Source organism: Saccopteryx bilineata, unplaced genomic scaffold, assembly GCF_036850765.1.
Source record: "Saccopteryx bilineata isolate mSacBil1 unplaced genomic scaffold, mSacBil1_pri_phased_curated manual_scaffold_21, whole genome shotgun sequence".
NCBI lineage: Eukaryota > Metazoa > Chordata > Mammalia > Chiroptera > Emballonuridae > Saccopteryx > Saccopteryx bilineata.
The window spans coordinates 487236-613714 of NW_027095447.1; the positions used below are offsets into that span (position 1 = coordinate 487236).

The 126479-nt window shown below is 39.6% G+C and overlaps 1 long non-coding RNA gene and 1 other non-coding gene across 2 annotated transcripts; both read right to left on the reverse strand.

Moving 5' to 3' along the window:
• Positions 1-20837: 20837 nt before the first annotated feature.
• TRNAT-UGU (transfer RNA threonine (anticodon UGU)) lies at positions 20838-20913 on the reverse strand. The gene has a single exon. It is a non-coding gene; the product is annotated as a tRNA-Thr (tRNA).
• A 23870-nt stretch (positions 20914-44783) lies between these two features.
• On the reverse strand, positions 44784-120655 carry LOC136318245 (uncharacterized). The gene is made up of 3 exons (XR_010728036.1): positions 120614-120655; positions 46625-46702; positions 44784-44867 (listed from the first exon to the last, which is right to left on the reverse strand). It is a non-coding gene; the product is annotated as an uncharacterized lncRNA (long non-coding RNA).
• Positions 120656-126479: the final 5824 nt, after the last annotated feature.

Sequence of the window (126479 nt, forward strand, 5' to 3'; positions counted from 1 at the left end):
TTTCTGTTGCTACTGTATATGACATTATATTTTCAAGTTCATTTTTCAAAGTTTCATCAATGGCATATAGGAAATCAATAAAAGTTTTTATATTGGTTTTTATCATGAAAATTTACTACATTGGTTTATTGTTTTTAATATCTTTCTTTAAAGTCTTAGGGGTTTTCTGTATACAGGATTATGTCATCTTCAAAAAGTAAAACCTTTTCTAAATATTTTCCAATCTGAATGCCTTTTAATTCTTTCTCTTGTCTGATTGCTTTTGCTAAAACTTCCAGCACTATGTTGATTAAAAGTGGAGAGAGTGGGCATTCTTGTCTTCTTCCTGATTTTAAAGAAAAAGTGTTCAGTTTTTCACCATTTAGTGTGATATTAATTGATGGTTTTTCGTTGGCCTTTATTAAGGTTAATGTATTTTTCTTCTATACCCATTTTTTTATTGTGTTCTATTTAGTTTGCTAAATTTTGTTTATGGTTTTTGCATTTGTATTCATTAAAGATAGTGGTCTTTAATTTTATTTTTTTGTATTGTCTTTGACAGGTTTTGGTATGAAAGTTAATGTGTCCTCATAAAATGTGTTTGGAAGTATTGCTGCTTCAAATTTTTGAAATAATTTGAGAAGGATACGAGCAAGACTTCTATGTATGTTTGATAGAATTCACTAGTATAGTCATCTGTTCCTGGACTTTCATTTATGAGGTTTTTGATAGTTGTTTCTTGATATAAGCTTTCCTCTTATTACTCTTTTTGCTGCATCCCCAAAATTTTGATATGTCATGTAGTCATATTTTTTCTGTAGATATGTTTTATGTCTGCTTTTCTTTCTTCTTTGACCCAGTTTTATTAGTAGTATGTTGTTTACTTTAATTTTTGTGGGTTTCTTTATTTCATATTTGCAGTTGAATTTTAATTTTAAACCCTTTTTTTTAGAGAATATGCTTGGTATCATTTCACTGTTCCTGAATTTGTTGTTAGTTTTGTGGCCTAACATATGGTCTGTTCTTGAGAAAGTTCCATGTACACTGGTGAAAAATATATACTTTGATGTTCTAGCATAAGTTGTCCTGTAGAAGCATATAATGTCCATTTGGTCTATTGTGTTAATGCCAACATCTTATTATTGATTTTCTGTTTGGATGATTGATTTAGAATTGTGAATGGTATGTTGAGATCTCCATGTGTAATGGTGTTTTTGTCTGTTTTCACTTTTAGATTTGTTAATAATGTTTTATATATTTTGGTGCTCCCTGGTTTGATGCAAATATATCAAGAAGTGTTGTGTTTTAGTAAAATGTCCCCTTTATCATTATAAAGTGACTATCATTGTCACTCATTGCCTTTTTGTATTGAAGTTAGCATTGTCAGATATGAGTTAGGCTATATCTGCTTTTCTTTAGATATTATTTGCCTGGCAAATTGTTTTCCAAATTTCCACTGAGTTTACTTTTGTCACTGCAGCTTAGATGTGTCTCTTGAAGGCAGCATATGGTACGGTTTTGCTTTTTGATCCAGTTTGTTATTTTGTTTTGCTTTATTGGTGAATTTAAGGCACTTACAGTTAAGTTAATTATTGACACCTGAGAATTTTTTATAGCCATTTTATATATTGCTTTCTGGTATCTGTTTCTCTTTTTTTTTTTCTGGCAGTTGTTTTTCTTTGGTGGTACTTTATACTTCTTTCCTTTATCATTTTTTTAAGATAAATGTTTTAGTAGTGGCATTTTCATGGGTTGTTACTATTAGGGTACTAAGAGAAAAATTTTCACATTTACCAGTTCATTATCTTATGAGTGCTTCTGCACTTCACTCTTCTTTGCTACTGCACATCTTTATCCTCTCTCCTTTTGTTATCTTTGTCAGATTATCCTTGTTTTTTATTGTGATCTTGTTGCAGCTTTTATTTTTAGTTTAGCTTAGTTTTGTTATTTGTATCTGGTCCAAAAACCCTCTTTACTACACTGCTCACAAAAATTAGGGAATATTTCAAAGTGAATATGAAGCAAATAAAAAAAGAAACATTTGACCCTGTCTGCTTGGCTCAGTGGTAGAGTATCGATCTGGTGTGTGGATATTCAGGGTTCGATCCCAGTAAGGCCCACAGGTTAAGCACCCATCTGCTTCTCCACCCCTCTTCATCTCCTTTCTATTTCTCTTCTGCTCCTGCAGCCAAGTCTTTAATGGAGCAAAGTTGGCTAGGTGCTGAGGACAGCTCCACAGCCTCTGCCTCAGGTGCTGGAATGGCTCTTGTTGCAACAGAGCAGTGCCCCAGATGGGCAGAGCATTACCCCCTGGTAGGTTTGCTGGATGGATCCTGGTAGTGTACATGTGGAAATCTGCCTCTCTTCCTCCCTGCTTCTAATTTTAGAAAAATACAAAGAACAAGTATTTAATATTTTATTAAACAAGAACATTAGAAAAGCAAACAAGTCAAAGGATGTTGTTCAATTATGCAAATAAAATGTAAAACCAACTTTTATTTCATTGTTGACAGTGTACTATACAAAAGGCTGAAAGTACTGGAATATCTTCACATTCCCTGATCTTGAAAGTGCACATCCTACAATTTTCTAGTCCTTGCAATGCCCCTGCAACACGATTTGCCTGAATGCAAAGCCTAGAGAACCACAGCACATCTTGAAGCTGTTCAAATACAGACGACGGTGGCAACAGCACTTGGAACATCCCAAATCGTGATTAGCAGACTGTGGAATCACTTTCAAGAGGCTGGCACAGGCCCTGGCTGGTTGGCTCAGGGGTAGAATGTTGGCCTGGTGTGTGGAAGTCCTGGGTTTGATTCCTGACCAGGGCACACAGGTGAAGTGCCCATCTGCTTCTCCATGCTCGCCCCTCTTTTTTCTCTCTCTCTCTTCCCCTCCTGCAGCCAAGGCTCCATTAGAGAAACGTTGGCTCAGGCACTGAGGATGGCTCCATGGCTTCCACCTCAGGTGCTAGAATGGCTCCTGTGGCAATGGAGCAATGGCCCAGATGGGCAGAGCCCCCTAATGGGCATGCCAGGTGGAACCCAGTTGGGCTCATGCAGGAGTCTGTCTGACTGCCTCCTTGCTTCTATGTTCAGAAAAATACAAAGAAAAAAATCACTGGTACAGTAGGAAGAAATTGAGGGCAGTGTCACCCATCTACAATAGCAAGAGATGACTACTAATTGACCTCATTGACAAGAAAAAACAGGAGCAGCAATGCAACAGAGCTGTGGGGACAGGTTCTTGCTGCCCATAGACAGAGGATATGCACCCAAGCCATACAAAATTGCCTCCACTGTGTTGGACTGCATGATCGGTGACCAATGGTATGCACTTTATTATCTACTGAACACTGTAGAACCTGCCGAAGGTGGGATGATAAGCATTGTCTTTAGAACTGTGATAAGTGGTCAACAATCCTCTTCTCTGATGAGTCATGGTTCAGTCTGCCACCTGACAATCATCATGTACTGATCTGGCATGAATGAGGAACATAAGAGAATCCATATCATGTGACAAAGGGACTCCCTCAGTGATAGAGGAATCATGTTGTGGGCTGGCATTACCATTGGTGGTCATACTGACCTTCACATCATCAGAAATGGATCACTGACTGCTGTCAGATATTTAGATGAGGCCCTGCACCTTAGAGTGGTACCTTTTGCTGGAGCAGTTAGAAACAATTTTTTTTTTATGGACAATAATGTAAGGCCCCACCATGCACATCTCTTCAACAACCTACTTCAGGATGAAGGAATCAAATGCAAGGACTGGTCTTCACGTTCTCCAGACTTGAATCCCATTGATCATGCTTGGGATGCACTGGGAAGACATCTGGCAAACCATCCAGTGCCTCCCACACTTCTTGGCTGGATGTTGTCCTGGAGCAAGAGGGGCAGAGGATCCCACAACTGCTGGACAATCTGATCCTGTCTTTGCCTCACTGCTATCAGTGTTTTGGCAGTCTTGGGTGACCATACACCCTACTGAATGGTCAATGTGAGGCATTCTCATCCAGTTTGACATGCTTCTGTTCACCCTCATCAATCCACTTGTTACTCAATCTCAATAATTGAGTTTGCATTTCATTTGCATAATTAAACTTTCTTAAACTAGTCATTTGCTTCTCTGATGTTTTTGTTTAATAATTGCTCTCTGCAGTGGGAAGTCAGTCTTAAGAATAGTACATTGTATGGGAAAGCAGCCAAGTCATGGGTAGGCAAAGATTACACTTGGGAAAGTTAGGGCTGGCAACCTGCCACGGACCAGCGCAGCTCCAAATAACGGTGCAGAATTAAGGAAACACACTTTGCAGAACAAAACCGATGGGACCGGGAGGACTCTTCAAACTGCCTGGCAGTATCTGAGTGCCTCACAGCCCCAGTTCGCTTTATTATATGGACCTATGCAAATCAAGGACCCTGATACAAAGTTGCACATCAAAGGCTAAGACAGGAACTCTCCCAAGGCAAAAACAGGATACATTAGTGAAATTTACAAACATCTGAAACAAACAGAGTCAGAGGAAGGACATGTATATTGCTTCCTGCAACCCAAGGAAGGAAGTGGAGTGGGTGCAAACACTCAGCATCAAAGCCAAATATGGAGATGGAGGGGGTAGAACTTAGCCTTTTGCTAAGCCTCGAATCTACAATGGCTTTTTGCCATTAACGGTCCACAACATATCCCCCTTTTCTTTTTAATTTGTGTGCTGAGATTTGCACTCATCTGATTTTCTAATTTGGAGGCAGATGGAAAAAATACAGAACAAACATAAAATTAGTATAGCCAATGCTAACAGATACTCCAAACAAGTATACTAATACATCACAGTGATTAAAGCCTTTAAGCAAACTCTTTAAGCTAATAATACAACAAGAATCTATAAAAGAGTAATATCCTTAAAGTGTTCACCAAGTCCAAGTTGGCACCAACACCATTCCAAATCTCTGCAAATGCAACCCAACCCCAGTTCAGTCCATCAAAAATTGTCACAGGAGCAGGAGTCCAGGAAAAGTCCACTTTCAGGAGAAGTTCTCATGGCACTGGAATTGCCGTCACACTTCCACACTCTGCAGTTAGCGTCAAAGTCCCAATGACCACTGCTCCCAGCTGGCAATGACCCAGGTAGACTGGAAAAGCCATCTGCAGCATGCGAAGACGGAGCTTCCGTTTTCCTCAAACTGGAAAGATGAACTCAGGGCATCCTATACTGGAGCATTACAGCCATGGGGTGGTGAGGAGAACCTTGGGATACACTAAGCTGGGTGGCAGAGGTAAATTTGTAAGTTGGCAAAAAAGGAAAAAAGGAGCTCTGAATTAGGAGTGGGTCCTAGCCTAAACTATGAGTGGGGCATTGAGGCAGGAGGAATAAAGGAAAGACTATATATTAATCAAAGCAGCAGAAAACAGGACTATCAATACCCACAACAGAGATCTTCGAGGGAAGAATAAAAAACCTGAATATTCAGGCAAGACCTAGTTAAATGGCCCTTGTGTAAATGAGACCAGTCTACCAGCTACTTGGAAGAAATACCCCAGGCTCATTCACAGTGTCGTAGAAGGGGCCGACGGCCCTGGGCACCTTTTAGCCTTCAGTGGCAAATCCCAGTATTCTGGGCAAGGTTAGGTCACAGGTGGCTGGAGCAGGGCTGGATGAGACTGAACTCTCCCTTAGAGGAGTGAGGGGAAGCCTACCTTCCAGTGTGTCCCTTCCTCACAGCAAAGGCATATAAGCCTGGCAGGCTTTGGCTCAAATGACCGTCCTTTCCACTATTGAAGCAGGGCCCTGATGAAGTTCCAGTTGGAGTGTTGGAGCCTCTGAGGGCGTATGCCAAGAGCTAGTATTTTACCTGATCTCCTTTGGGCTTTTTCTGCCTCTTGGTACCTTAAAAGCCATGCTCAGAAGATCTTGCTGAGGGGCTTGAGGGTCCCTATGTGCCTATATATCTGGAGCTATTTGGAAAAGGACAAAACAGTGTTATTAGCTGGAATCAAATAATAAAAAAAAAGGGGTAGTAGTTTGCAGGACAAAAATTTTGGCATCTCTTGTACATCAGCATTCAAAAGAAACTGTTTGAAGTAAAAAGCATAACAGGGTAGACCTGCAGGAGCTCCAGGACATGACTCCCCCCCCTTCTTATTATTTACAATTGAATCACACTTTACAATATTTTTACTTCAAATATTGCAAGAAATTCTTGACTTTGTTAACTTTTAACAAAAATAGAGTAAAAGCACCTTCAAACAACATTCCCACACTTATCAAAACACCCTCTTAATATTAATTAACAGGCACCTTAAAGAGTACATATCAAAACTGAAAAATCCCAGTGTGATCCTCATTATTCTCCTATAGTAAAAAAAGTCTTTACACCTTTATTATGTAAATCTATGCTGCTTCAAGCCTTTCACTTGCAGCCTGGAGCAGCCTGGCCAAACCAGCAAGTCTTTTGGATCCAAAATGAGCCTGCTTTACTTATTACAAACAAAATTATATTTATATATGGAAATAAAATTATTTTTATTTTGTTTTCAATACTACAGCTGGCACTTCCAAAACTATTATCATCATTACTTTTTATGTAAGGACTTAATTCAGGCCTTATAAACAAAAACACTTAGACATTAAACAAAGACTTCACATACAATCACACAAATCAAGAGTGAAACCTGGGGTTTTAGAGATTAAACTATGGCCTGCTTGATCGTAAGTAGGGCTACCTTAATAGGAACGTAATAAGGATATATACTAAACAGAGATCTCTCTCGAAAAATCTCAAGACGGCCGTATGAGATTTCTGTTCAGCAACACCCAAATCAGGCCCTCCTTTCGCCTTCTTTTCAGGCAATGGAGCAGGAAAGAAATAAAATGATCTAAAACATTTAAAAAATTAGGTAATAATAATTGAGAAAGGGAAGAGAGCATAGTAAAATAAACCTCATACAATTGCTCTTGTGAAGTGAGTCTCTCATCTAGAATCATGGTGTTTCACCAGTCGTTCAGGGATCCACTGAGGAGCTTCAGCAGACCTAGGAAAAACACACACATATCCTCGGCCCCATAAGAGAACAGGGTCTGGCCCTTGCCAGATTCCTGTGAGCAGGTCCCTCCATTGCACTTCAGGGAAGGCTTTCCTCGCAGGGTTCCAGAGTCTCTCTGCTGCTAAATGACCATGTATATCAGTATTCAAAAAACTTCACCTCACAATGCACTATCCAAATCAGTAAGTCTTAAGGATCTACATTCTATTCTATTTAAATTTAAATGAGCGCTCCTTACAAGTTCTAAAAACATTTTATTTTTTCTAAATATTAGAGCCAGTATTTCCAATTTTTGCATGCAAAAAAACCTTAATTCAGACCTTAAAAACAGACACATTTTGACAACATTAAACAAAGACTAAACAGGAACAAGAATTAGATGAACCAGACAAACCAGAGAGAAACCATGATTTCAGAGCACATCCAGATTAGAAAGATGCCTGCCTGATATTAGTCAAGGCATTTTCTCACAGAGGGACTGAAGGATGTGACTAAACAAAATCTCCCCAAGAAAATTTGCTCTCGGCAGCTGCTGGGATATTTCCTATAGTCAGATCCAACACAGGTCCCCTGCCTCAACCTCCAGGCAAAGAACAAGAAACAAAATGATAGTTCAGAAGACCGCAGTCAAAACATTAAAGAAAATCAGACCAGGACAGGAAAAGCTGTAATTTTCCTAATCCTGAGTCTTCTATCCATTCTCAAATTCTCTATTCGCTGTAACTGGCGGTTCAGGTTGACTATGCTGAGATTTTTCTCCTACCTCAACAGCCCCTTCATGAAAGTCCAACTTCCATAGCAAATAATCACCCCCAGAAAGCCAAGCACAAGCAATCACCTTCTAGTCATTTGGGGGAAGAGCCTTTGCCCTAATAGTATCTAATAAACCAAGTGAAAAAGGGGCAGTAGGCCCATACTAAACACAAGCAAGTTTAAGCTCTTTCAGAGTTCTAAAAGGTACAGGTTTATGTTCTTGCACTAGTCTCCCTGTATCATCCTGTCTTTCTACAACAGGAAAATGGGTAAAGCCATCATTTATTGTTTCCCCTACATTTTGAGCCTGGTAATCAGCCTGATAAGGGAACAGAGGAGCAAAGGGTTGAATGTAGGAAGGAGCTGAGGGCAGCGGAGGCCCTGCGGCTAAGGCAGCCATAGCCACGGATTTTTCATCCCCCTTGTCATCCTCAGACTCCAAGTTATCCTTGTATTCACATCCCTCTGTTTCCAGCTCACCCTGATACTCTTCAGACAATGATTTGTCTTCATACAGAAACATTCCTACATAAAGGTCCCTTACTTTTGACCCTATCTGTCCCATATTCTTTTACTCCCAACTACACTTTCCCCAAAAACTTTCTTTACTCACTGTGCGCACTTCACTTTGGGGAGTTCCATCACCTTCCTTCAGTTTTAGTTTCCTCGTACTCAAGTCTTCTGTTCAGGCGCCACTTGCCGCGGACCAGCGCAGCTCCAAATAACGGTGCGGAATTAAGGAAACACACTTTGTCAGAACAAAACCGATGGGACCGGGAGCACTCTTCAAACTGCCTGGCAGTATCTGAGTGCCTCACAACCCCAGTTCGCTTTATTATATAGACCTATGCAAATCAAGGACCCTGATACAAAGTTGCACATCAAAGGCTAAGACAGGAACTCTCCCAAGGCAAAAACAGGATACATTAGTGAAATTTACAAACATGTGAAAAAACAGTCAGAGGAAGGACATGTATATTGCTTCCTGCAACCCAAGGAAGGAAGTGGAGTGGGTGCAAACACTCAGCATCAAAGCCAAATATGGAGATGGAGGGGGTAGAACTTAGCCTTTTGCTAAGCCTCGAATCTACAATGGCTTTTTGCCATTAACGGTCCATAACAGCAACCCATTTAAGTGCTATGGTGTGAATTCTCAGCTTGTGTGTGTATGTGACCAATACTTATCTCTCTCTCTCTCTCTCTCTCTCTCTCTCTCTCTCTCTCTCACACACACACACACACACACACACGAAGATGCCAAGGCAGAATATGAGTGTTGGGCACCTCAGGAAGATGGTATGACTGAAACAGAGAGCAAAAAGTTCTTGAAAGAAGCCACCTCTGTCACAAAATTTTGTTCTCGCAACTCCTCTGCACAGGATTCAAGTTCTGATGGAGCCTAGATGAAATTATTGGGAGTTTAAAATGTTTACTCTGCTACCAGTATTTAGGTACTTCAGTAAGGAAATTGTTAGGGGGCAGACTATGGACATTAATCTTATACTCTTTATTGTAGAATTGTCTCTCTCTGTGTTTTATGCATAGGGATGCCAGCTGAAACTGCTTCCTTAGCCCAGATATTAGGCATTGGAGGTCACAGCCCTGAACAGAACCTCACATCCAAAGATAAACATGCCAAAGCCTAATGAATACTATTTGGATGCCAGAAAAAACACATAGCCACATCCTTTCTTATCCCTAACTACCCCAATAACCCTATAAAATAAGCCTGCAAACAGGATGTTAAGGTACACTTCAATATTACTCTACACTGTAGAAATGAGTGTTTTATCCACAACAGTAAGGAACAGGTTGAATTTCTTGCTGCCAGTACTATAAAACCAATACTAAGACAAACTCTAATGTGAATATAAGTGTTTTTTAATATAAATTGTTATGTATTTAGTAAAATTCATTTTATTAGCTTCATTTAATCAAAATTACAAAATATGTTTTTATAAACATTTTCTCACATAATCTGTGTCCTTTTGACATTATTGATAAATTAGATTAACTTTCTTGAATTATTGTTCTTTGTTTTTGTGGGGGTTTTTTCTGAAGCTGGAAACGGGGAGAGACAGTCAGACAGACTCCCACATGCGCCCGACTGGGATCCACCCAGCACGCCCACCAGGGGGTGACGCTCTGCCCATCAGGGAGCGAAGCTCTGCCCCTCCAGGGCATTGCTCTGTTGCGACCAGAGCCTCTCTAGCGCCTGGGGCAGAGGCCAAGGAGTCATCCCCAGCACCCGGGCCATCTTTGCTCCAATGGAGCCTCGGCTGCGGGAGGGGAAGAGAGAGACAGAGAGGAAAAAGAGGAGGGGGGGTGGAGAAGCAGATGGGCGCTTCTCCTGTGTACCCTGGCCGGGAATCAAATCCGGGACTTCTGCACACCAGGCCGACGCTCTATCACTGAGCCAACCAGCCAGGGCCTGTTCTTTGATTTTTATTAACTTAAATTTGGGGAAATTTTGTTCTGATGAGACAGTAACACCTACTATTAAATTCATTAAGTTAATAAATAAATTTAGAAAAAACCATGAATTATATACAATATATATTATATGTATTATAATTATATATATATATTTTTTGCAGAGAACATTCATTTATTCAGATTTGGTGGAAAGAGTGCTGGTGTTCATTGCTGGTCCTGTTTTCAAGGAGTTTATTTCAGAAAGATTTACTTTCTTGGACCATGTATTTTTTTAATTAATAGCATTATATCATTTCTCTATTTTTATTATTATTACTATTAATTTTAATGGGGTGACACTAATAAATCAGGGTACATATGTTCAGAGAAAACATCTCCAGGTTATTTTGACATTTGATTATGCTGCATTCCTATCACCCAAAGTCCATTTGTTTTCTGTCACCTTCTAACTAGTTTTCTTTATGTCTCTCCCCTCCCCCAACCTCCTTCATCTCCTCTCTGACCCCCCCATAATCACCACACTATTGTCCATGACGTTTGACTCTCATTTTTATGTCCAATCTATGCATGGAATCATATAGTTTTTAGTTATTTCTGATTTATTCAATACTTATTTCACTTCATATAATGTTATCAAGGTCCATCCATGTTGTTGTAAATGTCATCATTTCTTATGGCTAAGTAGTATATATACTATGGAATACTACTCATTGTCTTTCATCAAATTTCCAGAAAACTCAAGAAGAGACAGGGCTCAGACCCAAAGTCAGACTTAACACTCAATCTGCCTCCCCTTTTTTATGATTCAGAGGGTGTTAGTAATGGTGCAAAAGGCAAAATCTGTGCAGTTATTCATGTAGGGGAGGTATGGTGGAGTGTTCTTCTAAGGAAAAACTGGACTGCTCTGTTTTTGAGGTCAATAGCAAGCCATCTGTCTTCACCTTGGTCCCTGCATTCCTCCTAGAGGCCAGATGATTCAGAAAGTCCATCTCCTTTCTCATTTCTGGGTTCCCCCAAAGGCTGCCTGAAAGATAAGTTTCTCATCACATTTTTTAGAGAAGTCGTGGATAAGGGGGAATATAAAGAAAATGTACTATTTCTCAATTCTTACAAAATAAATGGGTTGAAAACACAAAGAGAATATTTGGCTATTTACATAGCAGTGTGATCTTGAAGTGTTAGAGTTATGATGGAGAATACAGGCAGGATAGTTGGTGTTTAAGTAGGATACAGTGGTCAGTTATAATAGAAGAAACATAGGTAAAGGTGGTAAGGGTTGGGACCAACTATGCAGAGTTGGATTTTACTTATGTACATATAACTGGGAGGAGAGACAAAGCAATATTTTAAGGCATAAACTAAAACCACATGGGGATTTTTTAGGAGGGAGAAATTATTTTTGAAAAAAAATTTTTGTAAGGACATAGAAAACATGCAGGTATTAATGTAGCTGTAGAGAAAACCATAGCCAGTTATTAAGGGGGAAAAAGGTGAAGAGATAGTTCCAATAAAACAAACAAACTCCAAAATCCCTGGTTCACTAAACAAGGACTTTATCATCCATTTACAATGTTGGAAGGCATAAGAAACTCGGAATCTTGATTATAAAGTTTAGTCAGATTTAATTATATTCTTTCTTTAATCAATATCTTAGACTAGGAGTCAATAAACTCTGGCTTGTAACCAGTTAGCCTGCCAACTGATTGTAAATATTTAAGTGGTTGTGGAAAAATATTTCATGTTATATTAAAATTTTAAGAAATTCTATTTGTTATAATAAAATCTACTGGAACATAGAGATGGTAATTATATGTGCAGAGCTCAGTAAAACAGTATATAGCATTTTTTTTCCCTTTATAGTGCTACTTGCTACATTTACAATTCACAGTAAAACAGCTGTTTTATATTCTACAATACAGCTTTATAGTTTCATTTTGCTTTTCCTTATTACAGTGCAAACCCATTCAAAAGCAAAGTAGATATTAATGTCACACATGATACAGGTACCTAAGCCTGTTATTAGAAGACATAATATCAAACATGCACTGACATAATACCTATTAACTGTTAAGAACTCACAGTTCTGGCCTTGGCCAGTTGGCTCAAGGGATAGAGGGTGGGCCTGGCAGAACATGACCTGGGTCTAATTCCTGGCCAGAGCACACATGTGAAACAAACACCTGGTTCTTTTCCCATCCACCTTCCCCTTCTCTCCTTCTTCCCTTCTTATAGCTGGTGGCTCAATTTGTTTGACCATCAGCCCCTGGCACAAAGGAGAACTTGGATGACTTGAGCATCAGCCCCAGATAGTGATAACCAGCTGGATCCCATGTGGGGTACATGCAGAAGTCTATCTCCCCTATCTCAGTTAAAAAAAATAAAAAGGAAACTTATAGTTCCATGCCAGAGAACATTAATCAGCAAAGTAGAACATTTCAAATAAAATATATTCTTACAGCAGAATTTCTTCATAAAACTAACAGAAAGTTTAAGATTGGCTCCTTTAAAACATTAACCAATTTAGAAAGGCAATTAACCAATGCTAAATTTATCCAGGATAAGCAGCCTTTCAGAGAATATCCTGAGTTGAGGACTTTGTGAACAATAGTAATTTAAAACAAGGCAAATTATTTCAAGTGCATTTCCTTGACTATTGAAGTGAAAGACATTATCACTACTGGGTTTTCTTGAGAAGCCAGTTGTCAACTTTGAAATGATTAAAAAAGAAACTTTTATTAATAGTCCTTATGGAACAACTGTAGATAAGAATTTTTTAGAGTAGTTGAGAAAATACAAATTCAAAGAAAACTAAGTAGAATCTGTTAGTATTCTAAACTGTTGGTGGTGGTAAAAATGTGAGGAGCAGATAGACAAATTGACAAAGCTTATGATTATTTTTACTTATCTGAAAACACCACATAGAAATATTTAAAACCCATCTTATGATAAATATGAATCACTCTCATGATCCATGTTTTAGTCATGAGTTCCATGAATTTTAAAATTAATGCCGAATAACCTACTTGACTTACCACACAGCACAGTTTGATGGCTTAGCAGTGGTAAGATTTTCTTGAAAATAATATTTGTTAGAGTAATGGTGGTGTGATATACTCCTGAACTTTACCCTTGAAATATCAAATAATTGAATATCTGTAATACAGTGAAGCAACCCCAGCTAAGCTCACAGACAAGCCTGAAAGATTCACATACCAATTGGACTGAAGGTAGAATGAGGTATGAAGAGGGTGGAAACAACAAACACATTTGAGGTAGGTTTTGGATAGGAGACAAACCTGGAGTCACTGGTTTTTTTTCCTCCTCTATGGACTGTAAGAGGAGGGATGCTTAGGCTCTCTGGATTTTGTCTGAGGGGAAGAAAGAGGAGAACCTGGAGTGACTGGGTGTCCTTCTGCCATAAGAAGCAGTAAGACAGAAGAGTTGGTCAGGGAGACATAAACCAAATCAGCCAGAGCAAGCAGTCACAGACAATGTTTCCATGGTCTGCCTGCAGCCCACATTTGGCAGATATAGAGAAAACAAAAGTATGTCCCTTCAACATCCCAGATCCCATCTCCCTCACCTTGCAGTATGAAGAGTGGCAGAGACAAACCCCACAGCCAGCTCTCCAGAGCCACTCTCTCCCCTGAAGAACAGAGCTGCTCCACATCCAGTCGCCAGCTCTGTTGAGAAGTCGGAAGGAGCACCCAGAAGCCTGTGATCATCATTGCTAGAGCTCTCAAGCCAGAAAACTGGAGCTGAAAAGCCAAAGCCATAAGGCTGAAGCTATAAAGCCTTATAGCTGGATGACCCTCACCCACCAACTCAACTGCAAACCCTCCTACATAATTGCAACAGCATATTTTAGCAGTGGACAGCCCAGGAACCACACAGAGCTAAAAGTTGGGATATAGCAACACCTGTTGGGAGAAACCTCTCAATCATAAAATTTATTTTTCTTTTTTCCTTCTTTTTTTTCTTATTCATTTTTAAATTTTATCTTCTTTAAAATCCATATATTTTATTCTTATTTCTTGTGGTGTTTTTCATTTGATTTTTTTTTTATTTGCTTTCAATCCTTTTTTCCTATGGCTTTATCATAATTTAAAAATTTTGTTTTTAATTCTATTTTTATTGTAATTATTAATTTTTTAGGTTTTTTTGTTAAGGTTCTTAACAATACCATTCTCAAATGCTATCAAGAAAGAAGAAATCAAAGAACTTGGCTACACAAGACTGAGATGTAGTTCAGAAAGAATAAAAAATCTCTAGGAAAATATCTCAAACCCATGGAAACACTGAAGTTAAATATAAATTTTAAATTGAAGTTCTGAAAAAATGCAATGAGATGTAAGACACCAATAAGTGACTTTATGAGCACAGAAAATTAACAAAATGAATAACTCACCACGGAGATTGAAATGTTACAAAATGAGGAAATCAATAAATGCATTAGTGACTGAGGTAGCAAGTTTAGCTAACAGAACAAGCCTGGTAGAGAAAAGAATCAGTGATATCGAAGACAAGCAATGAGAAATGCTACAGAGAGGAGAGAGATTTATGAATTAAAAAAAAAAAACAGAGAGATCTACAAGAATTCTCTGTCTCCATCAGAAAAAGCAATATGAGAATAATGGGTATATCAGAAGAAGAGGAGAGGGAGAAGGGAATGGAGAACATATACAAACAAATACATAATTGATGAGAATTTCCCAAAGCTATAGAAAGAGAGTTTCAAATCCAAGAAGCAAACAGAATGCCAAATTACCACACCTAGAAAGACCTACTCCAAAGACTTTGTAATAAAATTGTCAAAAGCCAATGACGGAGATGACATCAGAGTAATGGCGCGGTAGGAAGCGATACCGATAAATCTCCCCCAAAACTCAACAAGATCTTCAACCAGAAACAGAAAAACCTATCCTTTGAGCCTTCAGATCTTTCACAACACACCCAAAGGTATGGTCGAGTGAAAAATTGGCTAAATATATAATCAAACCCCGGGGGAAATAGGGAGTAAGAAATGCTCCGCCTTCCTCACTAACCTAAATAAGGCTGCTTTCACTAGGAACTTAGAGTATAGAAACTAAGGCAGGCAAAGAGGGTGAATGGATACAGGCCGCAGCACAAATGGCTGAACCAGGCTGTGGCATGGAGATCCAAGCCGAGGAAAAACTGTGACTGTGGCAACCCGGGCAATACAAGCTAACCCTCGCGCCAAACCCAGTTGAAGAAAGACAAGTGGGGCAGCCATTTTCCCCATCTCCTGGTCAGCGCACGCAGATAGTGGGCGAGAGATTCCTCCGAACACCTCAGAGGTGGGCGCCGCCCATGTTAACCCACGGAGAGGTAGAGTCAGAGGCCATTGTGTGGGCTGAAAGCAGAATCTCCGAATTGCCCCAGCACCCCAAGGGAGCTGTGCACGGGGAGGGAGCTAGAGCCAATTCCAACACTGGAACTTTTCAGTGTGGGCGGAGGGCTTTCTCAGAGTGAGAGACTGCCGGCCTGATATCCTGGTCAGCGCACACGGAGAGTGGGCAAGAGATTCCTCCAAGCACCTCAGGGGTGGGCGCTCATGTTATCCCACAGAGGGGCAGAGTTAGAGGTCTTTGAGTGGGTGGAAGCCCTGCCTGATCATGTTAGCAGCTCTGACAGACTGAGCCTTACCCAGAGCCTAGTGCTGAGTGGGAATAGGGTGGGGAGTTGCCAACTCTTTGAGCCTCTTACTATCCAGGCAGAGGCAGCAGCAATCCCAGAGCTGGATTATCAGGCTTCTAATTGTGGAAGAAAAGACTAGGAGAGAGGCTCCAGGAACACAAACCCTCTCACTGTCGGAGCCTATAAACGCTAATGAGCCTCAACTGCCAACGAGACTGAAGCCCAATACATGACATTGCCATAGAGAATTATCAACTGCAAACCTCTACCTGAGCATGCCAAAGGGGCAGAATCCAGGGTACAGAGTCACCGACCAGGAAGAGGGAGAGAAAAGAACAAGGAAGACGATAACCTCTCAAAATCAAAAATAATCTGCAGACTTTATAACCTATCCCATTTTATTATATTTGTTCATCTGTGTCTCTTATCTTCATTCTTGAGTTTTTTTTCCCTCCTCCAATTTGGTTGTTTAATTCTCTGCCAGCCTTACTCTCTCCTCTATTTGAACTACACTACCCATAAGTGTTACATCTTCCATTAGCTTTTCTTTCCTCTTCCTTTCTCTCTATGAGGGCTGTACTCCAAAACCCTTAACTCTCTCTCTCCTCTTTTTTCTTTTTTCTTCTTTTAGTGGTTCCGTCTTTATTCTCTCTCTTTCTCTCTTTTCTCCCTCTATATTAGTCTCTTCCTTTCTCCTTTATGTCTCCTCTCATTCAAACCTCAATAATGAACAAATTATCTTATCTGGGACTCAAACTTATGTTTGTGGCATTTTGGGGTTTTTTTACTTCACCTTTTTAACTCACTAGCAGTGCTCCCATCCCTGGCTCTACATTTTATCTGGTTCTTGTTCCACTAAATACAATAGTAATTTTTTAATTCCCCCACCCCTTTTTCCTGTTTCCCTCTTATTCCTCTCATCATAACTCTTAGCCAACACCTAAAAGCAAATCATTTTATTCTTGACACAAATTTTTTCCTTATTTGCTTTTTGTGGGTCTATACCGCTCTGCCCTCCTTTTTTTCTTTTTCTCTTTTTCCTTTGCCCTTTATTACTTCTCCCCAATTCAAGCCCTCTATTACAAGTATTGTTTGCTCTATTTAGTACAATATAATTCACAGTTCACCACAAGATTTTCTCAAGAAAGAGGGGAGAGAAAAGGAGAGGAAAAAAGTAGGGGGGAGGAATAATTTCCTTTTTTTTCAAATTTTATTGTATTTTATTTTTCTTTATTTAAATGTTAATTTAGAAAAAAACTTTTCAGCCCTGGCCGGTTGTCTCAGCTGTAGAGCGTCAGCCTGGCATGCGGGGGACCCAGGTTTGATTCCTGGCCAGGGCACATAGGAGAAGCACCCATTTGCTTCTCCAACCGCCCCTCCTTCCTCTCTGTCTCTCTCTTCCCCTCCCGCAGCCAAGGCTCCATTGGAGCAAAGATGACCCGGGCGCTGGGGATGACTCCTTGGCCTCTGACTCAGGTGCTAGAGTGGCTCTGGTCATGACAGAGCAATGCCCCGGAGGGGCAGAACATCACCCCCTGGTGGACAGAGTGTTGCCCCTGGTGGGCGTGCCGGGTGGATCCCGGTCAAGTGCATGCAGGAGTCTGACTGTCTCTCCCCATTTCCAGCTTCAGAAAAATACAAAAAAAAAAAACTTTTTGATTTTTTAATTTTTTAACTTTTTATTCTTTATTAAACCTCATTAATACTATCAACAAAACTACCCTCAGATGCCATTAAAGAAGAGAAAATCGAATATCATGGATACAAAAGAAAGAGAGGTAACACAGATAGATGAGGAAAAATCTATGGAGAAAAAATTTAAGATATTGGAAATCTTGGAGTTAAACGACAGAGAATTTAAAATAGAAATCCTAAAAATACTCAGAGATATACAAGAAAACACAGAAAGGCAATTTAGGGAGCTCAGAAAACAATTCAACAAACACAAAGAATATTTTACCAAGGAAATTGAAACTATAAAAACAAATCAAACAGAGATGAAAAACTCAATTCACAAGCTGAAAAACGAGGTAACAAGCCTAGCTAATACAACAGGCCAGATCGAAGGGAGGATTAGTGAAATAGAAGACAAGCACTTGAGGCACAATAGAGAGAAGAAGAAAAAGACTCAAAAATTTTTTTAAAAAATAAGAAAGCCCTACAGGAATTGTATGACTCCATCAAAAAGAATAACATAAGAATAATAGGTATATCAGAGAAAGAAGAGAGAGAAAATGGAATGGAGAACATACTCAAACAAATAATAGATGAGAACTTCCCAAGCCTGTGGAAAGAACTAAAGCCTCAAATTCAAGAAGCAAACAGAAATCTGAGTTTTTTTAACCCCAACAAACCTACTTCAAGGCACATCATAATGAAATTGGCACAAACCAACTGCAAAGAAAAAATTCTCAAGGCTGCCAGGGAAAAGAAGAATACAACATATAAAGGAAGGCCCATTAGATTATCATGAGATTTCTCAACAGAAACTCTACAAGCTAGAAGAGAGTGGACCCCAATATTTAAAGTCCTGAAAGAGAAGAACTTTCAGCCACGAATACTATACCCATCAAAGCTATCCTTCAAATATGAAGGTGAAATAAAAACATTCACAGATACCAAAAAGATGAGAGAATTTATCATCAGAAAACCCCACTCCAGGAAATACTAAAGGGGCTTCTCCAATCAGATACAAAGAACAACAACAAAAAAAAAGCCACAAGTAAAAGCTCCAAGAAGAACACAATAAAACCAACTTTAAACTGTGACAACAAAAAGAAAGGGGGGGGAGAGGATAGAGATTAACAGTAGCAAAGGGCGATGGAGTGCAAAAGTACTCACAAAATAGTGCACTACAATGAACAGGGTAGAAACCCTTTTCATTACTTAATGGTAACCACCATTGAAAAAACCACCACAGAAGCAAATGATTTAAAAAAAAAGATAGCAACAGAGGAAAGATGTATGGAACACAACCAAATAAAAACAAAATATAGAAAAATGAAAGAGAAGGATCAAACAACACACAAAACTAACAGAAAGCAATCTATAAAATGGCAATAGGGAACTCACAAGTGTCAATAATTACACTAAATGTAAACGGATTAAACTCACCAATAAAAAGGCAGAGTAGCAGAATGGATTAAAAAAGAAAATCCAACTGTATGCTGCCTACAAGAAACTCATCTAAGCAACAAGGATAAAAACAAATTCAAAGTGAAAGGCTGGAAAACAGTACTCCAAGCAAATAACATCCAAAAAAAAGCAGGCGTAGCTATACTCATATCTGATAATGCTGACTACAAGACAGCAAAAGTACTCAGAGACAGAAATGGCCATTTCATAATGGCTAAGGGGACACTGAATCAAGAAGACATAACAATTCTTAATATATATGCACCAAACCAAGGAGCACCAAAATATATAAGACAGCTACTTATTGATCTTAAAACAAATACTGACAAAAATACAATCATACTTGGAGACCTCAATACACTGCTTACGGCTCTAGATCGGTCATCTAAACAGAGAATCAATAAAGATACAGTGGCCTTAAACAAAACACTAGAGCACCTGGACATGATAGACATCTACAGGACATTTCATCCGAAAGTGACTGAATATACATTTTTCTCCAATATACATGGGTCATTCTCAAGAATTGACCATATGTTGGGGCACAAAAACAATATCAGTAAATTCAGAAAAATTGAAGTTGTACCAAGCATATTTTCTGATCATAAAGCCTTGAAACTAGAATTCAACTGCAAAAAAGAGAAAAAAAAATCCCACAAAAATGTGGAAACTAAACAACATACTTTTAAAAAATGAATGGGTCAAAGAAGAAATAAGTGTAGAGATCAAAAGATATATACAGACAAATGAAAATGACAATACGACATATCAGATTCTGTGGGATGCAGCAAAAGCAGTGATAAGAGGGAATTTCATATATGAACAAATAAGAGAGAGTCCAAGTGAAGCACTTAACTTCCCACCTTAAGGAACTAGAAAAAGAACAAAGACAACACAAAACCAGCTGAAGAAAGAAGATAATAAAAATCAGAGCAGAAATAAATGAAATAGAGAACAAAAACTATAGAAAAAATTAATAGAACAAGGAGCTGGTTCTTTGAAAAGATCAACAAAATTGACAAACCCTTGGCAAGACTTACCAAGGAAAAAAGAGAAAGAACTCATATGAACAAAATCCAAAATGAAAGAGGAGAAATCACCACGGACATCATAGATATACAAAGAATTATTGTAGAACACTTTGAAAAACTTTATACCACTAAATTCAACAACCTAGAAGAAATAGATAAATTACTAGAATAATACAAACTTCCTAGACTGAGTCAAGAAGAAGCAGAAAGCCTAAACAGATCTATTAGCAGAGAAAAAAATAGAAAAAAACCTCCCCAAAAATAAAAGTCCAGGCCCAGATAGCTATACCAGCGAATTTTATCAAACAGTCAAAGAAGACTTGGTTCCTATTCTACTGAAAGTCTTCCAAAAAAATGAAGAAGCAGCAATACTTTCAAACACATTTTATGAGGCCAACATAACCCTCATACCTAAACCAAGCAAGGATGGCACAAAAAAAACAAACAAAAAAACAAAAAAAAACAGCTACAGACTAATATCTTTTTTTTTTTTGTATTTTTCTGAAGCTGGAAACAGGGAGACACAGTCATACAGACTCCCATATGCACCTGACCGAGATCCACCTGGCACGCCCACCAGGGGTGACGCTCTGCCCACCAGGGGGCAATGCTCTGCCCCTCCAGGGTGTCACTCTGCCATGACCAGAGCCACTCTAGCACCTGGGGCAGAGGCCAAGGAGCAATCCCCAGCACTCGGGCCATCTTTGCTCCAATGGAGCCTTGGCTGCGGGAGGGGAAGAGAGAGACAGAGAGGAAGGAGGGGTAGGGGTGGAGAAGCAAATGGGCGCTTCCCTTATTTGCCCTGGCTGGGAATCGAACCCGGGTCCCCCGCACACAAGGCCGACGTTCTACCGCTGAGCCAACTGGCCAGGGCAAGACCAATATCTTTAATGAATACAGATGCTAAAATACTAAACAAAATACTAGCAAATCTAAAACAACAACATCTTAAAAAAATAATACATCATGATCAATCGGTATTCATCCCAGAATCTCAAGGATGGTTCAACATACATAAAACGGTGAACGTAATACACCATATCAACAAAACAAACAACAAAAACCACATGATCTTATCAATAGACGCAGAATAGGCTTTCGATAAAATACAACACAATTTTATGTTTAAGACTCTCAACAAAATGGGTATAGAAGGAAAATATCTCAACATGATAAAGGCCATATATGATAAACCATCAGCTAACATCATACTAAATGGCACAAAACTGAAGGCTTTCCCCCTTAAATCAGGAACAAGACAGGGTTCTCTACTCTCTCCACTATTATTTAATGTGGTACTAGAGGTTCTAGACAGAGCAATCAAAAAAGACAAAGAAATAAAAGGCATCCATATCGGAAAAGAAGAAGTAAAGATATCACTTTTTGCAGATGATATGATCCTATACATCGAAAACCCCAAAGAATCCACAAAAAGACTACTAGAAACAATAAGCCAATACAGTAAGGTCGCAGGATACAAAATTAACATACAGAAGTCAATAGCCTTTCTATATGCCAACAATGAAACAACTGACAACGAACTCAAAAGAATAATCCCCTTCACAATTGCAACAACAACAACAAAAATACCTAGGAATAAACATAACAAAGAATGTAAAGGATTTATACAATGAAAACTATAAACCATTGTTAAGGGAAATCGAAAAAGATATAATGAGATGGAATATTCCTTGTTCTTGTTTAGGAAGAATAAATATAATCACGATGGCCATATTACCCAAAGCAATATACAAATTTAATGCAATTCCCATCAAAATTCCAATGACATTTTTTAAAGAAATGGAGCCAAAAAACATCAGATGTATAATGAGCTATAAAAACCCCCAAATAGCCAAAGCAATCCTAAAGAAAAAGAATGAAGCTGGGGGCATTACAATACCTGACTTCAAACTATATTATAGGGCCACGACAATCAAAACAGCATGGTATTGGCAGAAAAATAGACACTCAGACCAATGGAACAGAATAGAAAATCCAGAAATAAAACCACATATATATAGTCAAATAATTTTTGATAAAGGGGTCAACAACATACAATGGAAAAAAGAACGCCTTTTCAACAAATGGTGCTTGGAAAACTGGAAAGCCACATGCAAAAGAATGAAACTGGACTACAGTTTGTCCCCCTCAACAAAAATTAACTCAAAATGGATCAAAGACCTAAACATAAGACATGAAACAATAAAGTACATAGAAGAAGACATAGGTACTAAACTCATGGACCTGGGTTTTAAAGAGCATTTTATGAATTTGACTCCAAAGGCTAGAGAAGTGAAGGCAAAAATTAATGAATGGGACCACATCAGACTAAGAAGTTTTTGCTCATCAAGAGAAACTGATAACAAGATAAACAGACAGCTAACTAAATGGGAAATGACATTTTTAAACCTGCTCAGATAAGGGCCTAATATCCAAAATATACAAAGAACTCCTAAAACTCAACAACAAAAAAATAAAAAAATGGGAAGAGGACATGAACAGACACTTCTCCCAGGAAGAAATACAAATGGCCAACAGATATATGAAAAGATGCTCATCTTCTGTAGTTAATAGAGAAATGCAAATCAAAACTGCAAAGAGATTCCACCTCACACCTGTTAGATTAGCTATTATTAACAAGACAGGTAATAGCAAATGTTGGAGAGGTTGTGGAGAAAAAGGAACACTCATCCACTGTTGGTGGGAATGTAAAGTAGTATAACCATTATGGAAGAAAGTATGGTGGTTCCTCAAAAAACGGAAAATAGAACTACCTTATGATTGCTGGCAATCCCTCTACTGGGTATATACTCCAAAAACTCAGAAACATTGATACGTAAAGACACATGCAGCCCCATGTTCACTGCAGCATTGTTCACAGTGACTAGGACATGGAAACAACCAAAAAGCCCGTCAATAGATGACTGGATAAAGAAGATGTGGCACATATACACTATGGAATACTACTCAGCCATAAGAAATGATGAAATCGGATCAATTACAACAAAATGGTGGGAGGAACAGGAAGCATCAACTTCCATATGACAAAGAACGAATCCTCAAGGCAGCTATAGAAAGTAAATAAATAAAGGAAAGCCCACTAGGTTATCATTAGACTTCTCAGCAGTAACTCTACAAGCCAGAAGAGAGTGGACCAAAATATTCAAAATATTAAAAGAGAAGAATTACTACCGAAGTATACTATATCCATCAAAGCTATCCTTCAAATAAGAAGAAATAAAAACTTCTACAGACAGATGCTGAGGGAATTTATCACCAGAAAAACCCTACTACAGGAAATACTCAATGGGGTTATTGAACCACTCACAAAGAACAAAACAGTACAAAACTACAGGTAAAAGCTCTAACAACGTCATAAAAAATAAGAATAATCTGTTACAACAATAACATAAAAGGGAAGAGGATAAAAACCTGCAGTAGCAAAGAAGGATGGAGTGCAGAAGCACTCATAAGACAAAAGACTCCTATATATGTGTGACAAATTTTCTCTTAACAACCTAATTGTAACCATGCATGAAAAAGCCACTACTGAAACACACAGCTTAAAAAAAAAACAGGAAAAATAAATATGGAGTACCACAAAACAAAAACAACTGAGAGAAACAAAAAAGAGAAGAACTAAACAAAACACAGAGATACCAAAAACAAAACATAAAATGGTTATAGGAAATACTCAAATGTCAATAATTACTCTAAATGTAAATGGACTGAAGTTACCAATAAAGAGGCCCATATTAGCGGATTAGATAAAAAAAAACAACAAAACCCAACTATATGCTGCCTTCAAGAGACACATCTAAGGTGCAAGGACAAAAGTAGAATCACAGTGAAAGGCTGAATAGTGATTCTCCAAGCAAATAATATCCAAAGAAAATCAGGTGTAGCCATACTTATATCTGACAATGCTGATTTCAAGACAACAAAGGTAATCAGAGAAGGATAAACATCTCATGGTGATAAAGGGGCATTGTATCAAGCAGTCATAACACTTCTTTATATATATGCACTGAAGCAGGGAGCACCAAAATTTATAAGATATCTACTAACTGATCTAAAAAGAAGAAGACAAAAATACAATCAATTTTGGAGATTTTAACACACCATTTATAAATTTAGATAAATCATCCAAACAGAAAATCTTTTAAAAAATATTGGCCTTAACCCAGTGGACCAAATGAACATAATAGACATTTATAGGACATTTCATCCCAAAATGTCAGATTTTACATTTTTCTCTAGTGTGCATGGAAAAATCTCAAGAATAGACTCCATGTTGGGTCATAAAACAAGTATCAAAAAATTAAGGAAGATTGAAATTATATCAAGTATATTTTCTGATCAAAAGGTTTTGAAGTTATAATGAAGTATTCTGATAAAGAGGAGTAAATAAACCCCCAAATATGTGAAAATTAAGCAACATACTTTTAAGAAATGAAAGGGTCAGAGAAGAAATCAAAGCAGAGATCAAGTTATATAGCCTGAGGCATTCAAAGATAGCCACAGAGTAGGCAGACGCACCAACTCCCACTTCCCAGAACCAATGTGGATTACAATTTAATCTGAAACACTTATCGTGAAAGACAAATTTTGGACTGAACTAGGAGGATTCTACAACCAAGGACCACCAAAAAACCCACACTGAGTCTGGTAGGAGGGGTGAATACGCGGACAGGGGTACTCTGCTCCTGGAACCAGGAATCAAGGACAGGAGTGGCACCCCAGAGGAATTTTCACAAAGGGGAGGGCTGTCCAGCGAGTTGCAGGTCCTTATCCCCAAAACCGGAATCCAAGCCTAGAGCTCTGGAGCTGGGAAGGGGCTGACAGACTATATTTGGCTGAGAAAAAAACCTGGACACAGTTTGAGAGAAAGAGGCAGAACTCTCAGACCCAGGCTCCATGTTAAAGGAACTGCACAGAGAACCTCGCTCACAGCCACTTTCCCGGGGATCCAGAAGGACACCCTAACCCCTGGGCTGAGTCACTTCCCAGATTTAAAGTGGACCAGCATCACCAGCAAAGGAAAGAAAGTGCCCCAGCACTGAACGCTCCCCTACCCTAGCTAGAACAGCTCCAGGTGCCATGTTAGGGACACTAATAGGGCCTGAAGAAATCTAAGCTACACCACTTTCTCACACTGCTGAGTGCTTGCCCGAGGCAGACAGGCAGGAGGCAGCAAGGCGCAGCTGCAAAGGTTTGAGCGAGCACGCACAGGCCGGCCCACAGAGCCCGGAACCACCTTTGCCGCTGGTGAAGCCTGATTTCACATACATCCCTGCTCCCTGAGTGGCCTGCCCTTGGCAAACGCAGAGCCCCAAGAGGCAACAGACAGGTAACGTGCAGGAAAGCTCCAGCCGGCCAGCAAAGGCAGAAGTCGCCTGGCAGCGGCGGGAAACCGGCAGGTGAGCAAAATGGCCTCAGGCTGGGCGTGCCCTTGACAGCGATCTGTGTAGAAGAGGCGGGGCCCCACTGGGAAAGCATAGACGCACTCGCCAGGCCACTAGTGACAGCGGAAGTTGTGTCAGCTAGTGCAGGAATCCCTGTGGGCACTCAAAACTGCTCAAGGTATGGACATGCCCTCAGCAGTAAGATCAGCACCGGCAACCTTGGCAGAAATCTGAGAGGGCGAAGGCGTCCCCTGAGATCTGAGCCGACCAAGGCAGTCCCGCAGCAGCGGTTGCGGAGATGCGCTGGATCCAGCAGCACCTGAGCCCAAAAGCCCCAGGCAGCAACAGTGGTGGTGATTTAGTAGAGCTAGTACAAAACGGGAGCTAAAATGTTTACATAGAAAAACAGCTAAAGCGAAGAAATAGGCCACATCTAATACCGTACCTAATGACTGAATTACACTACTGAGCCCAACAAGTAACCAATAAAAGACAACAGAAAGCAGATTTTAGGCGAGCTTGAACTTTTAAAGTAACTTCTCCCAGGCCAAGAGTATTTAAAAACAAGCCTAGGAGTGCAGCTGATATTTAAAATAGCACCGGGACCCAGAAGAGGCAGCCACAAGATCTGGATAACCTGTAGCTCCCAAAAAGTGGATAAGAACAAGTCACAGGCAGTGACTCCTACTGATCTGCCCCAAGCCCCAACCAGGGAAGTCCAGGGCAACACAGATAAAATGGGAAGACAGAGAAGTGCAATCCAAATGACTCAACAAGATAATCCCTCATTAAAAGAGCTGAGTGAGACGATATAAGCAAACTACGGGAGGCAGAGTTTAGAATAATGATTACTAAAATGCTGAAAGATCTTAGAACAACAATGGATGGTCACAGTGAGCACATAAATAAGGAAATAACAAATATTAAAAAGGACATCAAAATAATAAGGAAGAACCAGTCAGAAATGACAAATACAATACCAGAAATGAAGATTACACTAGAAGCAATTAATAGCATGCTGGATGAAGCAGAGGATAGAATCAGTGAGTTAGAATAAAAGATATTTGAAAACGTAGAATAAGCACAGCAAAAATAAAAGAGAATGAAAAAATTTGCAGAAACTCTAAGAGAGCTCTGTGACAATCTAAAGAGAAACAATATCCACATCATAGAAGTTCCTGAAGAAAAAGAGAAAAAACAAGGGTTAGAAACCTTGTTCAATCGAATCATGGCCAAAAACTTCCCTAAATTGACAAAGAACAAATTTACACAAGTTCAAGAAGCACAGAGAACTCCACTAAAGAGAAACACAAAGATATTCACACCAAGATACATCAAAATTAAAATAGCAAAGCTAAGAAATAAAGAGAAAATATTAAAACCTGCTAGAGAAAAAAAGGCTATTACCTACAAAGGAGTCACCATAGGATGACATTTAACTTCTCAACAGAAACACTTGAAGCTAGAAGGGAATGGCAAGAAATATTCAAAGTAATGCAGAACAAGTGCCTACAACCAAGACTACTTTTCCAGCAAGATTATCATTTAAAACTGAAGGAGAAATAAAAAAAAAAGCTTCCCAGACCAAAAAAAAAAAAAAAAAAAAAAACCTCAAGGAATTCATTACAGACAAACCAATGCTGCAAGAAATGTTAGTGGCCTATTGTAAAGAGAATAAGGGGGGAAAAGAATACAGCAAAAGAGGAATATAGCTTTAAAGAATAAAATGCCAATAAACAACTACATATCATTAATAACTTTAAATGTAAATGGCTTAAATGATCCAATCAAAAGACATAGAGTAGCTGTATGGATAAGAAAGCAGGACCCATACATATGCTATCTACAAGAGACACACCTCAAAACAAAAGATACACATAGACTAAGGTAAAAGCATGGAAAAAATATATCATGCAAATAGAAATGAAAAAAAAGCTGAGGCAGCAATACTTATATAAGACAAAGTGGACTTTAAAACAAAGGCTATACTAAGAGATAAAGAAGGCCACTACAGAATAATAAAGGAGCAATCCAACAGGAAGATATAACCATTATAAATATCTATGCACTTAACATAGGAGCACCTAAATATATAAAGCAGATTTGATAGATATAAAGGGCGAGATCAACAGCAATACTATAATAGTAGGAGATCTCAATACCCCACTAACAGCAATAGATAGATTCTCAAGAAAGAAATTAACAAACAAACAAAGGAGGCCTGACCTGTGGTGGTGAATCGTTGACCTGGAAATGCTGAGGTCGCCAATTCGAAACCCTGGGCTTGCCTGGTCAAGGCACATATGAGAGTTGATGCTCCCAGCTCCTCCCCCTTCTCTCTCTCTGTCTCTCCTTTCTCTTCCTCTCTCTCTCTCTCTCCCTCTCATCTCTAAGATGAATATAAAATAAAATAAAAAGAAACAAAGGACACACTAGGTCAACTTGATTTAATAGATAATCTTTAGAACCTTTTACCCTAAAGCAGCAGAATATACATTCTTTTCAAGTGCTCATGGTACATTTTCTAGGATAGACCACAAGTTAGGACACAAAAGCAGTTTCAACAAATTTAAGAAGATTGACATCATGTCAAGCATTTTCTCTGATTACATGGCATGAAACTAGAAATCAACCACAATAGAAAAATGAAAAATACTCAAACAAATGAAAACTAAATAGCATGTTACTAAATAACAAATGGATTAACAATAAAATCAAAGAAGAAATAAAATAATTCCTAGAAATGAATGATAATGAACATACAACAACTCAAAATCTATGATGCAGCAAAAGCAGAGGGAAATTCATAGCACTACATGCATTTTTAAGAAGTTTGGAATAGCCCAAATAAAAAACTAGAAAAAGAACAGCAAGAAAAGCCCAGAGGTAGTAGAAGGAAGGAAATAATAAAAATCAGAGTAGAAATAAGTGACATAGAGGCTAAAGAAACAATACAGAGTATCAAAGAAACCAAGAGCCAGGGGGATGGAAGATGGCAGCGGAGTAGGCGGATGCACAGTTGCCCAGCTCTTAACACCAAACTGGAATACAAATCAATTTAGGAAAAATCAGCATGAAAAACCAACACTGAACTGCAAGAACAGCTCTCAAAAACCAAAGAGCAAAGAGAAAGCCACAATAATCCTGGTAAGGAGTGCCTGAATCTCCTCTGCTTACAGGAACGGAAGGAGGGGAGTGAGTCTGAGAGCCCAGAGATGATTTCACAGAGGAAAAAGAGCAGAAACTACTGCTCACAGCCACTTACCTGGCGACCAGGGAGCAACGTGGGTTGAAAAGACCAGCTTATCTCCAAAGTGGAAAGGACAGGGAGAGGGACAGACTGTGAGGGGCTAAGATATGCAAGAAACGAAATAAAAAAGCTGACTCATTCATGCTGGAGGTGGCCATAGCTGGGGGAGGGACTGAACCTTTCACAAAACAGAGCTGAAGTGCTTCCAGATCAGAGATCTCCGGACATCTATCCAGCTCCAATCAGCGCAACAAGACACAGCTGAAAACAAGAAGTGGGGAGGAGGGGCAGTAACTCAGGTCTCCATGGACATCTGAGATACACCTCCCCCTACTGAAGCTGAGAAAAAACCCTGCCCCCAGTAAGATTAGTTGGTGGAAGAGACCTTCAGCGTCTCAGGTTACACCCACAGCATTCCTGGTTACAGTTTCAAGGAAGCCCCCTGCTGAGATCAGTTAACAAGACTATCACCTGTTAAGAAAACAAACAAATCAAGACTTCAGAGCTGCCCAAATCCAAAAGTGGATTACAAATAATAGCTGATACCAACCCAAGAAGACCTAGAAATAACACAACTGAAAACTGGAGGCAGACAACACCAAGCCTAGATTCAACCAACTCTACAAATAAAATGCCATGATGAGAAGACAAAGGAGTGTAACCCAAATGAAACCACAAGAGACACCTTTGAGAGATGAGCTCAGTGATATGGAAATAATGAAACTTCCAGATGCGGAGTTCAAAATAATGATTGTAAGGATGCTTAGGGATCTTAGAACAACAATGGAGGGGCAGTTTGAAAACCTAAATAAAGAAATAGCAAGTATAAAAAATAACCAGTCGGAGATGACAAATACAATATCAGAAATAAAGACCACAATGGAAGGAATTAAAAACAGGATAGATAGAGCAGAGGATCGAATCAGCGAGTTAGAGGACAACTGGAATGAAGGCATGAAAGCAGAGAAGAAAAGAGAAAAGAGACTCAAAAAGTCAGAGGAAACTCTTAGAGAGCTCTGTGACAACATGAAGAGAAATAACATCTGCATCATAGGGGTTCCTGAAGAAGAAGAAAAGGAACAAGGAATAGAGATGTTGTTCAATCATATCATAGCTGAAAATTTCCCTAAATTAATGCAAGAGAAATTCTCACAAGTCCAAGAAGCACAGAGGACTCCATTAAAGAGAAACCCAAAGAAACCTACACCAAGACACATCATAATTAAAATACCAAAGCTAAGCGATGAAGAGAAAATATTAAAAGCTGCAAGAGAAAAAAAGTTATCACCTACAAAGGAGCCCCCATAAGGATGACATCCGACTTCTCAACAGAAACACTTGAGGCCAGAAGGGAATGGCAAGAAATATTCAAAGTAATGCAGAACAAGAACCTACAACCAAGACTACTTTATCCAGCAAGGCTATCATTTAAAATTGAAGGAGAAATAAAAAGCTTCCCAGACAAAAAACAACTCAAGGAATTCATTACAACCAAACCAATGCTGCAGGAAATATTAAGGGGCCTGGTGTAAACAGATCAAAGTGGGGAAAAAATACAGAAAAATAAAAAAAAAAAGGAATACACCTTTAAAGAAGAAAATGGCAATAAACAACTACATATCAATAATAACCTTAAATGTAAATGGATTAAATGATCCAATCAAAAGACATAGGGTAGCTGCGTGGATAAGAAAACAGGACCCATACATATGTTGTCTACAAGAGACACACCTTAGAACAAAAGACACATATAGATTGAAGGTAAAAGGATGGAAAAAAACATTTCATGCAAACAGAAATGAAAAAAAAGTTGGGGTAGCAATACTTATATCAGACAAATTGGACTTTAAAACAAAGGATATAGTAAGAGATAAAGAAAGCCACTACATAATGATAAAGGGAGTAATCCAACAGGAAGATATAACTATTATAAATATCTATGCACCTAATATAGGAGCACCCAAATATATAAAACAGACTTTGATGGATTTAAAGGGCGAGATCAACAGCAATACTATAATAGTAGGGGATTTCAATACCCCACTAACATCACTAGATATATCCTCAAGAAAGAAAATTAACAAAGAAACAGCAGACTTATTGGAAACACTAGATCAACTCGATTTAATAGATATCTTCAGAACCTTTCACCCTAAAGCAGCAGAATATACATTCTTTTCAAGTGCTCATGGTACATTCTCTAGGATAGACCACATGTTAGGGCACAAAAGTGCTCTCAACAAATTTAAGAAGACTGAAATCATATCAAGCACTTTCTCTGATCACAATGGCATGAAACTACAAATGAATCACAGCAGAAGAGCTCAAAAATTCTCAAACACATGGAAACTAAATAGCAGGGTGTTAAATAATGAATGGATTAAGAATAAGATCAAAGAAGAAATAAAAAAATTCCTAGAAACGAATGACAATGAGCATACAACAACTCAAAATTTATGGGATACAACGAAAGCAGTGCTGAGAGGGAAGTTCAAAGCACTACAGGCACACTTTCAGAAGCTAGAAAAAGCTCAAATAAACAACTTAACCCTGCATCTAAAAGAATTAGAAAAAGAACAGCAAGTAAAGCCCAAATGTAGTAGAAGGAAGGAAATAATAAAGATCAGAGCAGAAGTAAATGACATAGAGGCTAAAGAAACAATGCAGAGGATCAATGAAACTAGGAGCTGGTTCTTTGAAAAGGTAAGCAAGATTGATGAACCTTTAAGTAGACTCACCAAGAAAAAGAGAGAGAGGACTCAAATAAATAAAATTAAAAATGAGAGAGGAGAAATAACAACTGACACAACAGAAATACAAAATATTGTAAGAAAATACTATGAAGAACTGTATGCCAAAAAACTAGACAACCTAGATGAAATGGACAAATTCCTTGAAACATACAATCTTCCAAAAATCAATCTGGAAGAATCAGAAAACCTAAACAGACCGATTACAACAAATGAGATCGAAACAGTTATCAAAAAACTCCCAACAAAGGAAAGTCCGGGTCCCGATGGCTTCACAACGGAATTCTACCAAATATTCAAACAAGAACTAACTCCTATCCTTCTCAAACTATTTCAAAAAATTCAAGAGGAAGGAAGACTTCCAAGCTCCCTTTATGGGGTGAGCATAATTCTGATTCCAAAACCAGGTAAAGACAACACAAAAAAAGAAAATTATAGGCCAATATCTCTGATGAATATAGATGCTAAAATCCTCAACAAAATATTAGCAAACTGGATCCAACAATATATGGAAAAAATCATACACCTGATCAAGTGGGATTTATCCTGGGAAGGCAAGGCTGGTACAATATTCGTAAATCAATCAATATGATTCATCACATAAACAAGAAGAAGGAGAAAAACCATATGATAATTTCAATAGATGCAGAAAAAGCATTTGATAAAATCCAGCACCCATTCATGATCAAAACTCTCAGCAAAGTGGGAATACAGGGAACATACCTCAACATGATAAAAGCCATCTATGAGAAACCCACAGCCAACATCATACTCAATGGGAAAAAATTAAAAGCAATCCCCTTAAGATCAGGAAAAAGGCAGGGTGCCCCCTTTCACCACTCTTATTTAACATAGTCCTGGAAGTCCTAGCCACAGCAATCAGACAAGAAGAAGAAATAAAAGGCATTCAAGTTGGAAAAGAAGAAGTAAAACTATCATTATTTGCAGATGATATGATACTGTATATAGAAAACCCTAAAGTCTCAGTAAAAAAACTACTGGACCTGATAAATAAATTCAGCAAAGTGGCAGGATATAAAATCAATACGCAGAAATCAGAAGCATTTTTATACACCAACAATGAACAGTCAGAAAGAGAAATTAAGGAAACAATCTTCTTCACACTTACAACCAAAAAAATAAAGTGCCTAGGAGTAGACTTAACCAAGGGGACTAAAGACTTGTACTTGGAAAATTACAAAACATTGATAAAAGAAATCAAGGAAGATACAAACAAGTGGAAGCACATACCGTGCTCATGGTTAGGAAGAATAAACATCATTAAAATGTCTATATTACCCAAAGCAATCTATAAATTCAATGCAATACCAATTAAAATACCAATGACATACTTCAAAGATATAGAACACATATTTCAAAAATTTATATGGAACCAAAAGAGGACACGAATAGCCTCAGCAATCTTAAAAAAGAAGAATAAAGTGGGAGGTATCACACTTCCTGATATCAAGTTATACTACAAGGCTGTTGTACTCAAAACAGCCTGGTACTGGCATAAGAACAGGCATATAGATCAATGGAACAGAACAGAGAACCCAGAAATAAACCCACAGTTCTATGGACAACTGATATTTGACAAAGGAGGTAAGGAAATACAATGGAGTAAAGACAGCCTCGTTAACAAATGGTGTTGGGAATATTGGACAGGTACCTGCAAAAAAGTGAAACTAGATTACCAGCTTACACCACTCACAAAAATAAACTCAAAATGGATAAAAGACTTGAATGTAGGCCGTGAAACCATAAGCATCTTAGAAGAAAACATAGGCAGTAAGCTCTCGGACATCTCTCGGAGCAATATATTTGCTGATTTGTCTCCACAGGCAAGTGAAATAAAAGACAGGATAAACAAATGGGACTATATCAAAGTAAAAAGCTTTTGCACAGCTAAAGACAACAAGAACAGAATAAAAAGACAAACTACACAATGGGAGAACATATTTGACAATACGTCTGATAAGGGGTTAATAACCAAAATTTATAAAGAACTTGTAAAACTCAACTCCAGGAAGACAAACAACCCAATCCAAAAATGGGCAAAAGAGATGAATAGACACTTCTCCAAAGAGGACATACAGATGGTCAATAGGCATATGAAAAAATGCTCAACATCACTAATCATTAGAGAAATGCAAATTAAAACCACAATGAGATATCACCTCACACCAGTCAGAATGGCACTTATCAACAAAACAACACAGAATAAGTGCTGGCGAGGATGTGGAGAAAAGGGAACCCTCCTGCACTGCTGGTGGGAATGCAGACTGGTGTAGCCACTATGGAGAACAGTATGGAGATTCCTCAAAAAACTGAAAATCGAACTGCCTTTTGACCCAGCTATCCCACTTTTAGGAATATACCCCAAGGACACCATAGAACGGCTCGAAAAGGAGAAATGCACCCGCATGTTTGTGGCAGCATTGTTCACAATAGCGAAGATCTGGAAACAGCCCAAGTGTCCGTCAGAGGACGAGTGGATTAAAAAGCTTTGGTACATATATACTATGGAATACTACTCAGCCATAAGAAATGATGACATCGGATCATTTACAATAACATGGATGGACCTTGACAACATTATACGGAGTGAAATAAGTAAATCAGAAAAAAAAAAAAACTAAGATGAATCCATACATAGAAGGGACATAAAAATGAGACTCAGAGACATGAACAAGAATGTGATTGCAACAGGGGTGGGGGGTTGGGGGAGGGGGGATCGGGTGAAGAAGGAGAGAGGGGTTAGCGGAGGGGAGGGGCACAAAGAAAACCAGATGGAAGGTGACAGAAGACAATTTAACTTTGGGGGAGGGGTATACAGCACAATCAAATGTCAAAATAATCTAGAGATATTTTCTCTCAAGATATGTACCCTGATTTATCAATGTCACTGCATTAAATTTAATAATAAAAAAAAAGAAACCAAGAGCCAGTTCTTTGAAAGGGTAAACAAGATCAATGAACCTTTAATGAGACTCACCAAGAAAAAAGAGAAAGAACTCAAACAAATAAAATTAGAAATGAGAGTGGAGAAATTAGAACTGACACAACAGAAATACAAAATATTGTAATAAAATACTATAAAGAACTATATGCCAAAAAATTAAACAACCTAGGTAAAATGGGCAAATTCCTTGAAACATATCATCTTCCAAAATTCAATCTGGAAGAATCAGAAAACCTAAACAGACAAGTTACAACAAATGAGATTGAAACAGTTATCAAAAAACTTCCAAAAAACAAAAGCTCTGGGCCTGATGGCTACACTGGTGAATTCTACCAAATAGTCAAAGAAGAACTAACTTCTATCCTTTTCAAATATTTCAAAAAATTCAAGAGGAAGGAACATTTCTAAGTTCCTTGTATGAGGTGAGCATAATTCTGATTCCAAAACCAGGCAAAGACAACACAAAGAAAAAAATTTATAGGCCAATATCCCTGATGAATATACATGCTAAAATCCTCGACAAAATATTAGCCAACTAGATCCAGCAATATATGGAAAAAATCATACACAAGAATCAAGTGGGATTTATTATTGGGAGGCAAGGCTGGTACAATATTTGCAAACCAATCAATGTGATTCATCACATAAACAAAAGAAAGAGAAAAACCACATGATAATTTCAATAGATGCAGAAAAAGCATTTGATAAAATTCACACCCATTCATGATCAAAACTCTCAGCAAAGTAAGAACACAGCAAACATACCTCAACATGATTAAGGCCATCTATGACAAACATCATACTCAATGGGCAAAAATTAAAAGCAATCCCCTTAAGATCAGGAACAAGGCTGGAGTGCCCCATTTCACAACCATTATTCAACATAGTCCTGGAAATCCTAGCCACAGCAATCAGACTAAAAAAAGAAATAAAAGGAATTCAAATTGAAAAAAAAGAAGTAAAACTATCATTATTTGATACTGTATATAGAAAACCCAAAAGTCTCAGTCCAAAAACTACTGGACCTGATAAATGAATTCAACATGGTGGCAGGATGTAAAATTAATACTCAGAAATCAGAGGCATTTTTATACACCAACAATAAACTGTCAGAAAAAGAAATTAAAAAAACAATCCCTTGACTATTGCAATGAAAAAAATAAAGTACCTAGGGGTAAATTTAACCATGAAGATTAAAGATTTGTACTCGGAAAATAATAAAACATTGTTAAAAGAAATCAAGGAAGATAGTAACAAGTGGTAGCATATACTGTGCCCATTGTTAGGAAGAATAAACATCATTAAAATGTCTATATTTTATACTGAAACTGTAGCTTTAGCACAAGGGAATGCCCCCCCCCCTTTTTTTCTGAAGCTGGAAATGGGGAGGCAGTCAGGCAGACTCCCCACATGCACCCGACCGAGATCCACCTGGCATGCCTACCAGGGGGGGAAGCTCTGCCCATCTGGGGTGTTGCTCTGTTGCGGCTAGGGCCATTCTAGCACCGGAGGCAGAGGCCACAGAGCCATCCTTAGCACCCAGGCCAACTTTGCTCCAATGGAGCCTTGGCTGTGATAGGGGAGGAGAGAGACAGAGGGGAAGGAGAGGGGGAGGGGTTGAGAAGCAGATGGGCTCTTCTCCTGTGTGCTCTGGCCAGGAATCAAACCTGGGACTCCTGCACACTAGGCTCTACCACTGAGCCAACAGGCCAGGACCTAGGAATGCCCTTGTTGATCAAGCTACCCAAAAGAAAATTATTTGGAGCAACCATGGCAGATCAAGCAATTCAGTCTCATACTATTCATCACCAGAACGCTGTAGCCTGGTGTAAACAGTTTCAACTTCCTCGGGTAGCAGTATGACAGTTTGGGAAATCCTGTCCAAGGGGTCTTATACTACAATCTGCCCCTTCATTTGGAGTTAATCCTCAAGGACCCCTACCAGGACAACTTTGGCAAATGGATGTTACTCATATACCTTCATTTAGCAAACAGTCCTATGTCCATGTTACAGTGGACACATATTCTGGATTTATAGTAACCTCTGTCAGGACAGGAGAAGCTGCTAAGTATGTTATGGCTCATTGTCTGTATGCACTGTTCTATTATTTCCTAAATAATAGATTTCCTAAACTGGTTAAACTGACAATGCTCCTGCATATGGAGAAAAAGCATTTACTGTATTTTGTCATTCTTACAATCTTTCAAGTCAAGGTATTATTAAAGTGTATGGAAAAAATATTTTAAGGTCAATTTTAAAACATTTAAAAGGGGGAGTCATCCTGGAACTCCTATGGGTCTACCATATCATGCTTCTTACTTAAAGAAAATTTAATTTTTTTTGAATGCTGATGAACAGAAGATGCCAAGTCTTTTTCTCCTGCAAACTAGTACCTTCTTTATTTGATCCAGCTAATAACACTGTTTTGTCTTTTTCCAAATAGCTCCAGATATATGGAAAAGATTTATATAGGCGGATGGGGATCCTCAAACCCCTCAGCGAGATCTTCTGAGCATAGCTTTTAAGATACCAAGAGGCAGAAAAAGCACAATAGAGATCAGGGAACTACCAGCTTTTAGGATACACCCTTAAAGGCTCCAATGCCCCAAAGGGGCCTCATAGGATGCCATCTGGGTCCTGCTTCAATAGTGGAAAGGAAGGTCATTGAGCTAAAGTCTGCCAGGCTTACATGCCTCTGCTGTGAGGAAACAGGGACACTGGAAGGTAGGCTTCTCCCTCGCTCCTCTCAGGGAGGGTTCAGTCTCTTCCAGCCCTGCTCCAGCCACCTATGACCTAACCTTGCCCAGAATGCTGGGGTTTGCCACTGATGGCTGAAGGTGCCCAGGACCATCAGCCCCATTTATGACACTGTGGATGAGCCTAGGGTATTTCTTCCAAGAAGCAGGTAAACTGATCTCATTTGCACAAGGGCCACTTAACTATGTCTTGCCTGAATAGTCAGGTTTTTTCATTCTTCCCTCGAAGATCTCTGTTGTGGGCGTTGATAGTCCTATTCTCTGCTGCTTTGTTTAATATATAGTGTTTCCTTTATCCCTCCTACCTCAATGCCCCACTCACTTTTCAGGCTGGGACCTACTCCTAATTTAGAGCTCTCTTTCCCCCTTTTGCCAACTTCTATTATGAATCTACCTTTGCCACCCAGCTTAGTGTATCCCAAGGTTCTCTTTACCATGCCACAGTCACAGAGTTCCAGGGAAAAGCACCCTGGTCTCATCTCTCCAGGGAGAGGAGAACAGAAGCTCCATCTCCACACATGCTTCAGATGGCTTTTCCAGTCTACCTGAATCATTACCAGCTAGAAGCAGCGGTCATTGGGACTTAGACGTGAGCTGCAAAGTATAGAATTGTGACAACAATTCCAGTGCCATGTGGACTTTTCCTGGATGTGGACTTTTCCTGGACTTTTTGTGAGAGCTCATAACAGACTGAACTGGAGTTGGATTGCATTTTTCAGGAATTTGGCATGGTGTTGGGGCCAACTTGGACTTGGTGAACATGTTAAGGACACTATTCTTTTATGGATTCTTGCTGTATTGGCCAAGAGTTTGCTTAAAGGCTTTAATCACTGTAAAAAAAAAATAGAAGACTAGATAAAGAAGATGTGGCACATATACATCATGGTATACTCTTCAGCCATAAGAAATGATGACATCAGATCACTTACAACAAAATGGTGGGATCTTGAGAACATTATACAGAGTGAAATAAGTAAATCAGAAAAAAACAAGAACTGCAGGATTCCATACATTGTTGGGACATAAAAATGAGACTAAGAGACATGGACAAGAGTGTGGTGGTTATGGGGGCTGGGGGGAGGGAAGGAGGGGGAGAGGGAAGGATGGGGGGAGGGAAGGAGGAGGAGAGGGAAGGATGGGGGGAGGAGCACAAAGAAAATTAGATAGAAGATGATGGAGGAAATCTGACTTTGGGTGATGGGTATCCAACAGAATTGAATGACAAGATAACCTGGACATGTTTTCTTTGAATATATGTACCCTGATTTATTGATGTCACCCTATTAAAATAAAAATTAATTTATTAAAAAAAATGTCCATATTACCCAAAACAGTTCAGTGAAATACCAATTAAAATACCAATGACATACTTCAAAGATATAAAACGCATATTCCAAAACTTTACATGAAACCAAAAAAAAAACAAAAAAAACCCCAAACCAAAACAAATAGCCTTAGCAATCTTAAAAAAGAAGAAGAAAGTGGGAGGTATCACACTTTCCAATATCAAGTTATACTACAAGGCCATTGTACTCAAAACAGCCTGGTACTGGCATAAGAACAGGCAAATATTAATAAATCAATGGAACAGAACAGAGAACTCAGAAATAAACCCACACCTTTATGGACAACTAATATTTGACAAAGGAGATAAGAGCATAAAATGGAGAAAAGACAGCTTCTTTAATAAATGGTATTGGGAAAATTGGAGAGGTACCTGCAAAAAATTGAGACTAGACCACCAACTTACACCATTCACAAAAACTCAAAATAGATAAAAGACTTAAGTGTAAGCCATGAAACCATAAGCATCTTAGAAGAAAACATAGGCAGTAAGCTCATCGACATCTCTCACAACAATGTATTTGCTGATTTATCTCCATGGGCAAGTGAATTACTAGACAGAATAAACAAATGGGACTATATCAAAGTAAAAAGCTTTTCCACAGCTAAAGACAATAAGAACTGAATAAAAAGACAAACTACACAATGGGAGAATATATTTGACAATACATCTGAAAAGGGGTTAATAACCAAAATTTATAAAGAACTTGTAAAACTCAACTCCAGGAAGACAAACAATCCAATCAAAAAATGTGTAAAAGAAATGATTAGACACTTCTCCAAAGAGGACATACAGATGGCCAACAGGCAGATGTCAGAATGTTCAATATCACTAATCATTAGAGAAATGCAAATTAAATCCAGAATGAGATATCACCTCACACCAGTCAGAATGGTACTCATCAACAAAACAACATAGAATAAGTGCTGGTGAGGATGTGGAGAAAAGGGAACCCTCCTGCACTGCTGGTGGATAGCAGACTGGTGCAGCCACTGTGGTAAACAGTATGGAGATTCCTCAAAAAATTAAAAATCAAACTGCCTTTTGACCCAGCTATCCCACTTTTAGGAATATACCCTAAGAACACCATAGAACTGTTACAAAAGGAGAAATGCACCCCCATGTTATGGCTTCACAATAGCAAAGATGTGGAAACAGCCAAAGTGTCTGTCAGTGGACGAGTGGATTAAAAAGTTTTGCTAGATATATACTATGTAATACTACTCAGCCATAAGAAATGATGACATCGGATCATTTACAATGACATCAATGGACCTTGATAACATTATATGGAGTGAAATAAGTAAATTATAAAAAACTAAGAACTACATGATTTCATATATAGATGGGACATAAAAGTGAGGCTCAGAGAGAGGGACAAGACTGTGATGGTAACAGGGATGGGGGTAGGGGGGAGACAGGGGAGGAAGGAGAATTTGGGGATGGTTGGAGGTGAGAGGCACAAAGAAAACCAGATAGAAGGTGACAAAAGACAATTTGACTTTGGGTGAGGGGTATGCAACATAATCAAAATGTCAAAATGACCTGGAGATGTTTTCTCTGATTATATGTACCCTGATTTATTAATGTCACCCCATTAAAATTAATAAAAAATAAGATAAAAAAAAGAAAAAGACACATTAAAATGAAAAAATGTTCCCCATTCACAGTTTGGAAGAATCAACAAGTTAAAAGTCTGTATTACCCAAAGAAATACACAAATTTAAAGCATTCCCAACAAAATCTAATGCCATTTTTAAGAAAATAGGACAAAAAGAAATCAACAGATTTGTATGAAACCATAAAGACCCCTGAACAGAATGAAGCTGGAGATATCACAATACCTGTTTTTAAATTATACTACAGAGTCAAGATAATTAAAACAGCCTGGGACCTCCTGGCTGGCTCGCTCAATGGCAGAAAGTAAACCCAGAGTGTGGATGTCTCATGTCTGATGTCTAGTCAGAAAACACAGGAGAAGAAACCATTGCTTCTCCACCCCTTCCATTCTTTCTTTGTCTCTCACTCTCTTTCTCTTCCCCTCCCGCAGCCATGGCTCAAATGGGTCAAGCAGTTTGGCCCAGGATACTGAGGATGGCTCCAAGTCCTTGCCTCAGATACTAAAATATAGCTCATTTGCCAAAGAACAGAGTAAGCACAGATGCACAGATATCGCCCCATTGGGGGATAGCCATGTGGATTCCAGTTAAGGTGTCAGTGGGAGTCTGTCTCTCTACCTCCTCATCTCCAACTTAAAAGCAAACAAACAAACAAACAAAAACAGCATGATACTGTCAGAAAAACAGATATACAGAGCATGGAAAAGAGTAGAGAGCTCAGAAATGAAACCACATACATATACAAATTATCTTTGACAAAGGAACCAAAAACACACAATGGTGAAAAGAAAGCTTCTTCAATAAATGGTGCTGGAAAAATTGGAATACCATATGCAAAAGAATAAAACTTGACTACACATTCTCCCCCTGCATAAAAATTAATTCAAAATGGATCAAAGACCTAAATATAAGATCTAATACAATAAATTACATAGGAGAAAACATAAGTAGTACTAAACTCATGGACCCTGGCTGTGGAGAACAGTTTATTAATTTGACTTCAGGGGCAAAGGAAGTAAAGGCAAAAATAAATTAATGAGACTATATCAAACTCAAAAGCTTCTGTATACAGCAATAGAAACTGACAATAAAACAAACAGGCAGACAATTAACTGGGAGAAAACATTTGCAAACAACAGCTCTGCTAAGTGGTTAATATCCAAAATATATAAAGAACTAACAAAGCTCAGCAACAAACAATAAAACAATACAATTAAAAGGTGGGGGAGGGCACTAGCCGGTTTGCTCAGTGGTATAGCGATGATCCAGTGTGTGGATGTCCCAGGTTCAATTTTTGGTGAGGACACACAGAATAAGCACCTATCTGCTTCTTTACCCCTCCACATTGCCTCTCTCCCCACTTCTTGTAGCCATGGCTGAATTGTAGCAAGTTGGCTCTGGGCTCTGAAGATGGATCCATGGCCTCCACCACAAGCATTAAGAAGAAAGAGCTTGGTTGCTGACAATGGAGCAATGCCCCAGATGGGCATAGTATCGTCCTGTGCACGTTCTGAGTGGTTCCTGGTCAGGGTGAGTGTCTCTCTGCCTCTCTTGTTTTCACTGAATTAAAGAAAAAAATTGGCCCTGGCTGGTTGGCTCAGTGGTAGAGTGTTGGCCTGGCGTGCAGGAATCCCGGGTTCGATTCCTGGCCAGGGGACACAGGAGAAGCGCCCATCTGCTTCTCCACCCCCCCTCCTTCCTCTCTGTCTCTCTCTTCCCCTCCCGCAGCTGAGGCTCCATTGGAGCAAAAAGATGGCCCGGGAACTGGGGATGGCTCCTTGGCCTCTTCCCCAGGCGCTAGAGTGGCTCTGGTCGCAGCAGAGTGATGCCTCAGATGGGCAGAACATCGCCCCTTGGTGGGCGTGCTGGCTGGATCCCGGGCAGGCGCATGCGGGTGTCTATCTGACTGCCTCCCGGTTTCCAGCTTCAGAAAATTTAAAAAAAAAAAATTGGGGCCTGACCAGGCAGTGGCGCAGTAAATAGAGCATTGGACTGTGATGTGGAGGACCCAGGTTCGAGACCCTGAGGTCACCAGATTGAGCAAGGGTTCATCTGGCTTGAGCCAAAAAAGAAAAATCTCACCAGCTTGGACCCAAGGTTGCTGGTTCAAGCAAGGAGTCACTCCGTCTGCTGTAGGCCCGTGGTCAAGGCACATATGAGAAAGCAATCAATGAACAACTAAGTTTTTGCAACAAAAAACTGATGATTGATGCTTCTCATCTCTCCATTCCTGTCTGCCTATCCTATCTGTCCCTCTCTCTGACTCTCTCTGTCCCTGTAAAAGAAAAACAAAAAACACTCATCAATAAACTAAGTAATTTAAAAAAAATTGGGAGGGGACCTGAACAGACACCTCTTTCAAGAGGACATATAAATGGCCAACATATATATGTAAAGATGACCATCTTCACAGCTATTAGCTAAAACTACAATGAGATATCATGTCACACCTGTTAGATGGGCTATTATCAATAAACAGGTAATAACAAGTGTTGGAGAGGCTGTGAAGAAAAAGGAACCCTCACTCACTGTTGGTGGGAATGTACATTAGTACGACCATTATGGAAGAAATTATGGTGGTTCCTCAAAAAATTAAGAATAGAACTACCATATGACCCAGCAATCGCAAAACTCAAAAACACTGGTACATAAAGACACATGCACCCCTCACAGCATTATTTAGTGGCCAAGTCATGGAAACAATAAAAATGTCCCTCAATAGATGATTAGATAAAAAATATGTACATATGTACAATGGGATACTAATCAGCCATTAGAACTGATGTCATATTGCCAATTATGACAACATGGATGGATCTTGAGAACATGATATCGAGTGAAATAAGTAAATCGCAATATCTTTGAAATGTATGATTTCACACATAGAAGGGATACATAACAGACTCGTGGACATAAAAGTGAAGTACTTAGCAGGAGGAGGGGTGTGGTGGAGGTGAAGGGAGGAAGGTGTAAAGAGGAACAAATATAAAGTGACAGAAAATGATCTGACTTTGGGTCCACAACATAATCAACAGTTCAAATGCCACACAAGTGTTTTCCTTAAACCTACGTACTCTTATTGATCAATATCACCCTGTTAAATTTAATTTTCTAAACAAAACTAAAAATAGATTCACCTCTAAAACAATGTTAAATTTTTTTTTGCTTTTAAAATATGTAAGTTAAACTACAGAAACAAAAATAATGCAACCCATACATGAAACAGTTCATTCATTTTCAATTAATTCAATCTTGAAAAAGCTAAAATCAAAAACACAGCATCTTGTAGAACTGGATGTCCCCAAAAGCAAATCCTAGATAAACATTTTAGTTTATATGTAAAAAAATAGGCATTCACATCAAGCTGGAGTCTTTTGCCCTGGTGCCTGCAGCTCCTGAACATGGAAGGCTGCACAGATTATTAAAGGGGAATGCTGTGGGGTTTGTATTTCTTGTCTTTTTCTTGTCAATTGGGTGAGCATTATACTGCTGGAAATGGGAAAGAAGGGGTGCAGAATTTAGGATCAGGAATTAATTAATGTTCACAATCAGCACATAATGAAGCAATTCCATCATATAAAATCTGTCAATGAAAGCTCTATTTCTCATTTACACAAGTCCATCCTCTTCTTATTCTTGGAAATGATAAAATGATATCATGAGAATTAATCTATATGTAGAGAAATATGTTACATATACCTTTGCCTTGCAAACTTGTATACAAATTTCTTCATGTGAAAAATGATAATAAAAATACCCCAGCAGAATTATGTATATTAAACAAAATACGCGTTTATACACACGTAACTTTAAAAGTGATTTGCAGTTAAAAAACTTTAAAACTCACCATTATTTAAAATACCAGCTAAATCAGTTAGCACACATTATTAAACCCAAGCAAACCAATGTTTTATCCCTTGACTGTCTTTAGTTGAACTACCTTCAGGAAGTTTAATAATTTCATTAAGATAACTATCATATTATCTTTTTTCATAGAGGATGGCCAAAAACAAAAACTGCTTTTCTCTAACTTCTACTGCAAGATCTTTTTTATAAAAAGAACCAAGAAGACATCAATCCTCTAAGTAAGAGAAATGATATTTCAGTTCTCATCTAGTTAGCTTAACAAGTAGAAAACGTCTTCATAGAGTCGGCACAGTATTATCCAGGACTTCATGGAACTTCTAATTTTATCAATGAACTTAAACTCTCCAACTCTTTACTATTCAGGAGAAAGCCCAAAAGAGAAGACAGCAAAAAAAGCAAAATCACAAATGAGCTGAGGGCTCTCACCACAAGGTTGGCTCCAGACTGAAATATTTCATAGGGGTAAAGGATGCATTCATAGTGAGCTCATAACAGTGACCCAATGTTTTGCCTGGTGGGTAGTTTAGGTGCTGGGCAACTCAGCCCCAATGACGGTCCTTGCAAATTGTTTCATAGCCCCCTTCCTCTATTCCAATCTAAAACTATAAGAAAAAGTATAACTGTGAACAGAATGAACAGACCTAAAAATAGAAATGAGATTTAAAATATGAACACTGTGTCCCTCTAATGCCAAACATTCCAAAGACTCACTTTTGTCTTTCCTTTTGAAAACTGAATTATTCTTACCTTACTAAAGGCTGTAGGGTCCAAGTTCCTCCTTTCCACATTGGGAACTTTTAATGAAGAACCTTGGAATTCCCAGAATTTTGCAACTTGGTCCAAATAGTTTAGTTTCACTCTAGTCAGAGCCTGGGAAAGAGGTAGGCTTGGCTTACTACTTAACCTGAATTTGGTCCAGTGTAAAATAGGTGAATAAGTATTGTACTGCATTGTCCTGTAGGCTAGAGTCTAGGCTTCTTTGCCTAAATTACCATTACTACTGACAAAAAGCTGATTCTTTAATGTGAGAGAAGAGTTCAGAAAGTGATACCAGGGTCAAAATTTTTTACCATAAAATTTAAAATTATCTTTAAGCTCAGCGAGGGCTGAACTAGTTAGGCCCAACGTAATTATCTTTTTTAAGATATCCACCCAGAGTTCAGAGATACACAACTAAAGTGAATGAAATATAATATTTTACCATTCTTAAGATATGAACCACTTCTGTAAATTATCTTTTTCTTACCCTAAGACATTTTGGAGCTACCAGCCATAGTCAAAACTTGTAACAGAAAAAAAAAAAAGCCAAAACCATTTATTACTCTCCATATTAATACTAAGCTAAATAGACCATCTTAACTGCTTAAAGGGGGCTTTGCCTCTCCTACTTAATGATACACTCCGAAATATAAGCCAGGTTTTTTTTTTGAAGAACAAATAGAGTGTGTCCATAAAGTCATAGTACACTTTTGACCGATCCCAGGAAAGCAACAAAAGATGATAGAAATGTGAAATCTTCACCAAATAAAAGGAAAACCTTTCCAGGTTCTACAGCACGATGTGGCAGCATGTGCGCATGTGCAGATGATGATGTAACACCATGTATACAGCGGAGCAGCCCACGGCCATGCCAGTCGAGATGTGGATGGTACAGATGAAAGTTCAGTGTGTTCTGTGGCTCACTCAGTTCGAATTCGTGACCAAAGTGCAACATGAATATCAACGTATTTATAACGAAGCGCCACCACATAGGAATAACATGACTCGGTGGGATAAGCAGTTGAAGGAAACCGGTAGTTTGGTGGAGAAACCCCGTTCTGATAGGCGATCAGTCAGTGTTGAGTCTGTAGAGGTTATATGGGATAGCAATATAAGGAGCCCTAAAAAATCTGTGCATGAGCCCACGTTGAACTGTACTGAACAGGTATGAAACTGGGAGGGTTTTCCTTTTATTTGGTGCAGCTTTCACATTTCTATCGTCTTTTGTTGCTTTCCTGTGACTGGTCAATAGTGCACCATGACTTTACAGACACACAGTATAAACAATAGCTTCAGCTAGAAATTCAGGAGAGCAGATTTCTGCCCTGAACTTTGCTTTTGTTAAATAAATCAGGGAACATCCAAAATAAATATGAGTGTGGAAAAAAAATGCGAAAGGTAGTATGTAATTTTTTATTCCTTTTTCTTTTCTTTCTGCTTTCTTTTATATTATTATTATTAATTTTAATGGGGTGACATTCATAAATCAGGGTACATATGTTCAGAGAAAACATCTCCAGGTTATTTTGACATTTGATTATTTTGCATACCCATAACCCAAAGTCAAATTATCTTCCGTCACCTTCTATCTGGTTTTCTTTGTGCCCCTCACTTCCCCCCAGTATGTAATTTCTTGATAGCTCTAATTTGAGCCCATTCTATGGCTAAAGAATTTGCTAGAAGCTTAAAAGTTTTCTTGTCTTGGCACTTTCTCAAAGATTAATAAATACTCTGAAAAATAATAGAGCTGAGATTAATATAAAAATATGTTTGACTTCAAATCCCTTTTGAATCGCTTTCAGTGATACAAAACTACAAATAAAGTAAGATTTGAGATTAGATTACAGGAATATGACCTTTCAGTTTACCTCTAGTTCATTTAGCCTCTGGATTCCAGGAGTAAATTTGAAGTTGTCAACTTCTACTGCAAATGGTGGCTGCCAGTCCTAAAAGTTAAAACAAAACTAAAATAAAAAAAAATCTTAATTGGTTATTATGAAATAGTAAAGGATGAAGACAAGAACTGAAATCATGTTTCTCTTTTAAGAATTTTGGTTGCTTCTTAAACCAAAAGTCTAAATTTTTTACCTTTGTAACATTAGATAAGTTGGGGGAATGAGAGAAAACTAATAATCCCAAACTCTTTTTGGAATGCATGCTACAAAAAAGAAAAATACCAAAATCACACAAATGTAGGCTTAAAAGCTGTTTAAAATGTATGTAGCACACTTTACTAAGGGCTGGCCAATTTTCACTACAACAGAGGTAAATTAATTGTAGAAAAGAGACTGTTAGAATTTTAAGGGCTTAGTTATTACCTCTTCCTCGTTCTAGCATTATGGAAAAGCTGAATAGAAGTATAATTAGCAATATTAAGAAAAGTACAACCATCTAGATAGAAGGAACCAAATATTGTAGTTAGGCTGACAATATGACAAAAGAGTTTCAAGGTATGAAAGAGGTTCAGATGTACTCAAGATATTACATTAGTTATTAAAACTGGTGGCCTAGGTTTATTTTAGTTTGCTTGGCTAATGTAGAGAAATATATATTTTGTTGTTTTTTTTAATGATTTTACTTATTTATTTTAGCAAGAGAGGAAGGGGGTAGGGAGGAAAAGAGAGAAAGAACATCAACCTGTCTCTGTATGTGCCATAACTGGGATTGAACCAGCAAAGTCTGTGCTTTGGGGCCAAGTGAGCTATCCAGCCAGGGCGTTAATACCTGCATTTTAATTAGGCATCCTGATTATGTAGAATCAAGAAGAAAACTCTTTAAGCAAAATAATACCAGTTTAATTGGTGGCAAGGAGTTTATAATGATTTTCATTCTGACCTGTTTGTAAGAAAAACTGAAGTTATGGTAAAATAAAATCATGCCAAGGCTTTTGGGTAATGTCAGAAATATATATAATTTTTCATCTTTGTCTTCATTATGTATCAAGTACTTTTTTTTTATTGACTTGAAGTGAGGGGAAAGAGGGAAACAAAGAGAAAAGGAGAAAAGGGATAGAGGAAGGAGAGGGAGGTTGAGAGAGAGAATTTTGACCTTGACGTTTTACTTAGCTGTTCACTGATTGCTAGTCCTACGTGCTCAGAACAGGGCTGGAACCCAAGACCCCGGTGTGCCAGGAGGATGTTCTATCCAGTTTTTTACTATGCAATCTGGCCATGGTGCTATCCAGTACTTCTTAATACGTTGAAATCTCCCTCAAAGGAAGCACAAAAGAAGTCTATATGGTTTCTCATAGTAGCATAGCATAGAACTACTTTTGAATCGTATATTTTGTTTCCTTAAGATAGTCATTTTAAGTCCATGGAATCTGGCATTCAGATATGAGATCCTCTATGGAGGGTGTTTAAGTCTAACGTTTAAAATGTGAAATTGAATGACATTGGATCATTTACAACAACATGGATGGACCTTGATAACATTATACTGAGTGAAATAAGTAAATCAGAAAAAACTAAGAACTGTATGATTCCATACATAGGTGGGACATAAAAATGAGACTCAGAGACATGGTCAAAAATATGATGGTAAGGATGGGAGTAGGGTATGGGGGGAGGGGGGAAGGAAGGAGAGAGAGGGGGTGGAGTGAGGGGAGTGGCACAAAAAAAACAGAAGGCAACAGAAGACAATTTGACTTTAGGTGAGGGGTATGCAACATAATCAAATGTCAAAATAATCTGGAGATTTTTTTTCCTCCTAAACATATGTACCCTGGTTTATCAATGTCACTGCATTAAAATTAATAAAAAATATTAAAAAAATCTGGAAAAATAAAATAAAATGTTAAATTGGCACTTGTGGTTCTAAATGTAAGGCATTATTGGCAATGCACTGCTGTACACTGAATGTAAACACCACCTCCACTACAAATTTTGTTTCAAGACATACCTCCGGCAGGTGAATCTTGCAAAATGCCCAACTGTTCAGGCACCGGTCTAATTTTCAAATGTAGCCAAGCAGGTCACATTCAGCCCAGGTAGGCTCAAACACTGGGCACTCTGGCGGCAGGAGGAATTTTTCAATTCTTGAATCCATGTCCGATCAGAAAGCTAGTATGTAAAATACCGCCTGCTTTTTCTTTGGAGGGGCATGAATACCTCCCAGATTAAAAAAGAAGCCTATGGTACTTTACTTCCTACTCAATTTCAGTGATATTTTATCAGCCACAATTCTTGGAGCTAATACTGTACCTCCATCTTGAGTCCTGAGCTTTTCTGGCTTCTCTACCTTAGGTTAGGTTCCGTGTCAATCGCGAATTAAAGCCTCTTTTACACCAAATTTAGGAGACGGTTTGCATGCACGCTAAAGGCTGAAGGCGGGTAGGAAGGTCAGCATACTATAAAAGATCCACAAGCTAGCTGCTGAAGTGATATTAAACAGTTTTATAATCAAACTCATGAGTACACTATAAATAGAACCACTGGAACTTTTAAAAAAAGAATCTCCTGTGCATTGAAGGGGGAAGAACTTCAAAGTGAGCGCAACACTTTTCCTCTGAAACACAAACAAATGAAGAAATAAATAAGCCCTATCTGCCTAAGGGCATGCAAGTGCTCCTCCTTTACTCCAGCTACGAGCCCAAATGAGTGATGAAACTTCCTAAAACCCTCTTAGAAAAATTTACCCAATTGCCTGTTCCCCACCCAGCTTTTTAGTAAGGTGACCAACATTTTTACAATGAAAAGGACAGAAATAAATAGAAGAAAACAATATAGTATATAAAAAAATTTTATTCATTGCAAAAATAATACACTATAATATGATAAATGCATAAGAAAAACATTTGTAATATTTTCTATTGAAATTATACTTACATGCCTATTAACTCTTAATAATTGTAAGAAAAATGTACTCATTTAGATACAAGTATGTCACATCCCTCACAATGGATCGACTGCATGAATTAAATACGAACATTTACACATTAGGAATCTGTTGTGCAGATAAAATATATTATGCTCACTTTGTTAAAGATAGCGCTGCCCACATGAAAGCTCATCAACCAAGTGATTACTTGGGATGGGTGTGATTGTATTAATGTGTGTTGAGGGCAGGCTGTGGGCAGGCAGGATCCTTGTAGCCTGGGGCTTGGTTTTAGGACTAAGCCTTTTCCACTCTTTTTGATGTGGGGTGGACTTTATATCAGAGACTTTCCTATTTTGTATATTGAATTAAAGGTTTTGATTTCTGCAGTAAAAAGTGGGGCAGACCTGGAGCTTGCTCTTTTGGTTCCTGAGATTAACATTAGAGCAGAGAGGAGGTTGGAAAGCAGAGAGATGTCAGGTGGAGGAGAAGAGAGGCAGCCAAATGGTGGAGTGCTGAAAGAGAAGCCAGTTAGAGCAGAGTTTATGTAGAGAAAAGGAGATGGGAAACAAAGGAGAATGAGGCTAGTAAGCTAGAAACCTTTGATTCTAGGAAACTCAGATAAGTCAGAGCTTTGTGAGCCCTGAATGGAAAGGGAAGTGTTTTCCCACTGTGTGTATTACTTGCCTGCCAGGTTCAAGCTAGGATTAAAGATGATGGCCCATCAGTTCATGGCTCTATTGTTTCATTACCATCTGTCCGAATCTATAGCAAACCTGCATGGGACAGGTGGCTGTGATGGTGGCCCTAAATACTGGTCTTACATGTTCCAATATCAAAAAGGAGGACATGTAGGAAGACACATTTTGAGGGAGGACAAAACTTATAAAACAAGGACTGTCTTCCCTAAAGGAGGATATTTGGTCACATTATTAGGAACGTTTAAAGTACTACACCCGAGTGACGTCACGGAAATGGCGCCGTGAGCAGTGCGTCTGACAGATCTCCCCAAAATCTCAACAAATTTATCAACTAGAAACAGAAAAATTTATCCTCGGAGCATTCCAGAGTTCCACACACACTGAAAGCGAAAGGACTGTTATCACTTAAATGTGAGAGACGGTGTGGAGGAAGCTAACTACCGCACCGACGTTCATTCAAGCCGAGGAGGGAGTACGCCTGTGGTGAGTCAACCCACTCGTGCAACTGCCCGCCCACACTTGGGGAGCGGAAGCCTGGGTGCTGTGAGCAGCAGCCGGTGCGCCCCGTGCCGCGGTCCGGTCGCAGAGCGAGCTCCCTTGTACCGCCAGCGCCCCAGTGGCCCGTGAACTGAGAGTGAGAGTCCCCAGCCATCGGTGTGCCCTGAGAGACCGCGCGCCCGCACACCGGTGCGCGGTGGGGGGGGGGGCGCCAAGGTTGTCTTCCCTATTCGGGAGATTCTCTCCGTGGGCGGGGCACCTCACCCAGCCATTCAAGCTAACAATCAAGCATTGGGGGAGGGGCACGCAGGCAGCCTGAAATACTTTCTGGAGCACAGCTGCGGATCCAATCACTGAAATTAGCTTAACCCACAAAATCTGCGCACCCACGGGGCTCTAATTGATAGGATCTCTCTCAGTTCAGCGATCCAAGACAAGAGGCGTGATATTTTTCAGTGCCTCTCACTAAAGGGGCGGGGGCAACTTCTGATTGACAGAGCCTCCATATTCAGGGATATACGCTAACAAGAGGGACTTGGCAGATATTAAGATCTATTCAGCAAGCAGCGACTAGTGCCTCTTCTTCCCAGCCAAAACAGGCTACAAAGTTTGGAAAGCCTGGGTTGAGTGGTCCAACTGAATGCTAGGTGCTGAACAGTCACCTTGACAACAATTGACTCCCAGCCCCACCTGATTACGCTGGAGACTCTGACTGCCAGAGCCTTACCCAGAGCCTTGCGCTGAGTGGGGATAGAGTGGGGATTTCCCAGCTCTTTGAGCCTCTTACTCCCCAGACAGAAGCAGTGGCAGCCTCATAACTGGATCACCAGGCTGCTAATTCAGGAAGGGGAGACTAGGAGAGAGACTCCAGGAAAGCAAACTCTCTCTGGCTGACTACCAGCGAGACTAAAGCCAATTATATGACATTGCCATAGAATCCCATCAACAGCAAATCCCTACCTAAGCGTGACACAGGGGCAGAGCCTGGGGTACAGCGTCATCGACTAGGAAGAGGGAGAGAAAAGAAAAAGGAAGAAGTTAACCTCTCAAAATCAAGAAAAATCCAGACTTTATAACTTGTTCCACTAATTCTTCGTTGTTGTTGTTTCTTTCTTCTATCTTATTGCCTTTATTATTATTTCTATTTCCTCCACCTCAGTCCTTATATTCTCTGCCCATCTTATGCTTCCCTTTTCTTGAACTACACTACCCATGAGTGTTACATTTTATTTCTTTTCTTCATCCTTACTCTCCTTTAGGGTTACACTCCAAAACCCTTAACTCTCACTCTCTCCCCTTTTGTTTTTTTTTTTCTTTTTTCTTTTCCTTTTTTTCTTCCTTCATTTCTCTCTTTTTCTTATTTTTTTTCTTTCTATTCATTTCTTTTTTTCTCCTTTTACTTTTCCTCCCATTCAATCCTCAATCATGAACAAATTATTTAATTTGGGACTCAAGTATTTTTGGGGGCTTTTTTGGGGTTTTTTTGCTTTTTTTTTTGGTTTTCCTTTGTTTTTGTGGCATTTTGGGTACTTTTCACGTTGCTTTTTAACTCTCTAGCATTCCTCCCAACCTAAGGTCTCCATTGTATTTATTCTTCGCTCCACTTAATACAACAGATTTTTACTTATTATTTTTATTTTTTTCTTCTTTAATTATTATTATTTTTTCTTTCCTTTTTTCTGTTTCCCTCTTATCCCTCTCATTATATCTCTTAGTCGACAATCACTTACAAGCAAATCATTTTATGCTTGTCTAAGATTTTCTCCTTTTTTTTTTTTTGCATTTAGTAGGTCCCTACTCCCTTTTTTTGCCCCTTGAAATCTTCACCCCAAATCAGGCCATCCATTATAGGCAGTTCTTGTTCCATTTATACTATACTATAGTTCACAGGTCATCACGATATTTCCCTAAGGAGGGGAGAGGAGGGGAAGAGAAAAAAGAAAAAAGGGGGAAATAATAAATTATTACTGGGTTTTTTTTGTGGGGTTTCTTTTTTTTTCTTTGTATTCTTTATTAATTCTAATTAATACTATCAACAAGACCACCCTCAGATGCCAATGAGAAAAAGGAAATCGAATATTATGGATACAAAAGTTAGAGAGGTAACACAAATAGATGTGGAAAAATCTATGGAGAAAAGCTTTAACATATTGGAAGCCTTGGAACCAAATGACAGAGAATTTAAAATAGAAATCTTAAAAATACTCAGAGATATACAAGAAAACACAGAAAGGCAATTTAGGGAGATCAGAAAACAACTCAACGATCACAAAGAATATATTACCAAGGAAATTGAAACTATAAAAACAAATCAAACAGAAATGAAAAACTCAATTCATGAGCTGAAAAACGAGGTAACAGGCTTAGCTAATAGAACAGGCCAGATAGAAGAAGAGAGGATTAGTGAAATAGAAGACAAGCAACTTGAGGCACAACAGAGAGAAAAAGAAAGAGACTCAAAAATAATAAAAAACCAGAAAGCCCTACAGGAATTGTCTGACTCCATCAGAAAGAATAACATAAGAATAATAGGTATATCAGAGGGAGAAGAGAAAGAAAATGGAATGGAGAATATACTCAAACAAATAATAGATGAGAACTTCCCAAGCCTGTGGAAAGAACTAAAGCCTCAAATTCAAGAAGCAAACAGAACACCGAGTTTTCTTAACCCCAACAAACCTACTCCAAGGCACATCATAATGAAGATGACACAAACCAATGACAAAGAAAAAATTCTCAAGGCAGCCAGGGAAAAGAAGAGTACAACATATAAAGGAAGGCCTATTAGATTATCATCAGATTTCTCAGCAGAAACTCTACAAGCTAGAAGAGAGTGGATCCCAATATTTAAAGACCTGAAAGAGAGGAACTTTCAGCCAAGAATACTATACCCATCAAAGCTATCCTTCAAGTACAAAGGAGATATAAAAACATTCACAAATACAGAAAAGATGAGAGAATTTATCATCAGAAAGCCCCCACTCCAGGAAATACTAAAGGGGGTTTTCAAACCAGATTCAAAGAACAAAAGAAAACAAAACCACAAGTAACAGCTCCACCAAGAAAACAATAAAACCAAATGTAACTGTGACAGCAAAAGGAAAAAAAGGGGGGAATGGAAGAAGATTAACAGTAGCAAAGGACGATGAAGTGCAGAAATACTCATAAGATAGGGTACTACAATGAATATGGTAGGTACCCTTTTCATTACTTATTAGTAACCACCCTTGAAAAAACCACCACAAAAACACTTGACTTAAAAAAGTTAGCAACAGAGGAAAGAAGTATGGAATACAAACAAACAAAAACAAATGATAGAAAAACAAAAGAGAAGAAGCAAACAAGATACAAAACTAACAGAAAGCAATTTATAAAATGGCAATAGGGAACCCACAAGTGTCAATAATTACACTAAATGTAAATGGATTAAACTTACCAATAAAAAGACACAGAGTAGCAGAATGGATGAAAAAAGAAAATCCAACTGTATGTTGCCTACAAGAAACACATCTAAGCTACAAGGATAAAAACAAATTCAAAGTGAAAGGCTAGAAAACAATACTCCAAGCAAACAACACCCAAAAAAAAGCAGGTGTAGCAATACTTATATCTAATAATGCTGACTACAAGACAGAAAAAGTACTCAGAGACAAAAATGGTCATTTCATAATGATTAAGGGGACACTGAATCAAGAAGACATAACAATCCTTAATATATGTGCACCAAACCAAGGAGCACCAAAATATATAAGACAGCTACTAATTGACCTTAAAACAAAAACTGGCAAAAATACAATCATACTTGGAGACCGCAATACACCGCTAATGGCTCTAGATCGGTCATCCAAACAGAGAATCAATAAAAATATAGTGGCCTTGGCCCTGGCCGGTTGGCTCAGCGGTAGAGCGTCGGCCTAGCGTGCGGAGGACCCGGGTTCGATTCCCGGCCAGGGCACACAGGAGAAGCGCCCATTTGCTTCTCCACCCCTCCGCCGCGCTTTCCTCTCTGTCTCTCTCTTCCCCTCCCGCAGCCAAGGCTCCATTGGAGCAAAGATGGCCCGGGCGCTGGGGATGGCTCTGTGGCCTCTGCCTCAGGCGCTAGAGTGGCTCTGGTCGCAACATGGCGCCGCCCAGGATGGGCAGAGCATCGCCCCCTGGTGGGCAGAGCGTCGCCCCTGGTGGGCGTGCCAGGTGGATCCCGGTCGGGCGCATGCGGGAGTCTGTCTGACTGTCTCTCCCTGTTTCCAGCTTCAGAAAAATGAAAAAAATATATATATATATAGTGGCCTTAAACTAAATACTAGAACACCTGGATATGGGAGACATCTACAGGACACTTCATCCCAAAGCGACAGAGTACACATTTTTCTCTAGTGTACATGGAACATTCTCAAGAATTGACCATATGTTGGGACACAAAGACAATATCAGCAAATTTAGAAAAATTGAAATTGTACCAAGCATATTCTCTGATCATAAAGCCTTGAGACTAGAATTCAACTGTAAAAAAGAGGGGGGAAATCCCACAAAATTGTGGAAACTAAACAACATACTTCTAAAAAATGAATGGGTCAAAGAAGAAATAAGCGCAGAGATCAAAAGATATATACAGACCAATGAAAATGACAATTCAACATATCAGAATCTCTGGGATGCAGCAAAAGCAGTGATAAGAGGGATGTTCATATCACTTCAGGCATATATGAACAAACAAGAGAGAGCCCAAGTAAACCACTTAACTTCACACTTTGAGGAACTAGAAAAGGAAGAACAAAGACAACCAAAACCACCCGAAGAAAGGAAATAATAAAAATCAGAGCAGAAATAAATGAAATAGAGAACAGAAAAACTATAGAAATAATCAATAAAACAAGGAGCTGGTTCTTTGAAAAGATCAACAAAATTGACAAACCCTTGGCAAGACTCACCAAGGAAAAAAAGCACAGGACTCAAATAAATAAAATCCAAATTGAAAGAGGAGAGATCACCACAGACATCATAGATATACAAAGGATTATTGTAGAATACTATGAAAAACTATATGCCACCAAATACAACAATCTAGAAGAAACGGATAAATTCCTAGAACAATACAACCTTCCTAGACTGAGTCATGAAGAAGCACAAAGCCTAAACAGACCAATCAGCAGGGAGGAAATAGAAAAAAACATTAAAAACTTCCCCAAAAATAAAAGTCCAGGCCCAGATGGCTATTCCAGCAAATTTTATCAAACATTCAAAGAAGACTTGGTTTCTATTCTACTCAAAGTCTTCCAAAAAAATTGAAGAAGAAGCAATACTTCCAAAGGCATTTTATGAGGCCAACATAACCCTTATTCCAAAACCAGGCAAGGATGGCACAGAAAAAGAAAACTACAGACCAATATCTCTAATGAATACAGATGCTAAAACACTAAACAAAATACTAGCAAATTGAATACAACAACATATTAAAAAAATAGTACATCATGATCAAGTGGGATTCATCCCAGAATCTCAAGGATGGTTCAACATACGAAAACAGTTAACGTAATACACCATATCAACAAAACAAAGAACAAGAACCACATGATCTTATCAATAGATGCAGAAAAGGGTTTTGATAAAATACAACACAATTTTATGTTTAAGACTCTCAACAAAATGGGTATAGAAGGAAAATATCTCAACATGATAAAGGCCATATATGATACACCATCAGCTAACATCATACTAAATGGCACAAAACTGAAGGCTTTCCCCCTTAAATCAGGAACAAGACAGTGTTGTCCACTCTCTCCACTCTTATTTAATGTGGTACTGGAGGTTCTAGCCACAGCAATCAGACAAGAGAAAGAAATAAAAGGCATCTATATTGGAAAAGAAGAAATAAAGGTATCACTTTTTGCAGATGATATGATCCTATACATAGAAAACCCCAAAGAATCCACAAAAAGACTACTAGAAACAATAAGTCAACACAGCAAGGTCGCATATACAAAATTAACATACAGAAGTCAATGGCCTTTCTATATGCCAAGAATAAATTATTTGAGAATGAACTCAAAAGAATAATCCCCTTCACGTTTGCAACAACAACAAAAAAAATACTTAGGAATAAACATAACAAAGAATGTAAAGGACTTATACAATGAAAACTATAAACCATTGTTAAGGGAAATCAAAAAAGATATTATGAGATGGAAGTATATTCCTTCTTCTTGGATAGGAAGAATAAATATAATCAAGATGGCCATATTACCCAAAGCAATATACAAATTTAATGCAATTCCCATCAAAACTCCAATGACATTTTTTTAAAGAAATGGAGCAAAAAATCATCAGATTTATATGGAACTATAAAAAGCCCTGAATAGCCAAAGCAATCCTAAAGAAAAAGAATGAAGCTGGGGGCATTACAATACCTGACTTCAAACTATATTATAGGGCCACGACAATCAAAACAGCATGGTATTGGCAGAAAAATAGACACTCAGAACAATGGAACAGAATAGAAAGCCCAGAAATAAAACCACATATATATAGTCAAATAACTTTTGATAAAGGGGCCAAAACCACACAATGGAGAAAAGAAAGCCTCTTCAACAAATGGTGCTGGGAAAACTGGAAAGCCACATGCAAAAGAATGAAACTGGACTACAGTTTGTCCCCCTGAACAAAAATTAACTCAAAATGGATCAAAGATCTAAACATATGTCCTGAAACAATAAAGTACATAGAAGAAGACATAGGTACTAAACTCATGAACCTCGGCTTTAAAGAGCATTTTATGAATTTGACTCCACAGGTAAGAGAAGTGAGGCAAAAATTAATGAATGGGACTACATCAGACTAAGAAGTTTTTGCTCAGCAAGAGAAACTGATAACAAGATAAACAGAAAGACAACTAATTGGGAAATGATATTTTTAAACACCTGCTCAGATAAGGGCCTAATATCCAAAATATACAAAGAACTCCTAAAACTCAACAACAAACAAACAAACAATCCAATAAAGAAATGGGAAGAGGATATGAACAGACACTTCTCCCAGGAATAAATACAAATGGCCAACAGATATATGAAAAGATGCTCATCTTCGTTAGTTATTTGAGAAATGCAAATCAAAACTGCAATGAGATACCACCTCACATTTGTTAGATTAGCTATTATTAACAAGACAGGTAATAGCAAATATTGGAGAGGTTGTGGAGAAAAAGGAACCCTCATCCACTGTTGGTGGGAATGTAAAGTAGAACAACCATTATGGAAGAAAGTATGGTGGTTCCTCAAAAAACTGAAAATAGAACTACCTTATGATTGCTGGCAATCCCTCTACTGGGTATATACCCCAAAACCTCAGAAACATTGATACCTAAAGACACATGCAGCCCCATATTCATTGCAGTATTGTTCACAGTGGCCAGGACATGGAAACAACCAAAAAGCCCATCAATAGATGACTGGATAAAGAAGATGTGGCACATATACACTATGGAATACTACTCAGCCATAAGAAATGATGACATCGGATCATTTACAGCAAAATGGTGGAATCTTGATAACATTATATGGAGTGAAATAAGTAAATCAGAAAAAAACAGGAACTGCATTATTCCATATGTAGATGGGACATAAAAGTGAGACCAAGAGACATTGATAAGAGTGTGGTGGTTACAGGGGGAGGGGGGAGAGGAAGAAGGAATGGGGGAGGGGCACAAAGAGAACTAGATAGAAGGTGACAGAGGACAACCTGACTTTGGGTGATGGGTATGCAACATAATTGAATGACAAGATAGCCTGGACATGTTATCTTTGAATATATGTATCTTGATTTACTGTTGTCACCCCATTTAAAATAAATAAATAAATAAATAAATAAATAAATAAATAAATAAAATTATAAAAGAAAAAAAAGAAAGAAAAGAAAAGCAAATTTCTAAGAACAAAAAACACAAAGTCCTCTGGCCAGTTGGCTCAGCAGTAGAGCGTCAGCCTGGCGTGCGGGGGACCCGGATTCAATTCCCAGCCAGGGCACATAGGAGAAGCACCCATTTGCTTCTCACTCCCCCCTTCCTTTCTCTCTGTCTCTCTCTTTCCCTCCCACAGCCAAGGCTCCATTGGAGCAAAGATGGCCTGGGCACTGGGGATGGCTCCTTGGCCTCTGCCCCAGGCGCTAGAGTGGCTCTGGTTGCGGCAGAGCTACACCCCAGAGGGGCAGAGCAGCCCCCTGGTGGGCGTGCCGGGTGGATCCCGCGGGTGCATGCGGGAGTTTGTCTGACTGTCTCTCCCCATTTCCAGCTTCAGAAAAATACAAAAACAAACAAACAAAAAACACAAAGTCTAGGAGTAAAGCCCATAAGCATTGATACAATTGTTATTCCACGATGATTATTGCTCAAGAAGGGAGGCGCAAGATAAGCTCAGACTCCATATCATTAATAGCTTGACACTAAGTAATGCTTATGACATTTTATTTTTTCTATTATCAATGTATGCAAATACTACAGGAAGAAATACATGGCCTATTTCTCACACAAATACCACATTTGTAGGAAATAATAAACTGGTTTTATAGCCCTTAGGAAAGCTTAATTTGTAGAGACGATTGAGAGCCATTTGTCTCTTGTTATTTCTACATTGTTTTTTAAGTTGACTAAATCATAACGATTCATTTTCTGATTCAGAACTCACTCTGCTGTTTTTCGCGAACATTATGATTCATCATGAGGTTTTATTTTAAAACAATGTGTTAGGCCAGGGGTCCCCAAACTATGGCCAGCGGGCCGCATGCGGCCCCCTGAGGCCATTTATCCGGCCCCGCCGCACTTCCGGAAGGGGCACCTCTTTCATTGGTGGTCAGTGAGAGGAGCATAGTTCCCATTGAAATACTGGTCAGTTTGTTGATTTAAATTTACTTGTTCTTTATTTTAAATATTGTATTTGTTCCCGTTTTGTTTTTTTACTTTAAAATTAGATATGTGCAGTGTGCATAGGGATTTGTTCATAGTTTTTTTTATAGTCTGGCCCTCCAACGGTCTGAGGGACAGTGAACTGGCCCTCTGTGTAAAAAGTTTGGGGACCCCTGTGTTAGGCTGTTAGGATTGCTTCCAGGGCTCCTTTAAATTCAAGGTCCCTTTAAACTCAAACTTCCCTCACCTAACTTCCCACTGGGGAAGCTCCCACAGTAAGCTTTTCCCTCACCCAACCTCCCCCTCCCCTTAAGCAACTTCCCCTTCCTGGGAAGATTCTGGGATGTGTCCTTGGAACAAGGCCATTGGGAGGGTCCTGAGGGTTGGCAAAGGGAGACAGTTTGTGACCAACGCCATAAACCAGGATATGCTAATCTGAGCATGTTCAGATGCACCCAACACCCATGGTAATAAGTGCCTACAGTACTCCCTGAATCTAACGCTCCCTCCATGCAGCTCTCCTCTGCCACTAGGGTCTCTGCCCATCTTCTTGCAGATCCATAAGTAAACTTATAAAACTCATCAGGCCTATGGTCCCTCCTACAGCCAAGCTAACTCTGCCAACCATGAGTCCACTTTCTGTCATAGTGGATTTTAATGACCTCGACATTTCATGGAAACAAACAATATATTTATAGGGTTGCAGGGTCAGCAATAGCAAGGCAGGAAGCCTCTGAGAAGGGCGCCCTCTCTGCAGGCTCAGGAGGGGCTGTGCAGAGGTGGATGAAGCCCAGGGAAGGGAAATGGGAGAGAAGGACGACGCAGCAGGTCCTGGCAGGGGCCCCTCCCCGGTGCTGGCACTATACTGTAAGGTCTGCTGAAGGAGGACACCTGAGCTCAGGTACGAAAAGTTTTTTAGGGGGTCATCTTCCAGGCTGACTCCTAAGACTGAAGTCAGCAATCCATTCTCTAATAGGCAGGAGTAAATAGGGGATTCTAGGGTACGGGCTGGTAGTCATTACAGGAAAAAGAGTATTAACTGTATGTAAGTACGATAGGGCAACTTCCATATCTGGGTGAGTCAATCTGGATGTCTGGGGGGAGATGACTAAGAATGTCCAGTTTTTAAAATGTTCCTTCATCTACTGAAGGAGGAGGGGGTTATGGCCCCCACCTGCAAACCTATCCTATATATCCAGCTTTGTTCAATTAGCATTGTTGTAAAGTAGCGTACCTTAATTTTGCAGGTTATGTAGAGACACCAAGGCAGGACACAGAAGAATTTTTAGGAGGAGATTTATTAATAAGCCAGCTACATCTGACTTATACAGGGTATAGCTGACCCAAATCATGTGTGTGAAAAATAACCCTGCAGCTAGTTATATAGGCTTGATCACATATAGGTTGGGGGAAAAAGAGGGGGAGCATGACACACAATAGCGATAAATGTTATTTTACATGTCAAATACATGCACAAATCTTTTAGTGTCTACTTCCTGTCCCTTTGTCTAGAGGTATATCTTACTCTTAGGTCTCCAATGGGGAAGAGAGAGTTAAAATCAGTGTAAAAAATGTAAATATTGTCTCTTATTGAAAGGGAAAGGAAGTTTTTAGATAACCTTTATTTTCTTTATTGTCTAGCAAGTAGTGACCTCAGTCCTTCCAGAGAACTCTAGTTAAATTATGACTAGATGACTCATTTGTCTTTGTAAGCCAGAAAGTTTCTGCATTCTTCTCCCTCCATTTTCCACAGAAAGGAGAGGACAAGAAGCCTGACTTTTCCTCTTTAAATTGGCGTTGCCAATACTAAGTTTTACAGTTCTTTGGTACCTTGTTACAGCATAATCCTTTAAAATTTACCTATCTGGCAATGTCAAAACTTAACTAAATTTACTATTTTAAACAAGTATAAAATTTATTTTAGGTGGGCAAATCAGAATTTCATTCTTGTGTCTGAAAAATATTTCATTAAATAAATATACAGCATTTATTTATCCATCAACTAAAAAACATTTAAAATGTTTCTATTTTTAGCTATTATAAACAACATAAGTGAGAATAATTTTCTATAAAATTTGTGTGCATGAAATTTATTATTTCTTCTTGGGCAGATAAAATATATTATAATCACTTTGTAAAAGATGGTGCTGCTCACGTGGAAGCCTGTCGCCCAGGTGATATTAGTTGCCCTTCTTGCTTTGAATGGGTGTGGTTATATTAATGTGTGTTGGGGCAGGCTGTGGGCAGGCAGGATCCTTATAGCCTAGGGCTTGGTTTTAGGACTAAGCCTTTCCCACCCTTTTTGATGTGGGGTGGTGAACTCTCATGAGAAATCCCATTATACCTCAGATAAGTAACTTTGTATCAGAGACTTCCTTATTTGTATATTGGATTAAAGGTTTTGATTTCTACACTATAAAGTGGGGCAGACAGGGAGCTTGTTCTCTCAGTTCCTGATATTAGCATTAGAGAGGAGAGCAGAGAAAGGCCACATGGAGGAGGCCAGGAGAAGCAGCCAAGATGATGGAGTGTTGAGTGAGAAGCCAGTTTGTGCAGAGTTTGTTCTGGGAGAAGGAAGGAGATGGGGAACAGAGGTGAATAAGTCTAGTGAGCTAGAAATTTTTGATTCTAGGAAAGTCAGATAAAGCCAGTAGCTATGTGAGCACTAAATGTGTGGGTTTTGGAGCCCAGTGTGTGTTTTTACTTGCCCACCAGGTACAAGCTAGGATTAAAAATGATGGCCCACCATTTCTTGGCTCTATTGTTTCAATACCATCTGTTCAAATCTAATGCAAACCTGCACAGGCCAGGTAGCTGTGATGGTGGCCATGGATCCTAGCTTTGCATTTCTCTTGAGTATGCTTCTATAAGTAGAATTGCTGGGCACTTGGTAAACCTATGTTTGAACTTTGGAGAACTACTCAACTATCTTCCAAAGTATACCCAACATTTTTATTCCCACCAAAGGTGTAAGTCAGGTTAATTTGTACATCTTTACAATTTATGAAGGACACTGTTCTCAAGAAACAGTCTTAACTGTCATTACTAATGTATAGTACTGCAATTCATGGGTTAAATACACACTGTTGGAAAGATAAAATATATTATGCTCACTTTGTTAAAGATAGTGCTGCCCACATGGATGCCTACTGCCCAGGTGATATTAATGTGTGTTGGGGGCGGGCTGTGGGCAGACAGGATCATTGTAGCCTGGAGTTTGGTTTTAGGACTAAGCTTTTCCCACCCTTTTTGATGTGGGGTGGTGCAATTCCATCATGCCTCAAATAAGTGACTTTGTATTAGAGACTTCCCTTATTTGTATATTGGATTAAAGGTTTTGATTTCTGCATTATAAAGTGGGGCAAACCAGGAGCCTGTTCTCTCTCGGTTCCTGAGATTAGCATTAGAGTAGAGAGATGTCAGGTGGAAGAGAGGAGAGGCAGCCAAGATGGCAAAGTGCTGAAACAGAAGCCCATTAGTGCAGTTTGTGTAGAGAGAAGGGGATCGGGAGCAAAAGAGAATGAGACTACTAAGCTAGAAACCTTTGATTCTAGGAAACTCGGTTAAGTCAATAGCTTTGTGAGCACTAAATGAGTGGGTTTTAGAGCCCAGTGTGTGTTTTTACTTGCCTGCCGGGTGCAAGCTGGGATTAAAAATAATGACCCATCAGTTCATGGTTCTGTTGTTTTATTACTGTTTGTCAAAACCAATGCAAACCTGCATGGGCCCGGCGGCTGTGATAGTGGCCTTGGATACTGGCCACACAGACAGAAAGTCCAAATAAATTTTTGAGGAATTTATTAATTAGCCAGCTAGCTACACAGGACACAATCCCAAATCATGTAGGCCCTATTACCATTCTAGACCTTCTTTTATACAAAATCAAGTACTGGTTGAGATGAGTAAGGAGGGAACATGTTACAATAGTCAATTACTAACAAGCTTATAACATCTATCTATTGGATCTATTAAAAGGAAGAAACATTTTTACACCACAACATAACACAGTAATGATAATTGTTTTACATATCCAGCAAAGACATTCCCAAATCTCATAGTGTCTACCTCTTATTCCTGTCACCACAGCAAAATGGTTACCTAAGGACAAGAAGAGAGGCTAAATGAAAATACCCTTGATAAAAGTGTTGGGGTATCAAAAGCTACAGAATTAATATTAATATTATAGGAAGCTTAAAGAACATTTTATTAACTTGGGCTAGGCATAGAGAGATTTTGTAAGTTTGATTTTTATGCTTGTGTGATTAGCATCAAACCAGGATGGCCAATAACATTGTATTGTAAATGCAGAGGGGAAGAAGATTTGGATTCTCTGACCTCCCCCACACCTATCAGGAAGCAAGTGAATAGCTATCCAGGTGAGGGAGGGAAAGATTAAATTACATCTTTTCTTATGTTAATGGACCATTTACAGGCATTTGTCCCTATGGAAACTACCCCTCCCCTCCTGAAAGCTGTAGTTAATGTGTATATATATATCTGTTAATGTCAGATATATATATCTGAACAAAGAAATGGCAGGTAAACACTAGAAAATATAGGAATATCTTTTAATATATAGAGTGACATTTTTATCATTGTGTTACTTTGTAAGTTTTAATGTGTAGAAATGTCTTTTTATGAACCATACAGATAAGTGTTATAAACTTCCTAATGAAAAAAATTGTGTCCCATCCCCCCTTCATCTTTTTTCTCAAACCTGTAGAGGTGAAAAGAAAGGTTATCGACTTATACCGTGATGTCAGGCTTTTTCCCCGCCCATGTATAGTTATGGGTATATAACCAGCCCCTAGAATATTATAGGCACATGATTTGGGACTGCTGCCCCGTGTAAGCCATATGTGGCAGGCATACTTAATAAATTTCCTCCTTTAATAAAGCTCTTTAAAAACTTATATGGACTTGGTGTCTCTATAAAAACCTGCAGAATTGTGGATTGGGTACTTTATAACACTTACTTAGTTTACAAGTTTTATACATATAAAGAATTTCAAAAGGGATCATTATTAAAAAGAATATAAAATATTACAGAAGTCAGGTTTTTCAAGCAAGGGGAGTGGTCTTGTGATCCCTTTGTCTAGAGGTATATGTCACTCTCTAGACTCCAAAAAGGGGCGGGGGTTGAGTCAGAGTGTAGAAAATCTTAATTAAGGTACATAAGCATTATTTCCTAAAGGCTTTTAAGAAAAGAGAAGTGAAGGGATTCTTAGGTAAGTTCTATTTTCCTTGCTGTGTAGTTAAATTATGACTTACCTGACCCAGTTTTCCTTGCAAGCCAAGAAGCTCCTGCATTCTTCTCTCTCCGTTCTCCAAAGAAAAGAGGGGCAAGAAGCCTAACATTTTCAGCACCCTGGCCAGCTTTGCTCCAATGAAGCCTTGACTGAGGAAGGGAAAGTGAGAGACAGAGAAAAGAGAAGGGGAAAAGGGAAGGGTAGAGAGGCAGATGGGCACTTCTCCTGTGTGCTCTGGCCAGGAATTGAACTTTGGACTTTCATACGCCAGGCCACGCTCTACTGCTGAGCCAACCGGCCAGGGCCCCATAGAAGATTTGAACCAAGTGTTTTAATGAATATCCTAAAAATACCAAATGTCAAGGACCTTTTGATGTGGATCAAATGTCTCTGTGGATGTTATAGAAAGAACCAAATGTTCCACAAGAAGAACCTACAGTATTATGTTAAATGAATGCTGCAAGAGGAGAAACTTGTCGTATTCCTGTATTTAGAAAGAAAGCTAAGTGTAAGGTTAGTAGTGTAAGGCCAGGATGCCACCATCATGGCCGTTCACATGCAGGTTCCCATTGGATTTCAGCAGATGGTAAAAAATGGCAGAGTCGGAGGATGGTGGGCCATTCTGTTTATTGGTGTCTCATCAAGACAGGCAAATCACAAGAGAAGACAAGAGAAAAGCAGAAAACCAGCTTTTCCCATGAAGAGCAAGGGAACAGAAAAGCCCCTGCAATGGTGATAGCAGGAAAAGAGAGAGCAAGCTTCTGGTCTACCCCACTTTATAGTGTAGAAACCAAAATCTTTAATCAAATATACAAACAAGGAAGTCTCTGATACAAAGTTACTTATCTGAGGCATAATTGGATTCTTCATGAGAGTGTACCACCCCGCATCATGCAAAGTCAAGGGTGTGGGAAATAGCTTAGGGTATAAGGACCCTGCCTGCTTACAGCCTGTGCCCCACACCCAATGCAAACTATAACTGAGCAAACACATATATCATATTTACAAACTTATTTGACCAACACCTTGTTAGCCAGAATTGAAACAGTTTGCCACATGGGGTGCTCTACTGAGGAAGGACAAGTGGTTGCTACTAGATTGTTTTATATACTTGCAGCATGTAAAGGAGATATAAGAGTCACACCCAAAGTTCCCTTTTCAAAAGGAAGTCTTAGTCATTACTTATACACACTATATGATTAGGATCATGGTGATTTCTTCTTTTAAGTTGACTACATTTATTGGTGTTGAATTCTTCTCAGAGTCATCCTGTTTACAGCTAATCTGCAAAATACTGTGCTACATTTTAGCATTTAGCAAAAAACAATATTTTTTGAGAACTGCCCTGACCTGAGACTCTAACAGATATCCTAGCACAATTAGATGAAGACATCATTTTTTTAATAACTCTTTTTCGCACTTTTGGTGAAAATCCATTGACAATTTATCAAGAATAAATGTGTGAGTTTATTTCGAGAATCTCAGTTATGCTCTATTACCCTCTGTGCATCACAATGTTAGTGTAGGTAGCTAAATATTGTTAAAGGGATGGAGCAAAGGCACTCAACTGTTATTAAGCATAATCAACTAGTGAGCATAAGCCTGCATCATTAGGAAATTGCAGCTTTAGATATCCCATGGGATTGCAGCCCGGCCACACAATGGGATTAATACTCCATCCGTCATTAACACTTCTCCCTTTTGGTTGTAGAATGGAGGGGCAGGTTTTTCTTTTTATTTTTTTTTTATTTTTTAATTTTTTATTTTTTTTTGTATTTTTCTGAAGCTGGAAACGGGTAGAGACAGTCAGACAGACTCCTTCATGCGCTCAACCGGTATCCACCCGGCACGCCCACCAGGGGCGTCGCTCTGCCGTGACCAGAACCACTCTAGCGCCTGGGGCAGAGGCCAAGGAGCCATCCCCAGCGCCCGGGCCATCCCTGCTCCAATGGAGCCTTGGCTGTGGGAGGGGAAGAGAGAGACAGAGAGGAAGGAGGGGGGGAGTGGAGAAGCAAATGGGCACTTCTCCAATGTGCCCTGGCCAGGAATCGAACCCGGGTCACCCGCATGCCAGGCCGACGCTCTACCGCTGAGCCAACCGGCCAGGGCAGGGGCAGGCTTTTCAATCTCCCCAGGGTACAGTGGTCCGTTGGTCCAGGCAATGGTAGGGAGGAGTAACCAATAAATGGGAAATTTCTCTGTTGGGCATATACCCACTAGAACAGTGGTCCCAACCTTTTTTGGGTTATGGACTAGTTTAATGTCAGAAAATATTTTCACGGACCGGCCTTTAGAGTGGGATGGATAAATGTATCACGTGACCGAGTCAAGCATCAAGAGTGAGTCTTAGATGGATATAACAGAGGGAGTCTGGTAAGTCTGGTCATTTTTTAAAAATAAAACATTGTTCAGATATAAATATAAATAAAATGGAAATAATGTAAGTTATTTATCCTTTCTCTGTGGACTGGTACCAAATGGCTCATAAATCAGTACTGGTCCACAGCCCAGGGGTTGGGGACCATTGCACTAGAAGTCAGGATGGTGCATACAGGGTGAGATGGTTTTAATATAAGTCATGCACACTAGATTATCACCATAGAGGCCTGCCTGTCTAGCCAGAAAAAGGAATGGGATTCAATAATAAACACAGATTCCAGAACACCTAGAAAATGGATTTTGTAGGGAGAGGACCTATCACAAGCCCTCTGAAGATTGGTTAGTTTGAAAGGGTGCCTGTTCCTTTCTACTCTTGATATAATATAACCTAAGGTCTCACTTACTCTCCCTCCATTCTCTTTTCTATGCCTGGAAATATGCTCATGCTGTTTGTTTGAACATTCTCTCTCCAATACAGCATCACATACCTAACAGTCATGCAGCTTTCAAGTATGAGCCTGGGTACCTTAGAGCAGCACCAGCCAAAACACATCCTCAATACAGACAATCCTAGCATGGCGGAAACAAAAGCTGAAATGGCCTACGCTTTGATATGGACCCAACCAATGGTACAAAATTTGTGGACCCTGGCCTTTTTTCTGGGCCCGATGAAGACACAATTGGATGTTTTCCATAGCAGGAACAAATGGAAATGAGACATTGGAAACTTGAGTACAGCCTTCCATTTCAACCCTATAAATCTTATCAAAAACCTAAATTTTCTATACATGAGTCTCTCAACAAGCTTTTTTTGTGACTCCAATAAAACACACATTTCCACTAGTAACACCATAATACCAGGAGCAAAATGTTTTGTTTACAGCAGATTCCATTTCTACCAGCAGCACCATAATACCAGGAGCATATTGTTTTCTTTACTGCAGATTTGTTGTGTGTTTTGAATTGAGAAAAATGATTCCAAACCTGTTCTTGTTTTTTGACATTTTTTTGGCTATACTATGTTCCTTACTTTTTCTTATGATTATAGGATCAGTTGTATATTTCTACTAAAGAAGCAGGCTGTAATAGATAGGAAAAATTTGAATTTATAGATAAATTTGGGAGGTATTGCCATTTTAACAATTTTTTTTTACAGGGACAGAGAGAGAGCCAGAGAGAGGGATAGATAGAAACAGACAGGAATGGAGAGAGATGAGAAGCATCAATTATTTTGTTGCGACACCTTAGTTGTTCATTGATTGATTTCTTATATGTGCCTTGCCTGGGGCTACAGCAATCCGAGTAACTCCTTACTCGAGCCAGCGACTGTGGGTCCAAGCTGGTGAGCCTTGCTCTAACCAGATGAGCCCATGCTCAAGCTGGTGACCTCGGAATCTCCAACCTGGATTCTCCATATTTTAGTTCAAAGCTCTATCCACTGCGCCACTGCCTGGTCAGTTCATTTTAACAAATTGGGTATTCTTCGACTTTGCTCATCTTGTGCCATAAAGTCTTGTAAGCCTTAGTTATTCAAATAGAATTTTTCCTGTGGATTCCTTGAATTTTTTTTGAATATACAGATGATCATGCCATTTGGCAAGAGCTACTTTTTCTTAGTCCAACAGCTACACCTCTGGTTACTGGATATTTGGTAAACATTAATAGGTCCTTGATATTTGGTCCTGTGTGAATTGTCCACAAGTACATTTGATTTATGCAAAATGGTCATTTATATTTGATCCTGGCTGAATCATCCACAGTTGGAAGATATCCCTGAGTTCAAATAGCCAAAAGTTTATTTCTACTTTGACCTTAGAAGGTTAATATGTAAAAAACTAAGTTTCATTGGTCCCAAATTGTGTCTATAATGCTATATTGCCTCAATAGCCTGCCTGGTATTGACACAGGGGTGTTGAGGTTTAAAACTTACACAAGAGTGGTATTTCTATGACTTAGGTTGACCAAAGTTTCCCATGGAGGTTTTTTGGTTTTTATTTTTATATTAGTCTAAAGGGAGAAGTGGGGAGGCAGTTAGACAGATTCCCACATGCGCCAGACTGGGATCCAGCTGGCATGCCCACCAGGGGCAATGCTCTGCCCATTTGGGACATTGCTCTACTGCAACTAGAGCCATTCTGAGGCGGAGGCCTTGGAGTCATTTTCAGCACCTGGGCCAGCTTTGCTCCAATAGAGCCTTGACTGTGCGAGGTGAAGTGAGAGCTAGAGAAAGTAGAAGGAGAAGAAGGAAGGGTGGAGAAGCAGATGGGCACTTCTGTGTGCCCTGGCCAGGAATTGAACTTTGGACTTCCACATGCCGGGCCAACGCTCTACTGCCGAGCCAACTGGCCAGGGCCCCCAAAGATGTCTTAAACCAAGTGATTTAATTAACATCCTGAAAATACCAAATGTCAAAGACCTTTTGATGTGGATCAAATGTCTCTGTGGATGTTATAGAAAGAACCAAATGTTCCACAAGAAGAACCTACAGTATTATGTTAAATGAATGCTGCAAGAGGAGAAACTTGTCGTATTCCTGTATTTAGAAAGAAAGCTAAGTGTAAGGTTAGTGTAAGGCCAGGATGCCACCATTATGGCCATTCACATGCAGGGTCCCATTGGATTTGGGCAGACAGTAAAGAAATGGCAGAGTCAGAGGATGGTGGGCCATTCTGTTTATTGGTGTCTCACCAAGACAGACAAACCACAAGAGAAGCAAGAGAAAAGCAGAAAACCAGCTTGTCCCATGAAGAGCAAGGGATCAGGGAGGCCCCTACAATGGTGATAGCAGGAACAGAGAGAGCAAGCTCCTGGTCTGCCCCACTTTATAGTGTAGAAACCAAAACCTTTAATCCAATATACAGACAAAGAAGTCTCTGATACAAAGTCACTTATCTAAGGCATAATTGGATTCTTCATGAGAGTGCATCATGGACATCAAGCAATCAGTCAAGGGTGTGGGTAAAAGCTTAGTCTTAAAACTAAGCCTTGGGGTATAACAACCTGGTCTGCTTACAGCCTGTCCCCCACACCCAATACAAACTATAAGCGAGCAATCATATATATCATATTTACAAACTTATTTAAACCAACAGTTAGCTGTGTGTATATATATGTTTTTACAAATGCTGTTTCTCAGGTTAAAAATAAAGACAAAGAATGAGTATTGATTTTAGTTAACACTTGTAGTCATCTATGAATGATTACTTGAGTCTTTTAATGCTATTAATTATTTCCAAGTTCATATATAGTACTATACTTCTTGTATAACTCACTTCCTAGGTGCAAAAATAAATATTAAAGTAAGAATAAAAACAGAAAATGTCAGATATGCTAAGTTAAAGAGTTCTGAGACAAATTAAAGCAATACCACTCACATTCCTGAACATATGTAGAAACTCTGAATCAACTTCCTGGCCCTCTTTCAGCCCTTCTGTAAAGAGAAGAGCTACCATTGCATCCTGCTTCCAAACAAAATTTCCAGGCTGTTGCCCACAACCAATCTAATAGACTATTGTCACCTGTCCTGGAACTTCCTCCCTTCAGTTTATACATCCGCTTATGTATAGCTACAGTAAATTCTTTCAGAACAACTTCCTTTTTCTGGCCAGCATGAGGCCCAATAAAACCTTTCTTTCAGAAAAGCTTTTGTTCTGAAAGATCTTTAAGATTTCAGGTGTCATAATACATGATGTAGTATCTAAAGGAGCAGAAAGCAATGCTACTTTCAGCCCTGTGTGTCCCAGCCAGTTAGTGATGGGATTCAAATAATTTAACATGCTGACATAGTACAATTTATGACAACATGGATGGATCTTGAAATAAGATAAATCAGGAAAAGCTAAAAACTGTATGATTCCACACGTAGGTGGGATACAAAACTGGCACTCATGGACATAGATAAAAAGAGCAGTGGTTACCAGGTGGAATGGGATGGAGAGGAGGGGGAGGGAAGAAGAGATTGGAGAGGAACATTAGGAGGGACAAATATAAGGTGATGGAGGACAATTTGACTTTGGGTGATAAATAGACAACATAATCAACTGTACAAATGGTGTGGAGATGTTTACTTAAAATCTATATACTTGTTGATGAATGTCATCCTGTTAAATTTAATTTTCTAAATAAAAAATAATTTAACAACTAGTTCTCTCCACTTATGAGCATTTTAAGTATAAAACAAGATATACCAAAAGGTAGTTCATTATTGCATGCAATTAATACTCAGATAAGCACAATAAAGAGGTACACAAAACTAGATTTGTTGCAAGAAAGTTTTAAAATATTAGTAAAAATATCAAATAATAATTATCATATAAACAATAAAACTGTTAGTTAAGATGTTTCCAATAATAGCTTGTGAACCCTGGTTGTTTGTGGCATTTTTTCCCTTTATGTGATATGTTTGTTTAGTGAAGTAACAAATGCAGGGGAATTAAAATGTAGTATTTCATTAAAGATATAATAAGTTTTATAAAATGCATAAATAAATGTTACAAGCACAGTTCCATTTAATTTTTTTAACCTGTGGATGGAATGAACATTACTACTGGAGCCTAGGTCATGCTGTTGCGCAGATGAATGTTAAGAAAGATTTGTAAGGAATGTAAATTTGTAATTTCCGCATTGGGCAGCTGCCCCATTGCCCACCTTAGAGGGACCCTTATTATAAGTGCCATTTTAACAACCAGCTCGCCAAATTCCACAAAAAAGTAGGTAACGGTTCTCTGGAACTGGTGAGAATCAGTGCTAACTGGCTAACTCCCACCATTGAGGGCAGTCCTATTGTGATCATCCTGCAGAGGGAAAGACTATACTTGTGGTTAATGCACAGCTTTATTGAACTGGGGAGGAGAATCCTTCGATTGATTGGTGAGTTGCTAAGGAGAAGTCATCAAGTTGATTTTGTTATAATTCTGCTACTCATCATTACCTGCTCCTATTTTGATTCTTGGTTTTTTTCTGAACTCATAATGACATTGTGTGGCTGCTTGGTATAATTACAATTTAGGATATCAGTTGCTGTTGCTGATAATAGTGGGTTTTCCACTCTGAATACAAAGGGCTTTGTCCCCTTGCCCTTCAGGTGCTCCTAGGACTTGCAGCTTTGCAAGGGTGTCTGGACTCATTGTCAGGAATGTGCAATGTCCTCACAGGCAAAAATCTGAAAGCTTTAGGAGGGTAATTTTTCACTCAAGGAAAAAGAGAGATCTTTTACATATGTAAAGTCAAGACTCCAAAACTTCTCCTGGTCTCTACCTTGAAAAAAACCCCAGCTGGTGCTATGTATAAGAAGTTGGATCATGATCAGATAGCTCGCTTAGAGCATTGTTTGAATATACCAAGGTTTTGGGTTCGTATGTGACCAAATCATGCACATAGTTATCTAAATTGGTTAACCTTGTTAAATATGACATGCATTGCACTTCACTGAACTTTGCACTTCTGAAAGACAAAACTAGTTATTTTCTGATATAAATTAAAACATAAATATACCAACCAATGAAAATGAGTATAGTTTAATTGTTTGTAAAGAGTTTCGTTAAACGTAAAAGAATTAAGCACATATAAATTAAGAAATACAACAAATGAATACATGTTTTTTCAGGTTCTGGAAAAGTCTGGTATTCAAGCTAAATTTTTTTTAATTAAGTGAAAGGTAGGGAGGCAGAGAGACAGACTTCTACATGCTCCCCAACCAGGATCCACCTGGCAAGCCCCCTATGGGCCGATACTCTGCTTATCTGGAACCATTGCTCCATTGCTTGGCAACGGAGGTATTTCAGCACCTGAGGTGAGGTCATGGAGCCATCCTAAGTGCCCAGGGCCAACTTTGCTCCAATCAACTGAGCCATGGCTGTGGGAGAGAAAGAGAGACAAAGAGAGAGATAAGGGGGGGAGAGGTGGAGAAGCAGATGGGAGCTTCTCCTGTGTGTCCTGGCTGGGAATGGAACCCAGTACTTTCACATGCTAGACCACCACACTACCACTGAGCCAACTGACCAGGGTTGTATTGAAGCTAATTTATGGCTGACTTATTTTCAACAGGCATGTCTCTAGATGTATTAATATTGAACATAGTATTTTTATTTTCCCTGGGTCATTAAAATTAAGTTAATCTATGTCTGTTGCAGGGTCTGACAAGAGGAAAAATAGTTCGGGTTAATCATTGATGGACTTTGTATAACATCTTAAATTTGCATGAGTAGTTCAAGTAAAATTAATGAGAACAAGTGAACTAAACAGCTACAAAATGAGATAAAAATTGTTTTGGTAAGCTTTTTGAGAATAATGATGTGCCTGTATTTACTTAAAAATAGTTTCTCAAAATATTTTTTGTAACTTATAAACATTAGAATTGTGCTAAGTTATATAATGGAAATTATTAAATATCAACATAGTAATTTTCAATTCACATAAAATAATGAATCTTTATTTACTTCACATAGACTTCCTATTACCTAGTCACTAATGACATTTGGGTCTTGTGATAAACATGTTTTGTGACCTATTCAAAAAAGTTATAATAAGCAAGAATATCTTTCTAAAAGATATTTTTGAAATGTTCTTATAATTTTGCTAGTATGCTTCAGGATGCTAGTAGCTGATAGTTCACAGTTACCTGCTTTCTAGATTTCAAGAAAAGAAGGATTACAAGTAGTTGAAAATCTTGGGAAAAAACTCATAATACAAGATTGTTGTAAAGTAACCAAATCCACAAATTGTGGGTGTTCGTAGAGGCATGTAGTCCAAATAAATTTTTGAAAAGTTTTATTAAAGGAGGAAATTTATTAAATATACTGGCCGCTTATGGCTGACACAAGGCAACAGACCCAAATTGTGTAGACCCCAAAACAGTTCTGGGGCTGTTTATATACTCCTAATTATACATGAAGGGGAGAAAACCTGACATCATGGCATAAGTTTATACCTTTTGTTTAGAGATACATACATTAACCACATGCTTTCAGGATGGGAGGTGTAGCTTACATGGTGTCAAGAGATAAGTGTTTAAAAAGGGCCCATTAAAGAAAGAAAGAAGGGAGAGGAAAGGCCTGTTTAATCCTCCCTCCATGTACCTGGATAGCCATTCCTTCTCCTCTCATAGTTAGGGGGGAAGGTAAGGGAATCCAAGTCTCCTTCCTCTTCTGCATTTACAACACAATGCCATTGGCCATCTTACTTTTGATGCTAAACACACAAGCATAGAAATCATATTTACAAAATCTTTCTGCACATCTAGCCCAAATTAATAAAATGTCCTTTAAATTTCCTAAAATATTATTATTAATTCTGTAGCTTTTGGCATCTTTACAACATTCCCCACTTAATCTGTTTTCTAAGTCAAATCTTTGACTTAATTTTCTAATAAGCATAAGGCTGTTGTCTAAGAATATTAACTTATAACATGTAACAGATATTTAACAGACAGCATTAATAGCAATACAGTTCACTAAAGAAACAAATGTTATTAATTAATTTCTTATAAACTGCACAAACATTTTGCAAGTTGCATAAAACTAATTATAACAATTTACTTTTAGTCAGAACTCTAAATTTTAAAACACTTTTATTTTAATTTTACTTTTTTAATGGGGTGACATCAATAAATCAGGGTACATATATTCAAAGATAACATGTCCAGGTTATCTTGTCATTCAATTATGCTGCATATCCATCACCCAAAGTCAGATTGTCCTCTGTCACCTTCTATCTAGTTTTCTTTGTGCCCCTCCCCCTCCCCTTTTACCCCTCCCTTTCCCCCCAACCCCCAGAAACCACCACACTTTTATCAATGTCTCATAGTCTCACTTTTATTTCCCACCTACATATGGAATAATGCAGTTCCTGTTTTTTTCTGATTTACTTATTTCAGTTCGTATAATCTTATCAAGATCCCAACATTTTGCTGTAAATGATCCGATGTCATCATTTCTTATGGCTGAGTAGTATTCCATAGTGTATATGTGCCACATCTTCTTTATCCAGTCATCTATTGACGGGCTTTTTGGTTGTTTCCATGTCCTGGCCACTGTGAACAATGCTGCAATGAACATGGGGCTGCATGTGTCTTTACATATCAATGTTTCTGAGTTTTGAGGGTATATACCTAGTAGAGGGATTGCCAGCAATCATAAGGTAGTTCTATTTTCAGTTTTTTGAGGAACCACCATACTTCCTTCCATAATGGTTGTACTTCTTTACATTCCCACTAACAGTGAATGAGGGTTCCTTTTTCTCCACATTCTCTCCAACATTTGCTAATAATACCTGTCTTGTTAATAATAGCTAATCTAACAGGTGTGAGGTAGTATCTCATTGCAGTTTTGATTTGCATTTCTCTAATAACTACCGAAGATGAGCATCTTTTCATATATCTGTTGGCCATTTGTATTTCTTCCTGGGAGAAGTGTCTGTTGATGTCCTCTTCCCATTTTTTTATTGCATTGTTTGTTTGTTGCTGAGTTTTATGAGTTCTTTGTATATTTTGGATATTAGGCCCTTATCTGAGCAGTTGTTTGAAAATATCATTTCCCATTTAGTTGGCTGTCTGTTTATTTTGTTATCAGTTTCTCTTGCTGAACAAAAACTTCTTAGTCTGACGTACACCCATTCATTAATTTTTGCCTTCACTTCTCTTGCCTGTGGAGTCAAATTCATAAAATGTTCTTTAAAACCCAGGTCCATGAGTTGAGTACCTATGTCTTCTTCTATGTACTTTATTGTTTAGATCTTTGATCCATTTTGAATTAATTTTAGTACAGGGGGACAAACTGTAGTCCAGTTTCATTCTTTTGCATGTGGCTTTCCAGTTTTCCCAGCACCATTTGTTGAAGAGGCTTTCTTTTCTCCATTGTGTGGTTTTGGCCCCTTTATCAAAAATTATTTGACCATATATATGTGGTTTTATTTCTGGGCTTTCTATTCTGTTCCATTGGTCTGAGTGTCTATTTTTCTGCCAATACCATGCTGTTTTGATTGTCGTGGCCCTATAATAGAGTTTGAAGTCAGGTATTGTAATGCCCCCAGCTTCATTCTTTTTCTTTAGGATTGCTTTGGCTATTCAGGGCTTTTTATAGTTCCATATAAATCTGATGATTTTTTGCTCCATTTCTTTAAAAAAATGTCATTGGAATTTTGATGGGAATTGCATTAAATTTGTATATTGCTTTGGGTAATATGGCCATCGTGATTATATTTATTCTTCCTAGCCAAGAAAAAGGGATATTCTTCCATCTCATTATATCTTTTTCGATTTCCCTTAACAATGGCTTGTAGTTTTCATTATATAAGTCCTATACATTCTTTGTTATGTTTATTCCTAGGTATTTTATTTTTTTTGTTGCAATCGTGAAGGGGATTATTTTTTTGAGTTTGTTCTCAAATGTTTCATTGTTGGCATATAGAAAGGCTATTGACTTCTGTATGTTAATTTTGTATCCTGCGACCTTATTGTATTGGCTTATTGTTTCTAGTAGTCTTTTTGTGGATTCTTTGGGGTTTTCAATGTATAGGATCATATCATCTGCAAAAAATGATACCTCTACTTCTTCTTTTCTGATATGAATGTCTTTATTTCTTTCTCTTGTCTGATTCCTCTGGATAGAACCTCTAGTACCATATTAAATAAGAGTGGAGAGAGTGGACAACCCTGTCTTGTTCCTGAATTAAGGGGGAAAGTCTTCAGTTTTGTGGCATTTAATATGATGTTAGCTGATGGTTTATCATGTTGAGATATTTTCCTTCTATACCTATTTTGTTGAGAGTCTTAAACATAAAATTGTGTTGTATTTTATCAAAAGCCTTTTCTGCATCTATTGATAAGATCATGTGGTTCTTGTTCTTTGTTTTTGATATGATATATTATGTTAACCGTTTTACATATGTTGAACCATCCTTGAGATTCTGGGATAAAACCCACTTGATCATGATGTATTATTTTTTAATATGTTGTTGTATTCGATTTGCTAGTATTTTGTTTAGTATTTTAGCATCTGTATTCATTAGAGATATTGGTCTGTAGTTTTCTTTTTTGTGCCATCCTTGCCTGGTTTTGGTATGAGGGTTATGTTGGCCTCATAAAATGTGCTTGGAAGTATTGCTTCTTCTTCAATTTTTTGAAAGATTTTCAGTAGAATAGGAACAAAGTCTTCTTTGACTGTTTGATAAAATATGCTGGTATAGCTGTCTGGGCTGGACTTTTATTTTTGGGGAGGTTTTTAATGTTTTTTTCTATTTCTTCTCTACTAATAGGTCTGTTTAGGCTTTCTGCTTTTTCTTGACTCAGTCTAGGAAGGTTGTATTGTTCTAAGAATTTATCCATTTCTTCTAGGTTGTTGAATTTAGTGGCATAAAGTTTTTCATAGTATTCTACAATAATTCTTTGTATATCTACGATGTCCGTGGTGATTTCTCCTCTTTCATTTTGGATTTTGTTTATATGAGTTCTTTCTCTTTTTTTCCTTGGTAAGTCTTGCCAAGGGTTTGTCAATTTTGTTGATCTTTTCAAAGAACCAGCTCCTTGTTCTATTAATTTTTTCTATAGTTTTTCTTTTCTCTATTTCATTTATTTCTGCTCTGATTTTTATTATCTCCTTTCTTTGGTTGGTTTTGGGTTGTCTTTGTTCTTCTTTTTCTAGTTCCTTAAGGTGGGAAGTTAAGTGGTTCACTTGGGCTCTCTCTTGTTTGTTCTTATAGGCCTGAAGTGATATGAACTTCCCTCTTATCACCGCTTTTGCTGCATCCCATAGATTCTGATATGTTCTATTGTCATTTTCATTTGTCTGTATATATCTTTTGATCTCTGCACTTATTTCTTCTTTGATTCATTCATTTTTTAAATGTGTGTTTTTTAGTTTCCACATATTTGTGGGATTTTTTTCCCTCTTTTTTGCAGTTGAATTCTAGTTTCAAGGCTTTATGATCAGAAAATATGCTTGGTACAACATCGATTTTTCTGAATTTGCTGATATTGTTTTTGTGGCCCAACATATGGTCAACTCTTGAGAATTATCTATGTACACTGAAGAAAAATGTATACTCTGTCACTTTGGGATGAAATGTCCTATAGATGTCTATCATATTCAGGTGCTCTAGTGTTTTGTTTAAGGCCACTATATCTTTGTTGATTCTCTGTTTGGATGACCTATCTAGAGCTATCAGCGGTGTATTGAGGTCTCCAAGTATGATTGTATTTTTGTTAGTTTTTGTTTTGGTGCTCCTTGGTTTGGTGCATATATATTAAGAATTGTTGCCCTGGCCGGTTGGCTCAGTGGTAGAGCGTCGGCCTAGCGTGCGGAGGACCTGGGTTCGATTCCCGGCCAGGGCACACAGGAGAAGCGCCCATTTGCTTCTCCACCCCTCCGCCGCACCTTCCTCTCTGTCTCTCTGTTCCCCTCCTGCAGCCAAGGCTCCATTGGAGCAAATATGGCCCGGGCACTGGGGATGGCTCTTCGGCCTCTGCCTCAGGTGCTAGAGTGGCTCTGGTCGCAACATGGCGGCGCCCAGGATGGGCCGAGCGTCGCCCCATGGTGGGCGTGCCGGGTGGATCCCGGTCGGGCGCATGCGGGAGTCTGTCTGTCTCTCCCTGTTTCCAGCTTCAGAAAAAAAAAAAAAGAATTGTTATGTCTTCTTGATTCAATGTCTCCTTAGCCATTATGAAATGGCCATTTTTGTCTCTAAGTACTTTTGCTGTCTTGTAGTCAGCATTATCAGATATGAGTATTGCTACGCCTGCTTCTTTTTGGATGTTATTTGCTTTGAGTATTGTTTTCCAGCCTTTCACTTTGAATTTGTTTTTATCCTTGTTGCTTAGATGAGTTTCTTGTAGACGGCATACAGTTGGATTTTCTTTTTTAATATATTCTGCTACTCTTTTCCTTTTTATTGGTGAGTTTAATCCATTTACATTTAGAGTAATTATTGATTCTAGTGGTTTTCCTATTGCCATTTTATAGATTGCTGTTAGTTTTGTGTCCTGTTTGATCCTTCTCTTTTGTTTTTCTATCTTTTGTTTTTATTTGGTTGTATTTTATACATCTTTCCTCTGTTGCTATCTTTTTTAAATCATGTGCTTCTGTGGTGGTTTTTCAAGTGTGGTTACCATTAAGTAATGAAAAGGTTTCCTATCCTGTTCATTGTAGTGCACTATCTTCTGAGTACTTTTGCACTCCATTATCCTTTGCTACTGTTAATCTCCATCCTCTCCTCCCCCCCCTTTTTTGGTTGTCACAGTTTAAATTTGGTTTTATTGTGTTCTTCTTGGAGCGGTTACTTCTGGCTTTGCTTTTTTTGTTCTTTGTATTTGATTGGAGAACGCCCTTTAGTAATTCTTGCAGTGAGGGTTTTCTGATGATAAATTCTCTCATCTTTTCTGTATATGTGAATGTTTTTATTTCTTCTTCATATTTGAAGGATAGCTTTGATGGGTATAGTATTCGTGGCTGAAAGTTCCTCTCTTTCAGGACTTTAAATATTGGGGTCCACTCTCTTCTAGCTTGTAGAGTTTCTGTTGAGAAATCTCATGATAATCTAATGGGCCTTTCTTTATATGTTGTATTCTTCTTTTCCCTGGCTGCCTTGAGAATTTTTTCTTTGCAGTTGGTTTGTGCCAATTTCATTATGATGTGCCTTGAAGTAGGTTTGTTGGGCTTAAGAAAACTTGGAGTTCTGTTTGCTTCTTGAATTTGAGGCTTTAGTTCTTTCCACAGGCTTGGGAAGTTCTCATCTATTATTTGTTTGAGTATGTTCCACATTCCATTTTATCTCTCTTCTCCCTCTGATATACCTATTATTCTTATGTTATTCTTTTTGATGGAGTCAGATAATTCCTGTAGGGCTTTCTCATTTTTTTTTTTTTTTTTTTTACAGAGGCAGAGATAGACAGGGACAGACAGCAGACAGACAGGAACGAAGAGAAATGAGAAGCATCAATCATCAGTTTCTCATTGCGTGTTGCAACTTCTTAGTTGTTCATTGATTGCCTTCCTACATGTGCCTTGACCACGGGCCTTCAGCAGACCGAGTAACCCCCCACTGGAGCCAGCGACCTTGGGTCCAAGCTGGTGAGCTCTTTGCTCAAGCCAGATGAGCCAGTGCTCAAGCTGGCAACCTCGGGGTCTTGAACCTGGGTCCTTCTGCATCCCAGTCCGACACTCCATCCACTGCGCCACCACCTGGTCAGGCGCTTTCTCATTTTTTAAAAAAATTTTGAGTCTTTTTTCTTCTTCTCTCTATTGTGCCTCAAGTGCTTGTCTTCTATTTCACTGATCCTCCTTTCTATCTGGCCTGTTGTATTAGCTAAGCTTGTTACCTTGTTTTTCAGCTCGTGAGTTGAGTTTTTCATCCCTGTTTGATTTGTTTTTATAGTTTCAATTTCCTTGGTAATATATTCTTTGTGTTTGTTGAGTTGTTTTCTGAGCTCCCTAAATTGCCTTTGTGTGTTTTCTTGTATATCTCTGAGTATTTTTAGGATTTCTATTTTAAATTCTCTGTCATTTAACTCCAAGTTTTCCTATATCTTAAATTTTTTCTCCATAGATTTTTCCTCATCTATCTGTGTAACCTCTCTTTCTTTTGTATCTATGATATTTGATTTTCTCTTCCTTAATGGCATCTTCAGGTGTATTGCGGAACATCTGGAGGCTCCTAGAATAGATTTTTCTGTTTCTGGTTGAAGATTTTGTTGAGTTTTGGGGGAGATTTATTGGTATTGCTTCCTACCACGCCGTTACTCTGACGACATCTCCTAAATTTTAAAACTATTTTTTAATTTATTTATTATTATTATTATTATTATTGCATTTTTTCTGAAGCTGGAAACAGGGAGAGACAGTCAAACAAACTCCCGCATGTGCCCAACTGGGATCCACCCAGCACACCTACCATGGGGTGATGCTCTGCCCACCAGAGGGCGATGCTCTGCCCATCCTGGGCGTCGCCATGTTGCGACCAGAGCCACTCTAGCACCTGAGGCAGAGGCCACAGAGCCATCCCCAGCGTCCAGGCCATCTTTGATCCAATGGAGCCTTGGCTGCGGGAGGGGAAGAGAGAGACAAAGAGGAAGGCGCAGCGGAGGGGTGGAGAAGCAAATGGGTGCTTCTCCTGTGTGCCCTGGCTGGGAAAATTTTAAAACTCTTAACCTTTAATGGCAATTAAGTTGGATTTCTTTTTACCCTGGTTTTTTCCTTTCCCCAAAGTCAGATTAAAAAGTATCCTTAGTTTCTTTATATATTCACCATACGTAGACCAACCAATTTCCTGTTTGTGGTTAATGCCTTCTATTTTTGGCAGTAGTGGGAGTCTTCAGGATCATGGTATGTGGCTCCATCTCCATGGGATTCTGTTCTTTAGTGATGTAATGAATCTGCTGGAAGCACCTTTGGACAGTCCTTTGAACAGTTTTCTGAATAACCTGTAAATCCTGTAAGTACTTAAGAAAGAGTGGTTATGTGTTTGTTTGTTTGTTTGTTTGTTTTTTACTATTTAATACATGCATTTTATTTGCCCTGAACCTTTTGGGTGCCTGTAGGCACAATGTAACTTCAAATTACCTTCTGATTAATATTGAGTTCTTTTTCTACTAGCTTTGAGAATGTGGACAGGAATGCAGGTTCAATACTAGAATGGGCAAGGGAAACCTGGAAAGAACTATATATATATCAATTTCCTAACAATTGTCAATTAATTTCTTAAAGTCTATTTCTAAATGTCTACCTGAGCAAATTTCTTTCTTCCCTGTTTTTAAATCTTTTCTAATTGGTTTTGAATAAACCTTTGGCAATATGGGTCCCAAAACCCCACTGATTTTGGGCGGCATTTATTCATTTGAATTACTATATTTCGATTTTGAGGCAGACTGGAAGAATAGATAATTAACAATAAAATTCAATTAGCTAATGTTAACAAATACTACAATAAGCAACTTAATGCAGTAAATTGACTACAGTCTACTAGATTATTAAACAAAAATAAAATTTTGAATCCTAATACAACAGGATTCAAAATAAAACTTTTACAGTCACAAATGTTCTTAACTTGTCAATGTAATTTTACTAGGTCTATGTTGACATTCTTATTGCTTTATATTATTTGCCAATGTAGATTAATTTCACTTTAGTCTGAGAAATGTCCTGAAGAATAGGAGTTACACATATTCAGGAAAAGTCCACAATGTATTGAAGTTGTGGTCACATTCTACACTTTGCAGCTAGAGTTTAAGTCCTAGTGATCGCTGCTTCTAGGTGGAATTAGAAGCAGATATCAGCCTACAATAGGCATGGGGCATTGAGACAAGAGGAATAAAGGTGACATTATATGTTAAATAAAGCAACGAAAATCAGACTGTCATTACCCTAAGTAAAGAGCTTCGAGGGATAAATAAAACTTAAATATTCAGCCTAGGCATAATAAATGACCCTCGTATTTATAAGAAATGAGATCAGTTTAACCTGCTTCTTGGAAGAAATTCCCTTAGGCTTGTTAATGGCCTTCAGTGGCAGGTCCCAACGAGCTGGACAAGGCAAGGTCACAGGTAGCTGGAAAGAGCTAGAAGAGATTGAATACTCCCTCCGTGAAGCAAGAGGGCAGCTGACCTTCTCATGTCCCTTTTCCTACAGCAAAGACATGTCCCCAGTGAAGCTGGGAAGCCTGGCTGTCCTCAGCTCAATGACCTTTCTTTCCACTCTTGACACAAGGCCCTGATGAAATCCTATGATGCCCTTTGGGGCACTGGAGCCTTTTAAAGTGTATATGCCAAGAACTTGTATTTTCCTGATCTTTTGGGGGCTCTACTTGCCTTTTCTGTTATCACTTTGGTCATTATAGACCTTAAAAGCCATGCTCAGAAGATCTCAGTGAGGGGCTTCAGGGTCCTTATTTATTTATATAAACTTTTGGGAAAAGACCAAAGCAACGTTATTTGCTGGATTAATTCAAGAAAAATAGGTTTGGGTGTTTAGAATTCTAAAATCTTTTCACTGCTAAATACTTCAGTACATTAGCATTCAAAATAAATTTTAGCAAAAGCATGATAAAATAGATTTGCAAGAGTTCCAAAATACAACTTAGTATTAAATAATGTTGTTTCAAATTTATAATAAATTATTAACATTGTATAGAAGAAATTATTAACAATTCCTGATATTTAAACTAAGATTCCAGTATTACAGGGCTATAAAACAGCAAATAAAGAATTAACAGAAGGTCTTTAAAATCACACATACATTTTAACATGGAAAATATCAATACTTTTATACAATAAGGGATTTTGGTATAAACTACCCAGCTGGCAATGAGATATTAACTTTCCTTGACTTACAGTAATTTTCGTCATGAGGGGTGGGGTGGATGCCTCAGGGAGAAGCAGATTCCAAGAACTGAGAGCTTGCTGTTTTACTTCCTTTTTTTCTTTTCCTTCTTTCCACAGCAGTGGGAAAATAATAAGTTACCACTCCTAACCCAGTGATCAAAAAACCTATTAGTTAATAGAGCCAATTACTAATAGTACAATAACTGAATTGCTTTTAAGAGCCAAATTTTAAACTTAAACTATATATGTAGGCACCTTCCCTACTGAGGCATCACCCACACTTGGAACTTTGTTGGAGAGCTATACCTAAGAGGGCAAAAAAAGACTTTTGTGGCTGGCAAGCTCTTTGCAAATGGCAGCTTGCTGGCCAGACTTCTTAGGAGAGGGGAAAGGAAGAGACATTTGATATGTGTGTCCCTCCTTGCACAACTTGAGGGCTGACTTGAACCTCAGCCTGGCCCAGTGGTGAGGCTATGGGCTCAGTCCCAAAGCAGCATTCTCTCAGGACTTCTGTTCCCTTCTCCTTTGTTGCCAAATTAGGGGCACTGTTGTCACCAGGGAGGTGGTGCGGATGGGCAGGCGTTTGGACCTAGCATTTTCAAAAGCCAGGATGACTTTTATTACCTCCCCCAACATCTGTTTAGCTTAATTTCTCAAAATAAAAGCAGCAAATAAAATATAATTTTTATAAATTTACCTTCCTAATAATGGTCTGCTTTTACCCTATATGAGGTTTCCAAACTTTCCCGTAATTTACTGAAAATTTTTTTACAGTTTTATCATGACTAATGCAGCAGGTCTTCCCCATAAAAATCATGCCTCCCACACCAGATAAGAACTGTGCTACACGAAGGAACCTGGGAACAGTAGGGGAAACCTAGGGAGGACCCTACACCTGCTTTGGTCCCATGGGAAAGTCAGAATCATTCTCTCAGTGGTAGTCTTGTTCACTTTACATTTATTTTCCCTTATATAATTTTCTATACATCAGTGGAGGGCAATAAGCCACTATCCAAAACCATGGAGGGCTTATTTTCAATTTTATTTCCTATAATCTTATTACTTATGTTCCCATTACTCCTTCTGGAGTTATAATTTAATTTAAGAAACCACCTGTTAACTAGCAAGGTCCACACCTATGGTTTGCTAATTTTTAAATCCTTTTGCCTGGTCTTGTTCTTTTTTTTTTTTTTTTAAGATTTTTCTAAAGCAAAGTTCAAATTTCAATATTATTTCTGTATTTTTCAAATAGGTAAAACTTCTTTTGGTCAGTAGGTGGATATATGAAATCAATTTCTATTTTATATTTTAGTTATTTCATCCTTTCTCTATTGCTCTTTCTCCCCTGCCCCACACACAGCAAGCTGAACCCTATCCTAGCCATGCATCTGGAAGTGGTGATGGGGCTTGCCTTTTGGTGCTCAGTCTTCTGCCTGATGTCTGCCTTCTGCTTGGAGGTGCCAGGGCCATAGTTTCCTCTTAATGCGGATGTGACACCAAGGATAAGACTCTGATGACTTCTGGGCACAGAAAGACCTGACTGAAGTGGTGACAGAAGAGTCTTTAATTTCAGATCCAAACAAGAGTACATAAACTGAGCTCCCTAGAATCATTTCATGCAGAAGCAACACAAAAAATTATATACCCTCATTTCTACAAACACTGTTTTTTTTTAAACTGGTTCAAACTAACTAGTCACACCCCTACAATTACCCCCATTTCCACTCAAAATAAAAATTCCTGGCCCTGGCTGGTTGGCTCAATGGTAGAGCGTCGGCCTGGTGTGCAGAAGTCCTGGGTTCGATTCCCAGCCAGGGCACACAGGAGAAGCGCCCATTTGCTTCTCCACCCCTCCCCCTCTCCTTCCTCTCTGTCTCTCTCTTCCCCTCCCGCAGCTGAGGCTCCATTGAAGCAAAGATGGCCCAGGCGCTGGGGATGGCTCCTTGGCCTCTGCCCCAGGTGCTGGAGTGGCTCTGGTCACAACAGAGCGATGCCCCGGAGGGGCAGAGCATCGCCCCCTGATGGGCAGAGCATCGCCCCTGGTGGGCGTGCTGGGTGGATCCTGGTCAGGCGCATGCGGGAGTCTGTCTGACTGTCTCTCCCTGTTTCTAGCTTCAGAAAAATACAAAAAATAAAAATAAATAAATAAATAAATAAAAATAAAAATTCCTGTCTTTTACTTTTCTTTGTTTGTCTGTTTTATTCCCTTTGGTCTGCAAAAACCTGATTGTTCCAACGAACAAGTATTTATTATGATGAAGTAAACACACTTTGGCTGCTAAGATGACTGCTGTATTTTAAGGGCAACATGTATGGCCTGCTCTGTATCCTGTGCGCCAGTGCCATTGTACCTGGGACGGATGAACCTTGTAGGAGATAGCCTGAAAACTCTGTGTACCATGAGGGATGTGCCATCCTCCCATTGACCACAACGATGTGATTCTCCAGACAGCCACTCACTGGTTAAGCATCCTACTGATTTCTGTCCAATTTCTAGGGAAATTCCTAAAACAGATTGTGTGTCTCATTTTCTTTCCCATTCTCTAGGGGCAGAATTACAGAGAAACAGATTTACAGAAAAACAGATTCTCACACAATCCCTGACTGAAATCCAACCGGCAAGCCCCCTACAGGAAGATGCTGTGCCCATCCCTGGCCGTTGCTCTGCAGCTCAGCAACTGAGGTATTTCAGTGCCTGCAGCGATGCCATGGAGACATAATCAGGCCTCAGATACAAGTCCCTCCATCACGACTTGTAAGTCATCTGGAATAGCTGAGATAGAGGAGGTGGGTTTGAGACTGAGAGAATTGAGAATAGGGCTCCAAACCCTAGTGGGCGCGACTCCTGTGCATCCTAATCTCAAATCAAACCTTGGACTGCCACATGCCTGCGAACTCTCTACTCCTGAACCAATAGACTGGGGCCTGTGTCTTTTTTTAGACTGGATGCTCGTCACATTGAGAACCCCAAGTAAAGAACAGCTGCTGCTGTTCATGGTACGCTGCCACACAGCATCTCTGGAGACTGGCACACTCCCACTGGAATATTTGTAAGAAGGTTGTAATGCCGGTGTGTGTTTTACGTATTTGGGCATTCAGCGGATAGAGGTCTGGTTGCAAAATCCTAATGCTTTCCAAGAAACAAGTCAGGTCCATAATCTGAGAACAGCTTTGCAAACCCTCACTGTGAGAATAAGTGTGTGTGTATTTGTTGTGTGAAAGTGTCAGGGAGGACTCTGATTTTATAACATCTCCCTGGCTTTTCACGCCTCCAACAAGGATTTCCACACAATGAGGAATGTTATCATTACCATGTTTCAATAAGTTGCAGCTCCTATCCCTACCTCCACTACGGGGCCAGCCTCTCCTGCCCTCCTACATGTGGATCTAAACCCAGCCCTAAGGGGTTGTTTCTCCCCGCTGAGAAGATGGAAGACATGTGGTCCAATTGTAAAATGTACCTTCACACTTCCACCCAGGTTTTTGCTGTTACTGTGGCTGCACACAAGGAGGACGTCTTCTCTTGTGAACCCAGAGCTTAACATACACCTGTCTTCTATCTTACAAGCTCAAGCACCCAGGACATAAAATTCTTGGGTGGCCAACAGAAAACCTCTCACAAACTTGCCCAAATCCTTACACACACAACACGCACACCCACAAGGTTGATTTGATTTTTTTTTTTCCGTCTTGTTCTGGGATCTTCAATGTGCCCTTCTTGGAATGCTTCAGCACTGCTGACACCTTCATTCATTCCCTGTGTAGGAGGAAGACGGTTGACTGAGAACACCATTTTATCTGAGCAAGGTTCTTACATGCACTGCTACTGAAATGCATGTAAAAAAAAATGATACCTAATACTCAGGGTTTCCTCTGACAGCTAGGCTTGAACACAGCACAGTCACTGTCATATCTTCCTTGAAAGAAATTATTATGTTGTCTTTACGAACAACTCACTGCTGCTCTAAAAAGAATCCGCTTTCATTGGTATACCTGACAACACTTTAATTGCCTCCAAAACCTTTATCTCCTGCACATTGTTCTCAGGATGGCCGTGGAAGGCTATGGAAATCCATAAGTACCTAAAACAAGAATGTGTTGCTCCAGAGAGAATAGCAATGGCCTGCAGGGTTAGCCTTCACATCACAATGCTGCAGGAAACTTTGTACACAGGATGTAAGGATGAACATAATTTCAGTCAATAGTGACAAGGTGACAAGCAGCCCTAAGGACATGTTGGTGTCCTGGTTGGGAGTTCAGACCCTAGGACTCAGTGAGGGAGTTTTATTGTGAGTCACTTTCTACAGGCTGACACCTTCAACTTCCTAAAGGAAGTTAGCCACCACATGATTTACATGACCGTTGTCCAGACTCACTGCATAAGCCTGATACTTGTAAGACATGGAGGCACATGTGGCATTTTCTCCAAATTTAGTTTCTTTCTCCCCAAAAAGAAACATGCCAGCTACCTGAAAAAAAACTGTTGTGGGCCCTTCAGGGTCTCCTCACCATTACTTTTCTCTGATCCCTGTCTTAGTGTATCATCGTCTGGTAGTACCTCAGCAAATTGGACCACAGGTTTTTACTGTGGTGAAAAACACAAGGAAGGTCAGGAGAGCCAGGGAACTGACTGCAATCCCATGCAGACACGAAACACACCAAGGTCTTCCCCAGTCTTGCCACTGAGGCCCCACCTGAGCAATCCAGCCAGATCCTGGCAAGTTGTTGTCAGACAACCAATGGAAGGAGTTAAAACCACTGTTGTGGTGCCTGAGGAAGCAGATCTCTTGTGCATAATGCTCTTTCGACTCAATGGGTGTGGTGTGAAGGGCCTTGTTACCTGCAGGTGGACAAGGGGTGAGAAGGGACTTGGCACTTTTAATTGATTCACCACTAAGCTAAAACCGGCCCCTGTTGCTATGCCGGCCCCTATTGCTCTGCTGCGTGCCACCTCCCTAGCCAATAGCTAAACTGCCGCATCTGCTTCTGTATGATGCTTGTTCACTTAGGATATATAAGGGCCTGGCTGTAAGCTCCAGGTGCGGCTCCCATTTGCAGCTCCTTGTGGGCACGGTGTCTCCGGACATCTCGGGAGTTCACCCCTGCGCAGGTTAAACTGGCCAATAAAGTAACATCTTAACTCCTGAAAGTCTCTGACGTTTGTTCTCTTACCCGGTGAATGCTACCTTTTGGGGGCTCGCCTGGGATTCTCCCTTGGTGGAGTTTTGGGTCAGGGACCGGAAGGACAGCTCGAGCTGAGTAAGTATTCATGGAGGATCCTCATTTGGTTTGGGTTTTGGGCTCTGGAGCGCACAATCCTGAGGTGGTAGGTGGGATGCTGCCGGTTACCTACTCAGGGCTTTCAGAAGCGGGACGCCACTCTCTGAAATTTGGATATTTGGATTTGTTAACTTTGGGAGTGACCGGTCACATTAGGAATCCGTTTTGCGCTGTGCTATGCTGCGTTTTGTCTGAGCTCAAATGACTGAGTTGAGTGTGAGAGAGACAAGTGTGTTCCTTGTGTTAATAGTGTGTGTTGCCTGTATCTTACCCTTTCTCATTATTCCTGAGTCATCACAGGAGTCTGTGCAGGGATCCCCGCTCGAGTGCCTGTTGAAGAATTTTTCTGATTTCCAGAAGAGGGCTCAGGGGTACAGAGGTCCGCAGCCAAGTCCAGGTTTCCTCCGGACCTCGAGCCAGCTAGAATAGCCTACATTTAATGTAGGACGGCCACAGAGGGCACTTTTGACCTTCCAACTTTGTTTGCTGTCAGAGCCACGGTCTATAAGGCTCCCCACCCAGACCAATACCTGTATATGGATGTGTGGGTAGATAAAGCCATTTTGTCTCCTCCTCCAGGAGGGCAGCCATCTTGCCTCCTCCTCCAGGAGGTCAGCCATTTTGCCTCTCCGGGAGGCGCCGCTGGCACCAGATGCTGGCCCACAGGCACCTCCTCGCCTCATCTATGTGCCTTTTTCCATTAGTGATTTATACAATTGGAAACATCAGAATCCCCCATTTTCCCAGAAACCTCAGGGACTAATATCTCTCCTTGAGACCATTTTTAGGACCCATCAGCCCACATGGGATGATTGTCAGCAGATTTTACAAACCCTCTTCACTTCTGAAGAAAGGGACAGAATAATGAGAGAAGCTGCTAAGGCGGTATTAGGAGAAGAAAGGGAAACTTAGGAGGGAAGAAGGGAAATAGAAGATGTTCTCCCATCTCAACCTCCTACCTGGGACCCTAATACCACTGGGGGAAGGGACGCGCTCCTCCAGTATCGCTGGGCTCTGTTGAGGGGGCTCAAGGCAGCAGCTAGAAAGTCAACCAACTTTAGCAAGGTAAATGAAGTCATCCAGGGAAGAGAGGAATCCCCAGCAGCCTTTCTAGAGAGACTCATAGAGGCTTATAGAGTATATACCCCTCTAGATCCTGAGGCAGAAGAGGAGAATAGTAAATATAGCCCTTGTGACTCAGGCCTCTTCAGACATTAGGAAAAAGCTTCAGAAGATAGAGGGATTTAAAGGAGAGAATAAAAGCAAGCTATTAGAGATAGCCCAGAAGGTGTATGTCAATAGGGATGATCCAGAGGTTGGCAGGGTGAAGGAAGTTGCCAAAATTCTGATTGCTGCCCAGAAACCTCCTCCCAAAGGGAAAGGGGGATAGCAAAAGGGCCAGGGACAGCAAATAGCAAAAGACCAATGTGCCTATTGTAAGGAGAAAGGGCACTGGAAAAGAGAGTGTCCAAGGTTGAAGGCAGACAGCCAAGGGCCAAGACAGGGCCCAGAGGTCTTGCTCCAAACCTTAGACTGACGGGGCCAGGGCTCCAATCCCGCCAGCTCCCAGGAGCCCATGGTCACCTTAACAGTCGAAGGAAAACTAATAGACTTCCTAGTCGACATGGGAGCCACCTACTCAGTCTTAAAGAAACCACAGGGCCAGATGCGGAAGACAACTACTAAGATAAGAGGGGCAACGGGCAAAGCAGAAGCCTACCCATGGGTCACCACAAGAATTACTGACTTAGGTCGAGGCACCATCACCCACTCTTTCCTAGTCATTCCAGACTGCCCCTACCCACTGCTTGGAAGGGACTTATTGCAGGAACTTCAGGCCACCATAACCTTCAGACAGGAGGAAAGCCCTATGGGGAACAAAGAGGCAGAGGTCAGCATGGAAGTAACTGTCCCACTGTCTGAAGAACACTTACTTGCCACCGTCCTAGAAGGTAAGGAGGCCGAGGAAGGGGTTCCAGACGCCCTGCGTGCCTGGGGTTGGTTTGGGTGGAAACCAAGCCCCCAGGTTTGGCTGCTCACCAACCGCCTGTCCTGGTGCAACTGCTTAGCACTGCTAGACCGGTTAGGATCAGGCAGTACCCGGTCCCAGCCTGAGCTAGACAGGGAATCGCCCAGCACTTGCAATGCCTGCTGGAGGCAGGCATCCTTCGAAGGTGCCAACCAGCCTGGAACACCCCGCTGCTTCCCGTCCAGAAACCGGGGAGCCAAGACTACTGTCCAGTCCAGGTCTTGCAGGAGGTGAATGCACAGGTAGAGACTATTGCAGGGAGCCGATCAACAACTGCTGGCTGACAAGGTCACAGCAGAAGAAGACCCACAACTGCTGGCTGACAAGGTCACAGCAGAAGAAGATCAAAAACTGCTGATTGACAAATTCACAGCAGAGAAGACCAATGGCTGCAGGGTGACAAAGTCACTGCAGTGAAGACCAATGGCTGCCGGGTGACAAAGTCACCACAAAGGAAAGGCACAATGATACTTTGACTTTTTGAATTAATCTGGCCTTATATCCCCCCTTTTCTGGGTGTGTGCTATTAATTATGGCACAGGGATAATAGTACCGTGCTTTCCCTGTAGATTCGTAGTGATTTCTTTGGAAATGAGACAGAGGGTGTGAGTTCCACAGAAAAGCCTGTAAGCCCCTTGAACTGGGCTCACAGACATAAGAGGCTGGCTATGATATCCCTCGTAAAGGGTTAAGTCTGTAGGAGAATTCCTTCTTAATCATGTTAGAAAGAATAGATTGTGACTTGTGAATGGGTAGGAGGAGTGGCTGTGCACAGAGCACCCTTCGGCCTTCACTTAACATTTTTCCTCCCTAGCCTTTTCATGTGATAAGTAGAGAAACATTCCTTTCTTCTTGCTTATTTGATCTGCAAATAGTGGTATATTCTGAGAATAATAGAGTCAGAACTTAACTAGTATTTAAATATAATAAATAAGTAATATTTGACTAGACAATAGTATCTTAGGTAAGGTATAGTAGAATGGCCCATTGTGTGGCCTAGGATGAGAGCGTAGTCAGCAAGAAAAGAATGTTTTACTAAGAGAATTGTCTTTTGACTAAAGGCAATTGCTAGGCTTTCTCAATGAGATGTTCTCATAAGATTTAAAAATGTAGGAAAATCCATGGAATGTCTTGTGTTGCTGCTGGGCTATCTTGCAAGTGCACTCTACATATCTTTGGATGAAAGCTATTCTTGATGTTATGTTAATTTCTTTAGAGGCAAGCCTTTTAGAATCTTGTGAGGAAAAGTAGGACACTGCATAAACTCAAGGCCATTTACCTGAGCAAGCGGTGGTCCATTGTTAGTCGTCTGCTAAATCTCTCTCTGCCCCTTAACTCACAACAGCAGTAAAGTTAGTTAACTATTAGTACTAATACTCTAAAAGCTTTTACTGATGTTGTTATCGCTATTCAAGTTATTTTGTATTTTGAATGATTTGCTACCTGGTTTGTGACTCATAGATGTAAATTAACTGTTATCTGGAAACATGCAAACATAGTGAAACAAAAGCAATAATTAACACCATGTGATTGTAACTCGGTGTGCGTGTATAAAAAGGGAGCTGTACTAGCATTTGGGAGAGATGCCTGGCAGTAAATGCTAACCAGAGAATAAAGAGAAAGAAAAGAATTCGGCTCTCTCACTCCATTTCCGCGGACGCCGTCTCCTCCTGTGGGACCCCTGGATCCTCCCCCAGGGCTGGACCCCAGCAGACTATTCATCCCACGGTGCCCAATCCATATACCTTTCTGAGCTCATTGCCCCCAACCCATACCTATTATTCTGTCCTGGATTTGAAGGATGCCTTCTTTTGTATTCCCCTGGCACCTCAGAGCCAAGGGATCATTGCCTTTGAATGGAATGACCCAGATGATAGACTGGTGGGGCAGTTCACTTGGACCAGACTACCACAAAGGTTTAAGAATTCCCCCACCATTTTTAATGAAGCCCTCAGCAAAGATCTGTAGGCTTTCCGCTCCTCCTATCCGTTGATCGTACTGCTCCAGTATGTGGATGACATCCTCATAGCTGCCAAGGATGAAGGAGAGTGTGAGGAAGCCATCTCGGACCTGCTACAAGATCTCAGGCGAATGGGGTATCGAGTCTCCGCCAAGAAGGCCCAGATTGTGACGCAAACTGTAAGTTATTTGGGGTATAACTTACAGGGAGGGCAAAGGACATTGTCCAGCCAGCGAATTCAGATGGTCTTGCAGATCCCCGAGCCTACTAACAAGAGACAGGTACGAGAATTCCTGGGTGCAGTAGGATACTGCCGACTGTGGATATTAGGCTTTGCAGAACTAGCTGAACCCCTGCATGAACTAACCAGGGGTAAGGAAGAGCAGTTCACATGGTCAGATAAGAAGAAGCAAGCATTCCAAGTGCTGAAAGAGGCCCTGGTGGCTCCCCCAGCTTTGGCCCTGCCAGATCTAGCCAAACCCTTTCAGCTATTTATAGCAGAAAAGGAGGAGTAGCTCTAGGGGTACTGAGCCAGGAGGCCAGTCACCTGTCTGTGCAAGAAACTTGAACCTGTAGCCTCTGGATGGCCAACATGTCTGAGGGCACTTGCTGCCACCTCCATACTAGTCAAGGAGGCTAGTAAATTGACTTTAGGGCAGGACATCAAAGTCATTAAGGAACACTACATAGAACAAGTGCTGCGAGCACCTCCTGACAGGTGGCTATCTAATGCACAGCTAATGCAGTGTCAGGTTCAGCTGCTGAACCCTCCATCTGTTCAGTTCCTCAAAACTGCTGCCCTGAACCCAGTGACCACTTTGGTCCACACAGTTGCAAACAAATCCTTGACACAGTAACTGGCTCCCGCCCGGACTTAAGGGATCAAGCATATGGGAAGGCAAACCTGACCCTCTTGACAGACGGGAGCAGTTTTATTAAGGATGGACAGCAACATGCAGGGGCAGCAGTGGCCACAGAAAATAAGGTCCTGTGGCAGAAAGCACTGCCCGCAGGAACATCTGCACAAAGGGCAGAGCCAATAGGACTAACCCGAGCCTTACAGATAGCAGAGGGAAAAGTTGCCAACACCTATACTGACAGCCAGTATGCATTCACCACTACCCATGTCCACGGAGCCATATACAAGGAGAGAGGCTTACTGACAGCAGGGGGGAAAGATATTAAAAATCGCAATGAAGCCCTGGCCGGTTGGCTCAGCGGTAGAGCGTCGGCCTAGCGTGCGGAGGACCCGGGTTCGATTCCCGGCCAGGGCACACAGGAGAAGCGCCCATTTGCTTCTCCACCCCTCCGCCACGCTTTCCTCTCTGTCTCTCTCTTCCCCTCCCGCAGTCAAGGCTCCACTGGAGCAAAGATGGCCCGGGCGCTGGGGATGGCTCTGTGGCCGCTGCCTCAGGTGCTAGAGTGGCTCTGGTCGCAACATGGCGACACCCAGGATGGGCAGAGCATCGCCCCCTGGTGGGCAGAGCGTCGCCCCATGGTGGGCGTGCCGGGTAGATCCCGGTCAGGCGCATGTGGGAGTCTGTCTGACTGTCTCTCCCTGTTTCCAGCTTCAGAAAAATGAAAAAAAAAATCGCAATGAAATTCTTGCCCTCCTAAACGCCATTTGGCTACCTACCAAAGTTGCCATCATCCACTGCAAAGGACACCAGAGAGGGGACTCGCCTATTGTAAAGAGTAACAACCTAGCAGACTCAGCTGCAAGAGGGCAGCCACTGGGCCACAAGAAAGCCTTCTGCCATTGCTGCCTAAGCCAACGCTACCTCCGGACCCTAGATATTCCCCAGAAGAAGAGCAGGAAGAGATGCAGTTAAAAGGGAAGAAAAATCAGCAGGGATAGATAGAGCTTCCTGACTCCCGGCTCTATTTACCCCAGGGAATAGTAGAAGATATTCATACTAGTATGCATCTAGGACAAAACAAGCTAGAACAACTTATCAGGAAGTATTATGTAGGGCCCAACATCAGGGATATTGTCCACTCCATTGTCTCGAGGTGCAGCATCTGTGCCAGAGTAAATGCGCAGAATAAGAAGCTACCCCCCTTTGTGAGGTATCGGGGGAAAGCTCCAGGAGAACTGTAGGAAATAGATTTCACAGAGATGACCCCTGGGAAGTCAGGTTATAAGTATCTATTAGTATTATTAAACACCTTCTCAGGATAGGTGGAAGCATTCCCCATGCGAGGAGAGGCTGCTTCCACAGTCTGCAAAGTCTTATTAAGGGAAATCACATCTAGATATGGCATTCCCCTAGCCCTAGGATCAGACAATAGACCTGCATACATATCCAGGATATCTCAAGAATTAGCCACTAAGTTAGGTATTAATTAGAAATTGCATTGCATTTATAGGCCCCAAAGTTCACCACAGGTAGAAAGAATGAACAGGATTTTGAAGGAAACTATGATTAAGCTGAGAGGGGAGACCGGTGAAAACTAGGTTGAGCTCCTTTCTTTTGCCCTTTTTAGAACCAGATGTACCCCCTATCTCAATAAATAGAACCCTTATGAAACCTTATTCGGGCAACCTGTGTCCCTTGTACCTCGATTGACCCGAGGGAAACTAGAGATTTCTAATCATAGTTTCCTCAAGTCCTTGCAGGCCCTGCTCCAGAGTAGAAAGAAAGGTCATTGAACTGAAGCCTGTCAGACTTCCTGGCCCCATTAAGGGACACGTCTGTGCTGTGGAAAGAGGGACATGAGAAGGTTTTATAGGTTACTCAGCAAACTGTTCAAAGACTGTCCAAGAGGCACTTCTAGCAGTACACCACCCAAGGACTGACTCCCACGTAGACGGGTCCACACACCATGATCCTGAGCACCCCCACTACTGCCAAGGTAGAAGGCATACCCGCCTGGGTCCACCGCAGCCAGCTGAAGCTTGCTGTCCCAGCAGAGACACCTTTGTGGACAGCGAAGACTGACCCTGCCAACCCTTGTAAGCTGACCCTGAGAAGGACAGCATGCCCTGCTTCAGCCACAAACCAGAAGTTAACTGGTCCACGCATGGCTAATGCCTAGAGGAACTAACTAAGGACTCTTTTAATCAGGCTTTAGGAAAAGGGAAACTAGGATAAAAAGAAAGTCAACTTAATTGTCACTAAAGGTTAAAGATTTTTAAATCAAGAGTTTTGACTAGAAAGGAATTGTATAGTTTTGATAGTAGAAAGTATGAAGTATAGAGGTACTTTTGAAAAGAAAAGGGAAAAGCAAGTTGTTATGAAGGCCAATTATTTCTGGATAAGAAAGTGCATAAAAGTTGAAGGTTTATGTAAGTTGCAGAAGGTTTGTGTAAGTTGCAGAAGGTTTGTGCAAGTTGTAAGAAGTTAGTGCAGAGAAGAAAAATACAAGGCAGGACATGTTCCTTGTGTATCAGCCCTGCAGATACTGCAGGAAAGTAGTTTATTATCTTAAAACAGTGTATGCTTGTGTACTTTTGCAAAGATATTGTACAAATGTGCTGAAAACATTGTAACCTTGTAGGTTTTGCCTATAAATACCCCTCTCCCCCTGATTCATTGCTGACCATTGTGAGAGGCGTAGTAGGCTAATCACTAGCCAGTGTATAGCTACAGCTAAAGTAGAAAATTCTCATGAGCCCCAGATTTATACCCTTCTCCCCACTGATGAAGAATCAAGGGTTTGATTTATGCCCAAAAGAGATGGGGGAATGTTAGATTCAGGGAGTACTGGGGATGCAAAGAGTATAACTATTGAAGGAACAGTAAGTGCTGATATGGCTCCTGTGAGGCTGGGAACAAAGAAGGTCACAGACCCTTATCAGAAGTTTAGGTTTGAAATTCACCACTAAGCTAAAACTGGCCCCTGTTGCTATGCCGGCCCCTGTTGCTATGCTGCGTGTAACTTCCCTAGCCAATAGCTAAACTGCCACATCTGCTTCTGTCCTATGCTTGCTCACTTAGGATATATAAGGGCCTGGCTGTAAGCTCCAGGTGCGGCTTCCGTTTGCAGCTCCTTGTGGGCACGGTGTCTCCGGACATCTTGGGAGTTCGCCCCTGTGCAGGTTAAACTGGCCAATATAGTAACATCTTAACTCCTGAAAGTCTCCGACCTCTGTCCAGGACACTGTGGTTTTCTGTCTTCAGGGATCACTCATTTCAGCAACATCTCTCCTTTCCTAGGCTCACCTCCACGTTGTTCATGTGGCTGAGTATGTCTTGATCTTCTTCAGTGATCATGGCTGACAATATCAGGTGGTGGACAAACTGTTTTATGTCAAGGACCCTGAAGGTTGTGTGCTGGAGATCACAGCGAGAAAAGGGAGCAGGGCTGGAGAACAGCCTGGCAGGGCCTGGACACCCTGGCACCTCTCATGCCTTCTTTTCAAACGCAATAAGGTCCTGGGGGCCCTTGGGATTCCAGGTGTCTCCCTTTACACAGGCAGGTTCTGTTTCCTGGCAGATGTTGATTTCCCCCACTCTGACTTGTAATAATGGACACGATTTGCATATTCGTGCACATCACCAAATCCGGCCTTTCTCAGTGTGCAAGATTAGGCCCCTTACAAAGCCTCTCCTGCAGGTTCAGTCCAGGAAGCACTTGTGCAACACTTACCTGGGTGTTGTGAACCACCACTGAAGTACCTGTGAGCCTGCTTATGGAAACCTGGTTTTGGGATTTAGTGTGTCCTGTGGACCAAGCATGTTCCCAATGTGTGAACCAGACGGTGGTATCTAACTGGAGTGTTTCCTCAGTTAGTATGTTTCTTCTTGTTTTCTTTTTCCTTTTTTAGCCACACTGATATTTTTCTCCTGAACTGGCCATGGCAAACTGTGGTCTCTCTCTTATACCATAGAGGATACAGTTTTGACCCAGAACCCATGAATGGACTAAATCGTGCTGCTTCAGATTTCCAGCTGGGGCTTTTGCCTCTGCTGTGTTTTCCCCTTCAGCCAAGAGAAAGCCCGGCTTGCTTGCTTGTTCACAAGCTTTATCTCTAACTGAAGAACCTTGAGTGTTTCCAGTGAGGACCAGGTGGAATTCCCACTAGTCCTGGGCTCTGCCTGCTCCTGAGCCACTGGCTTCTCCTCTGGTGCTTTACATCAGCCTCTACCACCGCCTCCTCCTCCAACATCATTACCACCTGTGTAATGTCTTCCCCTTTAGGAAAACATGCTTCTCTACCACCCCTTCACCTTCTAAGATTTCCTCCTCTACCTTCTGCACCCACTGCACCTTCCTTTCTGCAGCCTGCAAGACCTCACATTGTTTTTTCTCCAACAAGTACTGTTCAGCCCCCACTTCTCCCTTCCTCCCTATTTCCAGTTCTTGCAAAATCACCTCCCCAACTATCACTTTCTTCTTCCGCCCCTCTTCTTCCTATTGCTGCTCCCTGCCTGCAACTCTTCACTTCATCCCCTATCACAACCTCTACCACCTGCATGAGTACTGCCCCCTCCAGGACAAATTGCACCCCAGTCTCCAATTCTTTGTCTAGTCATTCTTTCTCTTCCAACTGCAACTCCATATTGGGGGCCTGCTGGACTTTATGCCTTTCTTTTACCAACTGTTCATCAGTCTCCTTATCCTCCCTCCCAATATCTAGCTCCCATAAAATCTCCTCCACTGCCCCCATTTTCACCTTCATTCTCTACACCACTGACTGCTCCTCTCTCCTTCTCCTGTAGGATCACAAGATCCTTCTTGCCCAACAGCACTTCAACCACCACCTCTTCCTGCCTTCCCAGCTCCAGGTCTAGCCAAATTCTTGCCTTTCCACTGATACCTCTTCCACGGAAAACCTTTTCTCTACCTGGAAAACATTTTCTACCTCCAGCAGCACCAATTTCTTCTTCACCACCTCTAGCTCTGGCACATTCTTCTCCCAGCCCACTAGCTCTTCCTCCACCCTTTTTCCACAATGCACCTCCCCTTCTCTACTCTGAGCTTCCCAATGCTCCTCCACAACCACTTTCTTTTTCATCCATTTACCTCCTCAACCACACCCTCCTCCATCGGTTCCATCCCCTTTACCCTGGCTGTCACTGGGCTTCTTCTGCTCCACCAACTCCCAATTCAGCCCCACCCCCTACTCCCACTACTTGCACTTTCTACTTCTCATCCTTCCCTTCCTATTCACTAATGACAAGAGCCCTCTTCAATAATCACTACGTCCCCCTACACCACCCCAGCTTTGACCCCCATGTTCATTACAAGCATGAGGTCCTCCAGCTCCAGCACCAACTCTGCCCTCATAACTGCCTCTGATTTCATCAGTAAGTACTCCCCTTGCTGTACAACCTCCAACAATCAGACCTGACACGGCATACACATTTTCCACAGCCATTCCAGGCTCTGACTGACAAGGAAAATTCATTATCCTGTGGCCCCTAGGGCTTCTGTAACCTGAAGTGACACCTGAAGGGACAGAGGTGACTCAAGTCTGAGGTCTGCTCATGTATTCTGCTTACTCTCTTTGTGATGTATTCCCACTCTTCACAGTTTCCTCTCATGCACTATGGAGATCAACATTCAACCTAAGACTTGTGGGAAATCTCTGCAGAGCTCCGGAGCACTGTCCTTATGCTGCTCCCTCCTTCTTGATAAATTGTCCTGCAAATTCTAGCTGAAATGGCCTTTGTGGACTCAAACATCCTTTTCCTCAACTTAGCAAGCTCCCTGGTCTCTGATTGCACTCGCCCTAAGCTAAGCAGTAAACTATGCAATGGAGACCTTACTTTGCTTCTTTTTTTTTAGGGGGTTCTGTGTTATCTTTTGTCCAATGTTTAAAAACCATTGTTTTACTAATATATTGCCGGGTTTTCTACTTGCTATCTTGTATGAAAGGGAGGGGCATAAAAAGCTTTATAAATATGTTCATAAATTTTTATTTGTATTGATTCTATATCAATGGTGCAATGCAGGAATAATGAAATGCACAATATTTGAAAGCCAGGGACCTGAAATACATTGAGAAACAAGGGAGCGTGTTATGCTTTTTAAATCATCCCTTCAAACATCCCAGCATCTGGCAAAAACATGCCTGCATATGTGTTAAATCTAATTTTAGTTGTCTAAGTGAATGATGATATTTCACAGTTGTTTTTCTCTTTAGTCATGTGACATTTTTCCAAATCCCTACTAATTAGAGAATTTTTTTGAATCAAGAATAACAATTCGAAGAGATTTAAAATGAGAAATCCTCCCCTAATTACATTCTCTCCTAGAAGGAGAAAGAGATTTATAGGAAGTCACTTTTGTTCCACTTTCTCATGGAATCAGTCAATTGTTATGACAAAAGAAAAGTCATTAACATAATATTGTTATTTGCCATATAGTTTCCAGTTTTCTTCTCATGTTAGACTGCTTTCTAAAAGCATTGCAAAACTTCTGTCTCTTTTAACTAGACTGGTAATTCCACGCTTGTGAGTTACCCAAATTTAGACCCTAGAGACTCTTAAGTGCCTACATGTTCCCAAAGAGTCATTAAACTCACCAGCATTTGCTTATAGTAACTCACCTTCTTACCAAACCTTTGACTAATAATTTACTCTGCTCATCAGTTTCTGTTTGTTTAAAGATAAGAGTTACTTTGAGAAGTGCTCAGCCCTCTAAGTCTGTTGTGCAAAATAGTATCTTAGTAGTAACAATTATGGGATGGTACTTATCCTCATGGCCTTATTGTTGCCTTTTAGTATGGTTTTAAATGTACCATAGCATTTCATTTTTCCCACAAGAAAATCCCAGATGCACAAGATGGCCAATATTTGTTCCTTCTCAATTGCAACCAGCAGAAAAATAAAAACAAAAGCATTCTTGCTTCTCAAAAATAAAAATTCTATAAAACAAAACAAAACTCTATTTTGTACATATGACCATAGAAAAATTATGCAGATTGCCAAAAACAAAGTTCAGCATAAGGAAATCTTAAATCACCATTTTTAAAAGAAATTGAGCAGTATAACCCTCACACCTTTGTACCAGTAAATATCATTTGAGTGTGCTTTTAAAATGACTAAAGTCATTAATAAAGAAGTCATTAATAAAGGTATATGCCACAATAGAACAGCTTGCTTTAAAAAATGAGTTAAATACAACCACCATCACTTCTCAAACTCAAAAAGTTTGATTTTTAATTATTAATTCATGTAAATTATTACATTGATTTTTAAATTATTAATTCAAAATGAATTCAAATATAAATTTTAATCAAAGTGAGATAAATTATAAATGAATAGTAATCTTACTGTAAGAGGTCTTAAATCTTTGAAGATGTTGCTTTTGTGAATATATAGAAAGAAATTACATAAAAAGACAAGCTATTTATCTATCTTTTTATTTTTAGGGAGAGAGAGACAGGAAAGTAGAGAGATGAGAAGCATCAACTCATAGTTGTGGCACTTTAGTTGTTCATCGATTGCTTCTCATCTATGCTTTGACCAGAGGGCTCAAGCTGACCCTTTGCTCAAGCCAGTGACCTTGGGCTCAAAACCAGCAATGTGGAGCTTCAAGCTAGCAACCATGGGATTATGGTGATGATCCCACGCTCAAGCCGGCAATCTTGCACTCAAGCTGGGAACCTCAGCATCCCAGGTCAAAGCTCTATCCACTGCATCACCACCGGTCCGTTATAGTTATCTATCTTTCTAATTACAATAAAGAAATCATGTTGGAGTTAAACTTCCAGACTTATCATTGTTAATTTGAATGTACTCAAAATACTTTAAGTAGCAGTGAAATCATTTATTTACTTATGTTGTAAAAAGCAGTTGCTCTCCATCTCTTCAGAAATGGTGAAGCAAATAGGGAGTTCATAGGGCAAACATGCTTGCATTGTTGGGTCATTTTTATTGACCTACTGTAAACCGACTAAATTTTAAAATCAGACAGTCCTTGGTTTGCATTACTGACATCAATTTTCTATGCTGTGAATGATGCTTGGTATGTAATTACAACTCAATAAACATATTTAAAATGAGTAAAAGAATGGACTAGGCAATTAACATACCATCCTTTTTCCATGAAATGGAGGCAATATTAACTAATTCTCAGAGTATACATGATAGATTATAGATATTGGAAATAATGCCTGAAACAAGTTTGATACAGTGCCTGATACGATTAGTACTCAAAAAATGGTTTCTAAAAACCCACTTATTGTTGAACAAGTATCTAGCTAACACTTATTATAATCCCATAATTACCTGTCTTTTTTCTCACCACTCTTGTTACCAAGTTCCCCTCACACTAAGCAGACTTGCCTTCAAACTTCAAATAGAAAATAGAAGCCATTAGATATGAATGCTCTCATCATTTGCATCCAAAACCATAAATGCAAGTATAAGCACACCCATCCTTTGACTCTTCCCTTCAATCAATAGAAATGTCTGTCCTTTCTTCTGACCATTCTTCCAGTGGGGTCCCATTTCCTCTTATCTTCTCAGGGAGTATATTATGTTGACACCTCATGTTCCCCCTCTCTTATATTTTCAACACATCTCTCCCATTCCATGTTCTTTTAAATAGGCTCTCTCACATATAATAAACAACTGTCCCTGAGCACCACACTGTTCTGCTTGCTCTCTTCTCTCTTATTGCCAGTATAGCTACACCTTTTGAAAAATCTACTTCTCCATGCATGTTCAGGTCCTTCAGTGGTTCTAATGGGCCTATCTTCTTGTAAAGAAGATAGAGGTTCATAGAATAAACTACAGTTTTTATCCCTATGGTTGTCCTCAGAGATGCAAAAGTCACTCATCCTCTCACTTTTCCATTATTTTTTGATGATTCCATTTATCTTCACCTGTCAACTGAAAGTCTTGAGGCTGAGCTAGTGGTTTGACCCAAACCTTCATTCTTTTATTTTCTTTTTTTCTTTCTTATTTTAAGTGGTGAGGGAAAATAGTGAGACTCCTGCATGCACCCTGACTAGGATCCACCCTGCAACCCCCATCTGGGGCCGATGCTCAAATCAACCAAGCTATCCTCAGCACCGGAGGCTAATGTTCAAATCAACTGAACTATCCTCACCACTTGGGGCTGACACTCAAACCAGTCCAGCCACTGGCTGCAGGAGGGGAAGAGGAAGAAAAGGAGGAGAGGGAGGGTGAGAGAAGCAGATGGCTGATCCTCTTATGTGCCCTGACCTGAATTCGAAACCAGAATGTCAATACACCAGGCCTGAGATGGCGAACCTTTTTATAAAAACCACCTACTTTTGCAGTACTGGTCAACCTGGTCCCTCCTGCCCACTCATGGGCATTCCAGCTTTCATGGTAGGCCAATTGCAGCGCCGTTTGGTTGCTCTGCTACCTACCACCCACCATGAAAGCTGGAAAGCCCACTAGCGGGCAGGAGGGACCAGGTTGACCAGCACTGCAAAAGTAGGTGGTTTTTATAAAAAGGTTCACCATCATAGCACTAGGCCAATGCTCTGTCTGCTGAGCTAACAAGCAGGGCCCAAACCTTCATTCTTGAACGGCCTTAGGTATTTCTATTGTGTCTATTCACAGTTACAGTTAGGCAATGGATTGCTTAGAGAATCACTTGGCTCCATATGTGTTCCTCTTTAAGTACTTTGTAATGATTAATTTTATGTGTCAACTTGACTAGGCTGAGGAGTACCCAGATATTCAGTTAAACATTTATCTGAGTGACATCAGAGAAATGGCGTCGTGAGGAGTGCTCCCAATACCTCTCCCTGAAACTTCAACAAATTCAACAACTAGAGACAGAAAAACAATCTCAGGAGCATCTGAAATACATAAACATCAAACAAAGGTACATGATTGGGCAAAAAGGTGGCTGAATATATAACACACTCTGAAGGATATAAGACAGAGAACAGAGTATTCCACTTTCCTCACTGATCTGAGGAAGGGCTGCTTTCACCTGGAACTGAGAGGAAGGGAGGGCTGGGGGCGTAGAAAGAGCTGGGCTAGGGCAGGGACGTTCAAGCCGAGGAGAGAGTATGCCTGCGGCTCAGCCCACGTGGAGCTAATGCCAGCAGCAGACCCCAGCAGAGGTGGGCGAGCAGTTGCCTTGTTTACTCCCGGTATCCCAGTCAGCAAGCGTGGGTACTGTGCGAGTGGATCCACCTGGTGCTTTGGGCGTGGGTGCCGGCTTTCCCGGACAGAGGGGCTGGGTTGGATGCTGTCAGTAGCAGCCTTCTGCATAGGCTGTGACGAGAGTTTCTGAATAATCCTGGCTTTCCAAACAACAACAACGCTCGGGAAGTGCACGAAAGCCAGCTTCCCTACACCTGGACCTGTCTGGGCATGGCACCTCCACTAGCCAAACAGGCTAACAAAGCAACTCCTGGGGAAGAGAACTGCGGAAGTGATCCCCCCACGGGGGGGAAGGGCATGCAGGCAGCTTGCGACAGCCTCTGGAGAGCAGACCTGCAGAGTGCTGAGGCATACTAGATATGCCCGGAGGCTCATAGAAAGACACCTGAAAGGCAATCAGCTCCCAGCTCTGCCTGATTATGCTGGCAGCTCTGGCTGGCAAAGCCTTACCCAGAACTCTGTGTTGACTGGGGATAGAGGGGGCATTTGGCAGCTCTAAGAGCCTCTTGCTCTTCAGGCAGTGGCTGGGGCCACTTCACAGTTAGGCCCCCAGGCTGCTGGTTCAGGAAGGAGAGACTTGGGGAGAGGCTCCGGGAAAACAGACTCTCCCATTGTCGTAATGTGCAAATGATAACAAGCCCCACTTACCAAGGGGACTGAGGCCTAGTTTATGTCATCACCATAGCAACACAACAGCAAATCTCTGCCTACAAGTGCCACAGGGGCAGAACCTGGGGTACAGTGCCATGGGCCAAAAACAGAGAAAAGAAAGAAAAAGGAAGAAGAAAACATCTCAAAACCGGGTAAAATCCACAGTCTTTATAACTTTTTTCATTTTTTTCTTGTATTTTTTATTTTTTTTCCTTCCACCTTGATCATTTTATCCTCTTTCTGTTTTATTCTTTTCATTTTGAACTTTATTGCCCATAAGTGTTACATTTTCCATTCTTTTTTTTCTATGAGTGTTACATTCCAAAAAACTTAAATCAATTTTTTTTCTCTCTCTCTTTTTGTTTCTTCTTTTCTCTTTCATTTTTCTCTCATTTGAATCTTACCCACAAACAAATTATTTTATTCTGGATTCAAATTTTTTTCTTTGTGGCATTTTTGGTGCTTTTACTTTGCTTTTTATCTCTTTAGCATTTCCCCCATCTCTGGCTCTCTCTTCAATAGTTTTTGTGCCACTTAATACAATGGAATTCTCATTTTTAACAGTATTTTTTCTCTTTTTCTTTTTTTTTCTTTTCTCTTACACTATTTCTCTCATTCAACTGTCATTCACAAATTATTTTATTCTTGATCCAAATATTTTCCTCGTGGCATTTTGTGGGTTCTTGCCTCATTTTTAGCCTCTTTGTCATTTCCCCCTCAACCCAGGCTTTCCATTCTACTTATTTTTGTTCCACTTAGCACAATAGAATTTTCAGTTTTTCACTGCAGTTTCTCAAAAAAGTTTTTTTTATCAACTCTTATTAGTGTTATTAACAATACCACTCTCAAATGCCATTAAAGAAAAAGAAATCAAATATCATGGATACAAAAGACATAGATGTAGCTCAGATAGATAAGGAAAAATCTATAGAAAAATTTTTCAATAGCTTAGAAACTTTGGAGTTAAATGACAGAGAATTTAAAATTGAATTCCTAAAAGTACTCAGGGATATATAAGATAGCACAGAAAGGCAATTTAGGGAGCTCAAAAAACAATTCAATGAACAGGAAAAATACTTCACCAAGGAAATTGAAACTATGAAAACAAATCAAACAGGCGAAAAACTCAATTCATGAACTGAAAAATGAAGTAACAAGCTTAGCCAATAGAACAGGCCAGACAGAGGAGAGAATAAGTGACATAGAAGAAAGGCAACTAGAGGCACTACAGAGAAAAGAGGAGAGAGACTCACAAATTTTTAAAAATGAGATAACCTGCCCTGGCTGGTTGGCTCAGTGGTAGAGCGTCGGCCTGGTGTGCAGAAGTCCCAGGTCTGATTCCCGGCCAGGGTACACAGGAGAGGCACCCATCTGCTTCTCCACCCCTCCCCCTCTCCTTCCTCTCTGTCTCTCTCTTCCCCTCCTGCAGCCAAGGCTCCATTGGAGCAAAAGACAGCCCAGGCGCTGAAGATGGCTCCTTGGCCTCTGCCCCAGGTGCTAGAGTGGCTCTGGTCACGACAGAGCGATGCCCCGGATGGGCAGAGCATCGCCCCCTGGTGGGCATGCCGGTGGATCTCGGTTGGTCGCATGTGGGAGTCTGTCTGACTGCCTCCCCGTTTCCAGCTTCAGAAAAATACAAAAAAAAATGAGATAACCCTACAGGAATTATCTGACTCCAACAGAAGAGCAACATAAGAATAATGGGTATATCAGAAGGAAAAGAGAGAGAAAATGGAATAGAGAAAATATTCAAACAAATAATAGAGGAGAACTTCCCAAACCTGTGGAAAGAACTAAAGCCTCAAATTCAAGAAGCAAACAGAACACTGAGTTATCTTAACCCTAACAAACCAACTCCAATTTCATTATGATCATCATTCATCATAATGTGCCATCATTCATCGTAATAAAATTGGCACAAACCAACGACAAAGAAAAAATTCTCAAGGCAGCCAGGGAAAAGAAGAATAAAACATATAAAGGAAGGCCAATTAGATTATCAACAGATTTCTCAGCAGATATTCTATAAGCTATAAATAGTGGACCCCAATATTTAAAGTTCTAAAAGAGAGGAACTTCCAGCCAAGAATACTATACCCATCAAAGCTATCCTTCAAATATGAAGGAGAAATAAAAGCATTTACAGATACAGAAAAGATGAGGGAATTTATCACCAGAAAATTCCCACTTTAGGAAATACTAAAGGGGTTTTCTGACCAGACACAAAGAACAAAACAAAACAAAACTACAAGTAAAAGCTCCATCAAGATCGCAATAAAAACAAGATTAATCTGTGACAAAGAGACAAAATAGAGAGAGGACAAAGATAAACAGTAGTAAAGGAGGATGGAGTGCCAAAGCACTCGTGAGATAATGTACTACCATAAACATGATATATATCCTTTTCATTACTTAATAGTAACCATCCCTGACAAAACCATCACATCACAGAAGCACATGGCTTGAAAAAAGAAGAGAAAAAAAAAAGTATGGATTACAACCAAGCAAAAACAAATGATAGGAAAAAAAAAGAGAAGAACCAAACAAGATACAACACTATCAGAAAGCAATATATAAAATGGCAATAGGAAATCCTCAAATGTCAATAATTACACTAAATGTAAATACATTGAACTCACCAATAAAAAGAAACAGAGTAGCAGAATGGATTAAAAAAGAAAATCCAACTGTATGCTGCCTACAAGAAACACATCTAAGCTACAAGAATAAAAACAAATTCAAAGTGAAAGGCTAGAAAAACTATACTCCAAGCAAATATCCAAAAAAAGCAGGTGTAGAGACAAAAATGGTCATTTCTTAATGACAAAGGAAACATTAAATCAAGAAGACATAACACGGAATCAGAAGATGGCAGTGGAGTAGGCGGATGTACAGACACCCAGCTCTAAACACCAAACTGGAATACAAATCAATTTAGGAAAAATCAGCATGAAAAACCAACACTGAACTGCAAGAACAGCTCTCAAAAACCAAGGAGCAAAGAGGAAGCCACAATAATCCTGGTAAGGAGTGCCTGAATCTCCTCTGCTTACAGGAATGGCGGGGAGGGGGGGGGGGTGAGGCTGAGAGCCCAGAGAGGATTTCACAGAGGAAAAAGAGCAGAAACTACTGCTCACAGCCACTTACCTGGCGACCAGGGAGCAAGGTGGGTTGAAAAGACCAGCTTATCTCCCAAGTGGAAAGGACAAGGAGAGGGACAGACTGTGAGGGGCTAAGGTATGCAAGAAATGAAATAAAAAAGCTGACTCATTCATGCTGGAGGCGGCCATAGCAGGGGGAGGGACTGAACCTTTCACAAAACAGAGCTGAAGTGCTTCCGGATCAGAGATCTCCGGACATCTATCCAGCTCCAATCAGTGCAAAAAGACACAGCTGAAAACAAGAAGTGGGGAGGAGGGGCAGTAACTCAGGTCTCCATGGAGATCTGAGATACACCTCCCCCTACTGAAGCTGAGAAAAAACCCTGCCCCCAGTGAGATTAGTTGGTGGAAGAGACCTTCAGTGTCTCAGGTTACACACACAGCATTCCTGGTTACAGTTTCAAGGAAGCCCCCTGCTGAGATCAGTTAACAAGACTATCACCTGTTAAGAAAACAAACAAATCAAGACTTCAAAGCTGCCCAAATCCGAAAGTGGATTACAAATAATAGCCAATACCAACCCAAGAAGACCTAGAAATAACACAACTGAAAATTGGAGGCAAACAACACCAAGCCTAGACTCAACCAACTCTACAAATAAAACACCAATATGAGAAGACAAAGGAGTGCAACCCAAATGAAACTACAAGAGACACCTTTGAGAGATGAGCTGAGTGATATGGAAATAATCAAACTTCCAGATGCAGAGTTCAAAATAATGATTGTAAGGATGCTTAGGGATCTTAGAACAACAATGGAGGAGCAGTTTGAAAACCTAAATAAAGAAATAGGAAGTATAAAAAAGGATATTGAAATACTAAAAAAGAATCAGTCAGAGATGACAAATACAATATCAGAAATGAAGACCACAATGGAAGGAATTAAAAACAGGATGGATTCAGCTGAGGATCGAATCAGCGAGTTGGAGGACAACTGGAATGAAGGCATGAAAGCAGAGAAGAAAAGAGAAAAGAGACTCAAAAAGTCAGAGGAAACACTTAGAGAGCTCTGTGACAACATGAAGAGAAATAACATCCGCATCATAGGGGTTCCTGAAGAAGAAGAAAAAGAACAAGGGATAGAGACTTTGTTAAATCATATCATAACTGAAAACTTCCCTAAATTAATGCAAGAGAAACTCTTACAAGTCCAAGAAGCACAGAGAACTCCATTAAAGAGAAACCCAAAGAAACCTAAACAAGACACATCATAATTAAAATACCAAAGCTAAGCGATAAAGAGAAAATATTAAAAGCTGCAAGAGAAAAAAAAGTTATCACCTACAAAGGAGCCCCCAAAAGGATGACATCCGACTTCTCAACAGAAACACTTGAGGCCAGAAGGAAATGGCAAGAAATATTCAAAGTAATGCAGAACAAGAACCTACAACCAAGACTACTTTATCCAGCAAGGCTATTGTTTAAAATCGAAGGAGAAATAAAAAGCTTCCCAGACAAAAAACAACTCAAGGAATTCATTACAACCAAACCAACGCTGCAAGAAATGTTAAGGGGCCTGTTGTAAACAGATCAAAGTTGGAAAAGAATATAGCAAAAAAAAGGAATACACCTTTAAAGAAGAAAATGGCAATAAACAACTACATATCAATAATAACCTTAAATGTAAATGGATTAAATGATCCAATCAAAAGACATAGGGTAGCTGCGTGGATAAGAAAACAGGACCCATACATATGTTGTCTACAAGAGACACACCTTAGAACAAAAGACACACATAGATTGAAGGTAAAAGGATGGAAAAAAACATTTCATGCAAACGGAAATGAAAAAAAAAGTTGGGGTAGCAATACTTATATCAGACAAATTGGACTTTAAAACAAAGGATATAGTAAGAGATAAAGAAGGCCACTACATAATGATAAAGGGAGTAATCCAACAGGAAGATATAACTATTATAAATATCTATGCACCTAATATAGGAGCACCCAAATATATAAAACAGACTTTGATGGATTTAAAGGGTGAGATCAAGAGCAATACTATAATAGTAGGGTATTTCAATACCCCACTAACATCACTAGATAGATCCTCAAGAAAGAAAGTTAACAAAGAAACAGCAGACTTATTGGAAACACTAGATCAACTCGATTTAATAGATATCTTCAGATCCTTTCACCCTAAAGCAGCAGAATATACATTCTTTTCAAGCGCTCATGGTACATTCTCTAGGATAGACCACATGTTAGGGCACAAAAGTGCTCTCAACAAATTTAAGAAGACTGAAATCATATCAAGCACTTTCTCCAATCACAACGGCATGAAACTAGAAATGAATCACAGCAGAAAAGCTCAAAAATTCTCAAACACATGGAAACTGAATAGCAGGGTGTTAAATAATGAATGGATTAAGAATGAGATCAAAGAAGAAATAAAAAAATTCCTAGAAACTAATGACAATGAGCATACAACAACTCAAAATTTATGGGACACAGCGAAAGCAGTGCTGAGAGGGAAGTTCATAGCACTACAGGCACACTTTCAGAAGCTAGAAAAATCTCAAATAAACAACTTAACCCTGCATCTAAAAGAATTAGAAAAAGAACAGCAAGTAAAGCCCAAATGTAGTAGAAGGAAGGAAATAATAAAGATCAGAGCAGAAATAAATGACATAGAGGCTAAAGAAACAATGCAGAGGATCAATGAAACTAGGAGCTGGTTCTTTGAAAAGGTAAACAAGATTGATGAACCTTTAAGTAGACTCACCAAGAAAAAGAGAGAGAGGACTCAAATAAATAAAATTAGAAATGAGAGAGGAGAAATAACAACTGACACAACAGAAATACAAAATATTGTAAGAAAATACTATGAAGAACTGTATGCCAAAAAACTAGACAACCTAGATGAAATGGACAAATTCCTTGAAGCATACAATCTTCCAAAAATCAATCTGGAAGAATCAGAAAACCTAAACAGACCGATTACAACAAATGAGATAGAAACAGTTATCAAAAAACTCCCAACAAAGAAAAGTCCGGGGCCCGATGGCTTCACAATGGAATTCTACCAAATAATCAAAGAAGAACTAACTCCTATCCTTCTCAAACTATTTCAAAAAATTCAAGAGGAAGGAAGACTTCCAATCTCCTTTTATGAGGCGAGCATAATTCTGATTCCAAAACCAGGCAAAGACAACACAAAGAAAGAAAATTATAGGCCAATATCTCTGATGAATATAGATGCTAAAATCTTCAACAAAATATTAGCAAACCGGATCCAACAATATATGGAAAAAATCATACACCATGATCAAGTGGGATTTATTCTGGGGAGGCAAGGCTGGTACAATATTCGTAAATCAATCAATGTGATTCATCACATAAACAAAAAGAAGGAGAAAAACCATATGATAATTTCAATAGATGCAGAAAAAGCATTTGATAAAATCCAGCACCCATTCATGATCAAAACTCTCAGCAAAGTGGGAATACAGGGAACATACCTCAACATGATAAAAGCCATCTATGAGAAACCCACAGCCAACATCATACTCAATGGGCAAAAATTAAAAGCAATCCCCTTAAGATCAGGAACAAGGCAGGGGTGCTCCCTTTCACCACTCTTATTTAACATAGTCCTGGAAGTCCTAGCCACAGCAATCAGACAAGAAGAAGAAATAAAAGGCATTCAAGTTGGAAAAGAAGAAGTAAAACTATCATTATTTGCAGATGATATGATACTGTATATAGAAAACCCTAAAGTCTAAGTAAAAAAACTACTGGACCTGATAAATAAATTCAGCAAAGTGGCAGGATATAAAATCAATACGCAGAAATCAGAAGCATTTTTATACACCAACAATGAACAGTCAGAAAGAGAAATTAAGGAAACAATCCCCTTCACAATTACAACCAAAAAAATAAAGTACCTAGGAGTAAACTTAACCAAGGAGACTAAAGACTTGTACTCGGAAAATTACAAAGCATTGATAAAAGAAATCAAGGAAGATACAAACAAGTGGAAGCATATACCGTGCTCATGGTTAGGAAGAATAAACATCATTAAAATGTCTATATTACCCAAAGCAATCTATAAATTCAATGCAATACCAATTGAAATACCAATGACATACTTCAAAGATATAGAACACATATTCCAAAAATTTATATGGAACCAAAAGAGGACACAAATAGCCTCAGCAATCTTAAAAAAGAAGAATAAAGTGGGAGGTATCACACTTCCTGATATCAAGTTATATACTACAAGGCCGCTGTACTCAAAACAGCCTGGTACTGGCATAAGAACAGGCATATAGATCAATGGAACAGAACAGAGAACCCAGAAATAAACCCACAGTTCTATGGACAACTGATATTTGACAAAGGAGGTAAGGAAATACAATGGAGTAAAGACAGCCTCTTTAACAAATGGTGTTGGGAAAATTGGACAGCTACCTGCAAAAAAATGAAACTAGATCACCAGCTTACACCACACACTAAAATAAACTCAAAATGGATAAAAGACTTAAATGTAGGCCGTGAAACCATAAGCATCTTAGAAGAAAACATAGGCAGTAAACTCTCCGACATCTCTCGGAGCAATATATTTGCTGATTTATCTCCACAGGGAAGTGAAATAAAAGACAGGATAAACAAATGGGACTATATCAAACTAAAAAGCTTTTGCACAGCTAAAGACAACAAGAACAGAATAAAAAGACAAACTACACAATGGGAGAACATATTTGACAATACGTCTGATAAGGGGTTAATAACCAAAATTTATAAAGAACTTGTAAAACTCAACTCCAGGAAGACAAACAACCCAATCCAAAAATGGGCAAAAGAGATGAATAGACACTTCTCAAAAGAGGACATACAGATGGCCAATAGGCATATGAAAAAATGCTCAACATCACTAATCATTAGAGAAATGCAAATTAAAACCACAATGAGATATCACCTCACACCAGTCAGAATGGCACTTATCAACAAAACAACACAGAATAAGTGCTGGCGAGGATGTGGAGTAAAGGGAACCCTCCTGCACTGCTGGTGGGAATGCAGACTGGTGCAGCCACTGTGGAAAACAGTATGGAGATTCCTCAAAAATCTGAAAATAGAACTGCCTTTTGACCCAGCTATCCCACTTTTAGGAATATACCCCAACGACACCATAGAACGGCTCGAAAAGGAGAAATGCACCCGCATGTTTGTGGCAGCATTGTTCACAATAGCGAAGATCTGGAAACAGCCCAAGTGTCCGTCAGAGCTTTGGTACATATATACTATGGAATACTACTCAGCCATAAGAAATGATGACATCGGATCATTTACAATAACATGGATGGACCTTGACAACATTATACGGAGTGAAATAAGTAAATCAGAAAAAAAAAAAACTAAGATGAATCCATACATAGAAGGGACATAAAAATGAGTCTCAGAGACATGAACAAGAATGTGATGGCAACAGGGGCGGGAGGCTGGAGGAGTGGGGAGGGAGTGAAGAAGGAGAGAGGGGTTAGGGGAGGGGAGGGGCACAAAGAAAACCAGATAGAAGGTGACAGAAGACAATTTAACTTTGGGGGAGGGGTATACAGCACAATCAAATGTCAAAATAATCTAGAGATATTTTCTCTCAACATATGTACCCTGATTTATCAATGTCACTGCATTAAATTTAATAAAATAAAAAAAAGAAAACATAACACTTCTTAATAGATATGCACTAAACCAAGGAGCACCAAAATATATAAGACAGCTACTGACTGACCTAAAAACAAAAACCGACAAAAATACAATCACACTTGGAGACTTCAATATACAGCTGATGGCTCTAGATCATTCATCCAAACAAAAAATCAATAAAGAAATATTGGCCTTAAATGAAACACTAGAACAATTGGATATGATAGACATCTACAGGACCTTTCATGCCAAACTGCCAGAGTACACATTTTTCTCTAGTGTACATGGACTATTCTCAAGAATTGATCATATGTTGGGCCACAATAATAACATCAACAAATTCAGAAAGATTGAAATTATAACAAGCATATTTTCTGATCATAAAGCCTTGAAACTAGAATTCAACTGCAAAAAAAAGGTAAACAAACCCACAAAAATGTGGAAACTAAACAACATACTTTTAAAAAAATGAGTGGCTCAAAAAAGAAATAAGCACAGAGACCAAAAGATACATACAGGCAAACGAAAATAACAATACCACATATCAGAATCTCTGGGATTCAGCAAAAGCAGTAATAAGAGTGAAGTTCATATCACTACAGGCCTATATGAACAAACAAGTGAGAGCCCAAGTAAACCACTTAACTTCATATCTTAAGGAACTGGAAAAAGAAGAACAAAGAAACCCAAAACCAGCAGAAGAAAGGAAATAATAAATATCAGAGCAGAAATAAATGAAATAGAGAACAGAAAAACTATGGAAAAAATTAATAAAACAAGGAGCTGGTACTTTGAAAAGATCAACAACATTGACAAACTTTTGGCAAGACTCACCAAGGAAAAAAGAGAAAGGACTCATATAAACAAAATCCAAAATGAAAGAGGAGAAATCACCACGGAAATTGTAGATAAACAAAGAATTATTGTAGAATACTATGAAAAACTATATGCCACCAAATTCAACAATCTAGAAGAAATGGATAAGTCCCTAGAACAATACAATCTTCCTAGACTGAGTCATGGAGAAGCAGAAAGCCTAAGCAGACCCATAAGCAGGGAGGAAATAGAAACAACTATTAAAAACTTCCCCCAAAATAAAAGTCCAGGGCCAGACAGCTATACTAGTGAATTCTATCAAACATTCAAAGAAGACTTGGTTCCTATTCTACTCAAAGTCTTTCAAAAAATTGAAGAAGAAACAATACTGACAAACGCATGTTATGAGGCCAACATAACCCTCATACCAAAACCTGGCAAGGACAGCACAAAAAAAGGAAACTACAGACCAATATCTCTAATGGATACAGATGCTAAAATACTAAACAAATACTAGCAAATCAAATACAACAACATATTTAAAAAATAATTCATCATGATCAACTGGGATTCATCCCAGAATCACAAGGATGGTTCAACATACGTAAAATGGTTAATGTAATACACCATATCAACAAAACAAAGAACAAAATCTTTATCTTAGCAATAGATGCAGAAAAGGCATTCAATAAAATACAACATCATTTTATGTTTAAAACACTTTACAAAATGGGTATAAAAGGAAAATATCTCAACATAATAAAGGCCATCTATGATAAACCATCAGCTAACATTATATGAAATGTCATAAAACTGAGGACTTTTCCCCTAAAATCAGAAACAAGACAAGTTTGTCCACTCTCTCCATTCTTATTAAATGTAGTGCTGGAAGAACAAGCCAGACAAGAGGAAAAAAAAAAAAAGGCATTCGTATTGGGAAAGAAGAAGTAAAGGTTTCACTTTTTGCAGATGATATGATCCTATACACTGAAAACCCCAAAGACTCCACAAAAAGACTACTAGAAACAATAAACCAGTACAGTCAGGTGGCAGAATACAAAATTAATATACAAAAGTCCATTGCCTTCCTATATGCCAACAATGAAACATCAGAAAACAAGCTCACGAAAGAATCCCCTTCATGGTTGCAACAAAAAAATAAAATAAAATACATAGGAATAAACATAACAAAGCATGTAAAGGACCTATATAATGAAAACTACAAAGCATTGTTGAGGGAAATCGAAAAAGATACAATGAAATGGAAAAATATTCCTTGGTCTTAGATAGGAAGAATAAATATAGTCAAAATTATTATATTCCCCAAAGCGATATACAAATTTAATGCAATTCCCATCAAAATTCCAATGTCATTTTTTTAAAAAATGGAACAAAATAATCAGGTTTATATGGAACTATAAAAAAAAACCAAATAGCCAGAGGAATCCTGAGGAAAAAGAACAAAGCTGGAGGCATTACAATACAATACCTGACTTCAAATTATATTATAGAGTCACGACAATCAAAACAGCATGGTATTGGCAGAAAAATAGACACTCAGACCAATGGAACAGAATAGAAAGTCCAGAAATAAAACCACATATATATGGTCAAATAATTTTTGATAAAGGGGCCAACAACACACAATGGAGAAAAGAAAGCCTCTTCAACAAATGGTGCTGAGAAAACTGGAAAGCCACATGCAAAAGAATGAAACTCAACTACAGTGTGTCCCCTTGTACTAAAATTAATTCAAAATGGATCAAAAAGACCTAAATATAAGACCTGAAACAATAAAGTACATAGAAGAAAACATAGGTACTAAACTCATGGACCTTGGTTACAAAGAACACTTTATAAATTTGACTTCAAAGGCAAGGGAAATGAAGACAAAGATAAATGAATGGGACTACATCAGACTAAGAAGCTTTTGAAACAGACAGCCAACTAAATGGGAGATGATATTTTCAAACAACAGCACAGGTAAGGGCCTAATATCCAAAATATACAAAGAACTCATAAAACTCAACAACAAACAAGCAAACAATCCAATAAAAAAATGGAAGAGGCCCTGGCTGGTTGGCTCAGCGGTAGAGTATCGGCCTGGCGTGCGGGAGACCGGGGTTCGATTCCCGGCCAGGGCACATAGGAGAAGCACCCATTTGCTCCCCCCCCCCCGCCTTCCTCTCTGTCTCTCTCTTCCCCTCCCGCAGCCAAGGCTCCATTGGAGCAAAGATGGCCTGGGCGCTGGGGATGGCTCCTTGGCCTCTGCCCCAGGCGCTAGAGTGGCTCTGGACGCGGCAGAGCGACGCCCCGAAGGGGCAGAGCATCGCCCCCTGGTGGGCAGAGCATCGCCCCTGGTGGGAGTGCTGGGTGGATCCCGGCCAGGCGCATGCGGGAGTCTGTCTGACTGTCTCTCCCTGTTTCCAGCTTTAGAAAAATACAAAAAAAAAAAATGGGAAGAGGACACGAACAGACATTTCTTCCATGAAGAAATACAAATGGCCAACAGATATATGAAAAGATGTTCATCTTCATTAGTTATTAGAAAAATGCAAATCAAAACTACAATGAGATACCACCTTACACCTGTTAGATTAGCTATTATCAACAAAACAGGTAATAACAAGTGTTGGAGAGGCTGTGGAGTAAAGGGAACCCTCATCCACTGTTGGTGGGAATGTAAAGTAGTATAACCATTATGGAGTGGTTACCATAAAGTATGGTGGTTCCTGAAAAAATTAAGAATAGAACTACCATATGACCCAGCAATCCCTCTACTGGGTGTATACCCCCATAACCCCAAAACACTGGTATGTAAAGTCACACGCAGCACCATGTTCATTGCGGCATTGTTCACAGTGGCCAAGACATGGAAACAACCAAAGAGCCCTTCAATAGATGACTGGATAAAGAAGATGTGGTACATATATATACTATGGAATACTACTCAGCCATAAGAAATGATGACATGGATCATTTACAACAACATGAATGGACCTTGATAACATTATACTGAGTGAAATAAGTAAATCAGAAAAAACTAAGAACTATATGATTCCATACATAGGTGGAACATAAAAATGAGACTCAGGGACATGGACAAGAGTGTGATGGTTATGGGGGGGAAGGGGGGATGAGGAGGGGCACAAAGAAAACTAGATAGAAGGTGACAGAAGACTATATGTCTTTGAGTGATGGGTATACAACATAATCAAATGTCAAAATAACCTGGAGATGTTTTCTCTGAACCTATGTACCCTGATTGATCAATGTCACCCCATTAAAATAAAAAAACCCCACATTTATCTGAGTGTGTCTGTGACAATGTTTCTGGAGGAGCTGAACATTAGAATTAGTAAACTGGGTGAAGCAGATTGCCTTTCCCAATGTAAGTGGGTCTCATTTAATCCATCAAAGGCCTGAACAGATAGAAATTAAAAAAAAAAAGCAGAGTGCAGGAGATTTGCTCTTTCTGCCTGACTGTCTTCAAGCTGGAACTTCAGTCTTCTCCTGCTTTCAGACTTGGACTTTGACTGGGGCTTACATTATTGGCATTCCTGGTTCTCAGGCTTTCAGACTAAAACTGGAATTATACCATTGCTCTTCGGGGTCTCCAGCTTGTCAACTACAGGTCATAGGACTAAGACGGACTTACAACGTTGCAGGACGGGAAGCACAAAGGTCCCCAGTGGGTGACTAGGAGTAGGACCATTCCCAGTTTTAACTTTGGTACCCATAACTATGTATTTTTCTTATTAGGGTCACAGTGCCATATGGAGGACTCTGAATTAATGCACATACTACATCCCGAGGATGGCCTATCCTTGAGGAGTATTATATCCAAACTGACGCTACCACTATACCTTTAGAAGGTCATTCCAACACTCTATGGAGCCACTACTTCTTGAAGGTGCAAAAAGTAATATGATCAGCAGATTCCAAGGTCATAGCCTCACACCCATACCTCCATCACTGTGAGTTGGGTCCCCTGTCTGATTCTGTTCTGTGTAGGATTACATGCCTATGGATCAGGTTTCTGTAAGCACCTGGCAAGTAGTGCTGGCTGAGTGTCTGTAAGCAGGGAAGCAAACCCAAATGCATAACAGGCATCTAGCCTAGAGTTAAAAAACCTCTGGCCATTCAGGAGGTAAGAGCCCCACTATGGTTGACTTGTTATCAAGTAGCTATTTGGTGTCCTAGACTAAATGCAATATCAGAGGCTCAGCATTGCTCTTAGTTTTCTGAATTGGACATTCAGAGGCAATAGTAGATAGATAAGCCTTAGTAAATGGGAGTCCCTGTTCTGGGGCCACCTATGTCCTCCATCTCTGCAACCATGGCCTCTCTGTTTATGTTTCCAGGGGATTCATATCTTTATCCTGTCCATTCCCGGTGACCGAGCATAAAGACTGGACAATGCTGAATGGCCAAGTCATTCTGTATACGTTGCGGAGTAGTGCCTCTTCCTTGGTGTGTGCTTCCTGGTAGGCGTTAGCATCAGATAAAAAATCTTTACTCCCTTTGAAGGCCCATTTCCCTTAGCCTTCATATTCCTTCCCCTACTGTCTGCCATTTCCATTTCACTCAGAGGATGGCCCTAGCTAGGTTTCTAAGATCCACCCAAGCAGCAAGTTTGTTCCATTGCCTGGGATTCATGCCAGAATGTTAAATCCTATGCTCCAAACGGAGCACCCCATGTCAATAAGTTTTTTTTACAGTCTTGAGGTTTGTCAAAATTCAGTGTTTCTCCCCTGGGCTCCTACCGGTACATGTCAAGAAATTCTTGCCACACCGAAGGTGCCTTCTTTCTTTTCTCTCTTATCAGGCCCAGCACAGCCCCAGTAGGGTTGTATTGGGATTTAACCTTAGTTACCTGTTTGACACCCTGGAGACGGGCTGGGTACATTCCTGAGGGGGACTCTTGTTGCCATGAAGGAGAGGCTTTTGCAGCATCTTCCAACATGAGAAGTATAGTCCTTGGTGGAGAAAGGAGCAACCTGTGCAAGTCCCGAGCATTCCAATGACCTGTAGAGCTCAAATCTCCAGGGACGTTCTCCCTAATGTCTCCATTCCACGGAGCAGGATCCCAGAGCCGGCTCTAGCTGAGCATTTAAACACCCCTGAGCCTCTGTGACTTTGCAAATTCTTGTATGTACTCCGTGGCTGACTATGTTCCTCCCCTGTAGAAGATAATGGCTGCCCAAAAGCCCCTCTGCCACTCAGTCATTGGCTAGGAGTAACCAAGCAACAGGAAAGGCAACAGAAGGCGATCCTATTGCGGGCTTTCTCAGAGGGATTAAAACCATGCATGTCTGTGGCCTTCACACTTGGTATGTTTGGACATACTGAGAGATGACAGGAGATCTGCAGTCCTGTTGTGGAGTTTGGGAATAAACTAATGGTGAATGGATAGAAAACTAAATATGACAAAGACAATTAGTAGGGAAAACGGAAAGCTGTACTAGAAAGAAATGTGTCATGATTCACTATGGTTCAGCGGTGAATGGTATTTGAATAATCATAATAAGAACGGAATTCAAGCCTTAGTGAGGTTGGCCAGGTCGGCTCAGCTGGTTAGACTGTCATCCTGATACACTAAGGTTGCGAGTTAGATCTCCAGCCAGGGCACATACAAGAATCAACCAATAGATGCATAAATAAGTGAAACAATAAATTGATATTTCTATCTCTGTCACTGTTCTCCCTTCCTCTCTCTTTAAAATCAATAAATAAAAATTAAAAAAAAATTTTTAAAGAAAAAGAATGGAATTTAACCAAAAAAAAAGTGAACCACAATGATTCAATCAAAAACCACATCAGAAGGATGGGAGAGTATAAATAGAGAAATGTGGAATGGAAGAGATCAAAAATCATATCTTTTAAATAAGAAGTCACTAGACAATATTGGGGAATGAGGAATTAAGAAATAACAGTACAACCAGTTACTTTAAAATATTAAAGTAAATAACTAAAATGATTGGAAGTGGGATCTCTAGAGTAGAAAATCTGTATTGAAAAGAGGTTTAGGAAAGGACTGCTATTTCTCTTTTTTGTTTCTCTTCTGTTTTTCTTTTAAAGCCAATGATATTATTTCACTTTCTTTTTTAACTCTCAATGTGTAACTTTGATTAAAATATTTTTAAAAATTAAAAGAAAAATAGAGACTTCCAATACTTCATTGTAAATTCTAATATGCATTTCTCAGATATCCTGCTATTGAAAAGTACAATAATCCTTATGTTGTATACATAGCTCATTCATTAAAGGGAAAAGTTTTTATTCTAATGTGGTATTTTACTAGTTGTGTTTTAGAATGCTTAATTTGAAATATCATCTACCATGTCACTCAGAGATTTTTAAAAATGTTTTGAAATCAGGCAGTGGGGAGTTTTATGGGGGTTTTAGCTCGATTTCTGATAATACTCACTTGGCTTAAGATCCATATGTGTCAGCTGTTATCAGCCGCCTGTGTGCATCATCTGAAGCCAAAGGAAACACAGAGGAAATCATCACAGCAGCTCCTCACATTTTAATCAGTTTAAAAAAAAAAACCCAACTCCCTCACTGGTATTTCCACACAGCAAGTCTATTACAGATAATTTTAAAAATACAAAACAAAAAATATGTGTATGGATTTGGATTGCTGTTAATTCAGTCTCAAAAAGAGAATTTGTATGAAGTTCATAATTCTAAAAAAGCCTCTGGTTCCAAAATTTGCATTGACCTTTTCCATGATAGTGTCACTTACACTTTTGCTCATAGCCCTTTCTATCATCTTTCCCTCTTTCTTTCACACCTGATTCAGGGAAAACTTCTTCATCTACAGGCAAAATTGAAATCCTTCTACCCCCACCAAAAAAAGGGGGGGTTGTAAAAATCCATTTTGAACTTAAAATGGTAAGCAATATTCATGATTATATGCACCATGTATAAATTGCTTTGTAACATGAGGAAATGGAATTATTCCATTTATCTTCTGTATCAAATTATTTCTGGATCTGAGCCCTCTCACCCTCCTAGGGAGGAAAGCAGTTGGTAAGCATCAATCATTGGTATTTTTCCCCAATCCTTTCAAGGGACTGGACAAAGACCCCAGGGCTGACAGGTAAGAGGAAATGGGGAAGACCCAGGTTTTCATCCCATTGTGGCTAACATCTTACTGTTCTTTCTTGGAACACAGTGTTCTCCCATGGTACACCTGCCCTTCCCCGTCATCAGGGACAGCTGATGGAGCAACCTACAGAAATGACAAAGATGTTTCTTCCTGAGACCCTCAGTGAGCATCACCTCAGTCACAGGAACTCTGATGGCTGCCTACAAGGCTGCAACGTCTAAGGTTTTGCCTTCACAAAAGCCTTCCTGACAATCCTCCTTGGGACCAGTCAGCTCCTATTTGTTGTTTTGGGGGTTTTGGGTTGGTTTTTTGGGGTTTTTTTTTTGGATAAGTCTGCTCCACTAGGGCAAGAAAGGGGTGGGGTATGGAGGAAATTGCTCCATTAAATTATTAATACCTTGTCCTGCCACAGCTGTTAAAATGTTTTCAGTTTCTTGTCCAATTTTCCTTAAGGTAATAAAGAGTGTGTGTAGAAATACTTATTTTCATGCTTGAAATAATTACAGCAATCCCTTGCCAACGGTGTTCGTGAAACGTTCTGGGACTGTCAAAATGGTTAGCAATACTTTCTCATAGAAAATAAAAGGTTGGACAGAAAAGAAAAAGGTTAAATGGCTAAATACATATAATATTTAAAAGCAGAGTAAAACAAAGGCTTGTCCAAAATAAATCATATTTGTCATTAAAAACATGTTTTGGTAGAAAATCTTCCACGAGTGCCTTTTTCAGTTGTTCTAGAACCACTGCTGCCCATGATCCGTTGAGCACATGTACTCATAGCCAGTTAAAAAGATTGAGAACCATCACCTACTTGCTTGAATTTTAAGGTCTTTGCGTTTGTATTCTTCCTATGTATAAACCCAAAGGTCCTGCTCTACACAGGCATATATGGCAACTGAAAGAAGAAATTGTGTGTGTGTGTGTGTGTGTGTATCTTCACAACCTTTGAGGTTTTAGAACTGTCAAGTTTCTTTATTTTTTTCTAAATAAAATTATGCCTCGCTAAACCCCTAGTCACCAAGGATGGCAATAATTTCTGTATTAGTTATTATTGGTGCTCATGCATTCCCTTTCACAAAATGCTTGTGCTCTTTTATAAGTTATCAAAATGATGAAGAAGTACTATTTTCCCAGAGTAGTCTTTCCTACATTTGTTGAAAGGATAAAATTGAAAAGAACTTTGCTCTCTGCATATCCCCATAGACCCACATGTCTGAAAGAGACAAGAGAATTCAGAGGATTTAGTATTAATTTTCTTCATAAGGTTCACTGAAGGCCCTGTTAAAATGCTCCTTTTTGGCTGCAAACCTTAGAGATTATAATTCAGTGGGTCAGGGGCAGAGCCCAGAAATTTGTATTTTGTGTATTTATAAACTTTAATAAGTGATTTTGATATTCATACTTGGAACATGTGTAAAAGACTGAGCTAAACCTTATATATGTAAAAGATGTCCTTTGATAGAGGATTGGATAAAGAAGATGTGATATATATATTGTGTGTGTGTGTGTGTGTGTGTGTGTATATATATATATATATATATATATAATGGAATACTACTCAGCCATAAAAAATGATGACATATTGCCATTTATGACAATATGGATGGACCTTGAAAACATTATATACTGAGTGAAATAAGTAAATCAGAAAAAGCTAAGAATTACATGATTTCACACATAGGTAGGATATAAAACTGAAACTCATGAACAGATAAAAGTGAAGTGGGGTTACAAGGGGAAAGGGTTGTAGGGGAGGGGAGTAAAGAGAGAGAAATATACAGTGACAAAAAATGATTTGAATTTGGGTGATGAGTACACAACATAATCAATAGTTTAAATGCTAGAGAAAGTTTACCTGAAATCTATGTACCCTTATTGATTAATGTCACCTATTTAATTTAATTTTCTAAATAAAATTAAAAAAAAAGATCTCAGATACTAAAAATTTGTTATAAAAATTTAAGTCACTGTAAGCATACCCTAGAATTCCAAACTATGACTGGCAAGATTTTTAATATAATTTTAAGAGATATAATTCTATATATATGGCCTTCTGCTTTTGGTAATTATGATAAAATATACTAACAAAATTTATCATTCTAACAATTTTTAATAAGACAATTCAGGGGCATTAAGTACATTCACATTGTTGAGTGGCCACCCCCACCATCCATTTCCAGAACTTTTCATCTTCCCCAACTGAAACTCTTTACCCACTCAACACTCTCCATTCTCCCCCTCCCACCAGGCCCTGGCAACCACCCTTCTACCTTTTGTCTCTATGAATTTGACTACTCTACGTCCCTCATATAAATGGATTTATATAGTATTTGTCCTTTGTCATTGGCTTATTTCCCTCAACATTATATTCTCAAGGGTCATTCATGTTGTAGCCTGTGTCAGAATTTCCTTGCTTTTTAAGGCAGAATAATATTCCACTGTCTGCCTATACCAAATTTTGTTTAACCATTAATCCACTGATGGACACTTGCGTGGCTTCCACCCTTTGACTATTGTGATAATACAGCTATGAATAGGAATACACACATACCTGCTCAGATTCCTGCTTCTAATTCATTTGGATATAAAACCAAAAGTGAAAGCACTATAATTCTTATAATATTCTTAATAAGAAAAAGAAATTCCTGCATGTATTTTATATGTAAATTCCTGAGATGTACATTTAATGCTGATTTTCTAAAATGACAGAGGTAAGACTGACCTCACAGTTGTGACTTTTCTGTACTGCCTCCTTCCTACCTGGTCTCTATATCCAGGTTTGTTTGTTTTTTCCATCTTCAGCATGCTTTCCCATGCCAAGTCCACCATTCCTGTTACTTCAGTTATTTTCTCTTGCTCATAGTTTCCAAATTCACCATCAAGCCCTGGACTATTTCCTCCAATGCCTGCTGCCTGAGAAGCTGTTCCTTTGTGAATGAACAATCTATGTCCCAGGAGCATGTTCCATTAGCCACTCCCTCTATCTCCTGGATCCTCCATCCCCCTGGTTCTTCTCAGCTCTTTCCCCAGAGGCTGTTAACTGCTGAAACCCAGAAACTCCTGCTGTCTTTGAAAACAAAAACACTGAAGCCCATGTTTCCTTTGATGGTTCACCAACCTATTTCAAATGCTGAACATAGATTCCTGCGTGTACACACACACACACACACATACACACCCCTAATTAATGAGTGGGATGGTATGTTCACCTTACATTATGCCTTAATTAGTAGACCCAAAACAGTCCTAGTTTGCAACTGAGACAGAAAATAAGAGGTCTTTCAGCTAAAGATTAAAAATAGCTTGTATTTTCTCCCTCACCCCTATATTACTTAGATAACAAGTGTACTTCCAAACAAATACTTTCCTTGTCAGTAGACACACACATGTATATAGCACACACACACACCTTTCAAAGTAGCAGACTTTCATTCATGCCTAAAACACAAGTCCCTGGCCAGGCCCCTTTGTCCTGCATGCTGCCAATTTTAGAAGCAGTTAAATCATATGCTCAAACTGACAAGTAGTCTGAGGGTGTTTGAAGTCTCAGGCCTCCCAAGTACCAAAATGTATAAAACATGCTTCAAAAAAATCTACTGGTGTTTCTAAAGTCAGACTTTCAATTCAAAAGTTACCTCCTCACCAGACAGGGCTCATAACTCGTTTGCTAGACTTCCCATGGCTGCAGAGCTTTGACAGAGGGCCCAGGTTAAGCTTCAAATGAGAACCTATCTTCAGCTACTGCATACACAACAGTGTTTGGGGATGCAAGAATAAATCCCTCACTAAAGTGGCAGGTGGTAGCGATTGTCCTTTACTTCCAACAAAATCATAATCAGAGAATAGATGAATAAGCCAAACTTTAAAACCCAAATGTACAAAGTAGGAGAAAACCCCTGGGTTTTCTACCCAGAAACCCTTTCACACTTCGCTCTACACCCTACTGAAAGAACTATGTCTCACTCTCTCTTACTGCTAAACATCACGCACAAAGCCTTCAATCTCTTGTTCCATTTCAACCACAACTGGATTTCTAGAACAGAACTGAAGCTATTCTGCCAAGACTATTTACCTAAAACAAAACAAGAAAACTATTATCAATCTATTGAATTCATTTCTTTAATAATTTATATTCTGGCGGTGGTTCGGTAAAACTAGCAATTTCATACATTACTAATGGCACTCTAAAAGTATGTAATTATTTTCTAAAGCTATTTCGTTATATATGTCAAGAACCTTCAAAAAGTTACATACTTTAAATTAGTAATTATACTTCTTAATAATATCATCCAAAATGGGTAAAAAAATGAATATGTATATATACATAAGTAAGTATATATTTACAGCAGTGATATTTTTTAATAAAAAATAAAAACCTATCTAACTGACCAAGCAGTAGTGCAGTGTATAGAGTGTTGGCCTGGAATGCTGAAGACCTGGGTTGGAAACCCTGAGGTCACCAGCTTGAACACTGGATCGTAGACATGACCTCATGGTCCTGGCTTGAGCCCAAAGATCACTGGCTTGAAGCCCAAAGTTGCTAGCTTGATCCCAAGGTCGCTGGCTTGAGCAAGATCACTGGCTCAGCTGGAGCCCCCGATCAAGGCATGTATGAGAAAACAATCAATGAACAACTAAGGAGCTGCAACTATGAGTTGATGCTTCTCATCTCTCTCCCTTCCTGTATGTCTGTTTCTGTCTCTCTGTCACTCACTAAAAAAATAAATTAATTAATTAAAAGACTGACTATACAACAAATGAGCAACGTTTAAGCAAATTACAATACAAATACTTGAACTATTATTATGTCTATTACTATAAATAAGGTTGGAAAAACATAATAAATGCAAAAGTACACTTGGTAGAGAATTAAATACAGATAAATACAACTATAACTACATAAACACCTGCATAAGACAAAAATGAGAGGGTAGATAGCAAAATTTGCACAATAGTGTGTTAAGGGAGTGGTGCTGTGCTTTTGCCTATAGTTGAGTAGTTTGCAACATTTTTTGCATTATTTTTATAATAAAAACCATGTGACATTTTTTAAATGGTTAGCATTATATGGGCAAATAAAATCATTATTAAAACAGCTTTACAATGATGATAAAGTATTTTATACATAGTCTCTAATATGTAGTAATTGTAGTTGCTTTTTATTTATTTATTTATTTTT